Source organism: Pistacia vera, unplaced genomic scaffold (assembly GCF_008641045.1).
Source record: "Pistacia vera cultivar Batoury unplaced genomic scaffold, PisVer_v2 Contig103, whole genome shotgun sequence".
Lineage (NCBI taxonomy): Eukaryota > Viridiplantae > Streptophyta > Magnoliopsida > Sapindales > Anacardiaceae > Pistacia > Pistacia vera.
Window position 1 is genome coordinate 229,657 of NW_022195061.1, and position 123,680 is coordinate 353,336.

The window sequence follows — 123,680 nt, forward strand, 5'->3', positions numbered from 1 at the left end:
AAAGGACGGACGTCCTTAAGTAATGGACGCCTGTCCACAATGAAGGGACGACCGTCCAGTGTTTAAATTTTTTTTTTTTAAAAGAATTACTTTTGGACGGACGTCCATTACTTATGGACGCCCATCCGCAATAAAAGGACGGTCGTCCACAATTTGTGGACAGTCGTCCATCGTTTTTATTTAGATTTGTAAAAGCAAAATAATGGACGGGCGTCCATTACTTACGGACGCCCGTCCACAGTGAAAGGACGACCGTCCAAAGAGTTTTTTTTTTATTTGTAAAAGCAAAATAATGGACGGGCGTCCATTTCTTACGGATGCCCGTCCAAAAGTAAGGGACGACCGTCCACAATTGGTGGACGGGGGTCCCCAAAGAATTTTTTTTTTCATATTTGGGTGAAGGACGGGCGTCCATTATTTGTGGGCGCCCGTCCAGAAGTAATGGATGGCCGTCCCTAATGTTTAACAAATTTGTTTAATTATATTTTAATCAGGGATGTGCGTCCGTTAAATGGGGACGCCCGTCCCTTGTATATGGAGGCCCGTCCATATAATATGGATGGGCGTTCATGTGAGTGAACGGCCGTCCAAATTTGATGGACGACCGTTCACTAGAAAAAAATTGTTAAAAAAATCAGAGGCGTGTTACACATAGGCCGGAATAAAATTTCGGTGCAAGTTTTTCGGTGTCCGTAGCTTTGTTGTAAATTAAATTATTAAAAACTAATAATTAAATTTGTTTATTTGAATTATGTAAAAATGTATTTCCCAAAGAATGAGGATATTTTGGTAAACCTAAAAGATAAAATATCTCCCTGACACTCGTTCTCTCTTGGCATAAATATCTAGCGCCTCCCGCTCTCCTTCCTTGCTTGAACCCTTTCATTTCTTCTCAAAAAACCAAAACCTTATCTCTTCCAAAATGTCTACAACTTCGGCTTCGTCTCTCGTTCTCCCATCTCTCAGTCCCAAAACCCTATCTCTTTACAACCCGAAACCTACTTCACTCTCCTTCTTCTCTTCCTCATCTCTCAAGCTCCACGCCAAACCCATTTCGATTTCTTCTTCATTTGTTCACTCCTTCCAACCATCTCGTTTTGTTAGGCACGTTGCTATTTCCTCAGAGTTTGACCAGGAAGAGGAGGTTCTGAGTGAAGGAGATGAGTCCCGTTTCTCCCCTGACCTTAAACTCTTTGTGGGTAATCTTCCTTTTAGCGTTGACAGTGCCCAGCTTGCTGGCTTGTTTGAAACCGCTGGAAATGTTGAGGTGGTTGAGGTAATTTTGGTTTTTAATCTTTTAGATTTGTTTGTGGTCGATTCTTTGTTAGATTAGAGTTAGTGAAAGAAACTGAGTTGTGAAGGTAAACAGAATATTGGAAGACTTGAACTTTTTGTTTCAGAACATATTTTAGAGATATAAGTATTTTCTTTGCGGGTTTGAGTAACTGTAGTGTGTAAATCTGGGTGACTCGTTTTTTAAGAAAGGATTTTTTTTTTTTTTTTTTTTTTTTTTAATTTTGGGTTAAAGAAACAGGGGGCTTAATGGCTGTAGTTTTTTATGCGTTTTTTTTAGGGGTGCAATTTATTTATTTGCTTTGTTGTGCTGAAGTTATTTCTTTTGACAGGTAATATATGACAAGGTTACTGGGAGAAGTAGAGGATTTGGATTTGTGACCATGTCGACAATCGAGGAAGTTGAAGCAGCTGCTCAACAGTTCAATGGCTATGTAAGTGGTGACATCCCGTTTACTTAACTTGGCTTGGTTACTTGTTCAATGTCAAAATGAGATAAAGCATTATAAGACTGCTCCTTTTTCTGGAGACTATATACTTGTTCTCAGTTTCTTGTATTATCTATATTACAGTATATGAAGGTCAATAGATTTTGTGCTCAAAGTTCCATTTTTTCCTTTTTCTTTGAATTGAGTCACTGACATTGGAAAGCTTAGTTCGTTTTATATGAGTGTTACTATTATTGTGACTAAAAACAATAATTTGTGACAATTTGCAGGAACTTGAGGGCAGGTCCTTGAGGGTAAATTTTGGACCTCCCCCTCCGAGAAGGGAAGAATCCTTTTCTAGAGGGCCCCGAGGAGGAGGAGGAGGAGGAGGTGGTGGTGGTCCTTCTGATGGTGTTAATCGTCTTTATGTCGGTAACCTTTCATGGGGTGTTGATGATTTAGCTCTTGAGAATTTGTTTAGCGAGCAAGGAAAGGTTGTGGAAGCCAGGGTGGTGTATGACAGGGAGAGTGGTAGATCTAGGGGTTTTGGCTTTGTAACTTACAGTTCCGCTGAAGAGGTCGGCAATGCAATTGAGTCCTTGGATGGTGTTGTAAGTTCATTGCTGCTTTTCCCTTAATGATTTATGTATTCTGTTTAGTGTTTTATCTATTAAAAAGAAATATCTACGAGATCCTTTATACTTATGCACTTTATTTGTTTCAGGATTTGGGTGGTAGAGCAATTCGAGTGTCTGTGGCAGAATCTAGGCCAAGGCGTCAATTTTGAGTTTCTTTCTATTCCAGTGAAGGGTCAACTGAAGAAAATAGTTTTGTGTAGGGTTCTGAAACTGATTTTTGGTTATATTGAATGTATCACCGATTATTACCTGTGTGTGTTTGTTAACTTTCTTGAATGCTACGTATAGATAATATTAATTCATTGTCATCATTAAACTGGTTGGGATGATTGTTTGTGCAGGATGTCCTGGTTGCCTTAGTGAAGTCTGCTAATCTCTGTTCAGGGCCCTGGGAAATTGGGAGCTGAATGATTTGCTTTTCATCCAGGATTTTGCCTGCACAATTTGCAACTGAAATACTGCAATTGGATCTGTTTGAAACCTGCCTCTAAATGAACAGAAGCTAAAAATGTCTGTTAGGATTTGATGTATGTTTTGAATACCAGGATTCAGATAAGAATTGGATATGTAGCGCACTGTTTGACATCATTTGATAGAGCTTGTGTATGAATTATTTAATTTGTTTGACTTCCCCATACATTTTCTGTCTGGGTTTCTTTGAGAGGTAAGTTCTCAATCATCTGCATGTTTTGAATGGTTTGTCATTTAGGAGTCTTTGGATATTATAGACGGATTGCTTATATTGGTTTCCAAACCACATGATCGTATTAATGGCATAGATGTGAAAAGCAGAAAACTATACGTTTTATCCAGCATCATACTGCCTAATTCTAATTGTATTTCTATGTTCAGGTTAGGCACCGTGAAATTCTGATCTCTTCTGTGCATATAATTTTCTTTCTTTGTATTAGGCTTCTGGGAACCCTAGTTAATAAAAACACGTATTATATGCGAATTGTATGGACAACTGTATAATTCGTGTATAAAACACGTGTATATGTATTTTGTAAAATCTGTCGCATAATTCGCGTATGATAAGGGTTTTCGTATAATTCGCGAATTTAAAAAAGAAAAAAAAAATCTCACACCCTCAGGACGTTGTTTTGGTGGGTTTATACAAAAAATTAAAACAGATTCGGTGCAGTCGTTCTTCTTCAGTTCTTCGGTAGTCAACAGTAGTTCTTCTTTCTCAATTCGGTTCTTCTTCTTGTTTCTTCTTCAGTTTTTTTTTTTCACGTTTTCAGCTTTCTACATCTCTTGTTCTCTTCTTCCAAGCTTCTTCTTCTTTATATTTGTATTTGTTATTGTGGTTGGTCGTGAGGACTCTGGGCTTGATTGGTTGTCTGGTTGCACGAATGGTTTGAGGGGATCGTGATGGATAGTGGCTTCTTTAGAGAGCGTGAAGATGTAATAGAGTTCTATTATCAAGAAAAAGAAAAAGATTTGAAAGTTGCGAAACTTTCTCAAGAATGGTTTGAGGGGATTGTGATGGATAGTGGCTTTTTTAGAGGGCGTGAAGATGTAATAGAGTCCTACGATCAAGAAAAAGAAAAAGATTTGAAAGTTACGAAACTTTCTCAAGAGCTAAACATAAATTTCAGAAAAGAACGAGAGGGAGAGAAAATGTTGAATGTTTCCACAACTAAAACTTATTTTTTATTTGCTTTAACTTTTTCAACTGAATATTAAATTTCTTTTATACAAGCATCAACCACGTTGGCCATCCTTTACTAGAGCTGGGCATTTGGGATCGGGCCCAAAAGCCCAGCTTCAAAATCTGGTCCTAGAACTAGTCCTTGAGAGGACAGAACCTAAGAGGTTTGGTCTCAAAACAGGACCAGGCCTAAAGAAGAGGGTCCGAGTCCTCTACTGGGTCCTCTTTCAAGGCTCGGGCCAGGGTCCGGTCCTAGGTCTGGGCCCAATTTTTTTTGTATTTTTTCAATATAGTCTCCTATCAAATTACATAAAACCCCTTGTTAATTTTAAAATAAATATAAATTATAAGGGTTAAAATGAAAATTTACAAAATTTATTAAAAAAAAAATCTTCCCGGTCTAAAAAATTTATAAAATTTATAAATTTTACCCCTAAAAAATACTAAAAACCCCCTATAAAATTTCGTTTTGTCCCAAAAATATAAAAAAAATTGAGAGGGGAAAATGAAATTATCCAAGCCTATGAGACCGGTCCTAGGTCTTGGTTTTTCTCATGGGCCTAGGACTGGTCCCAGGCCCATGAGTGACTGATCCCATTTGGGACCAGTCCCAAACGGGCCCAGACCTAAGCCCGCAAGGGACTGATTCCTTGCCCACCTCTATCCTTTACAAAATAACATCTCCACCGTTGATCACCCTTCTAGCATCTCCACCATTGATCAATTGTAAAACTCCAGCTGCCTTGTAATACTCTGACATCTCCCTCAAACCAAGCAGTAAATCTTTGGTAGCTTGCCTGTGAAAAATTTTAATAGCTTGTTAAGTTCATATCTATATTATATTTTTATATAATATGTGTAATGTGAAGTGCTGATGCCAATTTTAGATGTGTTTATATATTGTGTATTTGTGTTATTGGTTAATTGAATACTTTGCATTTAAAATGTTTTGTTGATTTTAACCAGGTAGTCTATAAAAGTGTTAAAACTAAGATTGATATTGCCGTATTTTTTAAAACGTATTATTGATAATGTACCGTATTAAACCTGTATATACTCGTATCGTATTTTTTCCGTATCCAAATTTTATGGCTGAATTTTTATAAACGTATTTTTTACCATTTATCGTATTATACCCGTATAATTTCTGTACCTTGTTTTTTATCGTATCCGTATTTACTAACTAAGCTGGGAATCACTCGGTTTAAAAATTGAATCGTTTGTTTGGGTTTTAGAGTTTAAGTCCAGACTTTTTCTTCAAGAATCGAAGCTAATACTGAATTCCGAAAAAAAAAGGGAAAAAACCACAATTTGGTTTTTTTGATCTTCCATCCTAATCTTGAAGTGATTACGGATGTATTAAAACAAGCTAGCCTGAGAACAGTGACCATATAACCATAGAATTGGTCTGGATTGGCTGTAAAAAGGGTGCGGGATGACTGAGAACGACGACGACAACATCTTTATAGCTACCACATTGTGAAGTCATAATTGAATTAGAGTTTACATGTTTGCCTGAGAAGGGAAGCTGCCAATTAAATGAATAATTTCATACTCATCTGGCTTATGAATCTATGACATCATTTGCATTATCAATGATTCAATTCCATTTCTCTTATACTACCAAATTATTGTTATTCTTATCAAATTCAAATGGACTAATTTCAAAAAGTAACTTCAGGCGTTCAGAGATTGTGAGGCCTATTTTAAATTTGGAGATATTAGTCGAAAAATTTCCACGCGGATAACTGGATATTAAAATTTATAGTGTATGAATAATTGAACATATGGTGAATGGTAATTTGATAATTTTAACTTCTAAACACTTTTCACTATTCGGTAGGATTTATCACGTATAAATTTGAGAACTAGAGTTATTTTATATAAATACTATAGTATAATCTTTATAAATTAATAACCTCTATGAGGCCATTTGGATCGGGTTAATATTAAATAATTAGGGTAATATTTTTTAAATTGAGTAGATAACGATGTTTAATTGGTTTGTAAAACATTATTTCCGGAATATTTTATGACAAACAGTGGCATTTGGGGGATAAATTGCCGGGAATCTTAATACCTTGGGGGGACTTACCCAAGGTAATATATTTTGTTTCCCATATTGCCCCTAAATAGTTGAGCATTTGGTCCAAATTAGCCTTATATTTGTTAAGATTTACAAAACACCAAATTCACTCATGCAAACCCTTTTGTCCTCATTTTTTAAAATTTTTCCAGACAACATTGCCCTTGTTATTACCAATATTTACAGAAATGTCATTGTACCCAAAACTAGCCACCACCGTCAGCCACCGTGGACTGCCGTCGAAGCCTGCCAAAAGTCGCTATAATGGGGTACGACCGGCCGCATATGGCTAGCCGTGCACTGGTGATGACTTTTCCGACCAACGGAAACGACCGGAGTTTCACGACCAGATCTATGGCCGTGAAACAGCCATGGCCAGATCTATGGCACTGCTGGCATCACAGCCAGATCTGTAGCAACTGGCAATGGTTTGGGGTGGGTAGAGGTATTTTTGTTAAGTTTAAAACGTTTTTGGGGTCTAGGGTGTTTTTGCTTAATTTGAAAAGTAGGGGGTTAAAATAAATTATTCAAAAAATAATAATAATAAATATTATTATATTAATATTTAAAAAGGAGGGCAATTTAATAATCTATATAACATACCCACCTATTTATCCTCCCAACCAAACATATTATTAACAAATTTATTCGAATCAACCAAACACATTTTTTAAACATTCCCAGTAATCTTCAAGGTGATTTTTTATTCCACTAATATAATATTCCTTTATAATAAAACATTTTATGATCCAAATACCCCTTATTATATAATAATTTCTTACGGTCTCAACTATCACTAGAGTTAATAGGTTAAATTAATAATTTTAATAAAATAATACTTTTTATCAAAATTATTTTACCCAAGGTAATATATTTTGTTTCCCATATTGCCCCTAAACAATTGAGCATTTTGTCCAAATTAGCCTTATATTTGTTAAGATTTACAAAACACCCTATTAACTCATGCAAACCCTTTTGTCCTCATTTTTTTTAAATTTTCTGGACAACATTGCCCTTGTTATTATCATTATTTACAGAAATGTTATTATACCTAAAACTAGCCACCACGGCCAGCCATTGTGGACCGTCGCTGAAGGCTGCCAAAAGTCGCTATAATGGCGTACGACCGACCGCATATGGCTGGCCATGCGCTAGTGATGACTTTTTCGACCAATGGAAACAACCGACATTTGACGGCCAAAGACTTGGCCATTTCACGGCCAGATCTGTGGCTGTTTCACGGTCACATCTTTGGTCGTGAAATGGCCATGGCCAGATCTATGGCACTGTTGGCATCACAGCCATATCTGTAGCAACCAGTAATGGCTTGGGGTGGGTAGATGTGTTTTTGTTAAATTTAAAACGTTTTTGGGGTCTAGGGTGTTTTTGCTAAATCTGAAAAATAGGGGGTTAAAAGAAATTATTCAAAAAATAATAATAAAAAATATTATTATATTAATATTTAAAAAGGAGGGAAATTTAGTAATCTATATAACATACCCACCCATTTATCCTCCCAACCAAACATATTATTCACAAATTTATTCGAATTAATCAAACACATTTTTTAAACATTCCCAGTAATCTTCAAGGTGATTTTTTATTCCGTTAATATAATATCCCTTTATAATAAAATATTATATGATCCAAATGCCCCTTATTATATAATAATTTCTTACGGTCTCAACTCTCACTTGAGTTAATAGGTTAAATTAATAATTTTAATAAAATAATATTTTTTTGGAAAACCTTATGTAACATTGTGGTCTTATTCATATCATAAATAAATAATTTGCTAATTGGCTATAATATTTTATTAAAATATTACTTTATTTTTACTTGAAATTTAAATCTTGTTGGATCTCATCTTTAATTTTTCTCATTGCATCTAGAAGTTCTGGGATTGAATTCTCAAATTGCAATAAAAAATCTATATATATATACCCGTCTTGGTTGATCGACATATGACACATCTTGGAAGCTCTAGAATTATTCTATTTTGACACATTGGAATGACAACTAGGATTTGTGGTTTAATGAGCTCAATCAAATTGCTTCATCTTGACACATTGAGTTTATATTTATTGCTCCATCTTGACATGTTGGATTTGTATTAATAATTAATAATTAATAAAAATTGTATTAATAATTAATAATAATACTAATTATATAGGTGCATTGCATTAGCATTCCAAAGGTCTAACCATAATGACACCTTGAATTTGTGATTGCCATGTGGTTGAATTTTATTGATGATGATGTAGATAGGGCTGTAAACGAGCCGAGCCGGCTCTGGACTCGGTAAAAGCTCGTTTAGGGCTCGGCTCGATAAGGCTCGACTCGACTCGACTCGACTCGAACTCGGTTTGTTAACCGAGTTGAGTTCGAACACAGTGAAGCTCGACTCGTGGGCTCGCGAGCCTGGTCCGACTCGAGTAAGCACTGTACACTTACACAGGGTGCTTTGGTATTTTTTAAACGATTAGGTATTAAACTGATATTTTTTAGTAAAAAAAGTTAAAAAAATGACAGTTTCCCCCCCAAAGTGCGAATTCTTAAACACAATACACCAAAATACCAAATCAATTTCAGTTCCCAATCCCACTTGCCCTAAATCCCAAATCGCAAAAAAAGCAAGTAAGCGAGACTTCAATGGGTATGATGACGACAGATCTGCGACGTAAATCCGATGAAGAAGACGTGGTTCATGGCTAAGAGTTGATGGCGACAGCTCTACGACGCAAATCCGATGAAGAAGACGTGGTTCACGGTGAAGAGTTGACGGCGACTGGGAGGTGTGTTGGTGCTGCCGACAAACCGTGGTGGAGATCGATGAAATTTTGGGGATTCCAGCGACTAGGAGGTGTGTTGGTGCTGCTGCAAATGAGAAAGTGTTGTGGTTTACTGGTTTTAGGGATTAAAAAATTCGAGGGGTGTTTTGTCATTTTTAAAAATTTAGGGATCAGGCTCGCGAGCCGGCTCGAGCTCGAGTCTCAATTCTTAGGCTCGCCAGGCTCGAGCTCGAGCTCGAGCTCGACATTGTTGTAAACGAGCCGAGTTCGATAAACCAAAAGCTCGGCTCGGCTCGGCTCGGCTCGGCTCGTTTACAGTCCTGGATGTAGACAATATTAATTGTTGCATTGGTATTCCAAAGTTAGATGTATGGTTTAATGAGATATTAATACACTGCATTGATATTCCAATAATAATAATTTAAGTGCATTGCATTGGCATTCCAAAGCTGTAAGTATTTTAATGCGTTGGATGTGCATTAATAACAAGTATACAGATGTATTGAATTGCTATTAATAATTGTGGTTTAATGACATCTGTCTAGGATTGCTATTAATAATTATATAAGTGCATTGTATTGACATTGCAAACCTTTCTTCGTATTCAATTTATATTTAATTGTGTTGACATTCGAAAGGTCTAAATATGAGGTTATAAAAGGGGCATATGTTTAGTTGTGTAATATCGCAATTTATTAATTGGTGTCAACAATACGTCTCGTCTTTTGTTAATTGTTTAGAGGTCATGTTAGTTTGTGTCAACCATATGTCTGTTCTTCATGATTTTGTTAATCGATGATTTTTTATTTATTTATGTTTTTGTTATTGTTTACAGGTCAAAGATTCATGAATTGGCATGAAATAAAGGCAGGATGTCCGATTGACATTGTCAAATGAGTTGTTATTTTGATTCGTTCTTCTGAATTGTAAGTATATCTTCTAACTATTTTAATAGAAATCGTAAGTACATCTCCTAACTATTTTAACCGTTATTATTTGATTGAATGATTGTTTTTGTTTGGTCAATCTATTTAAATGATTAATTGTGTTAGTCCTGCCAAACGGTGAGTGTATTCCTTAACAATTTTAATTAAAGATTAATTAACTTCTGTTGATTTTGTTTTCAGGTAATAGTTGTTATACGAATGAATAATTGTTCCTTAACATGAAGATCGATTAAATTTCGTTATGTTTGTTTTCAAGGAAATGTTCATGTAGTTTACTAAGATCAAACTGAAGATGATCCTATTGTCAGTTGAATTGTGAGTATGTGTCATATCTATATTAGTAGAAACCATTCATTTGTGTTGAATATGTTTTCTATAAAAACATTCGTGTATTTTAATTTGTTATATGAATAATTAATAATTTATGTCCTGTTTGCGTATATATGTTAAATGAATTAATTTTGGCGGATTCCGTTTTCCAATTAATAAGTATTATTTGAAATATTTCTCATCAGTCTTAATATGATAATCCTTTAAATTTGGGTTAAGTAAACCATTCATTTTATCATCACACGCATTTCAGTTTCCACTGAATAATTAGTAGTAAATTGACTATAACTTGCTCAAAAAAAAATTCAATTGATGAGAGAATTAAATCTTTAGAAACTAGACAAACAGGGCTTTAATATGATATATTATACACCTAATTTGGATAACCGTAGCCCCACTGCCGAACCATTCTTTTTATCATCACACACATTTTGGTTTCTATGTTTCTCGATTTCCACTGAACAGTCAGTAGTAAATTAGCCATAACTTGCTAAAAACAAATCCAATTGATGAGCGGTTTAAATATTTGAAAACTAGATAGACAGGGCTTTAATTTGATATATAAATGCTTAATTTGGAAATTGTAGCCCTACCGCTGAACCATTCCTTTAATCATCACACATATTTTGGTTTCCACTGAACAGTTAGTAGTAAATTGACTATAACTTGCTCAATAAAACTCCAATTTATGAGAGGTTTGAATATTTAGAAACTAGACATATAGGATTTAATTTGATATATTATATGCTTAATTTTGATAACTGTAGCCCTACTTCCAAACCATTCCTTTTATCATCACATACATTTCAATTTCCACTGAACATGCAGTAGTAAATTGACCATAATTTGCTCAATAAAAATCCAATTGATGAGAGATTTGAATCTTTAGAAACTAGACAGACATAGATTTAATTTGATATATTATACGCTTAATTTGGATAACTATAGCCCCATTGTCGAACCATTCCTTTTATCATCACACACATTTTGGTTTCCTCTGTTTCTCGATTTCCACTGAACAGTCGGTAGTAGATTAGTAATAGCTTGCTCAATAAAAATCTAATTAATGAGTGGTTTGAATATTTGGAAACTACAAAGATAGGAATTTAATTTGATATATTATATGATGAATTATGATAACTACAGATCTTCTACCGAACCATTCATTTTATCATCACACACATAAAACAAATTCAATTTTAGTGATGATAAAGGAAAACAAATATGGGTAGGTAGTTTTAATTGTATTTGTTCTATCTCTTTTTGTAGATTTTTGGATTGATTTTGTTGTTTGATTTGTGGGTTTTACAATTATTGTCTTTCTTTAGGATGCTATCATCAAATGTTTTTTTTTGCTATAACTGGTGGTCAATTCCATTTGAAGCAAATGGATTTGTGTCACAAGACCTTTATCTTCATGGCTTATTCAATGCTTCAATTAAGTTACCTTCAGATTATACTGTTAGAGTTGTTGTTGCTTTCTATGTGAGTTCTGTTCTCAACATTCTTAATTTTTTTTTTATTTCTAAAACAATAATAATAAAAATAATTAATTTCTCTTCTCAACAATTAAAATCAGTTTTTTCCTTTGGCTCTACAAGTCTCTTGCTTAAAAGTTCATATTTTTCAACAATGTTTCTCTTTCTCTAATTGATTTATAGACTTATTAATAATACCAAGTGGGTTATCCTGCAAATTTTTTCGCTTTTCTTGACAAAGTTTTAAACTTTGTTTACAGATGTCAAATGGTGACATATTTGAGAAGAACCATGATGATATAGACTTTGAGTTCAATTTGTGGATATTTTATTTATTGATTTTTTAATTATCAATTCAATATAAAATGAACTTCAATATAGAAAATATATATTTAAAACACAAAAAAACCAATAATAATGTAAAAAAAATATAATAAATATTCCTGCGCAATGCAACTTGAAAATGAATATAAGTTAGAGAAATTGCGGAAAGTCAATATAAATTTTAAGTTTAAATAGTTGATCTTGATAATATTCAGGTGATATTAGATATCATACACGATTTATTACAAAATACTAACATTGAATATCAAAGATATATCTACAAAAATAATATCAATTGTACAAGGTGATGATCCTGAAAATATAATTAGACCATATAATATTCAGATGATCTTCTCAAGTTGGATGAATAATTTAATAACATCTACCTATAATTGATATTAATAATTATACAGATACAATTATTAATTTTATCTTAACACAACCTTGTATATATATACATTTTATATTTACTTCAAAATTTGTATAATTTAACAATTATTATGTCTTAATCTAATCAGTTTATTTTGTTAGAATAAATTTGTTTACAATCTATTTCAAAAACGTTGAATAAACATACCCATGCAACATGCAGGCCCCATGTCTAGTTATAAATCATCCTCAACCTCATTAGTAGCAGGATTTTATGTGATGTTAACAACTATTTCTTCTAAACATTATTTACTTAAATTAATGCAATTATATACCATGAATATTATTTAATTAAGTACATAAGTATAATAAATTTATTATATACAATGAATATTATTTAATTAAGTATATAAGTATGATGAACTTAAATTAATGCTTTAATGTATATTTAGTAGATTAATTCATATTCAATTGATTAGATTGGTAAAATGCAATGAATTTTAGTTGATTAAATGTATGTTTGTCGTAAATATACTGTATAAATCAATAAATTATTAATTTATTGATTAATTAATACCTCTTTTAATTAATAGAATTTATATGGTTCCAAAGTTATTAATTTATAGAAATTATATTGTATGTTGAAATAAAACATTAGTGTTGGAGATGCTCTTTAACTCATTTTTCAAACCTCACAAATGATCTGTGTTGGGATATACCAAAATTTAACATTTACCTAATAAATTTTGATAATCAGAGGGTGATTTCAAAATTACTCCAAATTTAACTACACAAAAGCTTTTCAAAAATGTTTTTCTTACAACTGAGTCATACAACTAAACAAAAATTGCACAAAATTCATGTAAAATGATTACTTTATCCTTTGTTTTTTGTCTAGTTGTATGACTCAGTTGTAAGCAAAACATTATTGAAAAGTTTTTACTACCAACTATCACTGTCACGACAGTTGCATGCAATATTGATTCGTTGCTGCCTAAATAGCATTGTGCAATTACTTGTACAACTATCAATAAATTGTTTAGGTATATTATAGGGATATTTTAATTGAGTAATGCTAGATTTACAACACAATCTTACAAACTTTTCTCCCAACCTCTGACGTGACAACTCATCATTGGTCAGCTCGCAAAATAGGTCTCGCTTATCCATTTGTGAGCTAATCAATGACGAGTTGCCATGTCGAACGTTATATATATATATATATCAAACTATTGGAAGAAAGGTATAAGAATTTTGTGTGTTTTCATAAAGTTGTAATAATTTTGTTGAATTAGATCTCTTTCTTTTTTATTAAAGTTTTTGAAGAATGTTTCTCTTAATTCTTGATTATCTTTTGAATAAAAATCATTTCTTAAGAAGGTTTTATCAATATCAAATTTTTCAACAATGTTTAACTCTGGCAAATCTGTCATTTGAGAATAGGTTGGGGACATTCTTTGTGATGTCTCGTCCCTATCTTGTTGGGAGGGTGTTTGAACTGAATAATAAGGTTGTGGTATTTTTGAGGAATTATCAATTCCTTGAATATTAATGGAATGTAATGTAATGCCCTTTGGGTTAAAAAATGCCCCATCAGAATTCCAAAGAATAATGAATGAAATATTCAATCTATACTCTCAATTCCTTATTATCTATATCGATGATGTTCTTATAGTTTCACCTAGTGTAGATCAACGCTTTAAACATTTAAAAAAATTTATTCATATTGTCAAAACAAATGGTTTAATTGTTTCAAAAACAAAAATAAACCTTTTCCAGACAAGGATCTGATTTTTAGGACAAATAATCTACAATGGTACAATTATACCTATTCAAAGATCCATTGAATTTGGTAAAAAAATTCCCTGATGTCATCACTGATAAAACTCAATTACAAAGATTCTTAGGAAATCTTAATTATGTAATGGACTTTTATCCTAAACTTAGTTAAATTTGCAAACCTTTATATGAAAGGTTGAAGAAGAATCCAGCATCGTGGACAAACCAACACACTAATACAATCCGACAGATTAAAGTCCAAATCACCCATTTACCATGTTTGCATTTAGCAGACCCATTAGCCTTTAAAATAGTTGAAACAGATGCCTCAGATTTAGTATATGGAGGTATTCTCAAACAAATACAAGATAACAAAGAACAACTTATCCAATTTACTTCCAAATTTTGGAATGAAACTCAACAAAAATACTCCACTATCAAAAAAAAAGATTTTATCCATTGTCCTATGCATTTCCAAATTTCAAAGTGATTTACTCAATCAAAAATTTTTACTTCGTATTGATTGTCAAACGGCTAAACATGTTTTACAAAAGAATGTTCAAAATATTGCATCAAAACAAATTTTTGCAAGATGGCAAGCAATTTTATGTGTGTTTGATGTTGACATTGAATACATCAAAGGAGAAGCTAATTCCCTATCTGACTTCCTCACCAGGGAATTCCTTCAAGGGAGATAACCATCATGCCTCGCAAAAAGACCAACCCTCCAATCACCCGAAAACAATCAAAGGCTTCTTATGCCCAAAAGCCCACAAACATATTTTGGATTAATTCCCGAAATTCTACCCCCAACTGTCCATGAAGGATTCAATGAGTTCAAGCTCAAGTTCAAAGTTTCCGAAGCAGATTCAAACTTCCCTCCATCACTTCATTTCTCAGCAAAGTTCCACCTCTCATGGATTTTACAATGGGAATATGAAATTGTCCAAAATATTAGCAATCTCCTTAATTTGATCCGGAAATTTAAAGTTGAAATTCATTTTTTAACCCAAATTCAAATAAACTTAAAATTTAAATAACATTAATTTAAATAATCTTACAACTTAATAAGACAACAGCGGCAGAGCTGCACTGGAATCATATTAAGAAGTGAGATTAATTCTTAACTAGGTAACGGCGGCAGTGCCGCACTAGAACCAGATTAAGTGGTGAACAAAAATTTAAAGAAACAAAGAACACAAGTAAAACTTAAATAAAACTTAACAAACATTAAAACCAAACATGATGAATGATGAAGAGATTAATAAAAAAACTAAAACTTGAAAGATTAAAAGAGAATAATCAAAGAACTTGAAAGATTAAACATTGAATGATTATTGAAAGAAATTGAACTTACAATGAAAGCTTTCTTTTTGGAAAGCTTTGAGAAGTTTACATCAAAAGAGAGTGAAAGAGAAAGTTTCATAATTGGCTTGGTAAAGCTTGGTTCATATTGCACGAATCCTCCTAATTTATAGAAACCTTATCTCACTATAGCATCACATGAATATTATTGAGTGAATATTTTAATTTTTTTTAAAGAACATTAAATGTCTCTTTCGCAGGGAATCTCTGACTCTTCAATATTATGCCAGATATTCTCTAAATCTGATGTCCCTTTTTTGAACTTGAGCTTGAACTCATTGAATCCTTCATGGACAATTGGGGGTAGGATTTCGGGAATTAATCCAAAATGATCCCACCATTGGGAAAACCAATTGGGAAATTTGAATAAAGTATTCTTTTTAAAGTAAATCATCCAGGAGTGCCTGTGATGACTATTTTGGAGAAAGAGTGATCAGCTCCAGGCCCTTTGATAGTCCCAATAATTATATCCAGGTGGATCAAAGTTTTGGAAAAAATTTTTTAATTGGTTTGGGTTGGATCCCTAATCAGAAGGACTAAGGATTTTCATAATATGAAATGTTGAATGAGTGATAAATCTTGGTTAGTTTTTATCCTCATAGTGTTTAAACTCACAAGAGTCAGAATCAACAAGAAGAAATTCATAAAATTTTTGAGTTTTCCTTAAATCTTCAGGGACAAAATGAAATTTTTTTGGAAAAATTTGTTGAACTAATTATTTATGGTTTTCAAAATCATATCATTCTTCGAAAACCAAAAGATTAGTTGCAATTCCTTTTTGAATATATTTTTGTCCTGGTTTAAGGGCTTTTAATGGTGTAGCCACAGGAACAAGTTCTTTGTTTTTTGAAAGTGCAAGTTGAGCTACTTTTTGCAATGTGCTTAGTGAAATTTTTTCACATTGGAAAATTCTTGGGAATTTTTTTTGGAAGAGTTTGAGGTTCTTTAAATTTCAAAATCTCATTTTTTGGTAAATTTGGTGTTAACCCAATCATAGCTAAGGTTGCTTCTGGACTTTGCTAAAAAGAGCTGATCCAATTCTGGATTTGCTCTGTATTTGTTGGGCTCTGAGAAGAGTTTGTTGAGACTATGCCTTTTCCTTTTGATTGCTGGGCCTTTTCTTGGGCTTTTTCTTCACATACGAGTTCATACAATGATTTGGTGTTTGTGGGCTTTTGGGTATAAGAAGCCTTTGATTGTTTTTGGGTGATTGGAGGGTTGGTCTTTTTGGGAGGCATATGACAAATAGGGGTGATCCGGCAGCTTGCCGAGTAGGGATGGGCGTTTCTCCTGACCTGACGAGGATCTGCCCTAAATGGGATTGAGAATCCCCCAAAAGCCAGGGATGGCATCGGGGATGGTCCACTGAAAATTCCCTAACCCTGAGGATGGGCCGCGGGAGGGAATTGTGCAATCCCCACCCCGCCCTGTCAATCCTGCCCCTGTGGAGACCCACATCGCCCTGCATCGCATATTGTTATTTTATTAAAAAATTTAAGTTTTTTGTTCCTTTATGAGATTGTATATAAAGTTAGGGTCTCATGATTTAAGAATCATGGTTTTAAGTAATGTATCGACATTTATGATATTTACTTTTATAATACTTTCTAATATTTGTATTAAATTTATAGAAAAATAATTTAAACGAGGGAGTCTAATAATTAAATATATGTATTAATTCACAAAATAATAATACATGCCCCAAAAATAAATTAGATTAGATTATTACAAAACCAATATAGATTTACACAACTGGTTAACGACTTGTAAATTATACAAATTCAATTATCATCTTAATTAACTGATTGATCAATTAATTATGATGTTAAATTTAATCAATGTTGGAAACTTGGGATAATGAGATTCGTCCCTTTCACAAATGGACTAATTTAATTAGCTATAGTGGAGATAGGATTTTATGAATTAATTAATCCATTTACCTAGTAAATTATGTTAAGATTGAATATAGTTATATTAATTCTATGAAAAATTAACCAATTAACAAGTCTAACTAAGCCTAAGCTTGTATACAATTGAATAATTAATTAATTTATCTAGTAAATTATATTAAGATTGAATATAGTTATATTAATTTTTTATGAAAATTAAATTAATTAATTAATTAATAGGGCTAATTAAGCCTGAGCCTCCATACAATTGAATAATTAATCAATTTACCTAGCAAGTTATATTAAGATTGAATATAATTATATTAATTCTATGAAAAATTAATTAATTAAGCCTAAGCTTACATCCAATTGATTTATAGTAAGAAATTTGGTAGAATATGCCAAAAAGTTAGGATGATACACCAAGATACTTGATTAATATTCAATTCATAAAAAAATTCTGCATATAAAAATGAGCCTTAATTATAGTGGATGAAATGCTAATTATAAAAAAAAAAAAAAAAAAAAACTAATCATGAAACAAAATGACATAAAAATTAATTCAATTTGATTATATTAGCATTTTTAGTAGGGGTGTTCAAAAAAATACAAAAACCGAACCAAACCGAAAAACTGGTTAACCGAAAAAACGGTTCGGTTACAGTTCAAAGAATTCAAAAAACCGGATTTTAGATTCAGTTTGGATAAAAATGAAAACTGGTTTTGTGAACCGGTTTACTTATAATAATAATAATAATAATAATAATAATCTTAATCCCTAAATTTACACAATTTCTTTTGTTGTTTTCCGTTAGGACTTATATAGTTATTTTGTTATTTTATTATAGACTTTTATTTTTGTTTAATTTCGGACTTTCATTTGTATCAATTTTTAATGTATTGTTAGTTGTGATCAATTGATATGTATGAATGTTTAATTTTTATTTGGATATGTATTGTTGATGTTTACAATTTAATTTAGGATAAATTAAAAAAAAAAAAGTTTTATCCAATAAAAAGGGGAAAACTGGTTCAAAACCAGTTCAGTTTTGATTCAGGAAAATTCTTGAATCGAAAAACCAATTCGGTTCAAAAAAGTGGTTAACTGCTTTTGAACATCCCTATGAGGATCATCATTTGTCCTTATGGGATGAAAATCAGGATAATTCCCTGCTTGGGAAAGCAAGGATAAATCCCAGTGGAGGAATCTTCCCACAAAACCTTGTTCATTGGGAGGGGAGTAGGGCTGGTTAACGAACCGAGCCGCTCGCGAGCCGGCTCGGCTCGGCTCGAGTCCGGCTCGTTAACGGCTCGGTTCGTTTTATTATGAGCCGGCTCGACTCGGCTCGTGAGACAAAACGAGCCGAGTTCGAGCCACACAAGCCTCGGCTCGTCCGGCTCGCGAGCAGCCCCTGGCTCGAAATAGCGGGAGGTTTTTTGAAATTTTGTAAACTATTGGGATTTAACTAAAACTAATGCAAACAAGTTTTAAAAAATAACAAAATAGCCCCTTTATTAAAATCCCCAAATCACGATCACCAGTAGAACCATGGCCGTAAAATTTGAATCAAATCCTCCCAAAGTAACGATTTCAGCCAGATCTTCTTCATCTTCGTCAGCTTCGCGGGATCTTCGTGGGATATAGTTCATCTTCGTCGGACCGTCGGCAGCCGTTGGATCTTCGTCATCGTCATCTCATCGTCATTGGATCTTCGTCATCGTCATCTCATCGTCGTTGGATCTTCGTCAGAACTTTGTCATCTTCGTACGAGCTTCATCAGATCTGAATCGTCTTCGTCAGAGTTGAAGTGTCTTCGTCGGTTCGTCATCGTCTTCGTCGGATTTTCGTCGGACTTCAATCGGTGAGTAGGGGGTTTCTTCGTCGGATCTTCATCATCTGTTTGGGGTTGTTTCTTCATCATCTCAGCAAAACAACCTATTCAAAACCGCATCGCAGCCGGATAATGGGACCGACGCCTACACCTTCCTCAAATTCAACACACAAGGCGAGTCCGATTTCGACGCCTATCCGGAATTTCGTTCACCGGTATCCTGGCCCACGCCTTCCGATTCACGCGGTGCACCTCCCTCCTCCGATCACCACCTCCACCACCACAATCACCATCGACACTCCGATTCTCTTGCCGCCACATCATCCCCTTACAAAAGAGGAGCCAACAATAACAGTAATAACAATAATAGCATTGAGTTTCGAGGAAACGGGTGATGACGGGGAGGGGTTCGAGTATGGAAAGGCAAATTTCACGGAGCACGTTTGTCGGTACTATGGGGTATCGAACCCGGCTTGTGTTGTACGGTGCAATGTCCCGTCATGTCGTAAGTGGTTCTGTAATTCCAGAGGCAACACCTCCGGCTCACACATCGTCAATCATCTGGCGAGTTTCTTTTCACCTTTTCTATTATTAATTAGTTTTTCTTTTCAATTGATGAGATTGAGGGGGTGCTGACTTATGATAGGTTTTGTTGTTTTTATGTATTGTTTTAGGGAAGTTGAAGTGATTACTATCTAAATTATGCTCAATCAGTTTTACCGTGTCTTCCGTTTTACGGTCTTTTTATTTTGTTTCGAGTCTTTTTTAAGTTGGTATATGAGAGTTGGCAGGAGATAAGAGTGAGAGTGCTTGAATTTTTGTAGGTCTTGCTTGCTTTGTTGGTTTTTGAATTGAAGTAGAGTGTTCAATTTGTAATCTACGTTAGAACCAGTGAAAGCACATGCAAATTAGATCACAAAAAAACTTCTCAAGCGAGGAGTTTAACCTTGTATGTTGTTAATATTTTAACTATCTGTTGGTATTTAATGCTGAAGACTTCATTGAATGTTAGGATTTTGTTTGGATGGGAAAAAACATGATTCTATAGGTCCATGAATTTGCAATTACCTAAGAAAATTGTATGTAAAGACAGTAAGAAGGTTGAATGTATGAGCAGTTGAAAATTTTGTCATTTTCCCTTTTAATGATTAAATTTAATGCCCAAATCAAAGGATTAAAGAAACAATTATGAGGATAATTTAACAAAATGTATCAGACATTAGTGATTCTTCCTCTGCCCAGCAAGTTAATGAAAAGTTAAATTATAATTTTTCAATTTTAAGCCCTTCTGAATTCGCCTGTCATATTTAAATATTTTAAACTAGATTTTCTCATTTTCAATTTTGAACATTGATTCAGATTCAAAGCGAAATTTTGGTTTACATTTATTTGGATTTCAGACATTCAGACTGCTGCCCAACAAATTTTTGTAAAAAAAATGGACTTAAAAACAGAAAAAAAAATATTTATTTGAAGATGGCTCGCGAGCCGGCTCGAACTCAGCTTGATTAGCCGGCTCGCGAGCCGGCTCGAAATATACTAAATATGTTATCGAGCCGAGCCGAGCCATATAATTTTTGGCTCGGCTCAGCTCGGTCTCGGCTCGTTTAGTTTTCTTCTCTCTCGAGCCGAGCTCGTTAAGCCGAAAACTCGGCTCGGCTCGGCTTGATAACACCCCTAGAGGGGAGCGACTCCATCCCCATAGTCTAGGGATGGGAGTGGGAGTTGAGATTGAGGACGGGGATCAAGGAACGAGATCCTCAACCCCGCCTTAGCTTGCACTAATTCCTACTATATCTTAATTAATCTTATAAGCCTTGAAATTGATAATCAAATAAATGCCACAATGGTCACCTTTATTGCCTTTGGAATTTTGAATTCAACGACTCATAAAATTTGCACTTTTATTATCAGATTACACGTAAGATATTTATCCCAGATTCCACCGGCACAATTTATCCCACAAACTGGCGGTGGATGATGTACCAGTAGGCAGTAACAAGAAGGTGTCACCTGCCGCCATTCGTAGCCTTGAGCCTCAAGTCAAGAGTGGCTGACCCACCCTCGTCCTTCGCTTTTCCAACTTTGATTCACTGAGTTGGCAAGACTGCTTTTAAATCCAGACCCACCAAAATAAAATCTTTCCACGTGTCAATAAACTACTGGTCAAGTTCCTTCCAAAATAGTTAAGACTTGATTATATTTACTTATTTAGACACTCACTTTTGTCTTGTCCTCCTCTTAGCTGGAGTCTGATTATAATCCAATTTAACTCTCCTCTTAGATTCCATGAATTATTATAATAATCATCCAGATATGCTGACTTTTGGTTAACACGTTCAAGTTTTTATTTTTCTTTATTTTGTCAAATGTTTACTTCAATTCTGACTTGATATGTTCTTGGCCTTTTTCATTTCGAAAAAGTGGGAAAAGTTCATGAAACAGAAACAGGAGAATGTGAACTGGTTTTTGATCCCATATGCCTCGTTTTGTCTTCATATGAGAGCGTTTCTGTCAACAAAGTTTTTAAACTTCATGAGCTTCTAAGGTTTCAGACATTAGAAGCTGAGGAAGAGGAAGAATATGATTGTTAGTAATTCTCTAATTAAATATATGTAGCTCGTTAAGTCTTGTCTTTTTACTTGATGATTCTTGTTTCTCTCTGTTTTCCTTTGGATTAATGGCATTATTCTTTGTTTGAAATGAAATGAAATCACGGGTTTCTTTGAATTTTCTGAGCAACTTTATTAGTTATTAGCGCGGTGAAGTCATTTAATTTGTTACTTGCACTTTTTAACTAGAAAGGGTGGCAGAGAGGTTTAAGCTTCACAAAATGGTGTTTAATTTCTTTTATGTTCTTGTGTAATTTAGTTTTGGCGCATCCATTTGCTTTCCCTTGATAAATGCCCTAATACAGATACTACTTCATCATGGCAGATCAAATCCACTGACTGAAGTCACAGAACTTGTGTTCTTCGCGCGCCATGGCTGGTAGTAGATCGAAATGCATAAGGTCTGCCCACATACTGATTTAATTAGTTTCATGACTTTGCAATTTAGGACCATGTCTAACTGATTGTTCTACAATTTATTTGTTGGTATGTTAAAGTAACATAATGAAAAAGCTTGCTGTCAAATTTATATGTTTTCCAAGTTATAGCATATACAACTTCACTGAAATTTTTTGTTACATAAATTTCAGATTCCCAGATGATCCTGAGATGGCAGAGTCTACATCACCTAAAAGGGGTTATATGTTAAAATTTACCGATAAATGCACTAAAGCAGGACCTGAGCTGCGCTCCAAGAAGGTTGAGAAGGATGGAGTAGGCAAGAACTTTCGTGAAAAAGCACTTTCCAGAGTCTTCTCTGAGGATTATGATGCTGTAGAGAAGATGATTTTGGATCCTAGAGGACCTGTCATTAACAAATGGAACAAGATTTTCTTAGTAGCTTGTTTGGTTTCTCTTTTTATTGACCCTCTATTTTTTTATTTGCCAAGTTCTAAGGAGGGAATGTGCATTGAGGTTTCTATACCCCTTGAAATCGCTCTCACAATCATTCGTTCGATAGTTGATGCATTTTACTTTGTTCAGATCTATGTTCGATTTCGAACAGCTTATGTTGCTCCTTCCTCTCGTGTATTTGGGAGAGGAGAACTGGTTATTGACCCTTCAAAAATTTCTTCAAGGTACCTTCGCAAGGATTTTTGGCTTGACGTAGTAGCTGCCCAACCCCTTCCACAGGTATGCAGCTCACTATCTGACTCTCCCTTTAAACTTCCCTTTGTTGATTCTAGGATCTATTCTTGGGAGTTGTGATTATTGGACAGTTTTCTTTCCAAATTAAGCAAAATAAGCTATTCACATTTGAATCTATTGTATGCTTCATTTGACCAACTAAAGAAGTGAACTTGAAATCTTATAATCTTATAAATATTACATCAATTCCAACCTGCAGTTAATTGTTACGTATGTGTGTTATCAATTCTTATGTTTCTTGGCAACCAAATGGGGCATTAAGTAAAGTTGGCAGAAGAGAAACGGACACTCTGGAGTACTAGATTTATCCATTAAAGTTCCTAGAAACAATATTATTTTTGGTTTACTCTTGAGTTAGGATTTATAAGGTGATCTTGATGAAACCAACTATTGCATTTCCTATTTCTTTTTCTTTGTTTAGTTTATGCATGACCATGCCTGTATGCTTACTAGATTATAAATTTGGTTGTAATATTGTACCTACAGATGTCTTACAATTTCCTTTGACATAATTTAGAATATATCTTTTCGAATTTCAGCTGTTGGTTTGGGCTGTAATCCCTCATTTGAGGGCTGCATCGATGGTCAACACGAAAAATGTTATTCGCTTAATCATCATTTTTCAGTATCTCCTGAGGCTGTTTCTCATCTTTCCACTGTCATCTCAAATCATCAAGGCTTCTGGGGTTTTGTTGAAAACGGCATGGGCTGGAGCTGCTTATAATTTGATGCTCTATATGTTAGCCAGCCATGTAAGTTATGACTATAACTCGTTTAGGAGACAGAAACTTGTGATGCCTTCTGTCTGTTAAGTTATTATTTCAAGGTTGCATAGTTTGAACATAAACAAGATCACTGGTAGATGAGCATTACTCATTATATTTGCTCTAGTCAATTATCTTCAAGCATAATATAATTCTGACTCCATTTAACCACTCTTGTAAAGGTTTTAGGGGCCTGCTGGTACCTCTTCTCAGTTGAGCGGCAAGAAGAGTGTTGGAGAAAAGTATGCAGTTCTCAACACCTGCATTGCTATTTGGGTTTTTTTGACTGCCGCCTCATGGATAACTCTGCTAGAGTTGCTTGGTTTAAATCAAGCAATATCTCAGGTCTATGTGATCCAAACGGAAACTTCTTCAACTTTGGCATTCATGCTGATGCACTGACTTTCAAAGTGACAGCTGCCAGCTTCCTCAACAAGTACTTCTATTGTCTTTGGTGGGGTTTGAGGAATCTGAGGTGAGTCACTGTTGCAATGTAGCATAGGTTGATAGATCCCTCCAATTTTGGTTATCCTTTTTATTTAACACATTAACTATGCAATATTGAAAACATGTTAATCAGTAGAACTGTCTTAGACACATTTAAGAAAAAAAAAAAAATTGTTTATTATGTTAACACTACATGTAAAGAATTGATATCTGTATGATCTTCAAAATGCCACTTCAATCTTGTTTTATTCTTTGCGACCAGTAATTCTAAGTAACTCCTAATCATATGAGTCATATGTATTAGAAACTAACCAAATTTCTTCAAAATTTTGCAGCTCTCTAGGACAGAATCTCTTGACAAGCACTTACATTTGCGAAATAGTTTTCGCCATCATCATTGCAATTCTAGGACTTGTGCTTTTTGGACTGCTTATTGGGAATATGCAAGTAAGTTATTATTGGAAGTAAAATTGGCATCTGTTTTATTTTTGTATCCCTCCAAAATCATAAAATGGCTTTATTTAGTAAACCATTACATGCTCATCTTGTGTGTAAATAAATATGAATATGCATGTTGTTAACCCTCCATCTAAAGAAACTGTATTTTTCAATCACTTCTGCCATGGATTTTCAACTAAGATTGGCCATTATTAATTTTTAATGTCTATTAGTGCTTGTGTATGCAGTCTCTGTAACAAGAAATGATATTTTGTACCTTTTCCTTGTTGATAGACATACCTCCAATCTACTGCTGTGCGGCTGGAAGAGTGGAGGATTAGGAGAACGGATATTGAAGAATGGATGAGTCACAGACAGCTTCCACATGAACTGAAACAGTGCGTGCGAAAGTATGACCAATATAGATGGGTTGCAACCCGAGGAGTTGACGAGGGAGCAATACTAAAGGGCCTCCCCATGGATCTTCGGCGAGACATTAAGCGCCATCTCTGCCTTGATCTAGTTCGACAAGTAAGTTTCACTCTTCTTGTATATACAGAGCTTTAGGTTAGGAATTAACCTGAACTAGATAGCCATATATCCATGAATCATTAAAATTAGCCAACACTTCAGCAAGCCTTATTGACTTCTCTAGTTACATGTTTTAAAATGATTGAGGTGCAGCTCTCATTACAAAATTCTAGTTACATGATAAAGATATCTAGTCATCCTATCCTAACCGAGATATAATTATTATAAATGTGAAACAGGTACCACTCTTTGATCTGATGGATGATAGGATGCTAGATGCCATATGTGAAAGACTGAAGCCTCATCTATGTACACCAGGCACCTGTCTTGTTCGAGAGGGTGATCCTGTTAATGAGATGCTTTTCATTGTCCGAGGCCACTTAGATTCTTACACCACTGATGGTGGCCGCTCTGGATTCTTTAATTCATGCCGCATTGGCCCAGGTGACTTCTGTGGTGAAGAACTGCTCACCTGGGCTCTCGACCCTCGTCCAGGTGTTGTCCTCCCTTCATCCACTCGCACAGTTGAAGCCATCTCTGAGGTTGAAGCATTTGCATTCATCGCGGAGGACTTGAAGTTTGTAGCATCTCAATACCGTAAGCTGCATAGCAAACAACTCAGGCACACGTTTAGGTGTCACTCGCCTCAATGGAGAACATGGGCTGCATGCTTCATACAAGCAGCATGGTTTCGCTATAAAAGAAGAAAGGAAGCAGCTGAGCTGAAGAAAAAAGAGAGCATAACCTTCACGTCTGAACTACCAAAGGAACAAACAGCAGCAACCGTGCCTCCATTGGGCTCAGGCAAGTTTGCTACATATGCAGCAAAACTAGCTGCAAGCACTAGAAGGGGTGGAAGCCAGCGATGTGGGAATGAATTTGAAATTCTTACATTATTGCAAAAGCCAAATGATCCTGATTTTACAGTTGAAGATAGATGAAAATAACAGAATTGTTCACAATTTTTCTGGTGGAGGGTGCTAGATTTAGGCAAATATAGGCTTTTAACTTAATTGGTTTATTATTTTCATGTAGGTATTGCTCTATATGCTTAGTTAGATCAATTAGATTATACATCTTTTGGTGTTTTTCTAGGTAAATTAGTGCTTAGTTTTTCATTTTTGAGTAGCTGGTTTGGTGATTACATGATTAATATGGTTCATGTATAATAATTATTTAAAGTATAGTTTCACAAAAACTACAAGAATACAAGTATATAAAGCTGGCAATACATTGAGTTTTCCTCTCTAACTACAACTCCCAACAAGAGAAGTCCTGAAATGGGTTGGATATATCTTCTGGGCCAGTGTTGTTGGGCTGGCTCATTCTAGTCCAAACCAGCCCTATTAATTTTGGGTCATTACTTCTTTTTGTATGTTGTTGGGTTTGTTCACCCATGGCCCATTATCATATTATATTGTTTGCATTTACATATTTAGAGAAATGCATATATATTTTTGAATTAATTTAAGAATTTGTTATTTAATTAAATCTATAGATGGGTATATGCGTTATTGAAATTGTTTAGAAAAATTAAAATGTTACCAACATTTTCAAAATATCGCTACACATATCTCTTTCTCTGACATCATACCATTCTAAATTCAAACTTAAATAAAATATATAACATTAAATACTCAGATTAAGTCAATCAAAATATAGCCTTTGAATGTAGAACAATAATTTGTGGTTCAGAGGGTAATTATATTCAGTAATGAATTTGAAGCAAAGTATGTCACCTTGTGGCATGAGTGTGTGTAGAATTTAATCTAATTAATTTACTCTTTCTAAAGGATCCAAAGATCTGATCCAAGTGTTATAACTTCAACCCAAAGACAGCTTTGTTTACTGACAATAAAGTAATGCAACTATGAATCTCGTTTATATTCCTTTTTGACTATGGATAAACCTTGGTGTAATCATGTTCTTCATAACTTTTGAAGTTCTTAGTCTTTGACTTGAAGCCTAAGAGAAGCGAGATTATTATCAACTTTAGGAAGATAAATTTTATATTTTACTGGATTAGAAATGAGTAATTTGCATGAGATCCTTCTTCTTCTTCATGCTTTGGGTTATATTATATTATTTCACCTAGGAAATAATTCATTTGTCTTACTAAGTATAATTATTTTATTCACAATTATGCTTAAAATTAATGGAAGATATATTTTATATTATATATTTTCACAACTAAGTGTCAACTTAATTATAGAATTACTTGAAGTAGGACCATGATGATGATTATGATTCATTTTTATGCATGCTTGAATTTTGCCCACATGGGTTCTCCTCTACTGCTAATTATGTTAAGCACAAAGATAATTATACTCTTGCATGAGATGGAAAAAATTTCACAGAAGCCAAGAAACTTAGGGTAGGTTGAGTAAGTGTGGTGGGGTTTTTTTTTTTAATTCTGAGGGTGAAGTTATTAGTTAATTTGATATGAGTTTGTTGAGAGGCAAAGGGTAGACAAAGTTATGGCGTTGAACATGAAATAGCAACCAAAATGTGAGACAAGATCAATGGAAATGGACCCAGAAACCTAGTCAGCCACCTCCATATTTCTCTGCATATTCGCAGCCTTTCTTTCTTTCTTCTGTTTTTTCTTTTAATTCTGAAAACTTTTCCCACCAGGCCACCAGGGCATTGACCCTCTGCTATTTTGTCAGATCCTGAAACTTGTCAAATTAGTCAGCAGAAATAGGCCCACTTTGACTAATAACCTCTCTGGATATTTCCTTTCTTAATAAAACAAGAAGAATTAATTCAATCATCCGAATACATACATAACAAGAATATATACCCTTATAATAGATTAATTTTTCATGTTTGTGTTGAAGGTGAAAATTAGTCTGAACGAGCCAACGAGGGAAATCAATTATAACTGGATCAGGGATTTTTGGGGTTAGATTTCTAAATTATCTCTATCTGATATTTTGTAATTTGCAAGTTGAGTGAACTGTGTAATCTTGAGAGATTATATATAAATTTTTAAAATAATTTTCAATCTGAAATTAGAAAAATGGAGCCAATATCGGTGATGATACACTTTTCAAATCCTAGCATTTGGAGAAACAAATGGAGTTAGCTCCCTGGAGAGGAGCCAAAAAAGGACCCACAAAAGTCAGGATTGCTTCAGGTTTTTTAACAGAGAGTGGGGGAGATCATCACCACTGGCTAAGCCAATTGAATCTTCAAATTTAGGTGGCTAGAATCCCAAAGGCATCCGAGTTGTGTTCTTGACCAATAATGTAAAAAGTTGAAGGTAAAATCTACAACTTGCTTCCTTGAGCTGTAAAATTAAAAAGCATAAAGTAACAAGTAATTATAAAGTTAACGTCTGAAAAATATTATAGTGTTTGATGCAGAAAACATAATGGTGTCCAAATGAAAATGGGGTTGTTCCCAGAAAGTTGTTTTGGGCCACAAATATTGGAATCTGAGTCTTATTGAAGAGCTTCCAGGAATTATGATGCCATGTTTGAGATCATTGTGAGCAAGTAGACATGAAAGGTATTTATCAAGAGGATAAGAAAAATATAAGTAGCTGGACCACCGCCATGCCGTCATTTTGGAAAATGGAAACATTTTTATTATTACTCTCTGCAACTTAATATTAGTGATTCTCCATTCTTCTTTTTTTTCCTCAATCTCTGCAACAAATTAAACTAGTTAACCATGCATGCACGCCCGCATATCCATTTGAATCCTTGTAATGAAAAATAAATCTCGAAATTAATTTTAATACGCAAAACTAAGGGGCTCCTGGATGAGCAAGAGATGGGATTGGTTTCACTTTCAAACCACTATCTTTAAATTATTTTATGTGTAGTCTGTGTTTGCCGTGTTCTCTTGTAGATATGATGTGGACATTCTGAATATTCCACCATCTTTGATGCTTAGAGTTTCCTAAAAACCTAACTATTTAATTGACCTCTATGAAATAACATCACTGAATAAGACTCTGATATTGCTCTAAACTCTTATGTCCCACAGTCACAGATATAGGGAATATTCGTGTTTAAGTGTTGCGTCTCACGTCGATAAACATAGGTTAGGTCTTGGATTTAAAAGAAAAGATATACAAATAAACCATGGTGAAATCATGTAACCACAAAGAGTTGTCCAAGTAACTTAGAGAGTTGCTAATATCAATTCCACATAATCCTTACGTAATTACACAGGACTAATTATTATCATTAATTATTTGGCCTACCAATTTACAGTATTATTTCACTTCTGCATGCCCATTGATTATTATCTGTCGATTTGTTTAGTTCCGAAAGTTGAATTTGCCATAATTTTTTAACTGTTATCCAATAATTTCAACTTAATTAGAGAGAATGAATTGGAAGAGTCAAAGATTATATCAATTAATGAATAGAAAAGATAGTTGCACTTAACGAACTTCATTAACTGTCTTTGCACAATTAATAAACGATGTTGCCATCCAATAGGGCAAGGTGGGTCATGGAATCTGATCAACTTTTTCTCATTAAATTTTCCATAAAACATTGATAATTTGTTGAATTGGAAATGAAATTTCTGGAAAACGGCCAGAAATATGATTCAGCATGATGTAAGTAAAAGACCTAACATTTTAAAGAAATTATAATATAATGACACATATATAAAATCATTAAGCAGGTCACACTGCAATTGTTTCATTCATATGGGTTGATTTATTAATAGTATTGAAATTGTTTCATTGATTTTTAATTTATTGTCTTCTTTCAAAGATGGATTGAACCGGCATTAGAATTATTAATTTGATCATTAAAGTTTCAAAAATAAACTCATCCCATATCAAATAATTAAAGCAAATTTCTATTTCATTTTCCCTATCCTTTTCAGGCTTTGAACAAAATTTGATCTTCAAAAAGTAATTAATTTGAATGTCAAGAAAGGTCATGCCGACCCTGCAATTTTTTTTTTATTATAACTTAATTTTCGGTGGGTAAAGGAGGGCTGTAGAATGTTTTGACGAACATATTGATGTTATATGAAAGTAATTTACAAAATCTATCTGACAAAGAATTTTGGAATACGTATCTCTTAAAAGAGGAAAAAAAAAAAAATTAAACAATTAATTATAAAATACACCGAAAAAATCATTTATTTGGGTATAAAAGCAGTTGACAGATAGCTTTTGAAAAGAAAAAATATTTTGGATCGAGCATAGGTTTAAAAAAATATTTACTTTTGGAAGATATTGTCCTTGAAAAAGAGCAAGTTTTGTAAACGCATGCATTTTGAAGGAAAGTAAAGTACATGCAACGCATACAAAAAGCAGTCAAAAAGAAAGAAAAGAAGAGGTTATTTAATAACAAAAGGCATTTAATAGAGAAAAGAAGAGGTTATTTAATATCAAAAGTTATTTAATAGAGTAATTAGAAGTTGCATGCAATTGCAACCAAATCGATAACGATAGAAAAAGAAAGATTGTGGTTACATGCATGAATATTTTCATTTGTATAATATTACTTGATTCGCTCTTTTTTAGGCTTTCTTTGACATGTAAACCAATATGAAAACAACTTTCCAAGTCTTCCAACAAAAGAAAAACAAGTGATGAAAACATTGGTAAAGTCGTGTGAATACGTTTGCTTTAAGTAATTTGCTTAATATTCAGTCAAAATCAGAAAGGCAGTCCTGTTTGTTCTAAACCAAAAGGATAAAGCGAGAGAGCTACAAAGAGAAGACCCTACTACTTTAGCCAATGGTCAAACCCCTTCAAATTAGGCTTTAGATTTCTACCCAACAAATTGAAAGAGAGCAGAAGCACCTTTCTTTCACTATTTAAGCACTAGTATAAGAAATTAGGGTTTTATTATTATTTACAACGTCATATCATGTTTCTTAAATAGAAATGATGGACTTCACATTTCTATAAAGATTCTCTATATAGATGCTACAATTCGACCTGGTTTTTGAAGAATTTAACATGGTTTTTCAAAAATGAAATTTTGATATCTCATTAGGACCTTTAGAAATCTTTAATTTTATTAAAAATCAACCAATATTTTTTAAAACATCTTTTAAGTACCTTTAAAATTTTTGAATCTTTCAAAGTGATAACAAAAAATAACCAACCCCTGGGTGACCGAATGGTTTGATAGGGACTTTTGGGTGTATTACTCAAGAGGTTCTAAGTTTGAGTCCGTCCTCGGTTGCTAATAGAGGTGACTACTGAAGCTCTTACCTGACCGGTAATTTCAGGATTCTAAAGGATTAGTTGAGGTGCACGTAAGCTGGTCCAGACACCCCGATCATTAAATAAAAAAAAAAAAACCAAAAATACCCTAATAATAATATAAAATATGAGTACATCAGATTTGTTGTGTAGCTCAACTTAACTTGATCTATTTTAGTTTTTTATTCAAGGATTCATCCCAATGTGTGATTGATATATCATATCCTTATTAAATATTTATTAAAGATATTCATATTCGCCTTATTTTTATGATATTAATTTTAAAAATAAATATTTATTAATTCCACTGGAGAATTTATGTGATAACCTTTAAGATATGAAAGCTTCCGATGGCTATCATCGAATAATATCCACTTGCACAACCCACAAACCGCCCAAGACAAATTACCTGCAGGAATGTGCAGGATGACTCGATGTCTGTGTCTGTGCTTTGGAAAAGTTGTACCAACGTGCCGCGTGGGATCACCCCACATGAAAATTAAATTAAAATGTGACATATTTATATCCAAATTCAAGTACAGTATCAATATGGACATGGAAATTAATTCAAACCACAATAGTGATCACTCTGTCATCTTCAGCCACAGCAAAAGCATCCATTGCTTGTACAAAATTCCAACCACTCTTCGCCAAATAACTTTTGGAAAATGAAGATCCTTATCATCTTTTCCTCCAAAATTGGTGCATGTTTATGAATATCCAATAACATTATTGCATGCTACAGACTTAATAATGAATATCATCTTAATGTCTGAGGTTGTATATAAATTTATGTATTTGACAGAATTATTCATGATATCTCTTTTTCATTGCAGTCTTTCCGGTTTAAATTTCATAAAGGTAATGATAAAATTTTCAGGAGAAGTGAAAGGAAGAGAAGGTGGAATTGGAATAGGAATGGCAAAGGATGAAGAGATACTAGGCTAGGTCGACCACAACTCTAAGTGGGTGGTGTGCCATGGGGACAGAATCTGGTCACGCTTGTATTATAAATCTTCTTCGAAAGGTTTAGAAAATATATGAGACTTTGAGAGGAAGAAATGGGGCCATAATTTTTGAAGAAAATTTCTATGGAGGCAAATTGAAAAGGGTCTCTTTAACGTGCACGAAAGGGTAAAGAGAGCGATAGATCAATTGTCCTGTAATATGGAAATGTTTGTGACAATAACATTAACATGTTACGTATGTGAAATGCTAATTATTTTCTGCAACATGGTAGACAATTGAGATGGGACAGCATGTTCACTTGCCTAATTCCCCAATAATTGTGTTTTCGGTTCGCATATTCGTGTTCTTTCTTCAATTGCTAAACGAGGTTGTATATAGTTTAAATATGATGGTTTGATTTGGATCGAAATAAGTTTCTAGAAACTATCTCTTTGTGGTCGAGTGGTTCGATGCGAACTCTTGGGTATATTATTCAAAAGGTCTTGAGTTTGAGTCTCTCATTGAGTGCTAATAAGGGTAGCCACTGAAGCTCTTACTTGACTAATAGTTTCAGGACCCTGAAGATTAGTTAAGATGCATGTAAGTTGGGTCAGACATCCTGATCGTAAAAAAAAAAAAAAAAAACAAAAACAAAAAAAATCTAGATTAATATTACATCACTTCAAATACATAATTTTATATATTCACTCATAGTATGAAACATTATAATTTTATTTCCTTTATGATTCCACTAACAAATAATTATCTAAAAAAATCATATGAATCCCATTTAATATATATATATGATTGAAAAGAATTGTCCTTAAATTTAGTGGGTAGTTATAGTTTGATGGAAAATGATTCGAACAAAAGTCAAAAGAGCCAACCGACTATATAACTGACATGATCAAATTAAGGAATGAGACGGTGAAGAGAAATCTTAGTGCTTTTTAATTTTTGGACGGACAAAGAACAAAACCTTGTTTGATGTGTTACAACTTTCTCAGACAAACTGAAAAAAAGAATTAAAGGTTTTAATTTTGCAGAAAAATAAAAAGAGAGAATAATTGTGTAATGTGACACATATCATTTCTTACCCATTCACATCTATTTCTATGTGATTCCTCTAAATGCTTCAACACCCATTCAAATCCCGTCATTTGTCACCTTAGGATTTCAGTAATTGCATCTCTTTGACTATTCTGTGTATACAATATGGCATCAATGATGTAACATCTCTAAGTCTAAAAGCTTTTGCTTCAAATTAATAGGGTTGGTAATTTCCGCAAACGGGACAGGGACCTTAATCTCCAGCCCCCTCCTCGTGAAGATATAGATCCCTAGGAGGAGAGTGCAATATCCACCCAGCTCCGTATCCATAAAGTCATTAATTACCTTTGTTTTTATTTAAATTTTAAATGAAATATTAAATTATTAAGAATGGGGAGGGTACTAGTATGGGGGACGGAAATATAGGCTATGTTTGGCTTAGTATTTTTATCCATATTCTGGATCCTATTCTCCAAATAATATTTGACACATTATTCTAGAAATATTACCCTATTTTTTTAATTACTTTTAGACCTCATAAGGTTATTAATTTCACTAAATACTCCCTGAAAAAAAGTTTAAAAATTAACAAAAACACCCCCATCAACCCAACTTGTCAGATTCCGGCAACCACCGTCGGTGATAGCCGAAATCTGTACAACGGCCTAACTTTCGACCAGAAATGGCCGGAAGTTCACCAATGTGGTCTTTTCCAGCCAGATCGCTGAAGGCCAAAGATGGCCATCGTTTGACATTTTCCGGCCGTCGACGTCCATAACAGACCGTAGATTTGGCCTTTTCTGGCCAGATCCACCATGGATCTGGCCGAAAAAGGTCATAACGACGTGTTATAGCACAGATCTGACCGGTCTGTGCCGTAACAAAATTTTTCGGCCAGATTCCGGCGGTGGTGGCCGGAATCTGGCACTGCAGGTGGTGGGGGTGTTTTTGTTATTTTATTTGTTAGGGTCTTTAATTAAATTAGTAAACCTAAGGGTTTTTTTACAAATTTTTAAAATTTACCTCGTAATACTCCCCTATCCAATAACCCAATACTATCCCCAAAATCCTATCCAAAATACTAAACCAAATGCACCCATAATTTTTTCTGTCCTTAACCTTGGAACTTTTTCGAGGATTCCCTGCTTGGCGAAATTGGGTTTGTTAATAAAATTCGTTATTTGACATGTTGCAATAATTGTAAAAACAAAAATACCATTTCCTCTTTGAATCCAAATCTTAGATTTTATTCAATCAGTTGGAATCGCATCAGTTGGATACGATTTGGTCGGATTGCAACTGGCTAGGTGCAATTTGACCGGAATTGCGTGTTGCAAGGCATGCACATATGGGAGCTACGGCACGCAGGGAGATGATTAGGGACTTTTCACGAATGGTTGGTGGGTAGATTGGGCTGGGAGGATGACTGGCAATGAATGATTGGTTTTCCGACCAAATTCAATCACAAAACACTTCAATTAATCCCTCAAACAAACCCCAAACTTCAATTTCATCAAAACAACAATCGTCAACAAGCACTTTCAAAAAAATGCAACAAACCCTAGGTTAAGCAACAGACGGCGAACGGTGGGCTATCGGGGCTAGGAAGGTTAGGGGTTTTGCAGGGGGGAAGCTATTGAGCTAAAGGGTGGTGATGGCTGGGGTTGTCAACACCATGATCAGCCAGAAAAAGGCTGGAATCGCGCAAGTTAATTGTGCGCAGTAGCTGGCGGTAAGGGGTGGAATCTCTCGAGAAAGAAAGGGGTTTTGTTAAGGGGGTTGTGGGGAGTCTGTTGGTGGTCGTGGGGATGCTCAACGACACTGGATTTGGCCTAAATACGGTAAGCACGGGGAGTGGGTTGTGCAAAGGTAGCACGAATCGACCAATTTTGTCGAGAAGAACGGTCACATTGGGATTGGGAAGGTTTAGATCAAGGTTGGGGAAGTTCTTCTTGCTGAAATTGGTGAGAATTCCGACTAAAGCATCAAAAGGTCGACGGCAATTGCCAACAATGGGTGGTTTTGAGAGAAAAGTTACCATCCTATCATTCTTCAGTTTAATGAACAAAATTAATGGTTGGTGGTTAATTGTCGTTTTCAAACTTTTTGGATAGTAAATTATCATTAGGTTAAACTTCGGGTGGGAACATATCATTCGGCCAAAACCCGAAAACAAATTATATGAGATTAGAGTATACTTGTATAAGATTCTGATTTAGATTATATATAATCTACTTTTGACGTTTCTTGTATTAGTTTAAATTGTTGACTGATCAAAAAAGAAAAGCAGAAGTTGACCAATTGAATAAACCTCTCATCAGTCTGCACTTCTTGAATCTCTGATTCTCTATTTCAATTATCTTGTCATGAAAAATCTCTTGGTTGGTTCTGCTAACATTCATGAACAAGGAAAGAAGAGTTCTGATACATCTGCATGAAACACAAGAGAAGTCACTGAATGGACTTTGCTAATAAATGTCACCTTCACCAATACAATTATTAATTTCTTTTTTGCTAAATTTGATTACACATTGTATCTTCCAAGTTATGGGACTTCTCATCAAAAAATGGCAAATCATGCATTGGGAAACGAAGGTAATAAAGGAATAGGTCGGGTGTTATTAAGACTAGAAGGCGATGGCAGATCTCACCTTCAGGGCTTGGCTCAAAATCTGCCTGCATTCACACCACACCCTTCAACTTTTTTTAAATTATTTCTACTTTATTATTTCTTAATATATATCTTGCCAGAATTTCAGAACCTGCAGCAATGAAATGCCATGGCAAAGACAGATCTCTCTCTGTAATTGTCTATCCTTTGTTTTTCCTTTATTTTAGTATTGCCAATTCAAGTTTATTTTAGATTTATGGGACTCAACAGTAGAAAGAAAACAAATTAAGTGAAAACATACAAAACATTGTCATCTTCTTCTATAAAAATTGATAATGTAGCATTAGAGGTCTATTTGTATAGGTCAAATTTTTGAGTATCAACTGTCAATTAATATACGGAGATTTTCTAATTTGGTATCATATTCTACATGATTCAGCTCACTAGAATACCATGATTGAGATATGTGGGTGATCTAATCATTCAACATTGTTGCTAGGAATTTTCTTCCAAAAGAGAAAGGTTAAAACTTTCAATTCTTCAATGAAGTAAAGAATCCTTATGTTGACTGCTATTTACTAACAATTTGTCAGCTATGAACTGATCATTAACCAGAGAGAGTTACGAAGTTTCTGACAAATGAACAGGATTCCAATTTCACATAGGCGCATATATATATTTAGAATAACTCACAAAAACAAACAGACAAAAACATGGTTTAAATGCGCATGCAAGCATGCAGAATGTACATTAATAGTTTATTAGCATAAGCTCGATCCCCTAATAAGCAATAGTAATTATGAGTTTATAATCTCTAAACATAAGGAGAGTGAGACGGGCAAAATAAAAATAGAGCCAGCTAGAGTAAGGAAAGGCCGACGTTGGGATTGGGGATGTTTAATAAATTAAGTCACACATTAGTTTAAGAACGTGGGTTCAGTTCCTGCAATCCTGGCAACTGAAGAAACAATAAAATAGTAGAACAATATATCAATAGTTTGAATAAGGAAATGGGTTTTTTTTTTTTTTTTTTTTTTAAATGATTAAAAATAGAGAGTTTTTATTGATAGGTGGAGAATGGGGCTGGGGACAGCATGCTTGGAGAGTAGGGAAGAGATGCGTGCAATGAAACTAAAATGTTTCCTACGCCTACAACAAATTTGTCTAGTAAGAAAGACAAGGTGATAAACCATAACCCACTTATGTTTTTATTCAATCATCAAAGCACAATGCTCTAAATAAACTATTTTATTAAAATTGTGCTCCATACTTGCTCAGAAAACATGTTTTTGTTGTACTGTAAATTCGTAAAATAGATTATTATTCAATATGTCATTGCGCAATGCCCTATGTCATACTGGATTAAAGAATTCTACCCATCCCAGTATGTCCATATTTGATCTTTTCTAGCTGAAAAGAGAATAGTTTGTCTTTGATCTAAAAGTTTACTACTTAAAAACTATAATGCGGAAGACTACAGTCAACAACTTTCTTTGCACCCAACCAAATGGGCTAAATTGATTAATTAACTAACAAATTTGTGCACTAAAGATTCTGCCTCTCTCCTAGTTGTCTTTTTCCGTATTAAACCATTTCAATAGTATTTTCTTCTACATGACAAACTTAGATTTAGGTGGTTTTTGGGAGGTAAATTAATCAATTACATCTTTCAATCGGTGACATTAACATATTGTGGGTGTCTAAAGGATTGGATTGTGGCCGGGAAGCCTAGTGCAATGCAGCTATGCGTCAGTGTCTAGGACCGTAACCTGGTCCTATTGCACCGTCGGGTTTCACGTTGTTATAGACATATTTTCCGACGCAATTTCATCGAGTAAACATAAAAAAATTACATGCTTCATTGTGTTAATAAAGGGACTGTATACCGACGTCATGTCCAATGTGGAAGTAAGCCTTGTCTATAAAATTAAATACATAAATAGAAGCTATATTTTCATATGGGACAAATAAAATCCACTATAAAATTTTAATATGTTTACGAGCAGAAGAAATAAAAATTTAAAAAAAAAAGCATTAGCACAAGTGGTCCACGCGCGCCAATATTAGCTGGATGTCTGGGTTGGATTGCAAGCGTGCTAGAGGTACTCACGTGTGACAAGGTTTTATAAATACGCATGGAGAGAAACGCACTACAGAGAGTAGCAGTTGCATTTTTAGTAGTAGTGGTCAATCGAAAAACGGGTCTAGTTGATACTTGTATTCTTCTGTGACACATATCTTGCTTAGAAAGCATTTAGATACAGCACAAAAGAAGGCAGATTCTTGTATTTTTTAATAGCCAACCAAAACATATCGAGAAAATTTTTGTTAGTGCTACCAAATGGAGATGGAGAGTGGTGTGAATCAGTCTAAGTTTAAGAGGATTTGTGTGTTCTGTGGAAGTAGCCAAGGCAAGAAGAGTAGCTACCAAGATGCTGCCATTGAGCTTGGCAAAGAATTGGTATTTAAAGACTTCATTTTTTATATGTTTTCTTTTGTTTTTCTTTTCAGAAATGGTTTTGGTTTTTCATTTTCTTTCTTGGGTTTGTGACTAATGTGATAGAAACCCTTTTGTATAACATGTAAACGTGAGATGGGTTTTGCCTCAAATCCATTGGAAGTTGCTTAAACTTCATTTCTGGTGTTTGCAACTTCTTTTGTAAATTGGTTTTTTGTTTTTGACCTTTTGCAGTCTTTATAATTTTAACCTTTCTTCTTCATTGATTATCTTATAGCATATATGCATAACAATGCAAATGTGTTGTCCTCTTCTCTCCTCAATGTCCTTATCAGGAAAAAGGAAAAAGTGGCATTACAAATAAGCCCACTTTAGAGACGTATAAGAAATGCTCTATGTTTTTCAATACCTGTGACTGTTATTACTGTTCCTTCATCTTCCCAATTTCACCTTCACCTTCTCCTAGGATTTTTAAAGTTTGGAACTTCAATGTCAAACAAGGTACTGCCTTGTTAAATGAGTATCAAACAGGTACTACCTTGTTAAATGAGTATCAAACAGTTAATTTCAATCTCACCGGTGTCTCTGCATTCTTAGAATAGCTAATTGTAGTTTTAAAAAAAACACTGCTTTATTCCATTTCATCAAGTAAAAAAATGGCTTTATTAGTCTCTTTGAGCTGATTTGATAATGTTATGTTGCAGGTCTCTAGGAACATCGATTTGGTCTATGGAGGTGGTAGCATAGGTTTGATGGGATTGGTTTCACAAGCTGTTCATGATGGAGGTCGCCATGTTATTGGGTAAGCTTCCCTTTAATTTCTTTTATTCCTTTAAGTTTGACTCAAATCTTGCATATAAAAATCACTTAAACAGATTAAGGAACAAAGTGAGCGAGGTGGTTTGCTGTTTTGGTTGGTTTTGTTCTGTGTTTCAATTGATTTTTGTCATGTTATTGTCTTGCTGCAGAGTTATTCCCAAGACGCTCATGCCTCGAGAGGTATGTCTGTTCCATCCAGAAAAAAGTCTTCAACCTTTTTCCCGTTATATTAAATACAAAAGAAAAAGAAACAACCCCTGCAGCTTCTTTATTGTTTTCTGCCTTTCTTTCCACCATGAATGGCTTTTTTCATTTTTGTTCACTTCTCTTCTACCACACTTTCTGTCTTTATTTTCAAATCCTTTTGTTTCCTCACTTCGCTTTTTTTTTTGTTGCTTTATCTTTTCCTACATAAAAAAAGTTTAAAAAAAATTGTTGTCTTTGTTATTCTTTTTCTTTATTTTTTTTGGTCCTTTTCTGTTCCAATGTTCCTTGTATCATTTTGTCTTTGTTTCTATGGACTTTCTGCCTCTCTAATGAATACTTGATAGCCTTATCCGTGACGCTATTGGTGTAGTTGGCTCTAATCCTTCATATTGTTTGTATATTTGGATTTTTGTTATTATCTCTAATGGCTGCACAGGTTTTTTTCTTGTCCTTTCTTCATCGGCTTCTTCTAGAACTCAGAATTTATTTATCATCTCATTTAGGTCTAAATGAATTCACTTTGCAGTTCTTTGAAATAAGCCCATCATTTCCTGAAAACCTCATCATTGCTTCACTGCAGAAAACTCCAAATATTAATCTTCATTTTATTTTTTCTGTGCCTTTTGCAGTTAACTGGTGAAACAGTAGGGGAAGTGAAGGCAGTTGCAGACATGCATCAAAGGAAGGCTGAGATGGCTAAGCATTCAGATGCTTTTATTGCCTTACCAGGTTAGTATAAAGCCCTGCCAAATTCTAAACATTGACCAAAAATCTTGGGCAAATCTGGGAAACTTATTGACCATCAGTTCCTTATATTTTACCATGTTTGGCATAGAAGTTTTATCACATGCAGTGTATTGATTCTCGAGACCAATACTCCGAAAAAGGAAATTAAAACAGTCCTCTGTGTAATCCCATTTCCTTAGTACTAATTGCTTTTGAGTTAATCTAGCTGTGGTTTTTCTTTTCAATGTTAATTTACCTTTTTCATGGAAACCTCTTTTGGATAGCATGTTTAAGCACTGACTTTCAGTATACTCAAAAGGACTATGAAACAGTGATGAGATGACATTTTAGCTGTATAACTGTTAAAAATACTGTGATGTTTGACCTTTTATGGTGTTGTTACTGTAGTGAGAGCATATGAATAAGAGTAAATTGTCACATTCTTTTAAACTCTTATGTCGCGAACCCCAAGACTCATGATTAGAGAGCAACCCTTCAAACCCAAGTTCTTGACCCATCAACATTCTAACACTGAAAATTAGAGCTTCTGAGGAACCCTCCTGTTGTTTATTATGCTTTTCTCCTTTTTAATGTATTCATATAGGGCCTGTTATAATACTGAACCCATTTTCTTTTCCTACCATATATGGAGTAAAGGATGTTCATAAAACTTTCACCAAATAGTCTTTGCCAACCAGCACCTGCACCTAACAGGGAAATCATGTTCTCTCCCCTTTCAAGGACCGCACTTCTTTTTCTTTTATTTTTTTATCTTCTCTTTTAATAGCCAACTTTAAAGACTAATTATTGTCTCGAATCCTGAGTTTTGAAAACTTTGGAAGATGATGGATTGGAGGATATGCAAGGGTATAGCAGTCATTTTGTTGTCCATGTCTTCTAGTCATGGTTTTAAGAGTGAGAGAGAAATTTAATATGATAATATGATAGACATTATGACCTGAAGGAGTTGGCAGAAGATTGTGCCTCTGTTTTCACAAGGGATGGAAGCAATAAATACAATGTTTTGGGGTGTGGGAAAAAAGTCATGGGCTAAATAGTCATTAGAAAACTACTATGATTCATGCCATGAAGCCCACAAAATGAATAGTAGTTGAAGTGGACTGCAACAATCTTTGCCCCTTATTCCATGAACAGAGTGAAACAGACAGTTAAAATTAGTCTTTTTTACTCTTTAGCACTAAGAAGTTAATGATTAATACTGGGCATTATCCCTAGTCTAGTTGATTTTTTTGTTCCAATTTTCTTAGGGTAACTAGTCAAAGAGATGTTTTGCTTTTTACTTTTACAGTTCTTTCTTTATTTGAGGTTACATTAGTTTTGAGACTTTGATAACATGTAATCATATGGCTATGATCTGTTTTACTGTTAAATCTTATTTTCATTAACAACTAATCGTGCTTAATACAATTTTATTATTGCAGGTGGTTATGGGACTCTGGAAGAACTACTTGAAGTCATCACCTGGGCTCAACTAGGGATACATGACAAACCAGTTTGTCTCTGTAACTTTTAGGATCTGCTAATTACAGTTTCTCTTTAATTGATTAATATAGTTAATGATGTTCATTCTTTTAATGTTTTGCAGGTGGGATTGCTTAATGTTGATGGATACTACAATTCCTTACTCTCATTTATTGACAAAGCTGTGGAAGAGGGATTTATTAGTCCAAGTGCACGCCAAATCATTGTTTCTGCACCAACAGCAAAGGAGTTAGTCAAGAAATTGGAGGTATAATGGGAACATATATTTATAATTTTGTATCTTCTTACCTTCATAATTACTTAAAAGAGTGTTTTTGGGGTTTCAATATTTACTCTTCACTTCTCTGGTCTTCTAAAGTCTGCCAAGGGCCATTTCATCTGCTTGAATATAATGCTCATCCCATTATCTCATGAAAAACGAACTTCCAGTTGAAATTCGAAATCTATTGTTTCAGTGAGTTTGTTACCTGAGAAAAAAGACAAAATGTATAAGACAAGTGCAAAATTGCACTAAAGATTTGAGTGTTGTGGTGATCACTTTCAAATCTAGCCTAAGTCTATCTAAGCAAATGAACAAAATGCCCTTTTACTATTGTATATTTGAAAGCACTAAACCTTCACGCCTTTCTTCTTAGTGCATTTACGGACATTTCTGTGAATGGACATTTAAATTTACTGTTTGATCTAGTGCATATCTAGTCGTTTCTCATTTTCGATTTCTTATTTTTCTATAGGAGTATGTTCCCTGCCATGAAAGAGTTGCTTCAAAGTTGAATTGGGAGATGGAGCAGCTCGGCTATCCTCAACAATATGATATATCTAGGTGACTTCATGACTGCTACATCAATGACAGATGGAAATTCGTAATGTTCTAATCTGGAAAATTCTAAATATCCAATGTGGGGGAGTTCTTTTTGTAAATTACTGCTATTAACCTAAAAATGTGAATCTTCAGCATTCTCTATTTGTGGAAATTTGGTTTTAATTAAGCTGTAAGTAACTAGAGGCATATGAACATTCCCCTCTATAATGTTAACTAATTTATATATATATATATGTTCTTCCTTTCTTTTCACTTTCATCCTTCTGTTGGAAAACACAACAACGCCGAAATCATAAATAATGAAGCTGCAAGGATGAATCGACATAATAATTCTCTAAGCTATATGGTTCCCTTATCAGGAAAATTTGTTGATTTTTGTAAGTGTACGAAATCATGCAAGTAATAAAGTATAAGAATATGGATATTGAACCCAAGAGAATTACTATTATTAATTATCAAAATAAGCTATCCTATTACTATTTGATTAATCCAAATTTTATGAGAAAAACTTAAAATTAAAGTAAACAATTGAATTTTAATAACAAAACTAAAAAGAAAACAACTAAATAAATCTTTGGTTTTAATGCAAGATGACTAGACTCAGGGCATAGATTTCACACCAACTTTTACTCATATGTATTGATAACTTATGCTAATATCCTTAAGCTCTTCTTAAAGATCAAACTCTCTAAATTTCCAATAATTTTCTCTCGAACAATTATCAAATTAACTCTTAATTACTAATCCGAATTATCTCTAATCAGATTTAAGCAATTTGAGATCATTACGCTCTATGGAGTTTACTAGAACATCACAAGTCGCGGTAACCTATCTCTAGTGTTCGCTCAACCTATGGTTTTACTACTGTAGACCAACTAAGTATCATCTCTCGATCTTAACTTAGTCCATTAATTTATTCAATTCTTGGGCCCTTAAGAATCAAAAGCATTAAGTATAATAATAAAACTTAGGAAGAAATCTTAATAAAAATTAACATAAATAAATCAACAAATAATCAAGAGATTGGGCTACATCTTTGGTCTTTGCCCTAGAAAATAAAATTAGTTCATAATAAACATGAAAGAAACAATGATCTTTATTAAAACAATCATGAGTCTGTAAGAAATGAACGAGAAGAACTTCTCTATATTGAGAATCAAAGCTCCACAAATTGGGTCACTTTCCTTCTCTATAGATTTTTCTTCTCTCATTCTCTCCAAAGAATCCCTAAAATAATGCTAAAAAACTTTTCTTTATATTCCCCAAGGGTTAGGGTTTTGTTTTTCTTAATTCTATCTAGTTTAGGGCTCTTAAACCCTATTTTCCTAATAAAAAACGGAAAAAAGATTTCCAGCTATCGTGACTGTGCCCGACACGGTTGATTTTGGACAAAGTGTGCTGCGACACAGTGATAACCTCCTCTTCTTTAGTTCAAATCTCGCATCATTCCTCAGCATTCCAAAAATGATGATTTTTTAGCACGATAACGATGGAATCTGGAGAAGTGGTAAACATATAAAATTTAGCCCTTTGAATCAGGTTTTCAACAGTTGAAGAATCGTCTTAATCCAAGGGAGTTATTGTCAAAACACTGAGACATGATCAAACTGAAGCGTAATCTAGAGTCTCCTCTTTACTTCAAAGCTCCATAACTTCTTCAATTCAACTCCGATTCTCTATCCGTTTGTTTATACTCATCACTCATTCCGTTGCTAACATGATTCTTCATCCGAGCATAAGATTTAGCACTAATAACCTAAAAAACACTCAACTATACCCATGATCCCATAAAAGACATTTATGAAAATATTAAGTAAACTTACCAATTTAAGCCTAATTTCTCCCAAATAGTCCCCATAAACCACTAAATAATTGTGTATTTTCAAGCTCTTATCACAACCCCCAACCAACTTCTTGCTAGTCTCGAGCAAGTTAAGCAATAAAACAAGTCTTTTAGCTTGAAAACAAAAACAAAATAAAATATATATCTAAACTATCCTAAATCACTTCCGTAGATTCTCACGGTTACATTTAGCATATGCAACAAGCCTTTAAACCCCTAGGCGGCCCTTGCTGGGCGAGTTGTAATCTCGTGAAGGTTTCTAGCGATAATATCCACAAACATCAAAACATAACTTCACCTAGACTCAAACAAATATTTTAGGATCCATACAAATAATCATCTCAAAAATTGTGTCAATATGAATAAATCAAATAATTAACAACATGCAAATGCAAAGAATAAGTGAATTTCAACTGCACTTTTTTTTATTGACTCTCCATAATCATTCGCAAACCATTCATCCAAAAACTCGGATGATTTTATGCATAGCTTTCATAGGCAAAGAGAAAAAAAAAAAAAAAAAAACAAATGTACAATCAAACTCCATAGGCTCACTTTTCAAACCATTCTCCACTGATGTAGAATCCAATCACTACCTCGGATAATTAGGTCTTTACCATGGTTGTAACATTAGACTAAGGTAATGGTTTATGAAAGAACATAAATGAATTTTTAACAAGATGTAAGAGACTTAATATTTTACAGTAAATGACCATGAACAATCTCCTCTTTGCTTCCCTTCTCATTCACCCGCTACTCTTTCACATTGATTGAACTCTTCCTTCCAACATTAGCACAAACCCTCATGTAATGTACCTCATTTCAGGTTCTTCTCACCAGCTACTTCTTCTTATTTTTCTCCCAAAAAAAAAAAAAAAAAATTTTCTTTTGCACTTTTTTTTCATAGGAAGATATTAACTTATAAACACAATTGTCTACCCCACCTTGCTTCTACTATTATTATTAATTTTTTTTTAACCCCTAACCTATCTCATTGCATAAACTCGGGTTGTGGTCCAAGAGATGCATTTTTTTTTTTTTTCACCACACTCCTTTTTTTCTTTTTCATGAGTTTTTCTTCTAAGGTCATCCCAAATTAAGCCTCTCACAATAAGATGTGTTGGAAAGTGTTTTAGGCTTCATCGTCAAGGTGAGATATAGTAGGTTTACAAAAAAAATAATAAGGCTTACCAAGTGTATAATAATAGGCTCAAATGGTTAACTAGGGATAAAGTAATATAGGTTGACATGAAAGACTCAATCGTTCCAAAGAAAATTGCCTAAATCATATCCTAAGCAATGCAGATTATAGGATTTCGCCTCAAGTGGTTATCAAATGAGTTCTAGAGTTTATGCACAATTTTCACAAAAATCTATTGCCCATAAAAACACAAATAAAACGTCTCTAAGTTTCTGAATTACTCAACCAATCAAACTCATTCCCGAGAGAGTCATAACTAGATGCAATTATTATCTACTATCATCCTTACACTACACAAAAGTTAATAAATTCTCAATGTTACAAATTCACAATCATGGTCTTATCATTGACTTATGTATGAGTTCCAAAACAAAACAAAATACATTGACTCTTTGACCCTACAACATACTTAAAAAAATAAGGCTTACCAAGTGTATAATAATAGGCTCAAAGTGTTAACTAGGGATAAAGTAATATAGGTTGGCTTGAAAGGCTCAATCGTTCTAAAGAAAATTGTCTAAATCATATCCTAAGCAATGCGGATTCTAGGATTTCGCCTCAAGTGGTTATCAAATGAGTTCTAGAGTTTATGCACAATTTTCACAAAAATCTATTGCCCATAAAAACACAAATAAAACATCTCTAAGTTTCCGAATTACTCAACCAATCAAACTCATTCCCAAGAGAGTCATAACTATATGCAATTGTCATCTACTATCATCCTTACACTACGCAAAAGTTAATAAATTCTCAATGTTACAAATTCACAATCATGGTCTTATCATTGACTTATGTATGAGTTCCAAAATAAAACAAAATACATTGACTCTTTGACCCTACAACATACCTAAAACAATTCCACCAAAAGCTTTTAAAGTGATAATTAAAAACAAAAGATATTTAAAGATGTCCATCAAAGGAAACTAAATTTGGCCATTAAAAAAAAAAAAAAAATTCCTTACCCCCAATGTTAGAGATAGACATTGCCCTCAATGTGCAAAGAGAACAACTACAATACCCTTCGTGCGCAACATTTATGTGGAGATAATTGCGTGAAGGCATGCATAATGTTTGTTATGTCCAATAGTCATCGGAAATCTAGTCAAAAGAAAACAAACTATGCGCCTTTCTTGGCCAATTTAGTGTGCATGAAAGAAATTATGGGTGAAACATAAACAACTAACATATCAAACCAAATCAAAGTTATCACAACTTAACACATTAAACAAAAATCTAAAATAAATTCAAAACAATTGGAAAAATCAAAATTAATGTTAAGAGCTTGGGTTGCCTCCCAAAAAGCGCTTTATTAAAGTCGTAAGCTTGACTTTTTTTCTTTCTTTTTGACTCCTTCAATCCGGATCATCTAGGAAAATCAACGCCTTCATATCTTTAATGCCACCATCTACATAAAGCTTCAGTTGCTCTCTTTCACTCTTATTCTCAATCTCCTCCTCTATAGCCCTACAATTGACTACACAAGTTCCTAGGGGTGGACAAGGGTATTTTTCTTCTAAGGTTTCAGCTACTTTGTCATCAAGAATGCTAATCTCAAAACATGTATCTACCTCGGATGGATACTTCATAGCATCAAAAACATTAAATTCTACTTATTCATCATCTACCCTTAAGATTAGCTTTCCTTAGTGAACATCTATCAAAGTCTTACCCATAGCTAGAAAAGGTCTTCCTAAAATTAGAGGTGCTTCTCGATCTTCCTTCATATCAAGCACAATAAAATCTACCGAGAAAATCAATTTGTCTACCTTTATTAGGACATCCTCCACCACTCCCCTAGGATATGTTATGGATCTATCCGCCAATTGAAGATGAATCATGGTTGGCTTCACCTCTCCTAAACCAAGTTTCTTGAAAATAGAAAATGGCATCAAGTTTATGGTAGATCCTAAATCACATAAAGCTTTATCAAAATAAAAACTACCAATAGTGCAAGGAATATTAAAACTCCCTGGATCGCACTACATTCCTCGGTGAGCATGACCCTCTCGTGTTATTCAAACTTCCTTTTGTGCATGAGGAACTCTTTTAGAAACTTCGCATACTTTAACATTCACTCCAACATGTCTACAAAAAGAATATTAATATGTAAGCTTTTAAACATATCCATGAACTTACCAAATTGCTTGTCCAATCTCAGTTTTTGTAGTCTATGAGGATACGAAAGAGAGGCTTCATCTTTCTTCACATCTTGGCCTTTGTTCTCAAGTTCGGGTTTTGTGCCTAGGCATAGTGTTGAGGCATTGTTGGTTCTATCCAATTTCGTGTCTTCAACTTTTTCCTCAATTTCTTCAGCTTTTCTTGATTCTTTCAGCTCCCTGCCACTTCTTAACATGATGGCATTGAGTTGGTCCTTTGGATTCTTCTCGATATCACTAGACAATGATACTTGAACTTTTCTCAATAAAATACTATGTATTTGTCCCATTTGAGTCTCAAGTTTTCGTATGGAAGCAGATTGATTTTCCGATGTGACTTATGATCATTATTATTAATCCACGAGAAATTTGGATGATTTTCCTATGTTGCAGTATATGTGCTTAAGTATGGATTCCCTTGCCCTCTTTGAAAATTGTTGACATAATGCGCTTGTTCGGGTTCAGCAAACAAACTTTTGACTTGGCAATCTCTAGATAAATGATTTCTTGCACAAATTCACATGTTAGAGAACAAGTTTCAATAGCATTTACCTTTAGGGCAACTCCCAATTGCTTTTGAATGGTTGAAAGTTTAGCAGCCAATGCGATGTAGCCTTCAACTTTGTGCACTCCCGCTGCTTTCCTTGTTAAATTTCTTTTCGAAGGCCTCACGTAGTTATTGCTCGCCATCACCTCAATCAAATTGGAGGCTTCCTCTGGAGTTTTGTTATTTAAAGCTCCCTTACTTGCAGCATCTATCATAGCTTGTATATTTGGCAGCAACTCATTGTAAAACGTTTGCCCTTAAGACCATATTGGCAACCCATGGTGAGGACACTTACGTAAGAGATCCTTATACCTCTCCCAAGCTTTATAGAGCGACTCCATATCTTGCTAGAAAAAATTAGTGATGTCACTCCTCATCTTGGCGGACTTGATCGGCAGAAAATACTTCACAAGGAACGCTTGAACTAACTCATTCCAAGTAGTGATGCTTTCGGGTGGTAGAGAAACTAACCAAGCCTTAGCTTTATCTCGAAGAGAGAAGCCTAATTGCATTGTTAGATACCCCACTATATCTGAATGTATCACATAGCTCCAAAAAAAATTGTGATATGCAAATTAGGATCATTGCTGGACAACCCTACGAATTGAACCGAATGTTGTATCATCTGAATAATGTCTGGCTTTATCTCAAATGTATTTGCTTGAATCGGTGGTCTCCTAATAATAGAAGCACATCCCTCAATTGTAGGTCTTAAGTAATCCTTAAGTGCCCTTTGAACTTCTTCTCCTCCTGTATCTGCCATTGAACCTAACTCTTGTGTACAGTCCAACACTAAAAATATAGAAATAAAAATTAAAGCACTAAAAACAAAAAAACAATAATACAAACCAAATTAGCAATTAAACAGCTTGTATTGATATTGATAATATAAAAGCAATACCCTAGCAACAGCGCCAAAAACTTGTTGTGGATTTTCGCAAATGTACGAAATCGTGCAAGTAATAAAGTGTAAGAATACGGATGTCGAACCCAAGGGAATTACTACTATCAATGACCAAAATAACTATCCTATTACTATTTGATTAATCCAAATTTTATCGAGAAAAACCTAAATTAAAGTAAACAATTGAATTTTAATAACAAAAGTGAAAAGAAAACAACTAAATAAATCTTAGGTTTTAATGCAGGCATAAATTTCACACCAACTTTTATTCCTATGTATTGATAACTTATGCTAATTTCATTAAGCCCTTCCTAAAGGTCAAACTCCCTAAATTTTCAACAATTTTCTCTCGAACAATTATCAAATTAACTCTTAATTACTAACCCAAATTATCTCTAATCAGATTTAAGTAATTTGAGATCATTACGCTCTATGAAGTTTATTAGAACCTCGCAAGTCGCGGTAACCTATCTCTAGTGTTCGCTCAACCTATGGTTTTACTACCATAGACCAAATAAGTATCATCTCTCAATCTCAACTTAGTCCATTAATTGGGCCCTTAAGAATCAAAAGCATGAGACATAATAATAAAACTTAGGAATAAATCTTAATAAAAATCAACGTAAATAAATCAACACACAATCAAGAGATTGGGTTACATCTTAGCCCTAGAAAATAAAATTAGTTCATAATAAACATGAAAGAAACAATCATCTTTATTAAAACAATCATCATGGGTCTGTAAGAAAGGAACGAGAAGAACTTCTCTATATTGAGAATCAAAGCTCCATAAATTTTGTCCCTTTTCTTCTTTGCAAGTTTTTCTTCTCTTATTCTCTCCAAAGAATCCCTAAACAATGCTAAAAAACTTTTCTTCATATTCCCCAAGGGTTAGGGTTTTGTTTTTCTTAATTATATTTTGTTTAGGACCCTTAAACCCTATTTTCCTAATAAAAAATGAAAGAAAGATTTCCAGTTGTCGTGATTGTGCCCCAGCATTGTGCTGCAGCGCGGTTGATTCTGGAAAAAGTGTGTTGTGGCATAGTGATAACTTTCTCTTCTTTAGTTCAAATCTCGCATCATTCCTCAACACTTCAGAGATGGTGATTTTTTAGCACGATAACAATGGAATCTGGAGAACTGGCAAATATATGAAATGTAGCCATTTGAATCAGATTTCCAACAATCGAAGAATCATCTTAATCCAAGGGAGTTATTGTCAAAACACCGAGGCACGCTCAAACTGGAGCGTAATCTAGAGTCTCATATTTACTTCAAAGCTCCATAACTTTTTCAATTCAACTCCGATTCTCGATCCGTTTGTTTCTACTCATTACTCATTCCATTGTTGAAATGATTCTTCATTCGAGCATAAGATTTAGCACTAATAACCTGAAAAACACTCAACCACACCCATGATCTCATAAAAGACATTTATGAAAATATTAAATAAATTTACCAATTTAAGCCTAATTTCTCCCAAATAGTCCACATAAACCACTAAGTAATTGTGTATTTTCAAGCTCTTATCAGAAAATCATGATGAGTGCATTGATGCAAAGATTGAAAAAAGCAGAGGCAATGATGCAAAGAGAGAAGGGGCCTTGTTTTAACAAACATGTTTTGAATCTTCTTGAAGTAGTGTTTGTTGGTGATGTTTTTGGAGATTGGAACAACAGACAAGATTAACCCACCCAACTGAAGGGACCAAGTGTTATTGAATGCAAAAGAAAAGAGAGGGGGCCGCGCCCTCTTTGCTTATTCTGATGAAAGAATGAGAGCTGTCTGCCGTCCAACGAATTGGACAATGATTGGCGAGAGGGCCACTGGTTAATCATGTAATGAGAAAGGTGAGGGACGGAGGATCATGTGCCTCAGAAATTTTGAAAGGCTATAAAAGAATGTAACTGAAATGATATTGAAACGTTAAAGAAATCAATTCACTTCTGTCAATTCATTCAACTTCAACTCGGCCATGAAATGTATTAAGGAAGAAAACCAGTGACCTTTGCGTTGGAGTTTCTCAACAGAAGTCTTTAGAACTGAACCCATCTCTAGAATCTTTGAATATTTTTATATTCTTAATGACTATAACGATAATGATCTTTCAAAATAATTGAGTTAGTATGGAAATTTTAGTTCTTAAAAAAAGTTAAAAACTTGTTATTATTATGTTGAGGCCTTTAATGGCATCCTGTCGAAATGCTCAAGTTCAAATACACATATGAGAAGTGGTGAGCAGACGTCTTTTGTTCCGTGGGACAGATTTAAGGGCCCAAACGCTATATCAAAAGATGCTATATAAGAACCTGCATTGTATTGTTATCATTATTGTTTTTTCTCACCGAACTTTTATCATATGGCGTTTGGGCCCTCAAATAGGAAATAGTGTTACATATTACCTTGAGAATAAGACTTAAAATTAAGGGTGCGTATAGTTTAGTGAATGTTGTATTACTGGAAATGTTATATTAATAGGAAGATAAATTACTTTAAAGATTATTGGGAATGTTATATTAAATGTGTTTAGTTAGATTAAAATAAATTGATGGATATGTTATATTAATATGTTTGGTTGAGAGAAATTTATTGGTGGATATATCATATGGACTACTGAATTGCTAATATTATTATTATTGTTTGGATTATTTTTTAACCCCCTACATTTAAGATTTGCTAAAACACCCTAAACACAATAAAAGTTTAAATTTTAACAAAATCACCCCCACCCACCCAAGCCATTGCCGACCGCCGGTCATGGCTTGAACAACACACGATCAGTCGAATATGACCGATCATGCATCGATCTGACCGTTAACGACCATGGATCTAGTTTGCGGCCAGATTCACGACCATTTTCAGCCATTGATCTAGTTGGATCGGTGCACGGTGGCCGCCGGTGGTGGCCAGATCTAGCCATCTGTCTTGAGTAATTTGGTTCAAGTTCAAGGGTAATAATGTTCTAAAAATCTTGTGTATAAGGATAAAATAGTCCGAAAATATTCTCATAAATTGTGTTAAAAACAAGGGCATTATTGTCCAAAAATTTTAATAATTAGGGGTAAAATTATAACAAAATTAAGATTACTAAGTATTCTTAGAATACCTAAGAAAACGGTGGTATTTAGATTATCATATATATAACCAACAGTAATTATTATTGGTTTTAAAAGATTACCAGAATTTTTTATTACTTAACAACCAAACATAGTAATATAAGTAATATAATATGACATTACTAGAGTAATGTCAAATACCCTTGAACCAAACACACCCTAACTGTTATATGAATTGGAATCCCGATTTAATATGTATAGAGTTACTTTTTTCTTTTACGAGTACTATTATTCAGGTCTCGTTTTTTTTTTTTTTTTTTTTTGTATCCATGGGTGTTTAAGTCAGTTTGTGCGCACCTCAATTAGTCTCTCGAGATCCTTCAGTTAAGGATTAGGTAAGCTTCCAATGACTATCCTTTATTAGTAGTCGTAGGGATTTGAACTCAAGATCTCTTGAATAATACACTTAAGAGTTTTAAGCGAACCGTCAAGCTATCAATTAGTATAGTTTTCAAGTCTCATTTTCATATTAACTTGACTTTTTTATTTTTCCATATGTAGATTCTATCCAGAGAACAATAAACAAATGAAATGGAAAACTCTACTGGGTACCCATAGATTAAAATCATCTCTGGTCATAATCAATATCTGCTTAGTGGCCTCTAAGGCTTTGTTAGATTTCTAAAGAATAATTCTTTCTAACAACACTTCTAGATCTACAAATGTCCTTACAAGCATAGGGATTTCACAAACTAATTTGACTGATTAAATTCTAATTTAAGATAAAGAGGGAAATAACCCTTTTAAGAACACAAAAATTATAATTTTATAATTTTATCTTTTATTCAAAATGAAAAAGGAGTTAATTAATAAAAGAAGCGTGGCTGAAATAATATGGCTCTTTCTTAAATGTCTGTAGGCAAATTACACCTTGTCCTTGGGACTTGAATTGACATGGTATAAGTATTGGGCTTTCCCAAAACTTGCTCGACTAATACCCACTATCCAATTGCAGTTTTGCCTCAGGGGTAAAATTTGATGACTTATTAGTTATTATTTATAATCTTAATGAAACAAAAATATATATATATATATATATAGTTTTTTAATATATAACGTTAAACTATGATAGGTTATACAAAACTCAATAGTCTAGCATTTAATAATATAATCAGACTATTTTTGTCTATTTTATTTTTTTATTAAGGACAATTAGATTAAGTAATGTGATTTTATATAAATATGCCCTTTAAACAAAACCTTCACACATTGGGATTAAAATTTGTAAGGATAACTGATTATCTAAAAAACTTCTCATATTATTTTCTCTTTCATTATTCTTAAATCTTAATTATTAATATAGACATACAGTAACACTCTCTTTTGCACTCTCTTCCTCACCCTCTCACACTCATCGCCGCATGTGTGCAAAGGAACAAATAAAATGCGAAAAGAAAAAATCAATTATTTCTAATATTTTATCTCTTGCACACGTGTCATAACAAGAGTGAGAGAGCAAAAAAGAGAGTGCTCCCAGCACTCCTCATGTATATAAAGTTGAGATTCCGACTTTGGACATCAATTAATGTATATGATGACTTGACGTTTAAACATTTTTTTATTTTAATAACTAAGGTGTTTTGAGAAGCTTTCATGTATTTCAACAAATCTTCAAATAGAATTATCTCACAGCAATCCATAATCATGGCCTTCCGAGTAAACCGAACCTGAGACTGTGAGTTTTACCCATTTATAACCCCTCTGATTCACTTTTACTGTTGAGCTACTCATGGATGAGTAAAATTAAAATCCTTATCACGTCAACTTTGGATATAAAATATAAAGTTAGGATTTTAACTTTGTATGCATGAGCATTATTATCATTAATATAATTGACCAAGTTTAAGATAACTATCTAAGAGACATTTTTATTCGCTTAATACAACTAGTAAAATTTCAGACGTGGAAAGAATAGCTATGTTAAAACATTATAAACCTCAACTGATTCGAACTAATTTTTATGTGACTGATATCAGTCTCTTTCCTTCACCGAACATAGTCAAATCCCAGATAGACAAACCAGCAGCCAAAGCAAGATGTTACTGCAAAGCAAATATTGAATGCAGTTAGCATGTTCATAACATATTATAAGGTAAAAGCTTGTCAAATTATTATCACTTTCACGGTACTCTATATTATGAACATATATGTATAAAAATTTTAACAGACAAAATGGATATCTCAACGTCTTATAACAGTTCGCTGGCAAGCTTTGTTTGCTTCCAAACTCTTATTTAACAACCCATCAATACTTTTTGCAGCTGAATGATTAAATTCTACTGCTATAAGTACGTAGCCACGGCTCTTCATCATTCACTCAAGAAGTCAAGCTCAAACAAGTACTAGTTTAAGTAATACAAATAATGGAAATGCACAATCATTGGTGTTCAGCATCACTTGTTCTCATTATTTCTTGCTTTGTTGGGTTTCTTTCTTTTCCAGCTGATGCAGCAGTGAAGAAGAATCAATTCGATGTGGGTATTTCGTTTCTGGAACTTGTTTTTTCTTGGATGAATTGATTGAATCCTGAATGTAACATGATCTTCTTCTCGTTTGTGTTATATTTTTCAGGTTCAAGTTAATTAAGAATGTGAGCAGATTGTGCCATTCTAAACCAATTGTTACAGTAAATGGAACGTTTCCAGGACCTAGTATCTACGCTAGAGAAGGCAATCGAGTTCTTATCAATGTCACAAACTACGCACAATATAACTTGTCTATTCATTGGTATATAATTTGAATCCTCATAATTTGTATTAAAACATGCATAAATATGGCATAAATTTGCTTGTGACTTTTGTATGCAGGCATGGATTGAAGCAATATCGAAATGGTTGGGCAGATGGACCAGCATACATAACACAATGCCCTATCAAAACTGGACACAGCTACACTTACGATTTTAATGTCACTGGACAACGAGGAACTCTGTGGTGGCATGCACATATTCTGTGGCTAAGAGCCACAGTTTATGGTGCCATTGTTATTATGCCTAAAGAAGGAACTCCATTTCCATTTCCTCAGCCTTATCAAGAAACTAATATAGTTCTGGGTCGGTAACATCAACTATCACCATTAATCAAAATTTTTGAAGAGCAATTTATATATCTAACATTTAAAGATCTTATATATGCAGGAGAATGGTGGAATTCGGATGTTGAAACAATTGTAAACCTAGCTAATAAGTTAGGCTTGCCACCACAAACCTCTGATGCTCATACTATCAATGGGAAACCAGGGCCACTCTTCCCATGTTCTGAGAAACGTAATGTCTCTAGATTATGATTAAAAACGAAATTCTGGGAGATGAATGATTCTACTTCTTAACTCGATTTATTTTTTCCGTTGTCTTAGATACATTTGCCATGGAGGTGGATTCCGGAAAACGTACCTACTAAGGATTGTCAACGCTGCACTTAATGATGAGCTCTTCTTTGCCATAGCTGGTCATAACATGACTGTTGTAGAGATTGATGCAGTCTACGCGAAGCCATTCACAACTCAAGCTATCCTAATTGCACCAGGTCAAACCACTAATGTTCTTGTTAAAGCTGACCAATCTCCAAGCCGATACTTCATGGCAGCCAGGCCTTTCATGGATGCTCCAATTCCAGTAGATAATACAACTGTTACAGCCATTCTGCAGTACAAAGGCATCCCAAACACAGTTCTTCCAACCTTGCCTCAATTGCCTGCTCCAAATGACACCAACTTTGCATTAAGCTACACTAGTAAACTTAAGAGCTTAAACACCCCGCAATATCCTTCCCAGGTCCCCCTTCAGGTTGATCGCCATCTTTTTTACACAATTGGTTTAGGACAAAACTGATAGAACCCCAGGACAATCACTCAACCACGCAACACAATAACCAAAAAATGCACAGACAACTCAAGGATTATGTCCAAGGCAAAACTGGATTGATTCTAATTGATTGTGATTAAGCAATGAAAGACAGTTTACAAAGCAGTGCTCAGCTACAATGAAATGAAAATAAGCAACAGATAATTCCCAGCAGTTTGAGGAGCTAGGGACCTCCCTGATTCACAATTGATAATATTCTCTTCTTTTCAACAAATGGCTCTCCCTTTTATACAAGAATCAGCTAACAGAATTATTCCCTTCTAACTAATTGGTTCTTCACACGCCACATGCCTCAAGCCTTCCTCCACTAACGCATGCCTCTTCAATTTAGTTAATGGCCTTTTACCCTTGTGCCCTCTATATTTGTAAACCTTCTTGATGGGCCCCCCCCCCCCCCCCCCCCCCCCAAAAAAAAAAAAAAAAAAAACCCTTAAAGAGCCACCTTGTCCCCAAGGTGGAAGTGAGGGAATTGAAGCTTGATGGTTTCTGTCAGCTCCCAGGTGGCCTCAAATGGGGCTAAGTCTTTCCACTTAATAAGGACTTCCTGAGAGCCATTCACCAATGTGTGGACTGCCAAAACAGATTCCGGTTGTACCTGCAACTCCATGTCCTCGGTGAGGCAGGATGGTAGAGGTTGGATGGAACTGAGCTGTGCAGGTTGCGCTTGAGCTGGGAGACGTGAAAAACATGATGTATTTTGGCTGTTGGAGGCAGCTCCAGTTTGTATGCAACATGTCCAATTTTTTCCAAAATGGGAAATGGTCCATAAAAACGTGGGCTCAACTTTTCATTGAGTTTAGAAGCCAAGGACCTGAAGCGGTATGGCTTTTAAAAACACTTGGTCTCCCGGCTAAAAAGTAACATCCCAGCGATAGGCATCTGCTTGTTTAGGTTGGTTGTGCAAAACAACAGAGATAGGCTTTTAAACAATGGTTGACTTCCTCCGTTTGGCCATCGATTTGAGGATGATACGCTGAACCGAATTTCAGCTTGGTACTTGCGGCCTTAAACAATTCTTGCCAAAACTGACTGATGAACAATCGGTCTCTGTCTGACACAATTGATTTGGGAAAACCATACAGTTTGACAACCTCTAAAACAAACAGATCAACCACTTCTTTGGCCGTGTAGGCGTGGCATAAGAGGAGGAAGTGACTATACTTAGTTAATCGATCCACAACTACCAATACCGTGTCGTATCCCTTGGCTTTGGGCAGTCCCCCTATAAAGTCCATACTAATGTCTTCAAATACCTGGGTGGGAATAGGTAAAGGCTGGAGAAGTCCTGCAGGCCTAAGAGCTTATTGTTTATTCAATTGACAGACTGAACACTGTTGTACAAAAGCCTAAATATCCCTTTTAATGCCCTCCTAATAAACCAGACTTGTCACTCATTTATATGTTCTAAAAAAACTAGAATGGCCACTGGCTGGACTGTTGTGGAATTCCGCCAACAACCGAGGAATAAATTTAGATGATTTGGGATGCACTAACCTGTGTTTGTAAAGCAGACAGCCACGATGGAGACTGTAGTTTGGGTGACTCGGGAATCAAACATCGGGTCTTGGATGACAGTCCTGAGCTTTGCATCTTTTTGTGCCTCAGCCACAATATCATCACATCTGAGAAAGTAACGACCGATACAACAGCTAACTCTATGTCTTCTCTTCGGGATAGGGCATTGGCTACTTGGTTTGAGTTACCAGGTTGATAAATGATATCACATGAGTAATCTAGAAGCTTAGAAATCCATTTTTACTGTTCAGGCATCTTTACCTTCTGATCTGTCAAGAATTGCAAACTGCGCTGGTCTGTTTTGATAGTGAACTTTTGTCCGCTGAGGTAGTGGCACCATTTATGAACCGCGAACATGATGGTCATCAATTCTCTTTCATATACTGACTTTTGTCGTGACTAGTGGGAAAATGCTTTGCTGATGAAAGCTATAGGACGTTGGTTTTGAAGTAAGACAACTCCCGACCCTTAGCCAAATGCATCGGTGTGGACTTCAAATAGGAGACTGAAATCGGGCACAGCCAATACAGGAACTGAGGACATGGCAGCTTTCAGGTTGTCAAAGGCTTGTTGAGCCTGTTCATTCCACCTGAAGGCGTCTTTCTGAAGCAGTTTAGTCAACGGCTGAGCTATCAACCCATAACACTTAACGAATCTGTGGTAATACCCTGTCAATCCCAAGAAATCCCGTAAACCTTTGATAGTCTGTGGAACAAGCCAAGATAACATTGACTCAACTTTGGCAGGGTCTACCTCAATACTGTTCGCAGAGATCAAATGTCCTAAGTACTCCAACCTCAACTGCTCAAATAGACACTTTTTGTGGTTGACGACAAGCTCATGTTCAGTTAGGATTTGGAAGGCATATCTCAAGTGATCGAGATGAGCTTCTAGGTTGGGACTGTAGATTAAGATGTCGTCAAAAAATACCAATACAAATTTCCTCAAAACTGGTCTAAAAATGGTATTCATCAGGGCCTAGAAAGTGGAGGGGGCATTAGTCAACCCAAACAGCATGACCAGGAAATCGTAGTGCCTCTCATGAGTCCGGAATCCTGTTTTTGGCACATCTTCTGGCCTTACTCTGATCTGGTGATATCCTGATTTCAAATCCAGTTTCAAAAATACTGCAGTACCAGCCAACTCATCTAGCAACTCATCAATTGAAGGTATGGGAAATTTGTCAAGTATGGTTATGTTGTTAAGGCCTAAGGGCATGGTAATCAACACAAAAATGTCAGCTGCCGTCTTTCTTCTTAACCAACAACACCGGACTTGCAAAAGGACTAGTACTCAGTTGGATTATTCTAGACACCATCATCTCACCCACCAACCTTTCTATCTCATTCTTTTAGGCATAGGAGTATTTGTAAGGACGTAGGTTAGGGGGTTTGGATGGATGTTGGAGGGTTATGGCATGGTCAGTTGGTCTCCTAGGGGGTAAACAAAGATGTTGTTCAAACAAATGGTGGAACTCTTTAAGTAAGGTAGCAACGCCAGGCTCCATAGGGTTCAATCAACTCCTCTTTTTTCCTTTCGATAGAGCAAAATTCTACTACATACCCTGCGCCCTCGCTTTGTAGTGTCTTGAGCATTGCTTTGAGAGAGACTACAGTCTTAACTAAAGAAGGATCACCTTGCAACACAATTCTCTTCTCATTACTATCGAACGCCATGGTCAAGTTTTTCCAGTTAGAGCACACATCTCCCAACGTGCTTAACTAGGATACCCCCAACAGCACATCAGCTCCTCCTAAATCAAAGAGGAAAAAATCTTGTGTCAACTCAACCTCCTGAATCCTTATACTTAAATTTCTGCAAATCCCTTCTCCTCTGACCGTGAAACCATTCCCTACCATTACTCCAAATTGTTTTCCCTTCTCAAGGTCCAAGCATAGCTTTCATACTAAAACCTTTGAGATGAAATTGTGGGATGCCCCACTATCCACCAACACAATTACTGTCTCATCTCCAATCGACCCCCTGATCTTCAGAGTTTTGTCCATCATCATCCTAACAATAGAGTTCATCGACAAAGCCAAAGGATTACCTGCCATGTTGACGTCATCGTCGGCTTCAGCGTTGGGTTCCTCCTTTTCCAGCGTGTCATCATTAGTGACTAACAAAATCTGCAGTGACCTCACCTTACACCAATGAGTGGGATTGTACTTTTCATCGCATCTGAAACACAACACACATTCCTTCTTGCTCTGAATCTCGGCATCAGTCATGCACCGGAATCCTTCTCCGTGAAATCCTGGCACGGGTGTATCGGTGGATCTCTCTCATTGGTCACCTGTTTTGTTTGGAATGAAATCTGAATTGCGTAAAAAGGGATTAGGATTCCACCTGTTTGTGCGCCAAGTTTCCGGGTTGGGAGTGACCCGATTGTAGTGCTCCATTTTATTAGTTTGGGTTTTAAATGGTTTGGGCCTATTTTTCTCCAAGTCCCAATTCTTTTCCTCTACTCTATGGGCCTGCTCAATGAGTGAAAAGAGTGTGGTTGGTTGGGCCAAACACAATTTGGCCCGGATTTCTTTGGTTGGGCCAAACACAATTTGGCCCGGATTTCTTCTTTGAGTCCATTGAGAAAAATACCTATCAACAATTCTTCTCCTACCTCACGCAAGGAAGCAGAATGTTCTTCAAAATTTTCTCTGAACCCTGTGACTGTTCCAGTTTGCTTTAATGCTACTAGTGCCTCATATGTTGAGCCTTTGAAGGATGGATGAAATCTAGTAACCACAGCATCTTTAAAGGCTTCCCATGAACTGATTGGTGCCCTTGATTCAACCCACTGATACCAATTTAGTGCATGCCCCTCCATACAAACCGCAGCAGCTTCTACTTTTTCTCCCTTTGCATAATGATTGACTGAGAAATAGCGATCTGCTCTAAAGGTCCATTCGTAGGGATCTTCCCCATTAAACACTGGTAACTCTAATCTTTTTCCCTTCCTTTCCTCCTTAGAGCTCTCGGTTTCTTTACTTCGATCCACTCTGCCATTGTCATCGCTATTTAAGCTTTCCCCCAGATTTGTTTTGCCCCGATCGCGACTAGTATGGGCCTCATTCTCCTCCTTCTCCTACTTCAACCTCATCCATTCCCTCAGCTCAAGGAGATATCACTTGATGCTACCTAACTCTTCATTCGTCCCTCCTAGCTCCTTCTACATATTACCCATTTCCTTTTCCAATCCCTCAACCTTCTACTCCATTCTCGATTTAAGCATTACCCACACAAGGCTCTGATACCAGTTGATAGAACCCTAGGACAATCACTCAACCACGCAACACAATAACCAAAAAATGCACAAACAACTCAAGGATTATGTCTAAGGCAAAACTGGATTGATTCTAATTGATTGTGATTAAGCAATGAAAGGTAGTTTACAGAGCAGTGCTCAGCTACAATGAAATGAAAATAAGCAACAGATAATTCCCAGCAGTTCAAGGAGCTGAGGACCTCCCTGATTCACAATTGATAATATTCTCTTCTTTCCAACAAATGGCTCTCCCTTTTATACATGAATCAACTAACAGAATTACCACATGCCTCAAGTCTTCCTCCACTAACGCATGCCTCTTCAATTCAATTAATGACCTTTTACCCTTGTGCCCTCTATGTTGGTAAACCTTCTTGATGGGAGGTCTATCAAAAACCCATGTCCCACTTGCCAAAATGGCACAAAACTCATAGCTTCATTGAACAACATAACCTTTGTGATGCTAAAGATTAGACTCTTACGGGCTCGGTTGATGAAGTGCCTTAATTCAATATCTGCGGAGTTTTCAAAGCTAACTTCCTTGGCCGCCCTCTTGTTCCATTCAACTACATCAATGCACCTCTTACCGCCAACCTTGGCACTTTATTAGGAACAAGGCTGAGTAAGGTGGCTTTCAATTCCACTATTGAATTAGTGTTGCAAGACACAAATCTTCTTTCAGTAGAGTCACACCCATTTCATCTTCATGGTTACAATTTCTTTGTTGTTGGAAGTGGAATTGGGAACTTTGATCCCAAGAAAGACCCGGTTAAATTTAACTTAATTGATCCTCCTAAAAGAAATGCAGTTGGAGTTCCAACAGGAGGATGGACTGCTATCAGATTCAGAGCTGACAATTCAGGTAACTTAGAGCATGTTATGCTATAATCCGAAAAACAACCAAGAATAAACACACACAATAATCAAAGAAAAAAACAATCACACAAACACCAGAATTATCGTGGTTCACTTGCTCTAGATTCGAGTAAGCTACGTCCACATTGAGATCTGGAAATGGGGAGCTCGCTACACTACTATTAATATTGAATCAACAATTTACAACCCTATTCAAAACAAGCTCAAGATCCTCCTCTCACAATCCTGAAATACTACCCGTAACCTGACCTTAGGGAGACTTTAACCCACGGAATCCCTAGAACAAGAGCTATCCCACTCTTCTCCGAATGATTAACACCAATCACTCAAGAATCACACAAGTTACAGTCAAATTTCATATCAGAATTGCAACCCTAACAGCAAACACAAAAACAAAAGAGAATGCTTCGAAAGAGGACTTGGGGTGTTCCTGAAATTTGTCGCCCCTTTATATCGTTGACTTGAAGTAGGAATTACAGTCGTTGGATTCGTATTGAATCAACGATCAGGATCAAACTCAAAAAACTAACCCCAATACAACAACGTTTTTAGCATTCACTTCAACAATCTCCACCTTGAATGCTAAAAAAATAACTTTTCTAGTGCAGCAAGCTCAGGCCATATCCCTCATAACTCCTGCCCCCACTACTTACTTCACGAACAATAAGTCCAGGCAACGCTTGAGCTTGGCAAGGGAGACAATCTTTGTTCCCATGTTAGCTAGATTATCTTCAGTGGACACTTTCCTCAAGTCAATCATTCCTTGAGTGACTAAATCTCTAACATAATGTGGATATCTACATGTTTTGTCCTCTCATGATAAACTGGATTCTTGCTTTAATAAATTGCGCTTTGGCTGTCAAAGTATATGATTACCTTTCCCTCCGTCAAATTTGATTAAGCTAATAAACCTTGCAGCCAAATGGCTTCTTTCTATCGATGAGAGTGCCACTATAGGCTTAAGCTGAGACTTCTAGCTTATATAATTTCCACTGAAAGTGAAGTAATACGAAGTAGTAAACTTTCTCGTATCTTTGTCACCTGTAAAATCCAAATCTACAAAGCCAACCAAGTCAAGTGAAGCATGCCTTTTACAAAACTTTAACCCAACATTCAAAGAACTGTTAATGCACCTTAATACCTACTTTAAGGCAACCTAGTGTTCACTGCTAGAATTAGCCATAAATCAGCTTAGCAAGGAAATGGCAAATGAAAAATCTGGTCTAGTGCTTATCATCACATACATCACAGATCTAACTACATTAGCATAAGGAACAGATTCCCTTTTTATTAATTCTGCTTCAGTTTTTGGGCATTGACCTTTTTCTAGTACAAAGTGGTTTACAAGGGGCATAAAAAGCATAAAAACCAGTTTGGAATCTGCCATTCCAAACTTGGATACCAATTTGCTAAGGTATGATTGTTGCCTAATTTTCAGCTCATATTTGCTCCTACTTCTAGTTATATCCATTCCTAGAATTATTTTACCATTTCATAAGTCTTTCACGTCAAATTCAGCCTTGAGTTTGCTCTTTAGCTCAAGTATCTTTGACTTGGACTTACTAACTAGCAACATATCATCCACATACAGTAACAGATATATAGGCATGTTCTCATTCAAAGTAAAGTAAAAATAGCTATCATATCTACTTCTAGTAAACCCTATGCTCAAAATGAAAGTGTCAAACCTCTTGTGCCACTGCCTAGAGGACTGTTTCAGCCCATATAAGGATTTATGCATGAGGCAAACATGGTCAGGTACTCTATAATCTACAAAGCCTATTGGTTGGCACATGTAAATTTCCTCTTCTAAATTTCCATGCAAGAAAGCAGTGGTCGCATCCATTTGTTCTAACTCTAGGTTGTGATGGGCAACTATGGAGAGCATTAGTCTAATGGTCTTATACTTGACTACGGGGGAAAAAACTTCATTGAAGTCTATCCCCTCGCGTTGGGTGTACCCCTTAGCAACTAACCTAGCTTTGTACCTAGGTTGGTCAGTAGCTAAAACACCATCTTTTATCTTAAACAACCATTTACATTGGATCAATTTCTGGTCCTTCTCCTTGGAACTCATAGCTTCTTCATATGAGTCAGGTTTTTTCCTTTGCACCTCTGTGCCTACAAGTAAAACAGTAAAAATTAGTTTAGCATATGAAAATCTGGCAGAGGGCCTTACCTCTCTCCTTATTTTATCCCTTGCAAGTTGATAATGCTCCAATTGATCATGTTGTGGTTCAGGTACATATGTTGCTGCTTCTTCATCTTCTGATTCAGGACCATTGGATCCTAGTTGAGCTTTTGGGACATGTTCACCTTCAAGTTGAGGCGGTTCAGCCTGTTGACCCACATGCTCCACCTCAATTGGTGTAGTCTTAGTGGAATGAATTGTAATTTCAAGGGTAATGTGGTTGCATGCATCATGGTTAGTAGCTTTGCAAGGGAAAACCCCTTCATTAAACACTACATCCCTACTTATGATGATTTTTACCCCTGGTGACTCTCTATCCCAAAGTCTATATCCTTTCATCCCTTCTTGATACCCCAAGAACACACACTTTGTGGACCTAGGCTTTAACTTCCCTGGTATTGTGTGTGCATAGGCTGTACACCCAAACACTTTTAGGTGGCTTAAATCAGGCCTTCTCCTAGCCCACACCTCTTCGGGGCATTTAAAATTTATAGATGTAGATGGACTTCTGTTTATCAAGTAGACTATAGTGGCCAAGGCATCTCCCCAAAAAGTATTTGGCAGTCTTAAGGTAAATAACAAGCATCTTACCTTTTCTAAGAGGGTCTCATTCATTCTCTCAGCAACCCCATTTTGCTGAGGAGTTTTTCTTACTGTTCTATGCCTTAAATGCCTTGCTCACTACAAAATCTATCAAATTCAGCATTGCAGAACTCTAGCCCATTGTCAGTTTTTAGGGCTTTCACTCTCTTGTCTAATTGATTTTCTACAAGTAACTTCTACTCTCTAAACTTGGACAAGGCTTGATCCTTAGTTCTTAGAGGGTAAACCCATACCTTTCTACTGTAATAATCCATAACAGACATAAAGTAGTTGTTCCCCTCATGGGACCTGACTTTTTCAGGCCGCCACAGATCAGAATGGAGATACTCTAGGTAGCTAGTGGCTAGGTGTGTTCCCTTTAGGAAGCTAACCCTATGTTGCTTACCTAAAACACAATTCTCACAAAATTCTAAGGTGGAAACAGACTCTTTACCAAACATTCCCTGGTTATTCAAAATGTTTAACCCTTTCTGGCTCATGTGGCCCATTCTAAAGTGTCATTTTTCAATAACACACAAGTTTGAGGAGACTAGGGCGGTATTGAAACAATCTGAACAGAAATCACCACATAAGATATATAATCCATTCTTTTTTTTCACCTTTCATAATCAGGTTTTGGTTCCTATACACATTCAGCCTCCCATTTTCAACCCTGTAGCAACAACCTGCTTCATTTAAGGTTCCTCTTGAGTTTAGGGATAAACCTAACTTTAGTCAGTTTTATCAATTCCCCCCTACTAAGCCTGAGTGTTATACTACCTATGCCTTTTACTCTACAAGCATGGTTGTTCCCCATAAACACTGTCTCCTTTTCATAATCTTCGAAGTCCTGAAACCATTCTCTGTTTGGGTTCATATGGAATGAGCATCCTGAATCTAATACCCACCCTTTGGTACTATCTAATATAGACATTGTAAGGACCTCTGGTTCTTCTACTAAGCTTTTAGTGGAGGCAATATTACTCTCTGTATTGCCCTATTTTTTTTTTCTTAAACCATTCAAAACAGTTCTTTTTCAGATGACCAGTTTTGTTACAAAAAAAACATTTCCTAGATTCAGACTTTTATTTATTATTCCATTTACCCCTTTTCTTGTTTCTAGACCCTTGACTAAATTGGTTTCCCTTAGCTAGTTGGCAAGTTTCTAGTTTGCCCCTAACAAACAGGTTGTTACCATTTTGTTTTTGCACTTTCAATTCTAGTTCCCTAGCTTTAAGACCTGCTACTATTAGGTCAACACTGGGGACAATACCGGAGTACTGGAGAGCATTCTTGACTACCTGGTAGTCATCAGTTAATGAATTTAGTAATATCATGGCTAAACTGGTTTCCCCTAATTCTTGATCGGTTCCCCTTAAGATGAGGGTCATTTTCAGAAATTCATCTAGGTTTTCCTCTATGGTCTTATTACTGTCTATCTTATAAGAAAATAGGGCACCTTTGAGGAAAGCTAAATTGGGAGCAGATTGAAGAGCATACAGAGATTCAAGCTTACCCTACAACCCTAATGGGGTTTTGATTCCATCAACCTTCCTCAATACGTTGTCTGATAGTTTCATCATGATCAGATTATAAGCTTCTTCATCAATCTCTTCCTTCTTCTTCAGTTTCTCTTCAAGCCATTTCTTGGGATCCTTCTCCAGTGCGAGGCCGACTTTATTGTGAGAAAGCAAGGGCCTTCATCTTCTTCTTCCAACTCTCAAAGTCGATATTCTCATCATATTGGGTGATCTCCATTTGAGTGGTGGTGTTTGTCATGGTGTAGCGTTTAGGTTTGGTGTTTAGGAATTGATGAACTCAAGAACTCAAAATTGTTCTTGAATTTCAAGATTCGAACATAACCCTAATTTTCTACCCTTGGTCTAATCGACCCTAGTTTACTCGGATATAGGCATTATGGACACCTAATTAGATCAAGAAACCCTAGAATTGAGAAAGCCCTAAATTTCGACAACCTTGAAAAAAACCCTAGAATTTTTCAGATCTAATTTCCAGAATCCAATTTCCTAAACACTTATTACCAAAATGCTTTGATACCACTGTTATGCTATAATCTGAAAAACAACCAAGAACAAACACACACAATAACCAAAGAAAAAACAGTCACACAAACACATTAATTACCGTGGTTCACTTGCCCCAGATTCGAGCAAGCTACATCCACATCGAGCTCTGAAAATTGGGAGCTCACTGCTCTACTATTAATATTGAATCAACAATTTACAGCCCTATTCAAGAACAAGCTCAAGATCCTTCTCTCACAATCTTGAAATACAACCCGTAACCTGACCCTAGGGAAACTCTAACCCACGAAATCCCTAGAACAAGAGCTATCCGACTCTTCTCTGAATGATTAACACAAATTACTCAAGAATCACACAAGTTACACTCAAAATTCATATTAGAATTGCAAACCCTAACAGCGAACACAAAAAAAAAAAAAGGAGAATGCTTCGAAAGAGGACTTGGGGTGTTCCTAAAATTTGTCGCCCTTTTATATCGTTGACTTGAAGTAGGAATTCCAGCCGTTGAATTGGTGTTGAATCAACGGTCAGGATCCACCTCAAAAAACTGACCCAAACAGTGACGTTTCACTAATCCTCCAATAAGATGATGTTTTTAGCATTCACTTCAACAGTGCACATATACAAAAATATACCATTAATGAATTCAAATATTCATATACTTGTAAGCATTTACTAAGAGCATGATGCGTTTATAGGTGTTTGGTTTATGCATTGTCACCTTGAGCTGCACACTATGTGGGGATTGAAGATGGAATTTGTTGTGGAGAATGGAAAGTCGCCAGAGGAAATCCATTTTATCACCACCAAAGGACCTTCCACCCTGTTGATTAAATATGTATGATGTACAAAGATTTATTCTTCCTTGATTAACCCCCTTGTCTTCTTTTCATATTTGTATGCTCTGCAGAAGTTGCAGATGATTCTTTTCGGAGGGAATTTCCATTGATTCTAACGTTCTGACTGATGAGATTATTACTAGGACTACTTGAAACCTCAATATGTACTAAAGTATTTGATCAAGGAAATTAAATATATTTTTTTTAAATTATGAATGTGTCGTCACGTTCTCCATGAATTTGGAGAAAACCATTGTGTTGTTCTAAATTATCATAATCCAAGCTGTGGTCATCTTAATGCAGGGAATGGAATTCAGGGTCAGATACAAATGAACAAGAAATATTAAGTGGTCAAAAGAATATCTGAATAATATATATGATATGAATTTAAAAGAGCAAAGATAGTTGAAGGGTAATTGCAGCATGATAATCATGGCGACACCAACAGAATGCATACTGAAGAAAAAAAAAATTAACCAAGACAGCAAGACACAAAAAAAAGTTTTCAATTCGATGCTAAATTTGTTAAAAAAATATAAATTAAGCATCGGACTTACTCAAGTATTTAGTCTTATAAAAGCCTGCCTATCTAGATAGCACAGTTCAGTGTTCAACAAACAAAGGCATGCAAAGCACGGAAACTCAAGGACATTGCAAAACTGCCAATTTAATTTAATTAATGGCTATCAAGTTCAAGAGAAAAATAATGAATTAATTATGTTTAGTTAGCACCTAATTTGGACACAATAAATACAGCAATTTGATCATCATTTTAACCACAACCAAGAATCACCCAATTATAGAAAAGTCAAGGAATGAGAGAGAAGATAATAACAATACACAAGAAGCTGTTATCCTATCAGTTTGAGTCTCATTGTCAATGAACCGCTTCATAGTCTTTGTGACTTTGTTTTCCATTCACAGAAGCTACTGATTCCTTGAAAGTGCAGCTCTTTGGTTCTTTTGGATAGCATGGCTCCGACTTCTGTTTAAATCCTAATCTTTTGGCAATAATTCTCCATGTTTTCTTTGTCTTCACAAGTTTCTCAAGCTCCTGTTTCATGCTCGAACACTTCTTTTCAAGCTCATGAACGCGCTCCTTCATTTCATCACGACCCACAACTTGGTCTTCAGCAGGGACTATCTGCCGACATCCCTCATCTCCAGGGTGTCCAAGGTTTCCACTAGGATTTTGAGAGTTCTCAAGATTGTCAACGATGAACCAGCCAGAAATAGAAGTGCGGAGACGAAGCTGTTCAAAGAAGAGGACTTGGACGACTACTCGAAGAGGTAACCTCTCATTCTGAGCTGCATGGGTGCTGGCATCCAACGAAAGCTTCTGGCAGTCCATAAGTCTGCAGAGTTGCTCCCTCTCATAATCTGTAATCCAAGGATGTGCCTGAAATGGTGAAATGTAAATTATAAATTCAATGAGACTTTTGATCTTTTGACTGACTGAATTTGTTGAAGTGAAAGAATAATTCAAACACCTTCAAGTAAATGTCAATTGCATGATAAAGTCCATCATCAAGTGGCCTAGCATAACCAGGGATTACAGCAGCTAGTGCCTCAAATTTTGGTAGCTTCAAATTAACATCCGGCGCCACCTCAGTGAGATATCCATCCACTAAACCAGCTACCGTTGTCATAGGTGTCAGTGAATCAGATCCATTCATTAGTTGCCCCTCTTCAATTATACAAGGATAAAATGATGCAGCTGCAGGATGGTTAAAGGACATGAAATGATCAAGCATCCTCTGGACACAGTCTATATCATAAAGGGTGTCTACGTAACCCATATTTGGTAAGAGAATATCTACAAGTGAAGCTTGGTCCAACTGGGCTCCCACCCTCTTTTCCAAATTTTCTTTACATGATGGACTTGCTTTTAAAACCATAGCAGTGTGAAGCAGCCTGAGAAGAAACTTGGTGGATGTGACATCCTTCTTATTGGGAAGTAATTCAACAATTTCTTCGACGAGAGCCCTCTGATCAACCTCAGACAATGTGGAAATAGTCCTTCTCAGGTTGACATGGTTTGTCTCATTGAAGTTTGATTGCCTATTCATCAAAGGGATATATCTCTTTGCATAGTAAATGAGGGATGAAGAAATAGTCTCAGGCTTTATGCTTCTTAATTTAAGAGCTAAAATCAATCGTTTATACAGAGACAAGCTAAGAGATGTAACATCCTCAAACCACCAATCATCTCCTATAGGATTCGGCTTAACAACTGTCGATATTCCATTCCATAAGACAAAGCCGTCTGTCTTGTGTGTGTTATTACTTTCTGGCACAGGCCAATTGAACAAGCTTGGGTCCGCACAAGCTTTCATGGCCAATGAATCAATGCATCTTGAAACTATGTGAAGCTCTTCTGCATATGTTAGAACTTGTTCGCATGTTTCAAGAGCTTTCATTGTGTCCGCCCAGTTGCCGAAAACCTCATCAAGGAAAGCCTCAGTTTCCATGATGAGATTTCCTTCCCCATAATTATCGGTCATGCAAAGGAACTCTGCAGCACATCTAAGGCTAACAACATTTAAAGCAGTGAGCTCTATTTTGACACCATAACAAAATTTGGCTATAAGCTCAAATGCTTTAGCTCCACCGGGAATGTCATGAAGTTTCAAAACACAAGCTGATTCACTTTCACTCCAGAACTCTTCAATAAGCTTCTTTAATAGCCCACTTCTAGAGAGCAATGGGAACTACAGAAGATAACCAAAATTGGTAGGAAAAAGTTTATAGTTTAGGCTAAACAAGTTGTATTTGCATTTAGCAAACAGCAATCAAGACGCTAAAATGACAGAGAAAATGAAATTGTGTGTGCATTGGAGACTATCATTACGAAGATTGAAGACCAAATTCAAGCAAATAAATTTTGTACCTTGTGGAGATGAAAATACATCCCTCCAACTTCAATAGTTACGTCACTTGGAAGCCCAGTTGCGCATAGCCTGAAACCAAAGCATATATGACAAAGTTCTATTACACCAAGTGTAGAATGTTTCTAAATATGCAAAACTAATTGCCAGTTAAAACAATAATTTGCATCAAGACATATTATTGAGGGAGTTGCTATGCATTCTACATCAAATTTTTTGCAGATGTTTATTACCTCATCACAGCACAAAGACTCGAATTACTACGTGAAATACCAGAAATGTCAGATAAATCATAGTAGAATCAGCTGTGAACCCATTTTCTAACAAGTTCAAAAATGGATAGATCCTCAAATAACGTAGTTCAAATCTCACTAACAAATAAAATTTCAAAACATCCACTTTTAAACAGCGCCATGTTAACAATTAACATTTTAACTTGTGTTATCTCAAAACCAATTCCATAAGTTATATTTCTGCATTAAACAAAATAAAGGAAGAAAAGAGAGGTGCGTTCCAACTGTGACCGTCACGATGAAATGCTTCCGATTTTAATCCCAGCAGCTTGATGAGTGCCATGAATAATAGTGTACGTACAAGTGCAGTGCAATGAGGAAGCTGAAAGTGCGAAATTAAAGCTGTGGAAATACAAGTAAAAGGTATATGATGAAGTTGTTAGTGATTGAATATGGGTTAGAGAGATGAGATGAATAGCGAGTCTAAAGCAATAAGTAGAGGAAGCGATTCCGGTGGCTATACATTTGGAGATGTACTTGACTCAATTGCGATGTTCGCCATTTGGATTCAGTCACTCCATGTTTCACATTTTACGTAAATATTCAATCCCAACAAAAAACTTTGACTTATTATTATGAAGATACAAAAACTTGGACGGAGAACAATGTAGATTGATCCAAGCCCAATATTCAAAATATTTGGACTCAAACAAAAAAGACAGCCCTTCATACCATAGAAGCATTGGGCCGATACAGTATTCAAGTTTTAGGATCATTTTGATAAATGAAATCGAGAGATTTTGGGAAGATGTGTTGATAAATCTGACTGACACGTTTTGGAAGATTCTGTTGTCAGAGAACTGTCATTTCTCATTTCTCAATCGTTCACATTCTTACTTCCTTCTTTATTGTCTGTAGCTGTCAACTACCTGTTCCTTCGTTCTTTTCTTTATTAACTGCTGATCAAGTCTCTCTAAACACGTTGTATTTGATATTTTTGGGTTGACGATACTCAATTGCGAGCTGACGATAAAATTAATGAGAAGAGTTTACCGCTTATATAATCCCATATGATTGGACTAGCAATTTGTATTTGTTGGTTGAGAATCGGCGGTGAGAAGAGTAAATGGGCTGTTTTCGGAATTAACGTTTTGTTTAGTTTTGGGCCCAATTTGACAACCAATAAGGGACAAGCCACTTTTGATTACATTCACATTAATAATGATATTTTCTTTTTTTCTTTTTGGTTTTAAAATATAGGTATAATTTTATACACAAGAAAATATAAAAGAGAGAATAATAGTGATAATTTCATTCTTATGAGATCAATTACAAGGTATGAGGCAAAATGAGTTCGCATATCATATTCATGTCGTGTTTATATATACTTTAAGTTTTTAACTTGGATAACTCTTTTATTATTCATGTGAGAAGTCTCAATATAGATATTGTACAATATTAAATGATTGACATAATTTAATCTATTTACTTGAATTTTAATTAAATTGTATCAACAATTAATAACACATTATATATATATATTATATTATATTATATATTAATATGTATATAAACCAAAAAAAAAATTGTTATTAATATATATTCCAAACTCGCATCAATTAAAAGTTTAAAACCGCTCCACTTTTTCCACGACTCTACATGTTTTTTATGGTTTTATTCCCAAAATTCATTACTCTCACATTCCCTCTTTCTCTTTCTTGCTATTCGTCCTAAACTTTTAAAAACTGAAATGGTTGAAACTTTTATTATTCAGATGTCACTTAGTTCCGTTTTTTGTTTTATTAGTTTTAGGTATGTATACTCATTTCAATTTAGTTTATTTTATGGTTAAATCATGTTTTTTTTTTTTTTAGGTTTTTTATTCTATTATGTAGAAAAAAACATGAATCTTGTGAGTTTATTTTGTGTTTTGTGTCTAAAATATCCTGCTATCTCAATAAACCTTAACTGTATTTTACTGGCGTTATTCTTCATTCTTCACCTATATTTCCTACATTTCAAACGTCACGCTTAACTACTCAAAATTATTAAAGAAATTTGAGTTACTAATATAGTTTATACCAAGAAAAATGCCTTTTTTTAATTATTTCATATAAAAGTCAACGTAACGTTGATTTGATTTAAGTTTTTGTTGATTTTAACTTAGGCTAGGTCTGATCAAAGTCATAAAAATTTATAATATAACTTTGGAAGACAAAAATAATAAAAAAAAAAAGAGAGGAGAAATAAGAAATTTATGTGAAGCATTTTTTGGTAGATTGTGGTTGCTATAAGCTCTTTTGATTATATAGATTTAAGTAGATAGTTAAATTCGCGTGATTTTTTATTCTCTTCACATTGAACGTAAAAAATTTCTTGTGTTTTCTTGTGAACGGATGTTATTTTTAACACATTTGCTCAAGGTTTGTTTTCTCATAGATTTATTCAAATAAAAAGTATTATATTATTAAATTATTTTATTTCAGATTTTTGATATTGTATTATTTCCTTTACTTCAAGTTTGGTGATTTTTAAAAGTTTCTATTAGTTGTTTGATAAACAATGACGAAGCTGTAAAGGCCCTCTTTTGACAAAAATACTTGGTCCGTCAATCTATATATATATATATATAATTGCATCATAAATAATTAAATATGTCAAAAATAGTTACAGGTTAAATCAACCCATTTTATTAAATAGGTGGGGGCACGGATTGAGTTTGCTAACGAAAAACAATTATTGTCAGCCCCACCTACTTAAACTGTGTTGTTATTTTTGACATGTGAGTATCCAAATTTGTGATCCCTAATTGAAAGATGATGTTGTTTAGTTGAGTATTGAGACAAACTGGTTTAGTTTAATACATACGTAATCACAAACATAATGTACTTTTGTGTTTGCATTGATTATGTTTAATTTAAGTTTTTTTCCATCGTTATACGTTTTCAATTATTGTTCATTCTAGACATCAACCTCACCTAATATGCTGCTTTACAATTTATTTGAATTCTCGAATTAAATACATCATAAACAAAATAAGCTTAGCCAACTGGAGAAGAGGCAAATGGGACCAATTTTTTTCATTTATATTTCAACTAGTCCTCTTGAGACATTGAAATTATCAACTAGATAAAAATTTAATGATTATCCCAATTAGAGGTTATGAAATTCAAACTCGAAAAACTTTATTAGATTCTCCTTTTACCATCTACCTTAGACCCAATAATGATTGACACACAAAAATTAATGTTTTTTAGTGTTAAATGAATTATATCTCATTAAGATAAGAGGAGTTAAGAAATCGAATCCTCGTAAGTTTGATATAATAGCAAAAACGTATTGAAATTTTGAAAAATATAAAATCTTTTATCTTAATTAATGGTCGGTAGTGAGTCATTAAATATTATTATTATGAATTTATCCTTCTATTTTTTATTAAATTGAGTGAAGCGTCCATTGTTGGTGGGTTTATGCAGTGGTTTGGGATGTTTAAATACAGTTATGCAAAGTATCTTAAGTAACAAAGAAGAGACAAAAGGCCACCTACATCTGACGGGCCCACTTTGGGTTCCCTAAATCTTCCGAATTTTGGTTTCAACTTTCAAGTTCTAATCAATGACGTTTTGGTGGCCTTAATGTCACGGTCTGGTTTTTTTTTTTTTTTTTTTTAAACCCAATTCCTCTTCTCTCGTTAATTTCCTCATCCCCCTCTTCTTCTTCTTCTTCTGACATGAATATCTTTCTGTACCAACAACATGAAAGCTCTGCTCAGTCTGGCAATGCAATGGTCTTCTCTTCATTATTGTTCCTTTATTTGAAGGTATTATCAATGGAGATCATCTATATTATTTGGTATTAACTTATAAAGCTGTCACATGTGGCTTTTCTCGTGGCCACACTTCCAAATTAATGCATATATCACTAAGATAGCCAGAATGTTCTATTGAAAAATTTATCAAAGTTTCATTTCATAATTTATCGATAAATTAGATGGATCTGCTCCTATTACGAGAATTATTAATTCACGAGTTATAGAAAGCAACCTATAGCACAATAAAAATTATTCAAAATTATTGACTTAAATTCCTATTACCATACAAAATTATTCAAAAAAAAATTAAGGGCTGGTTTAATTTTTGAAGAGATTATCTAATTTGAATATATATACATTATAATATATTGTTTAAGACAGTGTCATTTCATGTGTTCAACCTAAAGTTTTCATGATTTTTGTTGGTATCATAACATTATTATGCATAATTAAATAATTATAAAAGAGGTGCACGCTTAACCCCTATTTTAGGTACAACAAAATTAAATATTAATACTCACCACTACCCTCTCTACCTTTTAATTTTGGGGCCATTCTGTTTTTGCATGATTGGTGAGACAAAATCACCTTTTTTTTCTTTTTCTTTTTTAATAATTTGTTCTTTAGAGGGAGACAAACCAAGAAATTAAGCAAACAAGTAATAATTAACACTAATCACACTTTTAATTAACGACAATTATAGTCTTAATACAGTGCAATGAATTTGGATAGAAAATTGCGGACTCAGTGGATTTAATTTAATTAATTTGCCGGAAAGCTTTTAACATTGCATTGGTATATAAACAGTAAACACTTGATTAAGACAACATATTAATTTAACATTGTAATTGTTCTGTGGGCGGAAGAACATTTTTATAATATAGATTCTTAATTATTAATTTAATAATTTACACCATGATTGAATCTTATAGCGTTTTTTATAATGTAGATGGCCTCCATTATAGATAATAATGAATTATATTTGTATATTTTTAGTTCAGTTTCTGTTTTCCTTCAGTTTATATTTGGATTTTTAAGATAAAGAACAATATAAAAAAGTAATACTTAACCCTAAATTACTGATTAGAAGATGTCAACCATTCAAATGATTTTATGGTTATGTATCATGTCAATAGCATATTTTACTAACCGATCTTACCGGTAGGTGGAAAATTATCGTTTTGAAACTTTTCAAATCGTAAATTATCTTTAAGGCAAACTTCGCACGGGAAAATGTCTGTTGACCTTAAATTAGCTCTTATCTCAATAGAGAGAAAATTTAATTTTGCTAGTTTATATATATTTCATAATTTATTACATGTTTAAATATGACTTAATTTAAAAAAAATCTATTAATAATGTTACATAATTTTAATCCTCTAACTTCTTCAAGACTTCAACCTTTTTTAAAGAAAAATATTAGGCAAAAAAGACGTTCTAATATTATTGAATTGTTTCTTCACCGCCTCTTTGTCTATTCTTTAAATGCTTAAATAAAACAATTTTATTTTTAATAAGATTAAAAAAATATAATATTACAAAACTTTTATACTAAATTGATATATTTTTGTTTAAGAACAAGATGAATATTTTGTATATCTATTAAAATTAATTAGTATATTTAAAATGTATTGTTAGGTCATAACTCAATTTTACAACATTTTCTCATAACATTTATGTGTTATCTCGCAGCCGATTAGTTCGTATTAAGTAGACGACGCCTATAATAAGCAAAAGAGACTCATTTATGACTGTCCGTCAAAGATTGTGAAAGAAAGTTATAAAGACCTATATTTAAAATTCATTTAAAATTAAGAGTTAACAACATTTGTGTTTTTAACTTTTGGGGAAATTTTGGATGAGTAATGCTACATTTACACTATTTTTTTCACCATTTTGTAACATCATGATGTGACATATGTTATAATCACATAATTTTATTATAATATTAAATTTTATGTTAAAATTTAAAATAATTAAAAATTTATATGATGTGATATATGTCATATCATGATATAATAAAATTGTGTAAAAGAATGATGTAGCTGTAACATTACCCAATTTGGATGGTCTAAACCCACGACGTTGTAAAAGCAAAGTGAAACTGACCGAAGAGAAACCAAACAGATTTGGTTTTACTTTTGAGCCTCAAGAGTCAAGACGCAAGACTTAACTTACTGAGATAATAGACAATTAGAAAGTCACCACGGGCGGCTTTCCCTCAACCGGACACAACAAATGGACATCATATAAGCCCCACGCGCTCTTCAAGAACAAAAGTTTCACGAACTAATAACAAAACTACTTGCCAAGTTTTCTTCGGTGTTTAGAATTTGACTTATCAAATTATTATTCATTTGGATAAGATTTTAATTCCATTATATAATTACTAAATTTACAAGTTGATATCAATTCAAATAAAAAAATAGAGCTTAAATTCTTCTAGATCCTTATATTTTTGAATAATTTTTTAGTTATCCTTTGTTTATTCAGCTTTAATTTAATTTTTTTAACCAATTTCTTATATTCTGTGATATTAATTTCATCTAATTTTATCTATACATTTTAAGACTTATGAGACACATGGCATGTATAAGAACAAGACATTATTGCCTTTTAACTTGAAATGAATTTTTTTTTAATAACCGGCGTGTTCGGACAGTTTGTGCATACTTTAATTAATTCTAAAATTCATTAAACATCTTATAAATTTAAAAGACCAATAAACCACAATATTAATAGATAGATAGCCCAAGATTTGAATAAAAAAACTAAAAAAATGAGTGATCTCATTGACTGCACCAATCACTTGGAGTTAGCTTAAAATGAATTTGTGTTATTAAAACTATTACTATCTATATTTTATAATATTTAAAATTAAATAATATTTAACATGAGGTTTGAGGGAATAAAATACGTTTTTTATTTCAATTTTGTCATACAATGTCTTTATAACATTGCGTTGCTTACTTAAAGGGAAATTGAATTTGTATTATTATATTTAAAAAAAAGAATTATCTAATTTTGGAGTGTTGCCACTCGCCTTGAGGAGAGTTAGGTGAGCAGAAAACATTTCCTCTCTACAAAATGCCAACAAAAAACAGTTTTAGTTAACTTGTAAACTCAGTACGTTAACCCTGGTTCTAGTTATTAACCACAGTTAACTTGTCTGGTTAACGACTACCTTATTTTGCATTAAGGAGACCCAATAATCTCGCGAGACTTTAAAAAAGTATCGCGATAAGGAAAGCAACAGTTTTGCATGATAAAAAATGGGTTAAAATAATGAGAAAGAGAATTAATAAATAGATACTTTAATAAAAATAAAATAAAATAAATGGTTCCTTAAAGATCTTTGTTGTTTTGCTGGCTTCTGAAGATACACAGAGTTTCTTCAGATCCGAAGAAAAGGTAAAAATAAAAATAAATAAATACAATAAACCAACAAAAGCAGAACCAGAAAAAGTAGTACAATTAATTACTACAGCACTTAATAACTGTGATTAGTACTAATCAAGCTTATATTTTGATTGAATTTTCGTTTTCTTTGTTAAGAAGGGTATTGCTTTTGGACTCTTGCATGATCCGAAAAGGTGCCTTCTTGTGAGTGTGAGTGTTGTTGTTGTGTGCGCTCTTTCTATCTGCTTTGATTGAATCTTTGAACAACGCCAACGAAAAGATTCATCTTCAAAAGGGATTTTTATTAACTGATTTTGAGGAGATTTTCAAGGCCGTGATTTGTGTTTAGTTAGTTACTGATATATAAGTGAGTCAGTCAGGAATTGTGGGTAGATCTTTTGATTTTGTAGCTGTGTTTGGTTGATTAAGCAAGATTTTTTTCTTTAACTTTGTGAAGCCAGAACTCACTTACTGAAGTTTCAAGGAAGAATTAAAAGATATATGAAGGTTTATTGAAGGATTTTTTGGTTGGCAATGTTGAGAGTATATGGAATTACAACTTTCATCTCTGGCTGCTGGTTTTGGTGTATTATAATATATATGTATCTTTGGGCTCTTTCACTTTCTGCGGAGATATGGCATAAAGATTCCAAATTATTTTTATAAGGTAAGAATTACATGAGTTTACTTCATTACTTTGAACCCATCATTGGTTTTTTTAATTGAGTCCCTAAAATGTCTAATTTGGTAACCTATCTGGTTTGTGCAGTGTTCTTCAAGTGAGGTAAAGAAGAAGGGATTTTAATATATGCAGCAGTGGTGGAGATGATTACTTTTATGGAGTCAAAAGAGAAAATAAAAGAGGTTGACAAGTGCTTAGACTCTCAGTTATGGCACGCCTGTGCCGGAGGCATGGTGCAAATGCCCCCAGTGAACTCGAAAGTCTTTTACTTTCCTCAAGGGCATGCAGAGCACGCCTGTGGGCCGGTTGATTTCAGGAGCTGCCAAAGAATTCCACCTTATGTACTCTGTAGAGTCTTAGCTATCAAATTCATGGCTGATCCTGAAACTGATGAGGTATTTGCAAAAATTAAGTTGATTCCAGTTAGTAATGAACCTGATTTTGATGATGATGGAATTGTTGGAATTCATAACACTGAAACACAAGATAAACCTGCATCATTTGCGAAGACCTTGACTCAGTCAGATGCTAATAACGGTGGAGGGTTTTCTGTTCCAAGGTATTGTGCGGAGACAATCTTTCCCAGATTAGATTACTCTGCTGATCCCCCTGTACAAACCATTCTAGCTAAGGATGTTCATGGTGAAACATGGAAATTTAGGCATATTTATAGAGGGACACCTAGGAGGCATTTGTTGACAACTGGGTGGAGTACTTTTGTGAATCACAAGAAGCTTGTTGCGGGAGATTCAATTGTGTTTTTGAGGGCGGAGAATGGGGATCTTTGCGTTGGAATTCGCCGTGCAAAGAGAGGGATTGGAGGTGGACCGGAGGTGTCTTCTGGGTGGAATGGAAACTGTGTTGCGCCTTATGGAGGGTTTTCGGCGTTTTTGAGGGAGGATGATAATAAGTTAATGAGAAATTGTAATGGAAATGTTAATGGATCAAATTCGAATAACGGGAATAATTTGATGGGGAAGGGGAAAATGAGGCCTGAATCTGTTATTGAAGCTGCAACGCTTGCTGTCGGTAGGCAGCCCTTCGAGGTTGTGTACTACCCTCGAGCCAGTACACCGGAGTTTTGTGTGAAGGCTTCAATGGTGAAAGCAGCATTGCAGATCCGGTGGTGTTCTGGAATGAGGTTTAAGATGGCCTTTGAAACGGAGGATTCTTCACGAATAAGTTGGTTTATGGGAACTATATCTTCTGTTCAGGTTTCTGATCCACTATACTGGCCTGATTCACCTTGGAGGCTTCTCCAGGTAAAGTCATCTCTCTTGATCAGCAATCCGCATAAAATAGATACCATGAAATTTGGGATATGCTTGTGAAATTCTTTTGTCATTCTTGTTATTATTCTTTACAACTTTTTTCTGGTTCCACTGAAACTTTTGAATTCCAAATACTCTGCTAACAATTCGATTTACTATAGGTCAGTAATTAAATTTTATTTTCACTTCTGTTCTTCTTTGCTAAGTTCCATCTGTTCACAGAAAGTTGCTGTTTTTTTTTCTCCTTCTTCTTTGCTCTGTTATTTCCCGGATTATTAATGCATTGGTTCACACTGATCTTTTTGAATATGAATGTGGACTTAAGATGGATTTGCTGACTGAAGTTGTCTAGGATAACTAGTTTTTATCCCTTATTAAGCAATATGTGGTATAGCTTTTAATATATGTCATTATATTTGGGTCTTGTCTAGGCAAGATTCATGATGCCACTCCAACATAACTTTCTTTTTCAACTGTATACTGAAAGGTATAATCTGTTCAATCGGATTAGGTTACTAATTGTATACTTATGAACTTTCTGATTTTTCTCCAGATCCCGTCAAATATTTCTGAAGACGTGTTCACATTTGCTTTTCTTGGTTGACATTTTTCAAATTGGTATTTAGTTTTGATAAATCCTATATCTGGAAGATTTTCTTCTCTCTTTTTGTTTTAATTCCCTTTTTAGTAGAGTCTTGCCTTCAATATCAATTTTTGTTTCCTTAATTTCTTTTTCTGGATTTTTGGTTGCCCTTTTTGACAATGTGTTCTAATTTGTTGAAGTTCATGTGGTGCAGGTTACTTGGGACGAGCCTGATTTGCTCCAAAATGTGAAGCGTGTCAATCCGTGGCTGGTGGAATTGGTATCAAACATGCCCGCGATCCATCTATCCCCCTTCTCACCACCAAGGAAGAAGTCGAGACTGCCACAACACCCAGATTTCCCCCTTGATGGCCAATTGCAAATGCCAACATTTTCTGGCAACCTCCTTGGGCCGAACAGCCCCTTTGGGTGTCTACCCGATAACACTCCTGCTGGCATGCAGGGAGCCAGGCATGCTCACTATGGTCTATCCATAACGGATCTCCACCTCAATAAACTACAGTCAAGTCTGTTTACAGCTGGTTTCCCACCACTTGATCGTGCTGCTGCAACCATGAGAGCCTCCAATAGCCCAATCATCCAGAAGCCTAGCATGAGTGAGAATGTTTCTTGCTTGCTAACCATGGCACATTCTACCCAGACTTCAAAAAGAACTGATGATGTAAAGACACCCCAGCTTGTACTTTTTGGCCAACCAATACTAACGGAGCAGCAAATGTCTCTCAGCTGCTCTGGTGATACAGTTTCACCGGTTCTTACTGGAAATAGTTCATCGGAAGGAAATTTAGATAAGATGGCAAATTTTTCCGATGGTTCTGGATCTGCAATTCATCAACAAGGCCTACCCGAGCGCACATTCTGTGAAGGGTTCCACTGGTATAAAGATAATCACCAAGAATCCGAACCCAACTTGGAGACCGGTCACTGTAAAGTTTTCATGGAATCAGAGGATGTAGGTCGCACTCTTGACCTCTCGTTACTCACGTCTTATAATGAATTGTACAGAAAGCTTGCTGACATGTTTGGTATAGAAAATTCCGAGACACTTAGCCATGTTCTCTACCGAGATGTTACAGGTGCAGTCAAGCATATTGGAGATGAACCATTCAGGTAGCAATTCATTTGCCTTTCTTTTTGAAATGACACATATCCCCAGAAAATATTGTGTTTTGATTAGTTTCTTTTTGTTGTTGCAGTGACTTCATGAAAACAGCTAGGAGGTTGACAATTCTAATGGATTCAAGCAGTGACAATGTAGGAGTATAGAGTAAAGGACTAAAGTACGGTTTCAATTGTACAGCTGGTTGATTGAATCTTTTGTTCCCTGCTGACTTTTTTTTAGCTTCTTGCTCTGCTCCATTTTTTGGACGTTCTAGCTAAATCCTCCATGAAACTCTTGTTTCTTTTAATTTCTCTAAATTAATAGTTGGCTTCTGAAACTTCCTTTCATTATCATATAGGCCACTCAATTTTTTTTTTTGGTTGTTTCTACTCTTTTTCCTTTTGCAGGCAAAGCCTGTCTATACTTAGATGTTTGTAGGATATGGCCTATGTACTAAAAGTATCTTCCAAGTAACACTAGCCTTTTGTTCTGTAACTTTGATTCAGAAATGAAATAATTTTTTCTTTGTCACTTCAAATAGCAGATTTATGATTAACAATGAGAAAAAACCTGAAAGAAATACCATATAAATGGCTGAACTTATGTCAAGTCATTTTCAATTCTGTATATTTAATGGTTGTCATTTTTACCAAATCTCTGTTGTTTGAGAATGAGAAAAATGTTACTAACTCAAGCTACACAGAAAAATAAAATAAAAAAGGGTAATTAATTCAATGCTACCAGCTAAACTCTTTGACAAAGGTGTAACAAATAGTTGGATAAATCCATTCAAAATCTTTGTCAAATGTCATTGTCAATGAGAAATCTTTGATTAAATTTTGACTAATTACCTCTTTGGTTTTGTTTTCAGTTTGCACACGACAGCAGCAAAAACAGAAGCAGATTCTCATCATCAACAGGGATTCTCTTCTCAACCACCACCAGTAAAAACCCACCCCCATTAGAAATTTTAATTAAATATTTTTGTTTCCAAACCTGAAGGCGCAAGTGTAGGATTTGTTAATTTGATTTAATAAGGTTAAGCATCGGGATTGTCAAAAACACAACACATTCTGTAAGTTAAAGAAGGCGCACGTGGGGAGTGTTGGAAGGAGGAGGGAGGGTCAGGGACCCAACATCAAACAATAATGGATTCACGTGTGGCCAACGTCGCCTTCATTTTGCATGTGTTGCGCCGTTTCGATGACACCACTGTTTTCTTTGACTTTGCTTTTCCCGAAAAAATATTTTTCATTTTCGTTTTCACTCGTTACTTGTTTAGTCGATTTAAGTAAATTGAAGATGGAACATCCATAATTTAAAAAAAGAAAAAGAAAATTGCAAGTAAATTTACAGTCACCATGGACCATGCATTGCGACCAGATCCTTAGTGAGATTATGTGAAATTTGCTGAAACCGTTTGATCAACGCATTCTTCTTTTTCACAATTTTATTTGTTTTTTTAAAATTGTTTTTAATGTTTTTGTGTACTTGCAGAAACATCAGTATTCATCTATCTCATGCAGTGTTCCCTTAATAACCAATCCATGTTCTTCAACCTTTTACATTATTGGATTAATTTCATTAATTTTCTGGAATAATAATTACAGCCCCAAATGGGTCAAAGCACAGAGGGGACAAAAACCTTTTCCAAAGCATTGTTTTATTAACAATAAATGGCTTAGTTTTCAGTTCCCTGTTTCCACTAAATATGCCATGGATTCTACCCAGAAACATAAACTAATTAAATTAAAACAGCGGCTTAATTATTAAATAAAACAAAGGGCGGGGTTGGTGTTAATTAATTAATTAATGAAAGTTTTAGCTTTAAAATTACGTCAAGCAAGAAACACACAAAAAGGTTAAATATAAGTAGTTGGTAATGTTGAAAGATCCAAGTCACGGGAAATGAGGCACGCTCCATGCAACAACTACGTCACCAACATTCAATTCCTTTGCCTTCTTTGTCTTGTCTTTTTTGACTTTTCTTTTAAACTCTCTTCATTTTCATTTCAATATATTACCTCGATTCCTTCTTCTTTGTAATTAATCTCATTTTCAACTACAATATCATAAGCTTTGAATGCGTACAGTAATGGTTTTAGTTTTAATTGGCTAGTTTTTTACATTATTTTCTGAGTCCAATTAAGATGTTCTCAAATTTCAGAGTTTTGGTCAAATCTTCATATATAATAGTGGTTTATGGAGAATCAAGACTCTGTATATAATAAATTAAAGTACTTTTATCGTTGAGGGTTTACTCTTATCCAGTATTTTCACAGTTTTTTTTAAGAAGTTTTGGTTCAAAGTTGGCATATTAACTGAGCTGGTAAAATGAGTTGCTCTGCAGCAATCTGTTGCCCTTGTTTTCATTTATTTCGCAGTGAAAAGAAAATCCATTACTTTACTTGCATTAATAAATGGAGTTTCATTTCATAATTGATATTAGTACTACATTATCATATATATTATTGTATCAAAGAAGATTGAATGACGTTTAACCCCAATCTATCAGAAAAAGGATAATTCTCCTGTCTTAGTTTCAGAAACGCCCAATGTTACTCCCATTTTTTCGAATTCAAACCTTAAAACTAGGGCTTCGTTTGTTTCAGTTTTAAGAATACTATTATTAGTATTCCCAAAAAAGTTAAACAGTAAAATGTCATTATTCTCAAAATATTATTCTATATTTTCAATTTCTTTTAAACCTCCTAAATTTATTAATTTAACTAAACACCCCTAAATATTTTTTTTAGAAATTGCAAAGACACTCTGGCCACCCTCCGGTGGTGGTGGCCGACTGTCCGTATTTGAGGGTGGGTTGGGGGTATTTTTGTTAACTTTTAATGTTTTACTATAGGGGTGTTTTGTAAATAAACAAATATAAGGGGTATTTTATAATTTGTAAATCCTACATCGTAATACCCGCCCAATTCAACTTTTTTTTTAACTTTTTAAAAAAAACTTTTCCCAAAAACGCAAAAATGTGAACCAAACGAAGCCTAGGTGTTTCTGAAACCTAGAGGGGAACTGTTACTTTCACAAAAGGTTAGGGTAAAAAATGTATTTCAGCCTTTGGAAGAATGATATGATAAATGGTTGTGTTTGGTAGAGTATTCGGAGTAATATTTTTGAAAAAGTTAAATTGGGTTGTTATTACGAGAATAAGATTTGATTTTGAAAATGTATTTGGTAAGACTTCGTTTGGCTCACATTTGGGAATACTATTATTAGTATTCCCAATAAAGTTAAACAGTAAAATTGTAAAAACTCACAATATTATTCAACTTTTTTAAACCCCTAAATTTGTTAATTTAATTAAATACCCCTAAATATTTTTTTAGAAATTGCAAAAAAACCCCAACAACCCATACTTACCAGATTCCGGCCACCAACGTCAGAAAATGGCCGGAATCTGGTATAATGGCGCACTACCGGCTGAATCTAGCCGGTAGTGTGCCGATCTAACCTTTTTCGGCCAGATCCATGATGGATCTGGCAAGAAAATGCCAGATCTAAGGCCAAAGATTTGGCCGTTGACGGCCAGATCTAAAGGCCAAAGATTTGGCCGTTGACGGCTAGATCTTTTGCCGTAGCCAGTCATCAACGACGGCCAACACATGGTCATCGTTGACCATCAACGACGACCGTATCTTTAGCCGTCATTGACGAGCAAATACGGCCAGATCTGGCCGTCAATGGCCAGATCTAGCCATAGATCTGGCTTTTACTGGCCAAATCTATCGTGGATCTGGTCGGAAAAGGCCATATCGGCGCACGACCTGTAAGATCCAACCGGTCATGCGTCGATACGACGACTCCGGCCACCCTCCGGTGATGGTGGCCGACTGTCCATATTTAATGGGTGGGTTGAGAGTGTTTTTGTTAACTTTTAATGTTTTATTATAGGGGTGTTTAGTAAATAAACAAACATAGGGGGTATTTTTATTAATTTCCAAATCCTACATCGTAATACCTGCCCAATTCAATTTTTTTTTTAGCTTTTTTCAAAAGACTTTTCCAAAAAGTGTAAAAAAGTGAACCTAACGGAGCCTAAATTTTTTGAAAGCATTTTCTAAAAGATTATTTTTTAATCCCCTACATTTGTTAATTTAGCTAAACACCCCCTACAATAAAAGTTTTAAAATTAACAAAAACACCCCCATCCACCCATTAAATACTAGTAGTCGGCCACCACCGCCGAACGGTGGTCGGAAGTCGCTAGAATGGCGTACGACCAGCTGGATTTGGCCGATAGTGCGCCAATATAGGTTTTTTCGACCATATCTATAGCCAAACATCTGGCCGTTGATAACGACCATATCTTGGCCATCGTTGACAACCAGATATGGCCAGATATGGCCGTCCACGGCTAGATCTTTGGCCATAGATTTGACCTTTGTTGGTCAGATCTATGGTGGATCTGGTCGGAAAAAGCCAGATCGGTGCACCACTAGCCACATCCAGCTGGTCGTGTGCCATTCTGGCATATTCTGGCTACCTTCCGGCGATGGTGGCCGGCTATCAGGAATATGTGTGTGGGTGGGGGTATTTTTATCAATTTATAAGCTTTTTATTGTTGGAGGAGTCGAATAGAATATGATTGTATTTTGAGAATATTGAAACAAATATATGTATTTTGAATAGGATTAGATAGGATAGTATTTTGAATAGGGAAACAAACACAGCCTAAATATTTGCAGAATCTAAGGTTGTGTTTGTTTTATTATTTTGGGTAGGATTTTTGAAAAAATTGAGTTGGGTAGTTATTACGAGGTAGAATTTGAAAATGAACAAAAACACCCCATAGGTTTGTTAATTTAGCTAAACACCCCTACAGTAAAACATTAAAAATTAATAAAAACACCCTTACCCACCCACCCATTAAATGTCGACAACCGGCCATCACCGCTAGAGGGTGATCGGAAGTTGCCGTAATGACGTACGACAGATTGGGTCTGGCTGATTGTGCAATCAGTCGTGCACCAATGTGACATTTTCCAGCCAGATCCATCGTAGATCTGGCTGGAAAAGGCTAGATCTAGCCATATTTAGTTGTCAACGACGGCCAAAGATATGGTCGTCATTGATAACCAGCTACTGCCAAAGATCTGGCCGTTAATGGCTAGACCTTTGGCTATAGATCTGGTCTTTCCTGGCTAGATCCATAGTAGATCTAGCTGGAAAAGGCTAGATCGGTGCACTACCGGCCAAATCTAGTCAGTAATATGCCATAAAGCTAGATTTCGACTACTTTCCGATAGTGGTGGCCAGAATCTAGCAAATGTGGATGGGTGAGGGTGTTTTTGTTAATTTAAAAACTTTTTTTTGTTGGAGGTGTTTAGTTAAATTAAGAAACCTAGGAGGCTTAAAAATAATTGAATATAATATAGAATTTAATTTTAGAATAGGAAAACAAATATGTATTTTGGATAAGATTTTTAAAACCCAAAATAGAGAAACAAACATACCTTGAACTCATCTCTCTTCATTCCATGTGCATCTTCCCTCTTTATTATTTTATATTGAACTCATAAAATGTTTCAAAACTATCTGGGCGCGTTTGGTTGGGGCTTATGTGGAATTACTAGGGTTAAGTCATCTTATATTACTTGATTATCATGTTTGGTTGTCAAGTACTGTAAGATACCGATAACCTTCAAATACCAATAGTGGTTACTATTGGTAATATTGGAGGTAATCTGATTACTTCCATTTTCTTATGTATTCTAAGATTACTGGGATTATCTTTTTTTTTATTTTTTTGTTACAATTTTATCCCTTATTAATAAAATTTTAGGACAATAATGCCTTAATTTTTTAATTTGTTTACATGAATATGGCTTTTACTATTTCACCCCAATTAATTAATTTTTTGGACAAAATTACCCTTAAATTCAAAACAAATTGCAGCCCACCCAAGTCACCACCCCCACCCACCTGCCGCCATCACCGTCATTGGAACGGCGCACGAAAGGTTGAAAATGGCCGTCGTGCGTCGATATGGCCATTTCTGGCCAGATATCTTGCTGGAAATGGCCATACGATGCACAGAGGCCATTTCCTGCCTTCCGTACGCCGTTAGGTTGCTGGTGGCCTGCAGTGGTTGCCGACGGCTGGCAGTAGCTAGGTTGGTGGGAGTGCTTTGTATATTTTTCAAACTTTTATTATGGAGTTGTTTTCACTAAGTTTTTAAATGCAAGGGGGCTATAATAATCCAAATAATAATCAATATTAAAAAAAAATAATAATAATATTTAATTAGAGGACAATTCAGTAATTTAAATAACATACCCACCAATTTATTCATCCCAACCAAACATATTAATATAACATACCCACCAATTAACCAAACACATTTTCCTAAAGATTCATAGTAATCTTCAGGGGGCGTTTGGTTGGGGGTTATTGGAGATTACTGGAGTTAAGTCATCTTATATTACTTGATTACCATGTTTGGTTGTCAAGTAATATAAGATATCAGTAATCTTCAAATACCAATAGTAACCACTATTGGTAATATTGGAGGTAATCTAATTACCTCCATTTTCTTAAGTATTCTAAGATTACCAAAGTTATCTTTTTTTGTTAAATTCTATCCCTTATTAATAAAATTTTAGGACAATAATGCCCTTATTTTTGAATTTATTTACATGAATATGGCTTTTACTATTTCACCCCAATTAATTAATTTTTCGAACAAAATTACCCTTGAATTCAAAACAAATTGCAGCCCACCCAAGCTACCACCCCCACCCACCCACCGCCAGCAACCATCGCCGCAGTCAGCCGTCGTCGTCGTTGGAACAGCCCACGAAAGGCCAAAAATGGCCGCTGTGAGCCGATATGGCCATTTCTAGCCGTCGACAGTCAGATCTGCCACGTCTGGCCATTTCCAGCCAGATCTTTGGCCGAAAATGGCCATACGGCGCACAGAGGCCATTTCTTGCCTTCTGTACGTCGTTAGGTTACCGACTACCGGCTGTGGTTGTTGGCGACCGGCAGTGGTTAGGTTGGTGGAGGTGCTTTGTTGATTTTCTAAACTTTTATTATGAGGTTGTTTTTGCTAAGTTTTTAAATGCAAGGGGGTTATAATAATCCAAATAATAATTAATATTAAAAAAATAATATAATAATAATATTTAATTAGAGGACAATTTAGTAATTTAAATAAGATACCTACCAATTTATTCCTCCCAACCAAACATATTAATATAACATATCCACCAATTAACCAAACACATTTTCCTAAAGATTCCCAGTAATCTTCAAAGTAATCTAACTTTCCAGTAATCCAACATTCCCTGAACCAAACGCCCTCTCAAGGTAATATAACTTTTTAGTAATCCAACATTCCCTAAACCAAATTCCCCTCTGAATAATTAGAAGAAAAAGGCAAAGTGATTACATGAGTCAGGGATGATCAGGAAGCGTCTAATAGATGCAAGATCATTATTAGGGACCCACTTTTTGTCAAAGTTTTTTTTAATTACGAAGTCGCAATCAACCTTCATGCTCAAATCTAATATGTTGTTGTCTCATGGAAGCTTTTCTCCTTAAATATCGGCTTAAATGTCTATTAAACTAGGTGGTACTTCCGGTGGCATTAATACACAACTTTACTTTGCAATGGATACACTCTGCCTTTTTGGTACCATTAGGGAATACTACCTCCCTGAACTTCGTCCATACCACTGATGTCTTTTTTTTTTTTTTTTTTTTTTTTGAATTGGATTTTCATTCATCACCATTATCTAGGCTACTAATACTTTGCTCCGTATTGTTGTGGTTCATTCAAGTTAAGGTTACCGTCAGGTGTATTGGTAATGGTATCTTGTATTATAGGGGTAGTTGAGGAATTACCCTCCATTTACAAACCTATAAATGGAAAAAAAAATCAGCAATTTAATGCAAAACCAATATTAAATGTAAAACTATTACATGCACCACATCTAACCAATACATTATACATTGCACACCAATATTAATTGTCACCAATACATCCCAACATTCATTTATTCTTTAATTAGAGATGTTGGTTGAAGAATTAAATGCTCTATTTATTCATTCAAACCCATTTATTCTTTAAATGACTTTGTAGAATTATATGTCTTATGCCTATTTACTCTACTACATAAATTATAATGTCTTTAATACAATTTAGAATTATATGTCTTATGCCTATTTATTCTACCAAATTAAAGATTCCTTCAAAACAAGCAAACCCCCTACTAGCTAGTGTAAGAGATTTCAACCGTGAAGACTTTTTACTGCCCTTTACCCTTTTGCAATTTAATATATAACAAAGCCCCTTTACCCTTTTGCAATTTACTCTTCATTGGCATCACTGCCCTTTACCCTTTTGCAATTTACTCTTCACTGCCCTTTACCCTTTTGCAATTTAATATATAACAAAACCCCTAGTCCCCATCACCAAATGCACAACCACAACCACAAACAAATTTATAAATTGCCCTTTTGCTATTTACTGTAAAACACATCCCCACAAGTACAAGTCCACAACAACAACCATAGTCCACAAACAAATTAACAAACTACTTTGCAATTTCAATTTTCATGTAAACAAACGTCCCACAAGTCCACAACACAACCAGAAATAAATTTAGTAAAGCAATTTAAACAAACAATGAAACAAACTATCCTACAGGCTACATCATACTGCTCTTCAGTCTTCACAAACAATACACAAACGGTTCTTGTATGGGTTTTATAGCAACACCACGACCACAACAGGACCCTGATACAAGATTCCCTGAATTGTTTCATTGGAAAAAGCCCCTTGTTACAGGCAAATAATTCATGAAAATGATTCAATCATGACAAACAACTTAAAAAACCAAAAGAAGTAGAATTCACCACAAAAATCATTGAGCTTAAAGGATTGATGACAAAACCTCACCTTAAGGAATAAAAGAAGGCTATAAATTAATAATCCTGTTCTCGCCATACCAGCTTTACAGTGAAAAACGACCACATTTAAAATGTCTTCTTTCAACCACGAGTAGGCACTTTGACAAAATGATGATATAAGCTGAATAGGGGTCAGTTATGGTCATCAAAAGGGAAGCATGCAACTTGCAAACATTCGGACAAATCATATATAAAACAACTGGAAAACTATATTGTGCATTAGTTGATAAACAACACATAATCTAGATTTGTCAATTTCTTGCACAATCTTTACTGATCATAATATTCAAAACTCAGCAACACAACAAGGTAACCTACCAATACTTGTGGAATCGACGGTCGACGGCGTCGCAGATCAATTTCACGACGAACAGAGAAAACAATAGGAATCGCGGCCCAACATCAGCCAGACTTCAATGGGTCTGACGACGACAGCTCTGCGATGCAAATCCGATGAAGAAGACGTTGTTGACAGCGAAGACTTGATGGTGACTGGGAGGTGTGTTGGTGCTGCCGACAAACTGTGATGAATTTTACGGCAAATGCCAAACTGTCGTGGTTTTAGGGATTAAAAAATCGGGGGGGGGGGGGATTTTGTCATTTTTTAAAAATTTTGTTGTTAAATTTTCATTTTAATCCCCTGTACTTCAAAAAACCCCCTATTTTTTCGAGCCAAGCTTGGCTCGTGAGCCTAACGAGCCGAGCTAAGCATAGCTCAAACTCGGCTCGTTCTGTCTCATGAATCGAGCCAAGCCAACTCGTTATCTGACAAGTCGAGCCGTTAACGAGTCGGACTCGAGCTGAGTCGCGAGCAGCTTGGCCCGTTAAGTACTCCTAGATCTGGCTGTTGACGGCCAGATTTGACACGTCTGGCCGGAAATGGCCATACAGCGCACGAAGACCATTTCCTGCCTTCCGTGCGCCGTAAGGTTGCTGGCTGCCGACGACCGACAGTGGCTGGGTTGGTGGGGGTACTTTGTTGATTTTCTAAACTTTTATTTTGGGGTTGTTTTTACTAAGTTTTTAAATACAGGGGGGTTATAATAATCCAAATAATAATTAATATTAAAAAATAATATAATAATAATAATAATATTTAATTAGAGGATAATTCAGTAATTTAAATAACATATTCATCAATTTATTCCTCCCAACCAAACATATTAATATAACATACCCACCAATTAACCAAATATATTTTCCTGAAGATTTCAAGTAATTTTCAAGATAATCTAACTTTTTAATAATTCAATATTTCTAATAAGTTAACATTCTCTAAATCAAATGTTTCCTAAAAGTAATCTAACTTTTTATTAATCTAACATTTCCTCAATCAAATCTCGCAGGAGTAATTAGAAGAAAAAGGCAAAGTGATTACGTGAGTCAGGGATGATCAGGAAGCGTCTGATAGACGCAAGATCATTATCAGGGACCCACTTTTTTGTCAAAGCTTTTCTTAATGTCGTAATCAACCTTCAGGCTCAAATCTAAAAATTAAAGTCTTCTCAAGTAACGACAGAGATTTGTGTGATGCGATGACGTGGGGTATGTAAGACCGCCACGGTTGTTGGTGGTGGCAATTGAATTACGCACACGTACAGCTGGGCAACGCAAAGAGAAGACCGACATCAAATTGACACGTAAAGTGTGATGTGAAAGTGACGTGTCAATGTAACTTGAAGAGATGATGAGATGAGATGACTTATCTTGTTTGTTTGTTGTTTCGTGTACCCTTTAAAACGCTGTCCCGTTGTGGGCCTGGCCTTGTGGGGGATTCTTAGTCTGAGCCAGAATTCTATTAAAGCCACATGGTCCAGGACCTGGACCAGAAACTGTCGGACCTCGCTTATGAGAGTACTCCTCATTCATACCGCATTTAACTTTACAAGAGGAATTTGGATCCTAGTTTGTTTCAGGAATCAGGAAATTCATGGAGAAATTCTAATATGATCATGAAGATGAAGTTGAACTTGATAAACCTTTTTCTTGTTCACTGCCCACAACCTTCATATTTTTTTTTTCTCATGATTTGAGTGTTTAAACTAGTTTACGCACATTTCGATTAATCTCTTGGAATCTTAGAATTATTAACCGGAAAAGAACTCAAGTGACCACCTCTATTAACAACTGAAGAAAGACTTAAACTTCAAACCTCTTGAATAATACATTTAAAAGTTCTTATCAAATCATTTGGTCACACAGGAGTTGGTTTATTGCCCACACAACCTTTTCTCACCTTTTTTTTTTCGTTTATATCAACACATTCACATACACTCACTTTTCAGTTTTATTGATTTTGGGCCTGAGCCCATCTCGCATATGGCAATCCAATATTTTTATGTACTAATGAAATCATCAAACAAATAGATATATATATAATGTCAGTTTGCTCATAAAAATCTTTTCAGTTTTATTGATTTTGGGCCTGAGCCCATCTCGCATATGGCAATCCAATATTTTTATGTACTAATGATAATCACCAAACAAATAGATATATATATATATATATATATATATATATATATATAATGTCAGTTTGCTCATAAAAATCTCTATAAATAGCTTGTTTGTATTGCATAGCTTACAATTTTCTTAATACTCCTTTAATATATATATATTAATGTCATGTATAATTGCTTTATTATACATTAAAGTAGAAGAATTTCGCAAGATTAGAAAAGAAGGGTTTAGGACTTTGTAATTTCTATAATGCTATACATACAAAGTTGACTTTCCGACTTTATACCACAAATTATGTGGTAAAAAATTTGTAATTTTTCTGTTCCTTTTGATAGCGTGATTGATAGGTAACAAAAATCAGTCTTGATATAAAATGTTCATACAATGTGTTAGGATCCCACTTCGGGATCTTATACCCACCAAGTGTGGTACTTAAGCGTAGGGATTCTCCCACCAATTAGATCGGTCTTTTAGGTTAGACTCTCTCTTAGGCTTGAGTTCTAACATTACTTAAGCCTAGGGGCTTGCCCAACTATCAGGTCGGTCTCTTGGGTTGGGCTTTTTTTTGGGGTTTGAGTTCTAATATTGGTGCTTTTCGTTGAGAGTTGGTGTACGGAAATAGCTACCTATGATGGGTGTGAGATCCCAATGTGGGATCCTAACACAATGTGTATTTATATAACATAGCTTGTTTTGTAAAAAAAAATCCCTTTATTAATAATATCTTATAAATTAAAATTTAAAAGAGTGTAATGAGTGTGAGTGATAGTCACAATCACACTGCCATCAAACATACTGCATAGTGGGATAAAGAAACAGGTAGTTTACAAGCAAAATGTATAGCTTATGGTAGTGTGGGTGAAGCGAGCATCTGGAACTCTTTTTTCTTTTTTTCTATGTTCATATTTGCTTTTCCAGAATCCGAATTATTGATCACAGGAAAGAGAACATTCTGGTGGACCAATGTAATAATTTGGTTCCCATAAAAAATCTGCAGTCTCGCAATCAAAACTGGAAAATTTTTAGATTGCTGAGTTTGTAATTGTATCTCTATCCGGGCACTTCAATTTTTAGTCCAAACGATGTGATTTGGGCCTAAAGCTTTGACAATACAAGTTTGAATGGGCTTTTTACTCAGAATCTCCGAGACGGTTCAACTACTTACGGTTTGAAAAAGAATCAACTAATAAAAGATATGATAATTCAAAATATCTCAAATTACGAGAAAAAATGATACCTTATCACGGACTTTTCACACTTGATCACAAAATATATATATACTCGTCTTAATTGATTGGTACGTGACACATTTTGAAAACTCTATAATTATTATATTTTGACATATTGCTTCATCAAATTGCTTTATCTTCATGCATTAGGTTTGTATTTATTACTAATTCTTGGCATGTTGGATTTGTATTAATAATTAATTAAAATTATATTAATGATTAATAATAATACTAATTATATAAGTGCATTACATTGATATTCCAAAAGGTCTAACATAATGACACCTTAGATTTATGATTGTCATGTGGTTAAATTTCATTGGTGATGATGCAGACAAAATTAATTATTGTATGGGTATTTTAAAGTTGGATGTGTGGTTTAATGAGATATTAATGCACTGCATTGATATTCCAGTAATAATAATATATGTGTAGTGCATTGACATTCCAAAGCTGTAACTATTTTGACGCGTTAGATGTACATTAATAACAAGCATACAGATGCATTGGATTGCTATTAATAATTATAGTTTAATGACATCTGTCTAGGATTGCTATTAATAATTATATAGGTGCATTGTATTGACATTGCAAATCTTTATTCGTATTCAATTCGTATTTAATTGTGTTAGCATTTGAAAGGTCTAAATAAGGGGTTATAAAAGGGGCATATGTTTAGTTGTGTATTATCGCAATATTTTAGTTGGTGTCAACAATATGTCTAGTCTTTTGTTAATTGTTTATAGGTCATGTTAGTTTGTATCAATAATACGTTTGTTCTTCATGATTTTGTTAATCGATGATTTTGTATTTATTTATGTTTTTGTTGTTGTTTACAGGTTAAAGATTCATGAATTGGCATGGAATAAAAGCAGGATATCTGATTGACATTGTCAAATGAGTTGTTATTTTGATTCGTTCTTCTGAACTGTAAGTATATATTCTAACTATTTTAATACAAAATAATAAAAAAATCTCCTAACTATTTTAACGGTTATTATTTGATTGAATGATTGTTTTTGTTCGTTCAATCTATTTGAATGATTAATTGTGTTAGTCTTGCCCAACGGTAAGTGTATTCCTTAATAATTTTAATATGAAGATTAATTAACATTTGTTGATTTCGTTTTTAGGTAACAGTTGTTATACGAATGAATGATTTTTCCTTAACAATCTTAACATGAAGATCGATTAAATTTTGTTATGTTTGTTTTCAAGAAAATGTTCATGTACTTTACTAAGATCAAATCGAGGATGATCCTATTGTCAGCCGAATTGTGAGTATATGTCATATCTATATTAGTAGAAACAGTTCATTTGTGTTGAATATGTTTTCTGTAAAAACATTCATGTATTTTAATTTGTTATATGAATGATTAATTGTTTATGTCCTCCTGATGTGCGGGTATACGTGTTAAATAAATTCATTTTGGCTGATTTCGTTTTCCAATTAATAGGAGTTATTTGAAATATTTCTTATCAGTTCTAATATGATAATACCTTAAATTTGGGTTAAGTGAATAATTTATTTTATCATCATACGTATTTCGGTTACAATTAGTAGTAAATTGACTATAACTTACTCAATTAAAATCCAATTGATGAGAGGATTGAATCTTTAGAAACTAGACATACAGGGCTTTAATTTGATATATTATACGCTTAATTTGGATAACTATAGCCTCACTGCCAAAACATTACTTTTATCATCACACACATTTCAGGTTCCCCTATTTCTCGATTTCTACTAAACAGTCAGTAGTAAATTAATCATAACTTGCTCAATAAAAATCCAATTGATGAACGGTTTAAATATTTGAAAACTAGACAGATATAGCTTTAATTTGATATATTATATGCTTAATTTGGATAACTGTAGCCTCACTGCCGAACTATTCCTTTTATCATCATACACATTTTGGTTTCTACTGAATAGTTAGTACTTAATTGATCATAACTTGCTTAATAAAGCTTCAATTGATGAGAAATTTGAATATTTAGAAACTAGATAGACAAGGATTTAATTTGGTATATTATACACTTAATTTGGATAATTGTAGCCCCACTTCCAAATCATTCTTTTTATTATCATACATTTTGATTTTAATTAAATAATTAGTAGTAAAATGACCATAACTTACTCAATAAAACTCCAATTGATGAGAGGTTCAAATCTTTAGAAACTAGATAGATAGAGCTTTAATTTGATATATTATACGCTTAATTTGAATAAATGTAGCCCCACTTCTGAACCATTCTTTTTATCATCACACACATTTTAGTTTCCCCTGTTTCTTGATTTCCATTGAACAATCAGTAGTAAATTGGCCCTAACTTACTCAATAAAAATTTAACTAATGAGAGGTTTGAATCCTTGAAAACTAGAAAGATAGAGCTTTAATTTAATATATTATATGATGAATTTGGATAACTACAGACTTGCGGCCGAACCATTCATTTTATCATCACACACATAAAACCTATTTAATTTTAGTGATGACAAAGGAAAACAAACATTGATATGTAGTTTTAATTGTATTCGTTCTATCTCTTTTTGTTGATATTTTTTTATGTTGCATGCATATATCGAAACAGGCTGAATATAAAAAATTTTATTTGTATCACAAAATATCATCTGATGCATGTAGCTTTAGTCAACCATTTGTAATATGTTGAACTATTATTATTATCCTTAAAGGAAAACAAATATTGATATGTAGTTTTAATTGTAATTGTTCTATCTCTTTTTGTTGATATCTTTTTATGTTACATACATATATCATGAAAAAAGGTTGTTGCTGAATAAAACCAATTTAATTTATTTAACAAATATCAACTGATGTTTGATGTTGAACCATGTAGCTTTAGTAAACTATTCATTTTATCATCACACATATTTAGGTTTTCACTTAACAATCAATAGTGAATTGACCATAACTTGCTCAATAAAAAAAACTCCAATTGATTAGAGGTTTGAATATTTAGAAATTAGACATATAGGGCTTTAATTTTATATATTATATGCTTAATTTGGATAACTGTAGCCCTACTTTCGAATCATTCCTTTTATCATCACATATATTTCAGTTTTCACTGAATAGTCAGTAGTAAATTGACCATAATTTTCTCAATAAAAATCCAATTGATGAGAGGTTTGAAGTTTTAGAAACTAGATAGACAGGGCTTTAATTTTATATATTATATGCTTAATTTGGATAACTTTAGTCCCATTTATGAACTATTCATTTTATCATCACACATGTTTTAGTTTCCACTGAACAGTCAGTAGTAAATTGACTACAACTTGCTCAATAAAAATCCAATTTATGAGAGGTTTGAATATTTAGAAACTAGATAGATAGAGATTTAATTTGATATATTAAATACTTAATTTGGATAACTATAGCTCCACTTTTGAACCATTCGTTTTATCATTACACATATTTTGATTTCCCCTGTTTCTCGATTTCCACTAAACAGTCAGTAGTAAATTAGCCATTACTTGCTCAATAAAAATCCAATTGATAAGCGGTTTGAATCTTTGGAAACTATAAAGATAGGGATTTAATTTGATATATTATACAATAAATTTGGATAACTATAGACCTGTTGCCGAACCATTCATTTTATCAACACACACATAAAGCAAATTCAATATTAATGATGACAAAGGAAAATAAATATTGATATGAAGTTTTAATTCTATTTGTTCTATTTTTTTTTTTTGTTGATATTTGGATTGATTTTGTTGTTTGATCGTGGGTTTTATGGGTTTTACAATTATCGTCTTTCTTTAGGATGCTATCATCAAATGCTTTTTTTGCTACAGGTGGTAGTCAATTCTATTTGTAGCAAATAGATTTGTGTCACAAGACCTTTATCTTCATGGCTTTTTCAACGCTTCAATTAAGTTGCCTTCAGATTATACTGTTGGAGTTTTTGTTGCTTTCTATGTGAGTTTTCTTCTTAACATTCTTAATTTTTTTTTTTATTTCTAAAATAATAATAATAAAGATAATTCATTTTCTCTTCTCAACAATCAAAATCAGTTTTTTCTTTTGGCTTTGCAAGTCTTTTGCTTAAAAGCTCACATTTTTCAACAAGGTTTCTTTTTCTCTGATTGATTTATAGACTTATCAATAATACCTAGTGGGTTATCCTGCAATTTTTTTTTTTTGACAAAGTTTTAAACTTTGGTTGTAGATGTCAAATGGTGACATGTTGAGAAGAACCATGATGATATAGACTTTGAGTTCAATTTGTGGATATTTTATTTATTGATTTTTTAATTATCAATTCAATATAAAGTGAACTTCAATATAGAAAATATATATTTAAAACACAAAAAACCAATAATAATGTAAAAAAAATATAATAAAATTTCCGCGCAATGCAACTTGAAAAGGAATATAAGTTACAGAAATTGCGGAAAGTCAATATAAATTTTAAGTTTAAATAGTTGATCTTGATAATATTCAGGTGATATTAAATATCATACACGATTCACTATAAAATATTGACATCGAATATCAAAGACATGTTTGTAAAAATGATATCAATTGTACAAGATAATGATCTTAAAAATATAATTAGACCATATAATATTCATGTGATCTTCTTAAGTTGGATGGATGATTTAATGACATCTAGCTATAATTGATATTAATAATTATACAAGTACAATTTTTAATTTTATCTTAACACAATTTTGTATATATATAATTTATATTTACCTTAAAATTTGTATAATTTAATAATTATTATATCTTAATCTAATTAGTTTATTTTTTTTAAATAAATTTATTTAAAAAACATCAATATAAAAATAATCCTGGGGCATAGGCTATATGATTGCCATTTTGAGGGGCTAGAATGCCTTCTTTTTGACACGTTTGCAGATTGCCTGACACATGGCTGGATTTGATTGATGATGATGTGGGATAAATTGATGAGTTGTATTTTATGGTATATGTGGCTTCATGTAATTGGTGTTTGATATTGTTTGTTATTAATGATAGATTTTAATAACCTTATTGATTATTGTTTGTTTCACATTGACAATAAATATTGTCATTTACATTTACATAACCTTATACACAGAATGTTATTGATTGTTGTTTGTTTATAAATTTTTGTGAATGTAAGGAGTCTTATACATTATATGTTATTCACAATGGATTTATATGAATTTAAGGGGTTTGTGAATATGAATGGTTTGATAAATTTTTATTTTGTTACATTGTATGTGTTATGTGTTGCTCTTTAATATATTACAGATATTTATGAAAATGTGAAGAGTTGTACACTTTAATTGGATGTACTTATTATTACTAGCAAGAAACTCAACAAAGAACAAAGGTATAGTTATTCATTTTTATATGTTTATATGTCATGTTCTTGCCATTTTATTGTTTTTTTTTTTTTTTTCGCTTATGTTCATGCCAATTAGTTTTTCCTAAAATTTCATGCAGGTATATACAATTTGTGGAAGGAAGAAAGCTTATGCTGCTTATAAATCTTAGTGAAGGTAAAGTTATTCGATATTGTAATTTTGATATGTTTATATGTGATGTTCTTGTCATTTCCAGTTTATTTGCATAGGCGAATTGTGTTTGTTTATTATTGATATAACAAGTACTTTTTCCTCAAATTTGATTTAGGTATATATAGTTTTTGGAAGAAACAAAGGTGCTGCTTAGATATCCTTGTGAATGTAATGACTCTTTTTATTTGTTTGTTTTCATTAAAAATCCAATTGACCGAATTATAATTACATATATAACAAGTTAATGTTTATATGCCAAACGATAGCGATATAATGATTTATATTTTAAGTTATGGTTCGGCAGGCGAACCATGATGAATCGTTAGTATGTTTGTCATTATGTCACAGGAACTCCACACAGCGAATCATGTAGAGCATCATGACCGGTCGAAGTATAATGATTTATGTATAATTTATGGTTCCATTGGCGAATAATAATGGACCATTAGTATGCTTACAGTGGTGTCACACAGGCGAATTATGTTGGTTTATTACTGATATAACAACTATTTTATAATTACATATATAACAAGTTAGTGTTTATATGGCGAACCATAGCGATGTTGTCGGACAAAATTTGCAAGAGCAAACTATAATAATTAATATTATAGTTACGGTTTGGTAGTCGAACCATAATGTATCATTGGTATGTTTGCTTTTATGTCACAGGAACTCAACATAGCGAAATATGCCGTTTTTGATTATATTGTAAAAATTCAGTTGCCGAACGATGCTACACCATTACTATATGTTTTGATAATTGTTTTTTTTTCCTTGCAGGCAATTCATTGCAATGTCTTATTGTTCGCCAAAAGATCTTAACCAATCACGTGATGATTGGATAATCGTTGCCAAAGTTATAAGAGGTTGGGAGTGTATTAATTTTAAAATGAATAACGATGTGTTTAGGATTGATATAGTTTTGATGGATGAATAGGTGCAAAATATAAATATTTATGTTAGTTAAAAGTTTTATTATTTATAAATTACACATATTTGTTAACGTTTTTCATTTACATCGGTTTTACAGAGCAATGTGATGCATGGAACTATACCAAAAAATAGGGTTCCTAAGTTTAGAAGCCAGATTCAAGAAGGTTGTATATATCTCATCAGAAATGTAAGGGTTATAGGATGTGATGCTTCTTACAGATCTATGGAAGACATATATCGTATACAATTTTTGATGACCACATCTTTGAAGGAGATCAAGGAACCAAGAATAGCCATTCCAAAGTTTTATTTTAAATTTTCTGGTATTCATGATCTTGAATTTAGATCACATGATACTACTTTGTTGTCAGGTATATTTAGTTTTACTTACAGATATTTCAAGTCTATGAAAAATGAAGTTATATATTATATTTAACATAAATAATGATATGCAGATGTGATTGGTATTCTGAATGGAATAGGATAAAATCAAGAAATTATATCAACAAAGAGTAATAAAAGAGACATTAGATTGCAGATTGAACAGTAATTTTTTTTTTTTACAATATTGATACATCCTATTATCAATTGATATAACTAACATCGTTATTAATTTTAGAGAAACAATTACTATATTTTTGTGGGAAAAATTTGTCAATAAAGTTGTGCAAATGGAAAATGGGAAGGCTATTGTTATGATTGTTACATCAACAAATGTGAAAGAGTTTCAATGTAATTTAAACATAATATAGAAAATTATTATATTGAGAATAATTTTTTTTTTTTTTTTTATTTTGTGTAGCATGCAAGGCGATTATTTCTGAATACAACTTCGGCATCAAGAATTTATTTAAATCTCAATATTGAGGAGGTGCATTCCTTTCAAGAAATGTAAGATATAAAGAAATTGTATATTATAATATTAAATGTTGTATAACATTGATATCTTATGTATTGTTATTATTATAGAAACCAAGATATGTCAGTTGTTCAATTGCAAAAGAGAATTTTCAATGAAGTACTGGTAGAAAAGGAGATGTTTCAGACTAGAGTAACATTGAAGTATATTACCATTCTGGTGTGGTATAACAATAATGATCAGGTACAATATTTACTATGTAATTAAATTGATTATTACAACTTTATTTTTTATATAAGAAATTCATTTGAATAGGTCATTACACCTTTATTTTTATATAAAAAATTCATTTGAATAGGTCATTGATTTCACAATAAAGGCTACGCTAAGTGATGTTGATTCTAGATTTGGTTGGTGCTATTTGTATTGCAATTTTTGCAAGAAAAAGATCCCAGAGAATTTGTATTGTCAGAAATGAAGAAAGAATTGAAATTCCCACAGATGAGGTATGTATATTTTTTTTCCCTAAGTAAATTGTAGATTACAATTCAATTGTTTATGGAATTATTTTTAATGTTACAATAGGTACAAGATAGAAATTAAAGTGACAGATGAAAGTGCAAAAACAACTTTTTTATTGTTTGATTCAATAACCCTGAAATTGATTGGACTATCTTGCTCTCAATTGCTGAACAAACAAGAGAATGACCTAGGAACAATCCCAAAACGTTTGTATGAACTGTGTGGCCAAACATTTGTTTTCAAAATCAGGTTGGGAGATTCAAACCTCAAGGAAGGATATCAATGTTATACTGTAGTGAAAGTATTTCCTATCAATCATAGACTGGACAATGAATACAAACTACAGGAATTGGACAAGGTTTTTATAGGCTTTGATATGAATTTGTTAATTTGTTCAAATTATTCAAGTAATATAAACAGATTGTATTAAACAATAGGCAACTGGTGGAGAAGATGGCACATATCAAAAAACTGAAGAAGAAGATGAATTACAGGTATTAGTGGTAGATGTTACTAAACCTGGTGTTGAACATCGTGACCATGACACGACAACAGACAAATCAACTTTCGAGAAGACAGATGTAACAGTTCGAAAACAAGAACGAAGTGAACTAAAAAAGATAGGATTGAACAAAGTACATCTGCTAAGCAAAATTGTCATGGGAATGAAAAGAAAAAGCATAATCTGTGATAAAATGTGTAAACATTAGTTTGCACGAATGTTATTCATTACCACATTCAATAATAATTTTTTAACATTCTTATTTTTATATTGAAACAAAACTGGGTTTAAAAAAAATTATTTTAACACTACTTTTGGTCAAAGTAATATATATTTTAAAACATATTATAAATATTGTAGCAAAAACACATTAAATATTTACATATGTTTATAATCATTGTTCCAAAAACACATAAAATATTTACAAATGGTCAGTATTTCAATACAATACATCAAGTATCAACAACATCTGGAGTAGTGTTAGAAACAACCTGATTTGTCTGTTCTGCTTGCAATTGTAATTGTTCCAAGAAAGTAGAATTTTCATTTGGAAACTGCAACTTAAATTCGTTAACACAGGTTGCTCAAGTTTCTGAGAACATCTGAGTTAGTAAACCACAAGCTTCATTCCTGTCTGCTTCAACTTGAGCAATAGCATATTCTATTTTAGTATTAGAGTCAATTAATTCTTTTTCCTGTCTTTTAAGTTTCCTTCATGAATTTTTTCACAATTTTGTCCAACAACTTTAACTATCTCCTCATGATCCTTTAATTCAATTATAACTTCTGCATATTTGTTCTATAGATAGTTGTTTTCAGCTGTAAGTTTTTCCTTTTGAATGTCTAATTTTTTTTTTCTTTTTCTACAGTTTAATAATGATATTGTCAGACCCTCGCCAACGTCACTTCATTTCGAGCAAATAACACAAATTTTGTTAATAAAACAAGAAAAAAACAATTAAAAAATTATATGATCATCAAAAAAATAAAGTGAAACAAATGATATAATTTTTATCAGCAAAGTTACTTCTTCTGGTGTAAGTCTATCCAGATTTGTTGCATGTATATTGTTCAAATTCTTCCCACAATTAGGAACTATATTTACTTCCTTGCTGTTGTTCTCACGCTTTCTTCTCTTTGACACTTGACTCTCTTCTATATCTTCATCATTCGGTTCAATTGGTGAATATATATATTTTCCAGATGTAGATGGTGCAGGATGTGTAGAAACAATCAATTTGGTTGGAAAAATTGTTACTGGAGTTGTTGCAATTGGACCTGTTTTCACAAATATAATTTTCATTAACAAAATAAAAAACAATAAATTTCTAACAAAAATAATCTACAATTATATTAAAATTCATAATACCACTTTTTGAATTAAAATCTGAGTATTTGCTCAGCATATCGTAGATGTCAAAAGTCTGTTATTGCTGAATAAGAAGTTCCAATCTTTTGATTGCAATTTCATTTTCCTTACTACTGCTGCTTTCATTGTCCCTGTTTTTGAAATTTGACCACTTAGTAGGTAATCCACCCCAGCCTTTCTTACAACCCAATAAAAAGTAAATATCATTCCACCCTCGCAACTTATTGCTCAAACCTGTTAACAACACTTTGCCCTTCCTACTCTCGATAAAGTAAAAGGGACTATTGGGTATCTTTTTAATTGCATAAAAATAGAAAACATTGGTTCAATTGTATTCGTCAAGCAAATTAACTTCAAAAGCCATAACATTTTTCCAACCATTTGGATGGAGCTGGCTCAGTGCTATGTTATAAGCCATCATTACTTCTTCTACAAATGGAGAGAATGGAGGAACTAAGTCATATTGGAAAGCTATTTCAAAAAAGGTAAAAAACCCAGAAGGTGGAATAGTGAATATATAAAACCCAGGCGAATCACAAGGTAGTAAATCATAATCGTCAGAGATATTGTAGTCTTTTCGGAAGTTTAGAACTTCTTCATCAGAAAGGATGCTGCTAATTTCTAAAATAGACATTTTTAAGAAGAAAAATGATATTAAGAACCAGTGGAATAGGAAATAACTTCACTTACCTATGAATTGCTTTTTAAAGATGTTGAATGAATCCGCAATACATAGAACAAGAACAAATACCTTAAATCCCCAAAATTATTTTAAATACATCTCAAGAAACTAAACGGTAGCGTTTTATTGAATTGTAGATTTTACAAATTTCCGAACATTATTATATCTAATAAACTGTGTTCTTTTATTTCTGTTCACAAACAAATTGAAATTCAATTTATTGATCTATATGTTTTACTTTTTAAAACTTGGATAGTTGTTTTCTTAAATCCTTATTGATGATTACAATGTTCTTCTCTTAACCCAGATTAATGATCATACAAAATCCTTCATATTGCATTTGATTAAGCCCAGGTATTGTAAACATTATGAAATTTTCAACTATATCGTTTGATAATTGTTCTATTGACTGTATATTAATTACATATTTGATTCTTTAATGTTTTATTTATGTAATGAATTTAATTATGTCATTAATGAAGTATTGTTAACACAATGTTTTTTAAATTAATTGATATATAAATATTTATTTGGATGTCAAGCGATTTATATATTGTTCCTGTTATTGTAAATTTTTTTTTTTTTTTATAAATTATTAGATATTAATTGGTTGGTATATTGTATCTGGTCTTTTTGATTTTCTTTAAGTTAAGGCTTCTTAATGTGAATGTATACGCTGTATGTGTTAATTATTTTTGTTATGTGAAGTTAATAGAAAACATTTAAGGTAGTTATGTGACTATGAAGTGGTTGATACGTTGTACTATTGCAAAAATTGTTCGTTTTTATTGTTATGTGAAATTAATAGAAAACATTCAAAGTATTTATGTTAATATGAAGTGATTGATACGTTGTACTATTGCAAAAATTAAATGTTTAGTGATTCATACATTCAATTGTTGCAATTAATGTACTTCATATACATATAAATATATTTATGTAATCAATATTAGATTGTTTTTTTTTTTTCTTTTCCTAATTGTTTGATCTTATTATATCTATAGAACAAGATAAAAATTGTTCTTCGTAGCTACAATATATCTACGGGTAAAGGTAAGGTAACGGTCTTGATTCTTTTAACAATTTAATACTTAAATGCTGTATGTATTAATTTTTAAATTTGCAATATATATAACAATTTGTAGATGATTGTTATGTGCTTTTCATTAGTGTCCATGTGTTGTAAATATCTTTTGTTTTTATTTGATGTAGGTATATACAATCAACGAAGATAATTTGAAATTTATTATTGCAATATTTTTCTTTTTACAGGTAATGAAGCTCTTTTTTTTCTTCAAATTTTTATATATCATTGTATTATGCAATTTTCTATACTAGTCATAGAATTATGTTGGTTAGGTTATAAGATTGTAGTATGTTCATCAATATGTGAAAATATTAAAAAAACTCGACTACAATTCTTCTATAAAGTTGTAGTAAACCATTTAACGAATTATAATTTTGGCTTTGATTGTAATGGATTTGTTAATTTACATTTTCAATGTCCATCAATTTATTTGGTGTATTATTACTTTTTGATATGCTGGATGCCGAACAATGTATTAGATCCTTAGAATTGTGTTAAGGTAATACTGACCTATGATTTAAATATAATTGGTGTATATTATTATATCTGTATTATTTGTCGAGCAAGAATTTAAATATAACTGTATAATAATCATTTATAAATTTATTTTTATAAGTATGCCGAACTATAATATAGAAATATAAAAATGTTATAAGTTGCTGCTGAACCAAATTTTTTGGCAATTCTAAAAGATATGATCTATGTTCGCTTTCTTCACTGTATTAAATAATTATCAGCATGGGTGTATAATTGTGTTATAAAAAACAACCGAAAGAGTGAATATTAAATTGTTTGAGTCTAATTTTGTTTGTTGATGTGGAAAAGCATAGTATGGAGACTACTGATGGAGTTTCAGCAAACGTATAGTTATATTTGGAAATAATAGAAAGTTATAAATTGGAATTTGATTATGGAAATATAACTGCTGTTGAATTGAGAGGAAGAGTGTGCAGGGAAAATAGGAAATTGAGAATGATTGTATTGAAACAACAAAGAGCTGCAAAAGCTACTAGAACTGAAACCGGTGATAGTACGAATGATAAAATGTTTGGATCGAAGAGAAAAAGAGGTAATTAATAAATCTATTATTGTTTTCCTATCCCTTATGTAATAGTATGGCAATTATACTATTGTTATTTTTAATTTCAGGAAACACATCGAATAATGAAACAGAGTTTGTGTTGGAAACAAATGTAGATGTGTTGAATAATGAAACATAATCAGTGTTGGAAATAACTGTAGATGCATCAAATAATGAAACAGAGACCGTGTTGGAGACAAATGTAGATGTATCAAATAATGAAATAGAATCTGTGTTGGAAACAAATGTAGGTTCGCAAATTTGCTTAGACCCTTCTAAAAATAATGATCGCATATACAAAGAAAACAGAAGATACAAAATGTCTATATTAAAAAGAAAGAGAGGTAAGGAAAATTATGTTGTTATATAATTATGTTCTTTTCATTTTCTTGAGATATCTGACTGACTATATATAAAATTTTGCAGGTGCTGATTATTAGGTAAGAAAAAAAAATCTAAATTAAAGCTTACTCCCTCAGAAATATGTAACAGTAAGTTATAAACTTTAGACGTATATTTACATAACAAATTATTATACTTTGTTCATTTGTGTAACAATATCATTATCTTTGATATTTGTTTAAAATTAATGTTATTTCTATTGTCAGTGGATTTCAAACCGTTGAACTTAGGTGTACCATCTTATCATTGCAAGCATTGTGGGGCAATCATGTGGTATGAAGAGTGTACAATTAAGAGCAGAAAGATAACTTATCCTATATTTTCGTTATGTTATATGGATGGGAAAATTGAGTTACCACTGTTGAAAGAACCACCTAAACTGTTGAAAGAATTATTAGATGCAAACAGTGGTTCTAAAAGGAAAAATATTCAGAAACAAGATAAGAATATACAACTCAATATTCTCATTTACATCAATGGGAGGGGACATTGATACTGATATCAATAGAAATACTAGTCCATATGTTTTCAGACTTTGTGGGCGAAATTATCACTGTATAGGGACATTGCTTCCACCTGCTGGAAAGAAACCTACTTTTGCACAGCTTTACATCTATGATACATAATGTGAAATCAGTCACAGATTGAATTGTATGGAAGGCAAGCAACTTATAATTGTGTTGACAAGGAATTGATTGAAGAATTGAAATGGATGCTTGATAGGAACAATGAGTTGGTTAAAAGTTTTTGGTTTGCCAAGGATTATATTGAATCAAATAATGTTCCTGAACTCCACTTGCAGTTAAAAATCCATAGAGAAAAAGATGGAAGACAGTATAATTTGCCAACTGCATATGAAATTGCAAGAATAATTGTTGGTGATGATGGACTGTCGAATGTTGGAAATGATGTTATTGTTTATCATTCAAAGAATGGTTTATAGAGAATTACTGACTTACATCCCAATTTTATGGCATTAAATTACCCAATTTGATTACCGTATGGAGAGGATGGATATAGGGTTGGCATTAAGCATAGAGAATCAGGCGACAGAGAAACTTCTACAAGGCATAAACTGACTATGAGACAATTTTATGCGTTTCGATTGTAGTATAGATTGAATGAAGGACACACTTTGATGAAAACTAGCAAACTATTGCAACAATACATGGTAGATGCATATATGGCCATTGAAGAGGAAATATTTCGTTGGATTAGAAAAAAAATAAATTAAGAAGTGATTTATATAGTGGATTGATGGACGCTATTTCAAAAGGGGATGTTAATGCAGAGAATATCGGCAAGTGTACATTGCTACTGCCCTCTCACACTGGCAGCCCACGATATCGTATTCAAAATTATCAAGATGCTATGACAATTTGCAGACATCATGGATATCCTGATATTTTTTTGATATTCACATGCAATTCCAAGTGGCCAGAGATACAATATATACAGAATTCTATTGGTCAATGTGATGAAGAAGGAAGAGTAACGCTGTTTGTAGAGTGTTCAAGATGAAATTGCTTGAACTGATGAAAGAGATAAAGAATGATAAATATTTTGGTGAAACTGTGGCAAGTAAGTTCTGTTATAAGTAATACGTATATTTTCTTTTAAACTATCTGTTCGTTTATGATTTATAATATGAAATTTACAATATATCAACAATTACTGACAATATTCTATTATATTTCCCAGTTATTAATACTATTGAATTCCAGAAAAGAGATCTCTCGCATGCACATGTATTGATTTTCCTCTACGGTGAATATAAGAATCCTTCACCATCTAACATTGATAGGATGATATTTGCTAAATTACCAGATAAAGAAAAGGATCTTCTTGCTTATGCTGCTGTTGGGAATTACAAAATCCATGGTCCATGTGGAAATTTAAATACAAGTTCACCCTACATGGAGAATGGGAAATGCAAAAAACATTTTCCAAAGAAATTTGTGAGTGTAACAATTGTAGATGATGAAGGGTACCAGTATATAGAAGGCGAGATACTAGAGCATTTATTGAGAAAAAAGGTGTCAAAATTGACAACCGTTTTATTGTTCCCTATAATTGATATCTGTCGGTTAAGTACAATGGTCACATAAACATTGAGATCTGTAACCAGCATAAATCAATCAAGTATCTATTCAAGTATGTCAACAAAGGACCTGACAAAATCAAAGTTTCTATGGAGGTTTCAAAAAATAACGAATGGAGTTTTGGATGCAAGAATATTATAGAGGAGGATGAAATTAAAGCTTATGTCGATTGCAGGTATGTATATAGAAGAATAAAATATAATATATTTGTTGTTATTAGTTATAAATATAATATTGAAAAATGCAATTACTACATTTACAGATATATTTCCGCCATGAATATATCAATTTGATATGTACTATAGAGAACCAGCTGTTGAAAGACTTCCCTTCCACTTGGAGAATGAACAAACAGTCGTCTTTGATCCAAATAAGAATTTAGTCAAATATTTGGAGAGCAATGTTGTTACTCAGACAAAATTAACAGAGTGGATGAAATGTAATCAACAATATGAAGAGGCGAGATCATTGACTTATTCTGACTTCCCAACAAAATGGGTTTGGAATGACAAAAAAAGGAGATGGAGTCAACGGGGAAGATGGAAGAGGCATTGGCAGAGTTTACTTTGCATTTCTAAGCAGTGGTGAAAAATATTATTTGCGGATGTTGTTAAATTTGGTTAGAGGAGCAACTCATTTGAAAATATCAAAACTGTTAATGGAAGGATATATCCTACATTCAAAGATGCATGTTATACATTAGGCTTGCTGGATGATGACAGAGAATGGAATGATTGCTTGGCTGAAGCATCAATATGGGCTATTGGAACACAGTTACGATAGCTATTTGTAACAATTCTTTTATTTAATAAAGTTGTAAACCTAGCATAATTGTGGCGAGCAAATGCAGATCGACTATCCGAAGACATCGCATATAATCTCAGGAAAGAAATAGGAATGAAAATGATGAGATATAGTACGGAGCTATTACACAATCATGCATTGACTGAGATTGAAGACTTCATTTAAAAAGGAGGAAAACCAATGGCTGATTTTCATGGATTGCCAATTCCAAATCGAGCTGAATTTGAAAATACGTAGAATAAGTTGATTGCTGAGGATTTGAATTACGATATTGACAGCAACACAATCATGCACAATGATTTATACAATGGTCTAAACAATGGACATAGAGACATTTACAATTCAATTATAGATTTAGTTTATAATGAAAGAGGAATGCCGTTTTTTGTTTACGGGCATGGTGGAACATGCAAAACATTCCTATGGTCAACAATAATAGCAAAATTGCGTTCTGAAGGTAAAATTGTTCTCGCTGTTGTCATGTCAGGTATTGCTGCCTTGTTGTTACTAGGAGGAAGAACAGCCCATTCACATTTCAGGATACCTTTGGATGTAACTAAAGAGAGTACATGTGATATTAAGAAAAGAACGCAATTGGCAAAACTGACTTTGACAACATCTTTGATAATTTGGGATGAAGCACCGATGGCAAATAGGTATTGCTTTGAAGCACTTGATAGATCTTTGAGGGGCATTTTGTTTGATAAAGATCCCTCAAATGCTAATAGAATATTTGGAGGCATAATTGTTACACTGGGTGGAGACTTCAGACTAATTTTACCAGTTATACCAAAGGGGAACAAATATGATGTGATGCAAGCATGTTGATCTTCATCTCCCCTTTGGGAACATGTCACCGTGTTGAAGCCAACAGAAAATATAAGATTGAAAAAGAATTTCCAAAGCAATGCAGAATTGGATGAGTTGACTACTTTTGACAAATGGTTACTACAAATTGGTGAAGGAACAAGAGTATCAGAAGATGAAAGCTTTATAGAAATTCCTAAAGATTTGAAACTTTCTCAACACAGAAATCCAGAAGAAAGAATTGTGAATGTTGTCTTCCTGAATCTATCTGCTAAGATAGGCAATGTTGATTATATCAGAGAGATGGCAATATTGACAACTAGATATGATGCAGCACATGAATTGAACGATTGCATTATTAAAAAATTGCAATCAGAATCGAAGACCTATTACAGTTTAGACAGCACTTGCAAAGCAGCAGGGACTTCAAATGATGATGACATTCAATATCCAACAAAGTTCCTTAACTCTTTGATGTGCTCTGGTATGCCAAAACATGAATTGCAATTAAAAATTAGAGTTCTAATTATGTTGCTACGAAATTTGAATCAATTAGATGGCCTTTGCAATGGGACAAGATTAATTGTGACTCATCTAGGGAAGTGGTGCATGCAAGCAACAATTATTACAGGATCAAATATTGTCAATAATGTTGTTATTCCTAGAATAACAATGTTCAATGCAGATATGAAATGGCCTTTCAGAATGAAGAGAAGGCAATGACCAATTGCAGTTAGCTTCTGCATGGCTATAAACAAAAGTCAGGGTCAATCGCTCAAAACGGTGGGATTGTACGTAAAACACCAATTATTTACCCATGGACAATTATATGTTGCCCTACCAAGAGTAACTTCGAGAAAAGGTATCAAGATTTTATTAGTCCAACAACAAGATGAACCAGAAGAAAAGTTGCGAAATATTGTTTTCAAAGAAGTGTTTCATAGGATAGAAAATTATATATGATATTGATTCTGTAACAATGCAAAGTTTCAAATACAAAATATTTGTCAAATATTTCACAACACCATTATACTGTTTCATTATTTGTACAAGTAGTATTGCATGGTGTGCATACATTTTCAGTAGCAGTATCAGTAGTACAAACTTTATTAGAAGGATTCTGCCCTTTCTTCAACACAACTTTTTCCAAAAATTCAGAGTCTTCATTTGGAAATTTTGACTTGAAAGCATCTACACAAGCTTTTCTGGCAGCCATAAACATATTTGCCACCAAATCTTTAGCTTCATTCTTCTCTTTCTCAGCTTTGACAACCAAAGATTGGATTTTTCAATTCTCATTAGACAATTCGTTCAATCTTTTTATCACAACTTCCTTTTCTTTTTGTTGATTTTCAATAGATTGTTCAACAAATTTAAATGCTTCATGAAGATGTTTCAAGTCATCTTCAACTTTATCTACCCTCTCTTTCAAAACCTTTATCACTTCTTCTAATTTTTGTTTGTTAGAATTCAGAACTTTGATTTCTTTTTGCAATTTTGAAATAACATTCTCCACTGCTAGCCAATGCTCCCGAGCTTCTTGCCAAAGTTCAAAACCTTATTGCAGAAATACAAGGGAAGAAGATAAAATCTCATTGAGACACGTTTAAAAAAAATAAAAAATTAACTGACCATTAAATTGTTCAAAAAAAATAGTACCTGATTACCAACAAAAGATATCTTATTATCTAAGTCTTCTGTCAATAGTGATGTATATATCCTCTCATTCTTTATATTCTTACTCTCTAGTTGAGATGTTTTTTGTCACTTTATAAACCTACATAATGGAACCTCTTTAGTTGCATCATCTTTCTCTTCAATAACTTCAACATGACATGAATCAGAAGGGGATACAATAGGATTAGGCATTGATACAGATGAAACAGAACTCTATAATTGATTTATCAACTTCATTGTCGTGGCAATGCTTGGTCTTGTATTAGATGTTGATTTGGCCTCGACTCTATCCATAAACTTCAGCAATTTTTCAGAAGCCATATCTAAAATTTAAAAAGCACACTTCATGACTTATAAAAAAAAAGAACAATAGAATCATCAGTCAACCTAAAAAATCAATATTTGCAAATTGCCTAAAATTGTCAGCAAAGAAAAATAATAGTATAAAAATTTATTTGTAACTTCTTAAAAAATTGCATTAACAAATACTAAAGGATACCAACAAGACAAATTTTAGACAATCATGAGTGTCAAGCAATTACAAACCATTCAAATCTGGAAATTCATTACTAATTTTGATTTGGATATTCTATTATACAGATAGTGTGTAAATGCATATCCAAATAAATAAAGAAATAAATTTTACAGTTGTAAAGTTGTGCAAACTGATAGGATTTTTGACAAAACTGTTCAACGTTATCAATTTGCTTGAAATTACAGTAACAAATCCGATGCGATGGAAACATAAATAGATACGATAGGGTTAGAGATTTTGAATCAAGTTGAAAACATACTCTTAAGCAATAAAATGTCCTTAAAAGTAATAAACATATTGAACAACAATGTTTAAACAACATATAAATTTTATCAATCTAAACGACTGTAATACTTTCTTTCTAGCTAGTATACTCGTAAAATCATCATTAAAACTCATTAAAAATATATATATATAAATACACATGTAAACAAGTAATAAAGTATGGGCCCATATTAAATTTTTCTTTATATACAAATATTTACAAAATATACTCAAGAATAGCAACTTGACAGTGTAGCCCAACCCTTCCACTGCGTGGCGTTCTGAGCGACCGCAACTCACTTATTACCTGTAAAAACATTGAAAACAATGGAGTGAGCACTAATTGCTCAGTAAGTAAACCCGCTATGCTACCCTTCTCTCTCCGTTGCTTAACTTTGAATTTTCTTTCCTTACATCTCATTTCCCGATTACTCTCTATTCTTTCTCAGTTCTTCTCTTTGTTCTTTCTCTATTCTTTCTCTGTTTTGCTCTCTGTTTTTCTCTGAATTTTCTAATTTTTCACTACTCACGATAATGAGCATGGTATTATGCATATTCATAATGCAAATGCACAAATGCATAGATTGTGCATTTTCTTTCTATTTTTCTCATTCTGTTTTCTGTTTCTTATTCTTTATTCCTTTCTTTCTTTTCTAATCTTTCTTTTCTTTTCTAATCTTTCTTTTCTTTTCTTTGTTTCTTTTCTATTCTTTCTTTGTTTCTTTCTTTCTTTTCTATCCTTTCTTTCTTTCTATTCTTTCTTTCTTTTCTTTTCTATTGTCTCTTTAACATATTTTAGTGCCCTTTCATGCTCTTATGAATATGTATGCATGTAGATGGTTTTATGCTTATATTTCTTTCTAAATTCACATGTTTAAATGCAATTATGCATTATGGAATGCAAACATGTCATTCTCTACCATTTACAAAGTCATCCCAAAGTAATACATAATCATACTCATACATGCACTTCTCTTTGGCATTTCATCAAACAACTCATGTGCACAAATCAACACTAATTTGAATACACTTCTATTTCTATTTTAGGCCACCAAAAATTTGGAATAAACTCCCCCATAATTAACGCCAAATCTGCCCGGAATACACACTTCAAAATTTTCACTTCAGCTCTTCCAAATCTCAACCAAACATTCATCAAGTATCACATACACCAACCCAACTTCTCATGGATAAGTTCTAATTATTATTCAACACCAAATCCATCAACAATTCTACATATAACACATATATATGCATAAAGAAAATTCTCTACACAACATAACTTAAATCACACTTAGGGTAGGATTTACTTACCTTTGATATGAGCAAATTGAACCCTTTAAGAATCTTCTTTGCTCAAACTCTCTTCCTCTTAAATGCTATGAGCATAAACCATCAAAATCAACACTTTAAAAATTAAAAATCACTTCTTAATGCAAGGATCTTACCTATAGATGCTTGAGATTGAAAATCCACTCAAAAATACCCAAGATCTATGAATTTCTTTTGAAAAAGAAGTGAAGAAATTGAGAGGATTTGGAGGAGAAGTGGCATGAAATGGGTTAAGAGTGGCTAGCGTTTCACTCTTCAATCCTTGATATACATTAAATTATATATAGTTTCCCATTTTGCCCTTGCACTTTCTTTAAAATTCCATCTATGTCCCTTAGTCAATTACCATAATGCCCCATTTTATTGCATCTCCCTGAATTCTATCTCTTTTCACTCCCCAATTGTAACACCCCACTTGAAATATGTAGCCACTGTTTAAGGTATAGCCAAAAGGGTTACGAATATTCAAAATAAGTTGGTATATGTTCATGTTGTTTGTTAACCCTTGGTTGAGTTTATGTTTTGGGTTTGGTTGAGTATTTAGCTGGAATTGATCAAGACTTGGTAGATTTGGAGTTGGTCGTCGCCGGGGCGAGGGAGAAGCTTCGCCGCGGCGATGTTGGTTCTGGGTTGGGAGGTGTCGTTTCTGGAATGTTTCGCCAGGGTGACGAAAGTTCTTCGCCCGACGACAGAAGGCAGAAAAGTTTCTTGATTTTTCTAGAGATCTTCATAGGGTTAAAATGACCATCTACCCCTAATTAGCAGGAAAAGTAGGGAGTAAAATGTAAGGAAATTTCATGGAGAATAGTGTAAAATGGGGGTGAGTTTGTAAAGAATCAAAGGATAAAGGTGGAAATTTCAAGAAAGGTAAGAGCAAATGGGAAAGAGTGTTTATTATATGAGCTAATAAGGGTTGAGTTCTCTAAACCCATTCATTTTCACCCATTTCCACCGCCTCTTCATCCTCATTCTCTCAATTCCTCACTCAATCTTCCAAGGGATTTTTGAGAGTTTTGAGTTAGAATTTGACAAAGAAGTGATCCTAAGCAAGAAGAGGTAAGAATCTCTACTCTAGATGAGTTTTATTTATACAAGGTTAGTTCTTACTAAGTTTATCTTAGGAAATGAGGAAAGCTAAGGTCCAACAAGAGTAGAGAGCTTTAGTGGAGACTACTCAAGTATGAGGTAAGTAAATCCACTCAAGCTAAAGTTTAAGAAATTCTTAAGTAGAGATTTATTTATGCATGTATATATGATGCTTGTTGAGGAATTGAGTTGAGGAAGTATTTATGTTATCTTTGTTGGATATTTCCTTTATGGGAAGTGTTGATTGTGATGAGTTTGAGATGAAGTTGGAGGAGATTGAGTAGATATTTTGGGAGTGTTCTTCTATGATAGGAACCATGTCCATAGAAGGGAGTTTCTTCCCATTTTGGATGGTTAAAAAGAGAAGGAGAGTGGTAGTTAGAGAAGAGTTTTTGTATGCACATGAGTTGCTTGATGAAATGCCTAAGTGAAATCTGCCCTGTCACAGCCGTGACTTTCTAAGTGAATTTTGGGCATCTTAAGGATTGAACTGGGCTGAGACCAAAACATATAATTTGTAGCCCCGTTTCTAAGTTTTAAAACGAGACCAAAACCGTAGCAATCCAAGGTGTATAACGCAAGTTATGCCCTTTTTAGTGTGACTTGTGCAGAATGACTGTTTTGATGCAATATTGCATTTGGCATTTCAAAAGTGCGTTAATGAGTATGAACCATCCATATGTATTAATTGTGCATTGAGACGTAGGTTGAGAAAGAATAGAGAGTGTTGAGTATGAGCTACATTATGAGTACTAGCTTAAGAGTAGAGAATTTTGAGTACAAGCTATACTATAAGTAATAGTCTGAGTGAGAAAGAGTAAAGAATGTTGAGAATAGTAACTTTTAAGAGTAAAGAGAATGAGAACACTCTGATAGTAAAGAGAAAGAGAGATTGAGCACTAGCGAATAAAAGAGAGAAAAGTGCTACAGAAGAGAATAGAGCAAGTCGTGCGATGGGGAACCTGTGAGTGATGAGTAGAGTCACGAGAGTGGGTGCTTTGTGATCCCCAGCCGTGCCTCCGGTAAGATGAGGCCGTGACCGTCACGTAGAGTGGAACATGAGGTTCCAGCCGTGCCTCCGGTAAGAAGGGGTCGTGACATTTGAGAGAGATAGAGAGAAAGCATGTACACTCACATGGCCAAAGGTTCCGAATCCATGCATGACCAAATCCGATCGGTAGAGAAATGAGTGGAAGTCACGTAGAGTGGTAGCGCCCAGTCGTGCCTCCAGTTAGATGAGGTCGTGACATTCCAATGAGTAAGAATGAGAAAGAAAAGAAATAGAAAGAACAGAGATGAGAAAAGCTAAGAGTTAAGCTATATTATGAGTACTAGCTTGAGGAAGAGAAAGAGATGAGCAAACATGAGAAAGAATAAGAAAGAGATAAGAGCATAGAGTAGGTTATGCGATGGGGAACCCGTGAGAAATGGGTAGAGTATTCCCACATGTACGCCGCATTGAGAGAGTGGCATGAGTATGAGAAAGAGAAGTGGTGTAGCCCGTGAGAGTGCATGCGGATGAGGGCTATACCCGAGAGTACCCGAGAGAGAGATTGTACACTCACATGGCCAAAGGTTCCGAATCTGTGCATAACCGAGTTCGATCGGCTAGAATGAGTAGAAGTCATGTAGAGCGGGAGTGAGTCCCGACCGTGTCTCCGGTAAGATAAGGCCGTGACTACTAAAGAGCGAGTTAGTAGAAATGATTTATGAGAAATGAGAATGAGATAATAGAAAGAATTAAAGAATGAGAAAGCTTGAGAAAGCTTGAGAAAGAATGAGATAGAAAGAGAGAGAGAGTATGAGAAAGAATGCGGAAGTTTGAGCTAATAAGAATAGAGAGTAGAAGAAAGAAACATGCAGTTCTTTTGTATTAATTGCATGTAGAGCTTATGCAGGCGAGAACCATGATTGTCCTTCATGGTGAGTAGGAATAAGAGAAAAAGAACAGAGAATAAGAACAGAGAGAAAGAAAGAATAAAAGAACATAACAGAGTTAAAAGAGAATAACGGTATTAGAAAGAAAGAGAAAAACAGTGAGAAATAGAAATAGAAGAACAGTAGAGTAAGGAAAGAACCAAGGAGTGAGTTGCGGGGACAAGTAGTAGAGGATTTACTTACTGAGCATTGTTGTGCTCACCCCGTTGTTCTTCTCTGTTTTGCAGGAAATAGGAGCAGCGGTCGGATGGACGTCGAGGAGCGAAGAGTATTGGCACCACTGTCCACCAGCTATGATATTTTGTATTAACTAGAAAGTTTTTCAAACACATAGTATTTTGTATTTGTCAAGAATTATATTTTGTATTTGTCAAGAATTATATTTTATGAGTAAAGAAAAATTTGAGCCCACTATTTTCCATACGCTATGTATATCTATAATTTACATAGTACGTATTATAAGAATAGTAGTAAAGAGGAGGTGTTACACCACTTTTTCAACTAATTTTGAGTGAAAAGACCATTTTACCCTTAATGCAAGTTCAAGGCATTTTCTTCACATTTTCTTAAAATAACTATAGAAAAAAATCAACTAAAGGTATAAGAGCATCAATTAAATTACGTACCTCTATGTGGGCGTTACAACGACATTGCACATCAAAATAATAATGGTAGTGTTTTTATGATTAAATAATAATTCCTTTAAAATAGAATAACAATAACTGCATATATTATTTTAAACTTAATGAATACACGTGGTCCAATGATAATTGCATATTATTCTTATTAAAAAAAATATTTTCACTTAATAATTTATCATATGAACAATTATAAATTCTTGAAATTCAATTGCCACAGAAAAATATAAAATAAAATAAACATGATTACCACTAATCAAATATAATAATTAGTGAAAAAAATATAATATCTTATGAAAATGTTGTCTGATTTTCTTTTCATCTTTCATTACAATAGCATTAGATTCAAATTTGAATAAAAAACTTAGTGATTTGAAACAAACATTATTTTTATAATAAATAAAAATACTGATTATAATTTAAATGTAAATTGTTAACATTTATTTAATTTAAATTTGATATGATATCAATGACCATTGTCTTTCACAATTTCCAAACAGTTTTTGCACATTCTTCAATTGACCAGTTTATTTATTATGATACGTCTGTTCGTTTCCTAATTGTTTGGTTTCCATATACATTCAAATGATACTTTCATATATATATACATAGAATGATTACTAAAACTGCATCTGTATCATTATATGATACGTCTGTTCATTTCCTAACTATTCGGTTTCCACACACACACACACACACACACACACACATATATATATCCAGTATCTTTCTTCATACTTAGCCACCAAGAGCTCTTCTTTAAATCTTGATACATCTTGGTTCCTCCAGGATGAGCAGTATATGGTGTATCATGAGCCTCCGCAAGAATCTTCTTTTTCAACTCAACATCTTGGGGAATGCATATACGATTCCAGAAATGGAGGACACCATCTAACAGGTGAAATTCTGATATCTTGCCCTCAAGTACTATTGACTTATTTTCTGACACCACTCACCAACAACTTGTTTTTCGTTAATCTCTTCCAACAAAGTAGGCTGAATTTCTAACCTAGCAAGCCTTCCCAATATCACCTCTATTTGGTCCTTAATCAACTCTCCCAATAACTCTTTCTGTCTTGTGAGTTGGGACAAGTAGGCCTTTCTACTCAAGGCATCAACTACTACATTGGCCTTTCCAGGTTGATACTTAATTTCACAATCATAATCCTTTACCAGCTCTAACCATCTCCTTTGCCTCATATTCAGCTCTCTTTGGGTGAAGAAGTACTTCAAGCTCTTATGATCCGTATAAATGTTACTTTTTGCTCCATACAAGTAATGCCTCCATATTTTTAGTGCAAAAACTACAACAGCTAACTCTAAATCATGTGTAGGGTATCTTGTCTCATACTCTTTCAACTGTCGAGAAGCATAGGCTATTACTCTACCCAACTACATCAATACTGCACTAAGTCCCTGAATGAGGCATCTGTATAAATATCATAATCTACACCCTCCTGTGGTAACACAAGAATAGGAGTTGTGGTCAATCTTCTCTTTAACTCTTGAAAACTTTCTTCACGGGCATCTGACCATATGAAAGGAGTTCTCTGTTTGGTAAGAGCTGTAAGTGGCTTAGCTAACTGAGCAAATCCTGAGACAAACCGCCTATAATGGCCTGCTAACTCCAAGAAACTTCTAATCTCTTTTACTGTCTTCGACTTTTTCCATTCTAGAATTGCCTTCACATTTACTAAGATCTACTTATATACCCTCCTTTGAGACGGTATGACCTAGGAAAATGACTTGATCTAGCCAAAACTCACACTTAGCAAATTTGGCAAACCACTTTTTATCTCTCAATCGCTGTGGCACAAATCTTAAGTGTTCTTCATGCTCTTATTTTATCGTAAAATAAACAAGGATGTCATCAATAAACACCACTATAAATCGATTAAGACAATCATGGAACACGCGGTTCATTAAGTTCATAAAGACTATTGGGGCATTGGTTAACCCAAAAGACATCACAACAAACTCATGAGGCCCATATGTAGTTCGGAAAGCAGTCTTGGCAATATCTTGCTCTGCAACTTTTACTTAATGATAACCCGACCTCAAATTAATCTTTGAAAACACTACTGCTCCTTTCAGCTGATCATACAAATCATCTATGCGAGGTAGCAAGTACTTATTCTTCACTGTCACTTTATTCAACTCTCTATAATCTATACACATCCGTAGGGATCCATATTTCTTCTATACAAATAAAATGGGAGCACCCTAAGGAGAATGGCTAGGTCGAATAAAACCCTTGTCTAAGAGTTCCTGAAACTGCTTCTTCAATTCCTAAAGCTCAACTGGGGCCATCCGATAAGGGGCTTTAGAAATGGGTGCTGTCCCTGGTGCCAATTCTATGCTAAATTCCACTTCTCTTTCGGGAGGTAAACTCGGCAAATCTTTTGGGAATACATCTCAAAACTCCTGAACTACTAGCACATTCTGGATCTCCAGTCGTGGGACATCATTACTATGCACTACATGGGCAATGTACCTAGAGAACCCTTTCCTTAACATCTTTCTAGCCTTTACACTGCTAATTAACATACTAAGCTGGTGGCCCTTGCCAAAATTAAACTTATGACCATCATCTAGATTAAATCTTGCTTTCTTCTTTCGACAATCAATCTCTACTCCAAATCTTTCCAAGAAATTCATGCCCAAAACAACATCAAAATCGGGCATACCTAACACTATCAAATCCACTGACAACTCCCTTCCATGGATCACTACGAACTTCCTTGGAAGCATCTCTTGAGTTACCACAATAACACCAGCTGGTAACTCTATTTTAACGGGCTGACTCACTATATTCTGCCTCAAACAATCTTCTAAAATCCCCCCAAGTCATCGAGGCTATATCGCGAGTATCCTCCATCAATTCCCACCATATACGGGCATCACCTCGAAACAGAAAGCTTGCATATTGAATCTTCTCCCGATCTGTCATAGGGAAAAGTGTCGTCGTACTCTCCACGGACCTAAACCATTCTTTTGCCACTATTGGGTCCATCGTACCCCTGAATTCTAATGGTTGATCTTGACTAGGCAACCCATATATCGACTCAATATGATTCTGCACTATCGGGGGTACCGGCCTCTCTCTCTCCTCTCTAGGGGTTGGTACAATAGCTAGAGTTTCAACTCTCTTCGGTATCACTCTCCCCTGATTCTCTCCCAATACTTGCTGTATAATATTACGTATCCTCGCTTCATCAAGGATGGGGGGAGTAGATTCTAATGGGTTGGAAGGTTCACCCGTACTCATAGCCTTCTTACTACCTACTCGAGTTCTACATCTTATCTACATAACACCAACACGTTGAATCAACTCAATAAACGCATCTATTACAAGTAAGGAAAGAAATAACTTACAACAGTCGGCTACGGAACGTTAATGCGACGGGAGAGGCACACTGTCAAATCCCAAAACTTTTGCTCTGATACCAAAAATGTAATGCTTCTCTTTTCTAGCTAGTATATTTGTGAAATATACAGTAAAACTGACTAAATATATATAAGAAAATATACATGTAGATGAGTATGAAATAGAGGGCCCATACTAATTTTTCTTTATATACAAAATTGTACATTAAATAATAAAATTACTCAAAAATAAACTCGACAGTGTTGCCAGACCCTTCTGCTTCTTGATGCTCCATCCGACTGCATCTCATCTACTACCTGTAAAAAACATTGAAAACAATGGGGTGAGCACTAATTGCTCAGTAAGTAAACCCGCTATGCTACCCTTCTATCTCTGTTGCTCTTATTCTGATTTTCTTTCCTTACATCCAACTTTTCTCTTCTTCTCTGCTCTAGTTTCCCATTACTCAGGATAGTGGAAATGGTATCATGCATAAATAAAATGCATATGCACAAATGCATAGGATGTGCATTTTCTTTTTTTTCTTTTTTGTTTTCTTATTCTGTTTCTTTGCTCTGTATTTCTTTCTTTCTTTCTGTTCTTTCTTTTTATTCTTTCTTTCTTTCTATTCTCTTCTATTATTTCTTTCTTTCTATTCTCTTCTATTCTAGTTTGCCGATCGAACTCGGTTGAGGCATGGATTCAGAACTCTAGCCATGTGAGTGAGTACAGTCCTCATCTACATGTACTACTCACGGACTGTACAAGTACGGTATCTCTCTGTTGTGGTCGCTCACTCGTGGCAGTGTGTATGCTAAGGCCACTCACTGAAGGCGGCGTGCATGTGGGGCTATTATGTTTCTCTGTCACTCATGAGTTCCCCATCGCAACAACCTTCTCTTCTCTTCTTTAAAAGTGTTCTTTATTATTTCTCTTTTCTTTCTCTTTGTTCTTTAATATTCTTTAATGCTCTTATGAGTATGTATGCATGTAGATGGGCTTATGTTTGTTATGCTTTCTAAATTCACATGTTTAGAAGAAATAATGCTATATGGCATGTGAACATGTCATTCTCTACCATCTACAAACTCATCCCAAGATAACAAATAATCATATTCTTGCATGCACTTCTCTTTGACATATCATCAAACAATTTTATGCACACACAAACTCTAAATTGGCTACACTTCTATATCTTCTTAAGTCACCAAAATTTAGAGCCAAACTCCTTAAATTCATCATCAAACCTGGCCAGGAATTACACTTCACAAATTCTACTCTAATTCTTCCATAATTCATCCAAACTCTCATCAAACACCACATACACAAACACCACTTCTCATGGTGGAATTCTAACCATCATTCAACATCAATTCCATCAACAATTCTCATACAAACACATACATGCATAAAAGAAGTTATCTACACAATATTGCTCCAATCATGACTAGGGTTGGATTTACTTACCTTAGATGTGAGCAATCCAAACACTTTAGTAGTCTTCCTTGATACAATCCTCTTTCCCTTAAACCCAAGGGATACAAATCATAAGAATCAACACTTTAAATCATTAATCTCACATCTTAGTGCAATGATCTTACCTAGGGATGCTTGGGATTGAAATTCCACCAAAAGTGGACCAAGATCTATGAATTTCCTTGAGAAGTGATTGAAGAAATTTGAGAGAACTTGGGTGGAAAGTGGCGTGAATGGAAGGGGAAGAATGGCTAGTGTTTTATGCTTGAACCCTTAATATAACATATTATTACTTATAGCTTCCCATTTTACCCTTTCACTTTCTATGAAATTTCATCTATGTCCCTTAGTCAATTACCATAATGTCCTCATTTCATTGCATTCTCCATGAAAATCTATCTCTTTTCACTCCTCACACTTTCAACTAATTATGGGTGGAATGACCATTTTGCCCTTGAGCAAGTTTTCCCCTGAATTTTACTAAAATTTCCAGGGAGTTCTTCGCCATGGCGAAGCACTTTCTTTGCCCTGGTGAAGCATGCATTTGCTGCCATGAATTTGGGCAGAGAGTACATTGTCGCGGCGAAGTCTGCAAAATTTTCCCCAAGCTCATTTCATGCATTCATCTTGGAATAAA

The 123,680-nt window shown here is 34.1% G+C and overlaps 5 protein-coding genes, 1 non-coding gene and 1 pseudogene across 8 annotated transcripts; 6 read left to right on the forward strand and 1 right to left on the reverse strand.

Moving 5' to 3' along the window:
* The first annotated feature begins 846 nt into the window (after nucleotides 1-846).
* LOC116123766 (RNA-binding protein CP29B, chloroplastic-like) lies at nucleotides 847-3,022 on the forward strand. Its single transcript, XM_031409502.1, has 5 exons — nucleotides 847-1,276; nucleotides 1,626-1,727; nucleotides 2,012-2,332; nucleotides 2,446-2,555; nucleotides 2,701-3,022. Exons 1-4 carry the CDS (start codon nucleotides 923-925, stop codon nucleotides 2,506-2,508), a joined length of 840 nt encoding a protein of 279 aa, XP_031265362.1. The 5' UTR covers nucleotides 847-922; the 3' UTR covers nucleotides 2,509-2,555; nucleotides 2,701-3,022.
* An 18,740-nt stretch (nucleotides 3,023-21,762) lies between these two features.
* LOC116123827 (protein CNGC15b-like) lies at nucleotides 21,763-26,271 on the forward strand. The gene is made up of 8 exons (XM_031409563.1): nucleotides 21,763-21,793; nucleotides 22,142-22,217; nucleotides 22,407-22,950; nucleotides 23,505-23,717; nucleotides 23,912-24,204; nucleotides 24,512-24,623; nucleotides 24,909-25,145; nucleotides 25,385-26,271. The coding sequence occupies exons 2-8, from the start codon at nucleotides 22,189-22,191 to the stop codon at nucleotides 26,084-26,086; spliced, it is 2,130 nt and encodes a 709-aa protein (XP_031265423.1). The 5' UTR covers nucleotides 21,763-21,793; nucleotides 22,142-22,188; the 3' UTR covers nucleotides 26,087-26,271.
* An 11,847-nt stretch (nucleotides 26,272-38,118) lies between these two features.
* LOC116123847 (cytokinin riboside 5'-monophosphate phosphoribohydrolase LOG3) lies at nucleotides 38,119-42,735 on the forward strand. Of its 2 annotated transcripts, none has more exons than XM_031409584.1 (7): nucleotides 38,119-38,408; nucleotides 39,110-39,207; nucleotides 39,374-39,404; nucleotides 40,061-40,160; nucleotides 41,600-41,670; nucleotides 41,764-41,907; nucleotides 42,395-42,735. In XM_031409584.1, the coding sequence occupies exons 1-7, from the start codon at nucleotides 38,289-38,291 to the stop codon at nucleotides 42,485-42,487; spliced, it is 657 nt and encodes a 218-aa protein (XP_031265444.1). In that variant the 5' UTR covers nucleotides 38,119-38,288; the 3' UTR covers nucleotides 42,488-42,735. The 2 variants fall into 2 exon arrangements, with proteins under 2 accessions (XP_031265444.1, XP_031265452.1); XM_031409592.1 differs by lacking the exon at nucleotides 38,119-38,408 and adding an exon at nucleotides 38,799-38,936.
* A 5,768-nt stretch (nucleotides 42,736-48,503) lies between these two features.
* On the forward strand, nucleotides 48,504-48,610 carry LOC116123935. Its single transcript, XR_004127123.1, has one exon. It is a non-coding gene; the product is annotated as a small nucleolar RNA R71 (small nucleolar RNA).
* Nucleotides 48,611-54,613: 6,003 nt separating this feature from the next.
* On the forward strand, nucleotides 54,614-67,416 carry LOC116123615 (annotated as a pseudogene).
* Nucleotides 67,417-68,302: 886 nt separating this feature from the next.
* On the reverse strand, nucleotides 68,303-70,889 carry LOC116123624 (BTB/POZ domain-containing protein At5g03250). Its single transcript, XM_031409374.1, has 4 exons — nucleotides 70,829-70,889; nucleotides 70,316-70,386; nucleotides 68,916-70,136; nucleotides 68,303-68,824 (listed from the first exon to the last, which is right to left on the reverse strand). The coding sequence occupies exons 1-4, from the start codon at nucleotides 70,887-70,889 to the stop codon at nucleotides 68,303-68,305; spliced, it is 1,875 nt and encodes a 624-aa protein (XP_031265234.1).
* Nucleotides 70,890-77,772: 6,883 nt separating this feature from the next.
* LOC116123784 (auxin response factor 18-like) lies at nucleotides 77,773-82,552 on the forward strand. Of its 2 annotated transcripts, none has more exons than XM_031409518.1 (4): nucleotides 77,773-78,423; nucleotides 78,526-79,700; nucleotides 80,507-81,423; nucleotides 81,510-81,786. In XM_031409518.1, the coding sequence occupies exons 2-4, from the start codon at nucleotides 78,582-78,584 to the stop codon at nucleotides 81,577-81,579; spliced, it is 2,106 nt and encodes a 701-aa protein (XP_031265378.1). In that variant the 5' UTR covers nucleotides 77,773-78,423; nucleotides 78,526-78,581; the 3' UTR covers nucleotides 81,580-81,786. The 2 variants fall into 2 exon arrangements, with proteins under 2 accessions (XP_031265378.1, XP_031265384.1); XM_031409524.1 differs by lacking the exon at nucleotides 77,773-78,423 and adding an exon at nucleotides 82,287-82,552 and having other exon boundaries at nucleotides 78,582-79,700; nucleotides 81,510-81,593.
* Nucleotides 82,553-123,680: the final 41,128 nt, after the last annotated feature.

Excerpts from the sequence above, each read along its gene's own strand:
- LOC116123847 (XM_031409584.1), top strand. The coding sequence starts at position 38,289 with ATGGAGATGGAGAGTGGTGTGAATCAGTCTAAGTTTAAGAGGATTTGT. Across the intron at positions 39,208-39,373 it reads GGAGGTCGCCATGTTATTGG|AGTTATTCCCAAGACGCTCA; the intron begins GTAAGCTTCCCT and ends GTCTTGCTGCAG. Across the intron at positions 41,908-42,394 it reads AGTTAGTCAAGAAATTGGAG|GAGTATGTTCCCTGCCATGA; the intron begins GTATAATGGGAA and ends ATTTTTCTATAG.
- LOC116123766 (XM_031409502.1), top strand. The coding sequence starts at position 923 with ATGTCTACAACTTCGGCTTCGTCTCTCGTTCTCCCATCTCTCAGTCCC. Across the intron at positions 1,728-2,011 it reads CTCAACAGTTCAATGGCTAT|GAACTTGAGGGCAGGTCCTT; the intron begins GTAAGTGGTGAC and ends GACAATTTGCAG. Across the intron at positions 2,333-2,445 it reads TTGAGTCCTTGGATGGTGTT|GATTTGGGTGGTAGAGCAAT; the intron begins GTAAGTTCATTG and ends TATTTGTTTCAG.
- LOC116123827 (XM_031409563.1), top strand. The coding sequence starts at position 22,189 with ATGGCTGGTAGTAGATCGAAATGCATAAG. Across the intron at positions 24,624-24,908 it reads TGCTTATTGGGAATATGCAA|ACATACCTCCAATCTACTGC; the intron begins GTAAGTTATTAT and ends CCTTGTTGATAG. Across the intron at positions 25,146-25,384 it reads GCCTTGATCTAGTTCGACAA|GTACCACTCTTTGATCTGAT; the intron begins GTAAGTTTCACT and ends AATGTGAAACAG.
- LOC116123784 (XM_031409518.1), top strand. The coding sequence starts at position 78,582 with ATGATTACTTTTATGGAGTCAAAAGAGAAAATAAAAGAGGTTGACAAG. Across the intron at positions 79,701-80,506 it reads CACCTTGGAGGCTTCTCCAG|GTTACTTGGGACGAGCCTGA; the intron begins GTAAAGTCATCT and ends CATGTGGTGCAG. Across the intron at positions 81,424-81,509 it reads ATTGGAGATGAACCATTCAG|TGACTTCATGAAAACAGCTA; the intron begins GTAGCAATTCAT and ends TTGTTGTTGCAG.
- LOC116123624 (XM_031409374.1), bottom strand. The coding sequence starts at position 70,889 with ATGGCACTCATCAAGCTGCTGGGATTAAAATCGGAAGCATTTCATCGT. Across the intron at positions 70,387-70,828 it reads TCATCGTGACGGTCACAGTT|GGCTATGCGCAACTGGGCTT; the intron begins GGAACGCACCTC and ends GCTTTGGTTTCA. Across the intron at positions 68,825-68,915 it reads CAATTGACATTTACTTGAAG|GCACATCCTTGGATTACAGA; the intron begins GTGTTTGAATTA and ends TCACCATTTCAG.